The sequence below is a fragment of the Cygnus olor genome, chromosome 5, assembly GCF_009769625.2.
Source record: "Cygnus olor isolate bCygOlo1 chromosome 5, bCygOlo1.pri.v2, whole genome shotgun sequence".
Classification (NCBI taxonomy): domain Eukaryota; kingdom Metazoa; phylum Chordata; class Aves; order Anseriformes; family Anatidae; genus Cygnus; species Cygnus olor.
The window spans coordinates 8,991,134-9,111,407 of NC_049173.1; the positions used below are offsets into that span (position 1 = coordinate 8,991,134).

General features: G+C 46.2%; 2 protein-coding genes across 3 annotated transcripts; one reads left to right on the forward strand and one right to left on the reverse strand.

Annotated features, from left to right (window-relative positions):
* Window positions 1-26,636: 26,636 nt before the first annotated feature.
* On the forward strand, window positions 26,637-95,516 carry LOC121071368 (protein AHNAK2-like). The gene is given in 8 exon segments (XM_040559605.1): window positions 26,637-26,733; window positions 65,181-65,251; window positions 66,040-66,129; window positions 66,859-66,915; window positions 67,509-67,650; window positions 68,407-68,588; window positions 69,340-92,061; window positions 92,063-95,516. Coding segments are annotated over 8 exon segments (25,782 nt in total). The 5' UTR covers window positions 26,637-26,651; the 3' UTR covers window positions 94,499-95,516.
* A 2,599-nt stretch (window positions 95,517-98,115) lies between these two features.
* PLD4 (phospholipase D family member 4) lies at window positions 98,116-115,702 on the reverse strand. Of its 2 annotated transcripts, XM_040559257.1 has the most exons (11): window positions 113,235-115,702; window positions 110,485-110,574; window positions 108,446-108,651; window positions 107,575-107,758; window positions 106,663-106,783; window positions 106,083-106,210; window positions 105,707-105,907; window positions 105,183-105,322; window positions 103,405-103,570; window positions 101,235-101,331; window positions 98,116-99,825 (listed from the first exon to the last, which is right to left on the reverse strand). In XM_040559257.1, exons 1-11 carry the CDS (start codon window positions 113,235-113,237, stop codon window positions 99,623-99,625), a joined length of 1,539 nt encoding a protein of 512 aa, XP_040415191.1. In that variant the 5' UTR covers window positions 113,238-115,702; the 3' UTR covers window positions 98,116-99,622. The 2 variants fall into 2 exon arrangements, with proteins under 2 accessions (XP_040415191.1, XP_040415192.1); XM_040559258.1 differs by lacking the exon at window positions 110,485-110,574 and having other exon boundaries at window positions 113,235-113,829.
* Between the last annotated feature and the right edge of the window lie 4,572 nt (window positions 115,703-120,274).

Here is a 120,274-nt window from a genome sequence, read left to right on the forward strand (position 1 = left end):
GATAGGTTTGTCTTTTAAACATTTGCTCTTCACTGTGCCAGATCTTAAATGGTTCCCTCCCGGTAATGCAGCAATATCTATTCAGCAGACCTAGCTTTTTTTAGGTTATTGAAGATGTATAAAAGAAACGGATCTGCAATGCTTCAAAGCTGACTGCGTAGCCTCTCAGAGGACCTGTGGGGAAGCTGCTGGACTTCTAACAGTTAAATGCTGCAACCGAATTCCATTAAGTTTTTAGCAACATCATCCGAGTCTGGCTGGCTCAGTTACCGGCCTGATGAGCGCTGCGTTGGCAGCCGTGCATGGTCAAGGGCTTGGATCGTGCCTCACGTCTGCATTTCAGTTTGCGATTGCTTTCCCTGAATCTCCCAAGTTCTATAGCATCGTTCTTGGTGGTTGCGAAAGGACTGCAGTGGACGTGAACCCACCGGGACGCCAGGAAAATCTCCAGGGGTGGGGAGGAGAAGGGCTGGAGACCCCCCACCAAACAACAGCTGAGTGTTTCTGGCAAATTCTCACTCATCCTGAAGTGAGCTCAGACAGTTTCTGACAGGAGGAAAAAAGGCCTATGCAATTAGTACACTGTAGCTGGAGTCAATGCCATCTTTTCCATAGATTACTCCTGCGGCTTTAGACGAGTAGCTTACCTTTTCCTTGCTCCGTTCTCATATAAAGTGAGGATACCAATAACATTTTCCTCTGGCTTATCCCCGTTCAAAGTTAAGGAAAGTCAGGAGCATCTTAACAGGAGTCAATGGATTTGCAAGAATGTAAAAGCAGGTGAAACAACCAGTGGTTGTTTATGAGTCTACTTCGAGGTAAGGTGTCCTTGGCTGTGCTTGCAGCTCCCCATGTGATGTGTGTACAACACTTGGCACACCATGTCACGGTCTCAGCTGGGGTCATTAGACGATCTTACCCTATAATTAATAAACGACACTGTGTTCATTGTTGTCTAAATACGGCATGCAACGCTTCTAACAACAGTGTATTTTTCATCTGATAGTCTGAAAGTGTTCTCAGAGCAACACTGATTTCTCCTTTAAAAATCTGCACTTTCCTCTGGTCTAGTGGAGAGCAAACACCCCTCCCCCTTGCCTCTCGGGGTAGAGAAGGAATGGAAAAAAGCATTTACATGTCTTTGCATTCCTGCCAAAGTGATTATCAGTCTTTAACATTTACAGCACTCTGAAGTGAATCACCAGCCTACATCTCAACTCAGCATCTATTTTTTCTCCATAATCTGCTTTTAGAGGGGCTTTTAACTGCATCAGACTTTTCTCTCCCATTAAAATGCTGTCTGGATGATTGGAAAATAGAATACCCAGTCCTCATTGCTTAGTTTCCATAGTGAATGTTTGGAGCAAAGGTCCGTGGGATTATTCAATTACTGCAATAATGGCCTTTGACCTGGTAAAACAATCCAAAAGGCAGAATTCATCTATTGGATTATTTTGAACATTAATCATATTCTATTTAGAAATCGCAGTAGAACAGCTAGGGTTCAAGACAGGCTGCAAACTATTTGTGTGTACTTTATTGAAGTGGCTTAAATTTTTATGTATATAGTTACACAAGTGATGTCTTTAGAGTTTTTTTCCCCCCCTCACATTTATATACTTTGCTAAATTTGCTCTGGACTGCAAAGACTCCTCTTAGCTGCATGTTACCAGCACTAACTACATCGACCAATCTGAGTGCTCTGTGTTGCTATTAAATTGCAGATAAACAAACATCCTGGATCCTGAAACTGCAGAAGTGAGGGAGAGCAACACCACCTTTTGCTTGTGCCTGAACTGCTTGATTCATGCATTAAGCGAAGACCAAACAGCCTCCAGCAGCTGACCTGCCTTAGATCGCCCTGTGCCCACTTGTCACAACCTTCCCCACGACTCCACTTCTTTGCAAGGTGTGACTTCAGAAAAGAGTGGATCCCTCCTCAGGGAAGTCCTGTCCCAGGGCACAGCCCAGGGAGACACCATGGGTGGCTGCAGCAGGAGGAAGACAGCATTCCCCCTCCCAGTGAGAGCACTTGCCCTCTCAAAGCCCAGGTCCAGAGCTCCCCAGGAAGGAGGAAAGATACAGGGCTAGTGTGGGAGGTCTGTGGGGCTGTAGAGAGAAAGAACAAGAGTCAATCATGAGTACTTTTTAAGTTCAAATACCAGATGAAAAATGCTCACTGTTCCTGGAAGCTAGTACAGGGTCATATGCCCTCAATGAAATTTATTGATTTTTTTTTTTTTTTTTGGCACCATGCTGTGCCCATAGCACAGATGCATTAAGGACACTACCAAAAAAAAAAAATAATCTGAAAAATGGGTTCTTGATGGGTTCTTGCAGCAGTAATGTTAGCAGCCCATGGCTTCCCACCCAGATGATTTAGAAACTACAAAACACATCTGCTTGGGAACCTGATGTCTGTAATGAAGATAGGTACCTGATCAGTGCACAGGTTTAAACACCTTCACCCCACTTTGGGAAGGAGGAGGAGTGGTTAAGCTTTGGCCACAGAGACACTGGTACACAGGATCCCAAATTCTCTGTAGAGGTCCCCACAGTTGACACAAGGACCTGGCTGCCCACAGCAGGATGACACCCTTTGCAAAGACCTGTAGTTTTGCCCGATGTACTTGCTTGGTACCTCTTGCTGTTGGTATAACCACGCTGCAGCATCTCCACTACTGAAAAGTCAGCAGTCCTGCTGGGCTGATGGCGATGAAGGGGTGAGAGCATCCACAGTGAGACCTCCCCTGCGCCACCTCCGCTCCTCCAGCAGCCTCTGTGCTGGCTGCACCCGCTGTTCCTCACCACTGAGACTGCCGGGGCTCTGCATCAGCTCCAAGTGATTGTTTTGGTTGTTTCCTTTGTGCTGCCTGGTGCCAACACACCGATTTCTTGTGAAAGCCCCACTAGGAGTAGGTTTGAGGGAGGTGCATCTGCTCTCGGGCACACCTCAGCCTCAAAATTAAACTTTCGTGGGTGCAGAGGGATAGAGGTCTGCCCTGGAGCTGCCTGAAATATTAGATGAGGAGAGTCCTGCAAATCGCCTACTACAGAGCAGCTGTTACACCACAATGCTGTGTGTGGCTCTGTCCCTACAGCCCGGCCAAGTACAGTCCAAAGGGATTTTAGACGCTTGGTCTGTCCTGGCTCTATCCCAGGGCTGGATGACTTTCAGATGTCCCTTTCAGCCCTTTTTTTGATGATGCTGTGATAAAATTTGAAAGAATGAGGAAAAAGTATCACTTCTTTTCCCCTGAATGAAAATGAGTAATTTCTTAGCAGAGGCACACCCAGTAAATCATCGGTGCTCACTCCAACACCGGGATGTATGGCGCCCTGTGGCAGGTCAGGTGTAAATGGACCAACAGAGAATCTGCTTTATGCTGGGTGAAATCAGAAGTAATTCAGTTGGAGAGGATGATGTGGCTTTGCCGAGGGGAACATGAGATGTCAGAAACGGGGAGCTGCTACCTGCTGGAGGCCGCTGAGCCAAAGGGGTTCCTAAAAGCCCAGTTCTTCACCGAGAGCCCTCTGGGTCCCTGTGTCTGAGATGGGGGCTTTCTGTCCTAAGCTGCTGAGGGGCCTTTGGTCAACCTGCTCCTATCCCAGAAGCTCCAGCCTGTCTTGGTTCCTGCTCTTGTTCCCCCCCAAAAGCAGCAGAACAGGAAGGGTGCAATGATGTCCCTGGAGCAGGTCCCAGTCCATGAGACCTGTGGGATCAAATGCTTAAGACAAGGACCTCAGCAAGTCTGGCCTTTTTGGGTCTGTCATTTACACCTCTGTCTTCCTAGGAGCACTGATCCCTGCCTGAGGGCTTTTTTTATTTTATTTTTTAAACTTATTTGTTCCTGAGCATATTTGCTGCCCCAAGAGCTCACAGCACCCCAGCTGTACAGGAGTTTCTATCAGGCTCAGGGCTAACTGGATATTTCCAGTGATGGTAACCCACCAATCATGGGTAAAATCTCTTCATTTGTGGATTGGGAATTTCCAAAAAAGAACATTTCCAGAATGACTTTGCAACACCTCTACCCAACTGCCCAGCACTTTTGGCCATCCAGCTATTCAAAGCGGTATGCTGGTGGAAAGAAATCAATGACTTCAGGAGAGGAGACGTGCAGACATTATAAAAAAGCCAAGTAAGCACACACTAACACAGGCTTCTCTAAAAACAGTGAGAGCTAACACATCTTGCTGCGTAAGTGCTGCTTTTGATATAGCTGTAATTGGGAATTTTTATTCAGCGTTGACTCTTTCATCGAGTACTTGTCTGCATGAGGTTCTCCTAGGCACAGTAGAATTAGATTCATATTACCACATTTCTGCTCCTCCAGGCATATTGTCGCTTTTCCCCTCTGCAGATGAAATGCAACGCAGTAATAAACAGCATTTCTGCAGAATATACTGCCTCCAGACACAACCTGCATCCCTAATTACATCTCCCTGTGGGGAAAATAAGACAACTGAAGACATGATGATAACAGTACCCTACCTTTGCTAGGCTGTTTTGATCCTGAAAGATCTCACAGAATTCCAGAAAGTCTGATCCCGAAGCAATAAACTGAGAGAACCGGGCCCAGTTTTTACAGGATTATTTATTTATTTATTTATTTAAACAACTGTTGTACATGGACAAAGCCCAAGAGGTTCTGACTGTCATGTTTTCCATGCAACATTTGCACAAAGATGGTGAGAGGCTATGAATAACACCCATGGATTTCCATACACCCAGACAGTGTTGATTTTCCTTAAAAATTCAGTCCCTTACATGCATTTTCTGAGTTGTGGCAATCTGCTGTTGACTAGCAAATGTGCAGGTGGGGAGTGCAGCCACTATGTGGGTGTGGCTGTGACTCAGGCAAGCAGAGCCCAGCTATTACCTGACCCACCAAGAGAGAAGGACTAGCAACAATTAATTTAGGGAACGATGTGCCAAATCGTGAGGGCTGGAGCCTGTGGGGGTCTCTGGTGCTGATCCAGCCAAGCACTTGTAATAAAACCCTGTTGCTGTTCTTTTCCTCCTTGGCTCTGAGGGACTGGTGTGAGATCCAGCTAGCTATGGGGAGACCTGGGTGCCCATCTCTGCTCCTGGAAAACCATTATCCCAAGTATCTTGTAGCCTGGGGGTTAGGGATCTGCACTGCTAGAGAGATGTTTGTGTTGTGCCATGAGGAGAAGGGATTTGGGCATGTGCCTTCCCTATCTGTGAGTACATGGTTTCCTAGAGTGGCTGGAGCCCCATCGCCCTAACTTCTTGTTTTCAGGGCACACGTAGTCCTGCACAAATGCAGAAAGAAATGCATGTGACCATGGGGATCAGGTTAGGTGACAGATGAATGCCAGTGGCATTATGCTTTTGAATGTCAGGTTCTCCATTTCCTTAATTACTCTAGCTTAGAGACAGGTGATATCAAACAGGTGCCTTGCAGTCAGATAACACAAGCCTAGTGCAGGGGTTATTGCCAGGAGGGTAGCTTTGGCTGTTGTAATTCAGGGAATGTATCTTAGGCTGAACTTCCCACAGCCCTTACCATGACGCTGACCATATCTAGCACTTTTAAGAGTAAACTGTAAAATACAGTAGCAAATTTTAAGAAAAAAAAATGTTTGGGGTCTGGCTCTGTTTATGTAATAAAACAAATACAGAGAGCCTGTGTGTGAACAATATATTTCACGCCCAACAGGAGCTTCTGGCCACTGACTGACTTGTGAAAGGGTGAGCTAGCAGAGGTGAAGAGATGCTGCACACAAATCCTGCTTTTGGCAGAGCCATAAGCCCTGGGAGCTCCTTTGCTCTTACACTGTGTTGGTGGAAAAAAGTTACTTCCAGTGCCTAGTTCTCAGCCAGATTTCTTTTTTTGACTTGGTTTTAAACAGCCACCAGACCATTCCTTAGGTGGCTTCGATTGCTGCAGCTTGGCTTCCTGAGCTGCCTGGACCAGGGTAGCTCTCTTTTCCTTGGACACTGGGAAAGGAAAAACAAAAAGTAAGGCAGGATGGTTTTGCTTATCAGCTGCAAGTGGATGGTTTCACTGGCCCGCCTAGGAAAATCTTCCCAAAATCTGCTTTCCTAAGCTCTCCAATCTGCCCTCCGCTAGCTGGCTCACAGATACTTTGCTGGCTCCGTAACGAGCTGTTATAAGAGAGACTCCTGTAAATCAGATGACTCCGTGGTCATTTGATGCTTATATTTGGCGTGCTGAGTCATAAGAACAGGCTTGCATCACGACAAACAAACCCTGCAGGACGGATGGCAGACAGAACCGCCAGCAGCGGGCTGGGAAGGTGCGGGAGCTGGACAGATGCAGTCCTGCCACTGCCCAGCCATGTCCCACTGTCACCTGGGTCTTCTCCCCACCACTGCTCCCAGCACAGCTCTTCTTTCTCGGGTGGGAACAGCTGCTGCAGATAATACCTAAAACAAGCGGCTCCAAGGCTGCCACACGCCCAGGTTCAGAGCAGGGTCGGACAGGGCGTCCCCAGCACGGGCTTACACAGAGGACGCTGTATTTTTCTTTGAAACAACAACAAAAAAGCCAAATTATGTTATTTTCCAAGCAGTGTTCCTTCTGAGCAGCCTGTCCCTAACCCCTCCTGTTGGCTGTACACTTGCCTCCTTGAACTATGGCTTCACCCCTGCGACCCCTCCTTTTCTCCACCTTCCCTGTGTCCTCTGCCTCCTTGGCCACACGCTGACTCTTCCCCTGTGATAACTGCAGGGCAATCTTCTGAATCCCTAAGGACAGCAATCTTCATTGAAGGTCCAAAAGCAGCAAAGAGGCCATCGCAGCCTCTCTCAGAAGACCCCTCTGGATAATTACAGCCATGGTAAAATACTGCCCTGTGCTGTACCCACCTCTCACATCGAGCCGTGGGATGTCTTTGTGCTGTTGTCTGCTCAGAGGTCACCACGGAACCACGCAGACAGGCGGAGTGGAAAACAGCCACGTTATCGCCTTCATTCTCCACGTGGGTGGGGCAGCTTAGAAAAAGGAGCATTTCACTCATTTGTCTTAGAGTAGACTTGCATCGTAAAATAACTCGACAGCCAGCAAGCTGGAGCCAGACCGAGTCCTGTAAACCCGCTGAGAAGCAGTGATGCAATACTGCTATTCTGCTGTCCCCCCGTGAAATATTTTGCAGGTTGCCTCTGTCAGGACGCCCCCAACTTTCAGTGTTTCCTTCTGATTCCAGAATGCAAAGAAATCTCAGAGCATCTGCAGCAGGGGAAAAAATGACTTTGATGGTTTAGCAGTCAAACTGCTTACCCAGGAGAAGGGGCACACTGCTCTAGAAAACCATTTCCCTATTTTATCTGTTAAATATTTAATGTGAAATGCACAGCAGGGTTTGGCAGCCATCTGCATACCCTGACCACTAAGTCATAGTCATGTTTGCTCTATCTGATCTGAGTTTGAGTTCTTTGCTGCACAGCAGACCTGTCTTCAGCAGGAGTGATGGGAAGTCCCACCAGCCCACACTGGGCTAACTGGTTAGCAAGCAGGGATTTGAATCCCTTCACTCACCAAACCTGCGTCCTGGGTGTTTCCACTTGTAAAGAAAAGAAGATCTTAGGAGATCTGTGAAAGATGTGTCTACACATGTCTTCAGCAAGCCTCCTGGGTGGTGTAGGTGTCCCAGCTGGGTGTAGGTGTCTCCTCACAATCCCGAAAAGGATGCTGGTCCCAGAGAGGGGCACGTTCTGGGGTATAACTCAAGCTGGATGGTAATATTATATTGGCAATGTCAGCCAGTGATGATCAATGTTAAGAAACTAATGTGCTTAATGGGACACTGCAGATGGACACCAGAAGGGCAAAGAGCAGATGGTCACAGCCCCTTGCCAGATGCTGGAGAGGGCTCTGCTCAAGCACACAGTTGACAAGAGTCTGTCCAAAAGGCTCAGAAATCTCTGCAAGGCACAATCCTGTGCCTTCAGGAGCTGGATTCAATGATCCTTGTGGGTCCCCTCCAACTCAGGATATTCCATGATTCTATGGTTCTGTACTGGGCATAGAGCAGAGACACTTAGGAAGGCAAAAATCCCCGGTTACCTCCCAGGGTACAGGAGTTACCTTCCCTCTCCCTCCTCCAGCCACGTACATATTTCAGCTACATGACCACTTTAGTGTTTGGGATCACCATTTTGCTCACACACACAGTGTTTTCCCAAGGAGATCAGCACAAGAGCATCACGTCTGATTTTTTGTCTCTATTCTCTGGAAAACAGCATCGGGCCAACCAAGGAGGCAAAAAGCCATCTCTGTGAGCCTTCCTGGCTGGCTTGTGCCTGGAGGCGGTGCTGTGCAGGGCAGGGGCGATGGCTCCTGCTACCAGCAGTGCAGGATCCGGTCCCAGGCTCTTACAGCAGCGACGAGCAGCGGCTGCAGCGGGTGATGTGTCTGTGTGCTGGCAGCACGGCTGCTCCTGGAGCCTTTGCTGTGGTGGCTGAGTCACTTTCATGCTTTCCTTTCACAGAGGTAAGCACGTAGGAGATAAATAAACAACAGCAGCCCTGATGAAAGGCTCCCACCTTACTGGGGACCAGGTAAAACTCTGGTAAGCAGCAGGATCACCTTTTTTGTGCTCCCCACTCCTTATGGCCAAGAGGGGCAAAAATCCCACAGCCACAGCCAGTGCCCAGCCCGGTGGGATGGGACAACACACAGCTGCACTGGGCACTATGAGGGTTGCAACACCAAAACGATCCCACAGCACCTCTCTGCTATCTGGGTCTAATAACAGCCCCAGGCACTGTTCCTCCTCTCTTCCAGAGCTACTGTGCAATATGAAAGTGCTGGGCTTTTTTTGAGAAGAAACACCATGCGCAAGTCGATCTCCCGAGGATAAGTAATTATAATGTTGTCTGCTGGTGCCTGTGGGGAACAGCAATGCATTTCTTGGCAGCTCTCACATATTGTTCAAGGCAGATTTCCTGCATAGATCCAGGCACTGGCTGCCAGCCACAAGTGGGACGGAGACGAATGCGCCTGCTCAGGAAATGATAAAGGAACTGAGTGAATGTTTTTGTTTATGAAGCAGCGTCATCTGGAGAGCCATGAGACTCCGTCCAGAGGCAAAGAGTGGAAATCACGAGCAGCTCCTAGCCCATGCCACATATTGGGTGCTGGCAGGGAGAGCAACATGTAAAGGTCCCAGCCCTGCCTGAGGTCCCATCCCAGCCTGGCCACCAGTGGGGATTTAGTGTCAGCCCAACTCAAATATGAACTTTCACCACCACTTGGTTCATTAGGGCACTTTTTATCTGGCCTACTGGGTACTTCTTGCCACCTGATAGTCACAGGCTGAGCGTAAAGCACAAACACAGCAGAACGAAGCCATCACCCTTCCCTGCCTGGTCACTGGGGAATGACCACAGCTGCACGAAGCGTGCATTTGCCAAGCCAGTACCAGAGCACATCAGTCTGCTAACACTCCAAAGGCTCTTAATTCATTGTCACCTCCTGAGTGGCCCTCTTGGGAGCCCAACTGATGGGGGAAGGAGATGGCCAGAAGGATTGTCAGCCACTTGTTATGAAGTCATCTCCATAAAAGTAAAAGGCTTTTATCCACAAAGCCAACCTCGGGAAATCAGGGGAATGATCTTGGCATGGATGAGGCTGAGAGAAAGAAAGAGCAGATGCAACAAAAGCCAAGCGTTACACATAAATCTGCAGTAGACAGAGAAGACCTGTTAGCAAAGATGTACTGGGCAGATTTCAGCAACACACGAGACCCTGGGGTTAAAAGGCTTTTCTCATGTGGTAGATGAGTTTGCAGAGATGAGTCACGATGAGCTTTACAAAGCAAGCATCCTCCAAGCCAGCAAGCTCTGGAGCAGGGCCTCTGGCAACACACAGAATAAGAAGAGGTACCCACCAGTTAATGAATTTTCCCAGATACGCTAGAGACCAGTTTGAACATTTTTATGTAGGGCAATGCATCTCTTCTCTACTGCAGCAGTTCTCCGTGGCATAGACAATGCTCACAAAAGGCTCTTGTACAGTGAGAGAAGCCACTTTCAGGTGCCCTCTTCCAGGAAATGGAGGGAATTGCTCTTCAGCTTCTTGCCTACCTGAAGAGTCCTCCAAACACCGAGCTATTGCATGCAAAGAAAGAAGGGCATCTCCCTAGCTGTGTTTTGTGACAAAAAGGTGACTTGGACACGATCTCCAAGGGTTTCATGTACATGTTGTCCATGGTTGCATGTTGAACTTTCAACGTCTACAAAACCAAGGTGTAAGCCAGTACCTCTACAGCTCAGAGCGAAGTGTCTGTAACTTTTTGGATGTCCCTGCTACTCCCATTGCCATTTTCTGCAGGATAACTTAGATGATTGATCCTTGTTTGCTTTGCTGAATCCCACTCTATATGCCTAGCTCTTCCTAGGCACAGGACTCAGATCAGAGCTGGATAGGGAAACACATGGCGTAACCCCCTGAAATACTCAACCCTGCAGCATTTAAATCCTTTTGCATTCCTACCTTTTTACCTATCTGGGTAATGCATGTTGCCCAGGTAGCTAACAGATCATTACTTTTTGGCTGGCTAATGGAGCAGCATTGATCCAACCATTCTGGAGGAAGAGGTCTTTCTGCACTGATGTTTTCTCTTAAGCTAGGAAGAGGAGATTGGGAAATAGATCTAGAGAAAACTGGCAGGCTTTAGATTACCGTGGGCATTTTCCCAAGCTTACAATACCTCATCATAGCCCACGGAAAATAACGATGAAAAATGTCTCTGTGTGGAAGAATTTTCTGTAATTGATTTTCTGGGACTCAAACACCTGAGACAGAAGGAGAAAAATGAGCTGTGCTCATAACTGGACAAGTCAGAGTTTGATGGTAGATTCTTATAAAAATGAAAGGTTTGATATATTTGAGGTTGATAGATTTCACTCAGAAACATTCAGATATATCTTAATGAACCTTAGAACACTAACTAAAAGAGTTTTTCTGGGTTGCCTCAAAAAAAAAAAAAAAAAAAAAGGCCTGAAAATGAATATATTTTATAAAGAATAACTGTACTGCACATTTGTGTTACTATAGTTTGATGACAGTCCAGGAGAGTAAACTTGGCCTAGGTCTTTTCTGTTCTTTAAGGCAATGAAATATTTTCTGTCTAAGCCTTGATCTCTGCTTAAAGGCTTATCAGGAGGCTAAAGCTGACACCAGAAAGAGAACTCCTGCAAATGCATTGAATGCAATAATAGAAAATCTCCCGAAAACTGAGGCACAGACAGCCCATTTTTGTCAGCAGTAAAAGCCAGTCTTTACAAATAATAACCACAGACAGGGACAGCCTCTAAAAGTCTTGGTCAGACCTCTGTCAGTGTGCATCAGATGCTGAACTATATGGACTAGTCCAGTGTCTCCATGGCTTCAAACAGCTGGTCAGAGGAGCCTGGCCTTAAGGGGTGGCCAAGTCAGGACATCAAAACAGGACGCTACAGAGACTCACTGGACAGTGCAGGTTTTCCTCCTCTCTTGCCCCAGGGATGCGCTAATACAAACTCACATGCATACATCAAACATGCACACATAAGGAAAAGGGAAAGAAAAAGATCTTTAAAAATCAAGACCTGTATGTTAGATTCTTCAGTCAGTCCAGCAAAGTAGTGAGGCCCCAGCTAACTGAGACCTTAAAAAGATGTCAAGCTAGAGAGAACACAGCAGCTGGCCCACATTTTCTTAGAAAAGTTCAGGTTTTTTTTCATGCATCTGGACTGTGCAGGCTAAAGACCAGTGCTCCTGGGCTGCTTTGGCATCAAAGGGGCTGCAGCAGGGACCACGTGGTGTCTCACAAGTGCACTTTGGATACTTCATGTGCACAGCTCCAGCAGCTGAACAAATCACAGGCATATTTCAAAAGGAGGGAAGGGGGAAATTGGGCAGGTCTTTTTATTTCAGGCATTTTTTTGTTGTCGTTGATATTTTGTATCTGTTTTTTCCGTGCACAGTTACTAGATTTGCATGCCTGGAGGTACTGTAGGCACAGTTTCAGGCAACTTCTAAACTTGCTTCTAAGTTCTCTGTTCTGTTCTTGAAGTATTGCTTAAAGCAGCAAGACTACGGGATGACAGAAATGAATAACACCCATTTGGCTCCTGAGAACTTTGTTGCCTTACTTTCACATTGCATTTGTGCCAGAAAAGGTTTGTGCATCTGAGATCAGAGCAGCTCCCTAAGCACATTTTTACCCTGGAGAAGTGACTCTCTGGATGTTACCAGCAGAGAATATTGTGTAACTCAGCAGATCCCACATCACAAAAGTCAGGTGTGAGAAGTCTACTTGTCCATGCCACATAGACTAAAACACCTTAGAGTCTAGAAAGATAAACAAACAAACAAACAAACAAAAACAAAACAGAAAATGCACAGAGGCTGATATGATTAATAAGATGACAGGTAATTCAGGAGAGGTTGCAGCAAGCCATCTTGCAGCATCACAAACAGCTGAGCTGGCCAGACCATAAATCTAAGCAAAAGAGACCTAGCAATATGACTAGGTGCACTTCAGGAGGCCATTGATGAGGTGGGGGAGGCTGGGGCAGGACTTGCTGGGTTTTCTCTTGGGCATGGCAGACTGCACATCTCCCAGGACAATGCAGCTTCCTGCTAGCCCTAGTAGATCTCGGTGGAAAAATCTCATGCCAGCCACTTTCCATATTCACACATGCAATAGCAACACCTTCTGACCACCAAATAGCAATTGAGAAGCAGTGCTAAAGAGTGGAGGGATCCTCTCTTTGAAAGCAAGGAAGAAGGGAAGGAAGAGAGAGGGATTTGGGTTTTTGCAAGAGCAAGGGTATTAATTTGGCTGCTAGAGTGCAAATGCAGGTTGGAATGTCAGAACAGAGGCTGGCAGACAGTTGTGCAACCTGGGAAGTTAAAATTCAGAGTGACAGTGCCATCCGGTCCTGGGGAAACGAAGGAGCTTCTCCCACTTAAGAAACATGCCATTGGAGAGCAGCTGGAGCACTAAAGAAGACACTGCAAGTCTCACGCAGCCGGCCCTGCTGAGAAGAGATGCCAGCGGCCGATCAGCCTTCCTCCAGCTCTAAGTTTCAAAGGACTAACTGTGATCCTCATGTTTTCCCCACGTCTTCGAGGATCAGGGAGGCATTCGGCCCCATTAACCTTTCAGTGGTATGAAAGCTGCAAAGCAAGAGGACAGCTGGAGTTCCTTCCCCTGTACATACCGTCGCTGACCCATGGCAATGTCATTCAAACACATTAGCATTCAGATGTGGTGAGGGCTGACCCAGCCAAAACTTGGAGAAATTATATCAGGATACCTCCAGTAGATTTCCAGCCCAAATTCTCTTCTAGTCCTTTTATTTCTGAGGGAAGAATGGCCTCATTGTGCAGCTGCCCATGAACCAGCTGTGGGAGGAACTCAGGTGTGCTGCAGCCAGCCTGGCTGGTCCATACCCTGCTCTCACCCTGCCATTGTGCTCCTGTGTGGGCTGCCCTCCTTGAACAATGCAGAGGGAACGTGGTGTGCCAGGTAAATAAATAAATCATGCTGGAAGAGCCTTACTCATGAAATGAGCTAAGTCATGCAGCCAGAGAGGGAAGTTTCTAAGAGGAAGCCCCAATTGCCTTTGCTATCCAATAAACACATACAGAGAGAATAGAAACACAAGCTCCCTAGAAGAGCCACCTTTACAGGTGCTTCAGTATTTAGAAGAGCTGAATTGCAAGGGAAAGAGGAAATCAAGCCAAATAAATAGGAATGTATGTAGAAAAATAAATACTCAGCACAGAGCAATTCCAATCTACCAGTTATTCAGATGGTCAAGATCCAGAACAGTTGTGTTGAGCTGGCTTTAACAACGTAAAGGTTAGACCTTCTTGGCTAGGTTCAGCTGGCCAAATTCAGGCATGTGATGCTTTCTGAGACGATTAGGGAGCCTGCCTTGCCTCAGCTGGCCACTCTGGAAGCATCCAGGTTTCCCCCAGGTCCTAGCTGGCTCTGCCAGCCCCACAAAGATATCTCAGAGACTCTGAGGTGTCTGGATCAGCACTGTGCACATGTACATATGCAATGAAATGGCACAACTGGACTGAACCTGTCCTCCATGCTCCCTGTGTAGTAATGTAGAGATGTGTGCGTCTTCAAGGCCTGGCACTGAAGATGGGGGAGGAATCTCTCTTTGGAGATGCATTCTCATCACCATATAGTGAAAATGAACTTATACTGTACCTGTCCCTCTTAAAAAAAATAAAATAAAGACACTTTAGTTGTTCCCGCTTTTATTCACACAAATATACTACTCCAGTACCTCACTCTGAGGTCTTTTTAGAATTTGTGGGAAGCAGAGGGTCCAGAAGTATCACACCACTGACCTCCTTCTGGAACATGATGACATTGCCTCACTCTGTGACATTGCTCCGCTGGTGGTCTGGTCTGGCCTTGCAGCTCTGTCATGCCATAGCCAAGGCAGCCTGGTCTCGTGAAGCAAAGTCATGACAAGCAGCAAAGGGACACAGAGCAGCAGATGGAAAAAGGCCCCAGGACAGGCAGTTTTCCCATCTACAACCCATGGGGTACTTGCACCAGGGGCTGTTCTTCCCCTGGTGCAACTCTTTTGGGTACAAAATGTCACAGGAAAAGGCCTGCTACTGTCTTTTTTTATCTTGTACTCATTCACAGCCCCTGAGGGGAGTGTTAGCACATTGCAATTGCTTTTCCCTATTCTTCTGTCATCTGTGGATGTTTCCATGACACATTTGCCATCAGACCCAGCTGCCAGCCCTGAGGGCATCTCCACCTGGTTAGACATAATGAACAATGGAGGGAGGACATCTTCAGAGGCTGAGGCATTTGGGTTTTACAGAGGAAGGACATGCTCAGGAAAATGTAGCCTCAGCTGTATTTACAGGTTGAGAATACTTGTGGGGACCAGCAGGAAGGCTGGGGAGGGCTGAGGAGGATGGGCTCTACTGGGTTTACATGGCAAGGTTTTGATAGCGGGGGTTGCAGGGGTGGTCTCTGTGAGAAGAATCCAGAAGCTGCCCAATGTTAGATAAGGGCCAGTTTCAGACTGCTCAAAAGGGACCCACTGCTGGCCAGAGCCGAGCCAATAAGTGATGTTGTTTGCACCTCTGTGAGAGCAGATTTCAGAAAGGGAAGAAAAAAATAAAAAATCCTGCTGCACCACAGCAGCTGGGAGAGTGAGGAGTGAGAAAATGTGAGGGAACCATCCCTGAAGGCCCCAAGGTCAGTGCAGCAGGAGGGCAGGAGGTGCTCCAGGCATGCAGCAGCAGTTCCCCTGCGGCCTGTGGAGAGGCCCCTGGTGGAGCAGGCTGTCCCCCTGCAGCCCATGGGTCCCACACGGAGCAGATCTCCACGCTGCAGCCTGTGGAGGAGCCCCTGGTGGAGCAGGTGGATGTGGCCTGCAGGAGGCTGCGGCCCACGGAGAGCCCCTGCAGGAACAGGCCCCAACAGACAATGCTTTCCAGACTGCCCTTTATTCATTTATCTGGTTCTTCTAAGCTAAGGAAGGTGTGGATCCAAAACCTCGCAAAACAGAGAGGGAGTTGGGCCTGGACCATCAGCATTCCAGGAGAGTGCCCCATACACTGGAGTGCTATTTTAAAATCCGGCACCACCCTAAACCACAACAGGCTGAGAAACCCAGATCTGCTAGTGTGGATTACGCATGCTCCAAGGACACCTAACATCTCTGGAGATCCAGCAGAGATCCAGGGCTGAGGAGGCGCAGGAGTCCAGGAAGACTGAGCTTCTCCCACCAGACAGCTGTGGGTACATGCCAGAGTAGATCCAACCTCTTGGGCAACAAAAATGAGGTGCCTCCGGAGTGTGTGTGTGCTCAGCATTAGACAGCAGCACAAGCGGAGAGTTGGAGTGTATGGCAGCACAGTGCTAGAAAAATTTCTGAACATGTCATACTTTAAGCCCCAAAACTTCATTTCAATCTAGTTCCCAGCTATGGATCTCTTCCTGGTCCTGCCTTGCTGCTTCCTGGGCCGGATGGTGACATATCATGGCATTTCTTATATTGCAAAGTTTCTGCTTTCTATGGGAATTCAGTACTGATATTACAGGCAAAAATAAAACTAACCGAAAAAGGACCTGCTCCAAGAAGTATCTTGGCTTTGTAGGTGAAATCTCATGGCTGAAATGAGTAAATAAGGGGAATCTTCCAGCTGAGCTGCTCTACTTTCTGTGTGTGTGCATGGGTGCGCATGCCTGCATGTGCATTTTTACTGGAACTGTTCTCATCTTCACTGAATATTTTACTATGTTCAAAAGCATAATTTGTAAAGGCCTGTCAACAGTAGGAAACAACACATGTATTTTTAATTCCTGTGCTGCACTAAGAATAATTCACTTGTCAGATGCCACACCACTCTCCTGATCAGCTGGTTCTGTAAATACAGAGAAAGTTCATCCTATGCGCACAGAAAATCCCTGAGTCATTTCTCTCTATGTTCTCATTCATCTGCCCCATGCTCGATCTGTGACAAGTGGTAGGGCTTTGGACTAGCTCTGCCATCCAGGGATTTATGCCATCAGGCATAGGTAGCAGAATATAAATTCTCTAGCAAAATATGTATTAATTTATCATAGAATCATAAAATCATAGAATCATAGAATATCCTGAGTTGGAAGGGACCCATAAGGATCATTGAGTCCAACTCCTGGCACCACACAGGTCTACCCAAAATATTAGACCATGTGACTAAGTGCACAGCCCAAATGCTTCTTAAACTCCAACAGGCTTGGTGCAGTGACTACTTCCCTGGGGAGCCTGTTCCAGTGAATTACTTTATTATGTGAAAAGTGAAATATTTTATTAACTGCTACTACCACTCCTACCCACATGGTGCCTCGATAGACTGTGCTGACATGGTAAATATCCTCTTCTCAAGCCCTCTTGAGGTCCAGGTAGGTGTGAGGGACACGCAGAGGCAGAGCGTTGTTGACCCACACAAGCAAGAGTTGTGACCTTGCACTCCCTTCCTACAGCAGAGGCTGTGTCTGGCACAGGCCCTGGCCTGCACTGTGACAGCTTGTTCATCTGGGCTGGTATATTTAACACAAACTTCAGTCCTGTCTTTTGATCCCCTGCATCAGGCATCTACAGTCCAACAAACACCTTGGGTGGAATTCCTCTCACCTGACTGCAAGTACCTGCAGTGTAGGTACATCCATCTTGGCATTTGGGCCCTCTGGGCAGGTCAAGGAGTTCAGGTTTTACAGCCATGGAGTCGAGACTGTAGGCTCTGAGGTCTGTACAGACAATAAAGTCAAGAATAGTCTCTTAACACCAACATAAGGTTGGATGACTATAGTCCTTTGGCTGCAGCAGGACACAGGGTGCAGACATTTACTCTGTAGATGTCTAGAGTCATGGGAGTTGAACCCTACCCTCAGAAGTCCACATATCCCACTTCTGGTGGGAGTCAGCACGCCTGTGCTCTTTGAGGCACTGAATCCCCCCAGTCCTGGCTGGGACCAGCAAACTGGGGTCATGGGGATTATGTCCATTAAGATGACTTGAGGACTGGGTATGAGCTAACCTGAGTGCCAGAAGCACTGCAGTCACATGTGCACCGTCCTGGCCTTGAAATGCCTGTGATAGGGGCACTCCCTACCATCCAGCTCTATCAGGAAGATTTGAAGCCCCTTCCTGTCCCATCTTCCTTACCAATACCACTGTAATAGTCACTAACAGGAAACAGGGGTGCCAGTACAGGCACATTCCCTGCCTCTAGCAATACCCACTTCTTGGCTTGCACTGGTTGCTGACTTTTATCCTCAGCTCCCACCAGGATCAGGAAGGCTGGTCTCACTAATCTCAGTGGGCACTGGATCAGACCTAGTGCACATTCTTGCACAGCAGCTGTTTCTGGCCCTGGGCTGGTTGCATGTGGAATGGACAGCACAATTTCCATGTTTTATAAAAATTACTAATGAAAAGCATGGAGGGGTTTAGGGATTTCTTTGCCTGATTTGCATTTGCATAAATGACTGAGCATTTTAATAAGTGCAGCACTAAAGAGTTTCATATAACTTATATCTTGCTCTTTTCCATCCTTGTAAATTCGGGTTGGAAAATGAGATGAATCTCATTCTCAGGCTGGGTCCCAAGCCCCTTCCTTCACTGGGAGAACAGACTTAAAGCGTATGATTTTTAAGCATTAGCAGATGAATGGGATCCCTTCTGCTGGCTTTGGGGGCTTTGGATCTGGCCCTGCCTCGCAGGAGGGAAAAATCCAGGGGTCCACTCCCCTTCCTTGCCCACCTCCCTGCTTTCTCCCAGGGAAGCATGCAGAAACTCGCCCTGCCATTTCTGGCTCCTGTCCCCCCGGGGCTCTCCTGACTCTCTCCGTCCCTGGGAGGCTGCTGCACTCTCTCTGTTTGCCCTCTCAACTCGAGCTCGGGGAGCGCAGCAGCCAATCGGGCAGCCCGGGTATCCTTCATCAATCTCCCTGAGTGTCTTCGGGCTCGGCTAGGAACATCCACATCACTCCTTTTCTCTCTCTGCAATGACCTGAAGCTCCAGCTCTGCAAGCAGTGATCAGTCAGGCATAATGCAATGCAGGGCAGCCCGGAATAATCTGGTTGGCATCCGAGGATGTATATTCACGGAGAGGCTAAGGAGTGTGTCAGCATTTAGTTTCAGTTTAGCTGCACTTTTTCTGCAGCACAGAGTCACAAAGTCTCCGTCTCCTCCTCTGGATTGGGACTGATTCTGCACTGGGATCCTCTGCAAAGACAAAGTTTTCCTCTCTTGTTATTGCTGTACCACCATAATCTACCAAGATGTGTGACTGCTTTCATCTAGTTCTTCCTAACTGGCCAGGATCTCCAGCCAGTGGTGGGCTTACATTTTCTATACTTTTCTGTATTCTGCTTCTGCTTTTCTGTGCTCTGCTAGCTGCGAATCAACCGCCGAGGCAAACCCTGCAGCTTCTAGGGTGTGGCTTTCTCTGATGCTGCATGAATCAGATAAGGAAAAATAGTGTTAAGAAAAGCCTCCTCTAAACTTTCCTCGGTGCCTACATTATGCTGAAGCTAAGCTTGGGGAAGCCTTTGACTTTGTATACAAATTAAATTCAGTTGTGCCTAAATTAACTGTTTCAGATTGCATGCCTTAATTCACATGCTTGCCCTTCATTTCTCGTAGCGATTAGGAAGTGACTGGCAGGATATGGTGCATGATACAATCTACCTGGCATTTTCAATAGCTAAAAGCTGTGCTGCATAGTGTGTGTTTGCAAATTCAATGTGTCCTATGCTCTGTATTCAATCTGTTGGCTGAACAATACAGCACTCTGGAAGAAGGGCATTTTTTTTTCTTGTGTTTCCCTACTGCAGAGCAGAAGGAAATTAGAAATCTAACCCCTCTTTTAAAGGGGAAAATATATACATTTGAATGTAAAATATTGCTGTGTCAGAACAGTGATGACTGCAGTAATGAGTCAAAAGAGTAATGAAAACCAGTTCTTAGCTGGCAGAAGCATATCAATAAATTAAAACTCTGTTCTTTAGTTTATGCACAGATTATCCTGTTTTAAAATAAGCAACTAGTAGTCTTAATGTTGTCTACAAAAATGCCAAGAATCTGAAATTTCTACAGTATCTTTTTTTTTCTTTTTTCCTAAAATATACCAAATCTATGTTTATTTACATTCTGCAATAAATTTACTCACTATTTATTCTGGTAGAAGAAGTTGTTATCTACAAAAAACAGTCTGTAAACATTTTGATAGACAAAAAGTGGAGAGTATTTTTTTAAATATGCTTGATTATTTCTGCTTTTCTGTAGTAAATAATTTAGGATTATATTTTCCACAACAATGGAAAGTCATAGATTGCTTGCCAGACTCCCAGTAGACAAAGTAATATCTTACTGCTTGAATTGCCTTGTTGACATGAAGGAGCCAGCTCAAGGAATAAGTCATTTCTCTCCACCCATCGAAAAGATACAACACAACCCTCTGGTGCTTACCTGGTGTTTAGATTAGGTAATGGAATTGGTGCAAGATCATAGCAAATATTTTAGGGCTACACCCAGACAGTAATTTCATTTGATTTTCTCAAAATATACTCAATGTAAGTTTTGGGGGAAAGATTTTCTTTCAGCACCATTTTCCTATTGATTCTCTGCCTGCACAGGTTTATTTATTTAGAAAATAAACTAGTTTAATGGGTTTTACTATATTCCACATCAGAGATGTGTTGTTGGGACTTCTAGGTGCTACCTGATAGAAACAAATAAAAGCTTAACACTAGCAGAGTGCTCCACATCGCCACCCTCCAGGCTTTCCCCAGCAATTAGCAAAAAGCCTTGGGTATTTGTTGCTCAGGAAACAGCATGCTCCCATGCCACAAACATGGGTTGGGATCTCTCTGGTACCAGTTTTCCAGCAGTGTGAAAGGATGCTGTGGTGGGTCATGGGCAAGGGGAGCATCCCGGTGGCCATTGAGGGCCACGCTGGGAAGGGAGGCGGCAGGGAAAGCCGGTTGCATGCGAAACTTGACAGGCGTCTGTTTTCCAAACAGTTATTGCTGATATTTCTTGCCAGTGGGTTATCATCCTCAGAGGTCAGGGTGTGGCAGGGAAAAGCAGGTCTGTTTTTCTCAGACAGGTAGGCTGGCTGGCTGCCTGGAGCATGTGATGTGAGTTTGGGAAAGCCTGCCAAGTCCAGGAGAAAGACAGAAGGGGTTTTAGCCTGGCGATGAGGCAGGCTCATCTGAACAAGGGTGGGGAAAAACCACACAGTGAATCCCACATCAAGAAGCGCATACTAAATCCCTTGTTTCCTCCGCAGCGTGGAAGGGAAGCTTGTTAAAAATAGGCTTGTTTCGTAAGCTGCTGTCTCTTCTGGCTACGTTCATCTGCCCTTGCATTAGCTGACTGTCATGATAATACAGGTGGGAAACAGATAAACAAAAATTTGCTAGTTTTCCTTATTAGCCAGGCAAGCACAAGCTTGCACTCAGACCTGACATCTGGAGGATGCTGGGAGCATTCTGCAGTTGTTGATGAACGCCGAGACAATGTTTTCCATGGATAATTTTTGAGTCAGAACAACAAATAAGTAGGAGAAGAAAATGTCTGCATCAGCAAACTGTGATAATTGGCCAAATCCTAAAATATAAAGGTTTTAGCACAAATGTTTTCTATGCTTGCTCTTTTTCTTATTTGGGGCCCGGCCTAAATTCCCGGAAAGTAATGGCAGTCTTTAAAAGACTCAGCTCAGTGTCTCACTTGAGAAGGTTTGTATGACCTCCTGATGGCCTCCTTATGGCCACAGGACTGGAGCATAGGGTCAAAACAAGATACATACTTTTGGAGTTTGCTGAATGGGCATTTGGACCACAACATTGCTGTTTCTCAGGTGCCAGATTCATCTTTGCACTGTGTGAGAACAGCACACATGTGCTCTCATGATATAGGTCAGAGCTGTGAAAATCCATGGGCAGGACTCCATTGCAAGCTGAGACATTCAAAAAACATTAACAGCTCAAATAAATCCCTTCTTCTCTGCTATTTTATCTGTGATGGTAAAGACACTTTGAGGGCTGGGTGTCCACTCTGTCTTAAGAGCTGCTGAATGCGGCACACAAATTTAAAGGACCCAAGACAAAATGCCAGCGGAGCTGCAATTTTTCTTAGAAATTTTCTCAAGATGTTTGTCTACGAGCTGCAACGGCGTCTACTCCAGCCCCATTAAAAGAGAGAGATAAACAAAACCTGCAGGAGCCAGGCTCCCAGCATGGGCAAGGAGCAACCTCCCTGGCTCTCGGGAGAGGCTCTGACCTGACATCCCACCCTATTTTATTTTCCCCATTTTTTCACTTATTTCAGCCAGTGTAACGTTAGAATGACTCAGGCCGTTTCAGTTTCAGGGCATACGTCAATGTGTCTAAACTCACTGTCTGTCTAAAAAAGCTTCCCAAATATAAGCTCCTTCTATCCATGGTGACACCAAAATAACTGCGGTACCAGCAGGGACTGAAAGAGGATCTGATTCACTTGGCTCTGGCGGAGAGCGCCCTGCCAGCACGGTGAATCAGGCGCAGTAAATTGCATCCCTCTGGCTTCTCTCTGTTCTCCCTCCCTAGAGCCATCTCACGAGTTTTTATTTCTGGTTATTAATTTCTCACTTCTATGTCCAATGGGTGCACACCAGCTCTTTTGGTGACATAGAAGCGTCGAGTGGAAAAGAAACATCAGCATGACAGAGTCCCACAGGGAACAAGGCTCTCTTTGTCCATCCACAGGGCAATAAACCGTGCTGCTGTTCTCCATCTAACAGCGAGGAATGGGGATGGTATGTACCCGATAGAGGCACAGCACGTTGTGTTTGCCACCGCTTCTGATTCACGAGAGGAACGGACATGCCCTGGGAGCAAACCAAAACCGTCTGAAAAACATGACTTTTCTTGACTGCTGCATTTCAAAACTACAAGGAAGAGACAGAGAATTGGCAGAGGTCTCTTCTGCAGGACCCTTGTTATTGTGTGAGAGGTGGAGGAATGTGAAGCAAAGGCCAGAGAGAGCCCCCTGCCAGCTCTTGCTGCTCGCTCTGGTGAGGGCTATCGATGCTGGGGATAAATGACACACTCGGTTCGATGTGGGGACTTGCTGCCAAGACAAACAGCCAGCAAACAGCCGGGATGCACTTGTCCATACAAAGGTGCGGCGGCACAAGAAGCCTGGATACCGTGTCCCATTATCCCCATCAATACCCCATCCCTACCACAGTCACCTCTGGTAGCCTGAATCCCTGGGATGCTCGGGGCTGTGATATTTAGTGGTGTGGTATCCCCATGGGTTTTTGGCTGGCAGTGAGGTTGCCAGAGGGCTATTTTCACCCTGCTCCCACTTGGAGCGCACCTTTGGGGATAAGGTGGTGGTCAGGAGGGGCAGGGGAGGGGATAACTGCCAGTGTTGCTGCCACAGAAAAGGCACCTGGAGCTGTTCCTCCTTACAAGGGAGCTTCATCCACCCTGTCCAACCCACGCTGGAGCCCATTCATCCTGGAAAACGAACGACACCAATCTATCAAATACCAAAGGAATAGCCATCTCTCAAGGTTACATCCCTGTCTCTACGTCAGCACAGGCAATTACATAACTTTACTTGGTTACAAGATACAGATGAATTTTAAAATGCCTTCAAGATCCTCATTTTTCTAGGCTTAACCCTATGGGCTTACTAAATAGTAGTATCTATGGACCCAAACTTACTGGCATAACATCTTCGTTGTATGTTGAAGTATCTTTGAGGCCATAAAGGTTGCACAAGTCTAGCCTTTCATTCCTGTTTCTCCATTAGTTTCTTCCTCTACAAACTCTGCTAGTCCATGTGCCGGCACAGAGCCTCGTCGTGTGGACAGCAGCCAGGTCTGAGGTTAGAGTAATTAGTCCTGGCTGTGCTTGCAGGGTTTTCTTTAGTACAATTGCACCATCAGATTTCTATCTGTGTGAGTTCCTCTGCCAGAACAGGCTGGAAAAAAAATATGTGTCCAGTTGGTAAAATTATTGTGGGTGAAATATTAGTAAATTTATGCTGGCAAAGTCATTGTAAATTATAGCATGTACTCAATGCTGCACATAGAATACGTAAAAGAAAAGACACAAAACTGCTTCACCTCCCTTTCACCACCATAGAGTTTTCCATCTCACCTCAACATGGAATTTTTCCTATGAAATGCACAGGTGGGATGGACCAGTGTATTAGCTCACTGTGAGAGCACACCTAGGCACCAAAAAGAAATAAAGGGAACAGCCTTATATGCTTCATCATTTTCTTAGGGTGCAGAAGGCAGATGCACTGAATAACCTGGGAATTTTTTCCAAACTCATTCTGTATTCCTTTTTTTTAAAGTTCGTGACACGCAGCACGAAGCAGCATGCTTTAACATACTGCAGGAGATGTGCTATGAATGTGCATGAATACAGAACAGACCAGGTTCCCTACGCTTTTGTTTTCAAGGTCTGTTCACACTGGAGCAGCGCTCTCATTGGACTGATGATCAACGTCAGTAACTCCCACTGAGACTCAGCAATAGTATGAAAGGGGTGAAACCACACCAGACTCCTCGGGTATTGCAAATCTTGCTGTCACTGCCTGGAAGAGGAAATGTGAGAGCCCTCAGTGAAGCCAGTGCCACTACATGGGGTGGTTTGCCCCAGAAATTCTCATTTGAGAGTATAGTTTCCATTCTGTAAAGGTCTCTACTGCCACATTAACATAATAACAAGAAAGGATTCTTCTACTGACCCCAAATTCGATACAGCTTATCAAATTTTATTCTGTATTACACAGAGAAAACTTAGCATTTTTATGGTACCCATTTTCCCAGGGGATCAGTGTTCTGGCAGCACAGAGACAAGATATGGGTGCTGTTCTGTTGACTCCTATTGCTGACTGTGAGTTAATATAATCGATGGGGGACTTCACCACAAAGCAAGGCTGGACCCTTGATATGTGCCTTTGAGAACATTGCTTCCTTCTCAGTGCCTCACCCTGAAAATGAATACCCTCCTCTTTATTGAGCTCCTATATTTAATTAATGGCTGTAAAGTATCTGGAGATAGTAGAAGTAGGGACATTGTGCAAGTCTGATGATTCATATCATCATTCCCAGGCTATGGTCTCTCTTTGATATTAGGAACAACAGCAACAAAGATGCTGACGGTGGTGGCATTGGTTTTGGCTCCAGCTGTTGGAATGTATAGTCACCTCCTATCTTACAATCCCAATTACACCTGCAGATTTACCCTAGATTCACGCTAGCCTAACTGGAAGAGGTAGTTGGGCCACAAAAAGCCTTAGTAAGTGGGGGATAAAGCAAAGATTAGGAAAACAAAAAGGACTAGAACAGAAGGTATGGAAAAAGATGAAAAAAGGTGAGTCTCAGCAGCCAAGTGTGAAGGAGCTGGAACCCAAACTGTTTTAAAATGCAGAGCAATTGGGGATCTGGACCAACAGTCAGAGTTTTTGAGCCTTCAGCAGCTGCTGTCTGTATTACAGAGAAAGGCCAGGAATCTTAATGAGAAGAGAGAAGCAGTGTTGGGCTCCAGTCCCTACACAGATGAGGAGGAGCAGGAGAAAATATGAGACTTGGAGTGCTGCACAGGTCCCGCATCACCACAAAGGCAGCAGTAGCATTAAAGGGAGGAGGACAAAAACATCCTAGAAAAGCTTTTCCATGAAAAATCATGAAATTATATGTCAAACAACCTATAAAACATCTCAGGAAGAGGCTAAATAACAAGATTTTCTTGTCACCCTCCCTTCCTCTTTGTGTCCGCTCTTACTCCAGAGTGACCTTACTGAAACAGCACAAGAGCAGCTGAACTCCACCTAACTCAGGCTAAGGATAACTTATCTCCCTTCTACACTGTTCCCATGTCTTTGTTCGACCTGTGCCGTGCTTGTCTCATACACTCTAATCCCTGCTCTGTCCCACAGCGGGAGTGAGTAGAGGAAGGAGAAATGCCAACCTGCTCCTCGATGAGCAGAACGTGCCCACTATGAGGGCGAACACGATGCCTTTTCCTGCTCACTGGACTTGGCAAGCAGAGGAAAAGCTGTCACTTGCGTGTCACTGCCCTGATTTCCAAAGGGGAAGAAGTTGTAAAGGAGAATCTGATCCTCGCCATCACCAGCCCTGCAATGTAACTGAACTTTAGCAGAATATTTGCTGGGTTATGTAATAGAGATGGATTACAACAGCCTGCCACATGGTTGAAAACTGCAGTTTTAACCCCCGGACAGACTGCACTGTGATAGGTAAAGATAAGCAAGTCATGGGGATGCGAGAATAGTCCAGCTCACTCAGACCTCTAAAACACATCTTGGAGGTCCATCTGATGGAATTGCTCCAAATATCTGAGGCCACTTTTCTTTCTGACCTACCTGCCTGTGAACGACCTTTCTGTCTTTCTCCTCACCTCTCCTCCCCAGTCGTCCCAGAGGGCTTCCTCCCGTTCCCCAGCTGCCTTTTTCTCAGGCTTCCCACCCTTCCTGGCTGCTGAGGACCCCTTGGAGGCATTCCCTTGTCTGCAGTGTCATCCTCCCTTTGTGCCCTTGCCACCACTCCTGCAACTGCAGGTATTGTTAAGATGTTTCCTCAATTCAGAGAACAAAAACATGGTAGTGTGGCCTGCAGGGCACTGCAAGACCGAGGCACCAGCCCTACTCTAGTCATTAACCCCAAACCACCACGTCTTCCCTACCGCTTTTTTCAGGTTTATCACCGTCGGGATGAACCCGTCACACTCAGCGGGGACAGGCAGAGTGGCACCTTCCCTGTCCAGCACAGCCATACTGAAGTCTCTCTACATCTGGCTGGCTGTTGTTTAGGCACTGCTTAAAAACGGGAGAAGCTGATCATTGTAGCTAATTAAGTGAGGCAGGGAGACACAAGGAATGTTTTGAACAGAAGAGAAAACAAACAAAGCCCTGGCGAAGGCTCAAAGGCGAGGCAGGCTGGCTGCCGTTTTCCGCCCGGCACACGGAGAAGCTCACGAAGGCTTGCAGGAACGCGGGCAAAGGGAGTTTGCTTTGGGAAGCCCTGGCCACGAGCGGCTCACATGATGCGAGGCGGGGTTTGGGGCCAAAATCGCCCCACCCCGGGGACCGGGGCCCATGAATGACCCGAAGCACCTCATTCATCACAGCGGGGACGGCTGTCGGCGGTGAGACAGGGACGGAGAGCTGCCCGCAGCACCCAGGTAGGCGCTGGCTTTTCTCCTCGCCATTGTGCAGGGCTCCGGTGCCCTCTGAGGATGCAGCTCCTTGCTCCTCCGAGCACACATTGCATCCAGCGCTTCCACCTGTGCCTTACATCTCTTCGCTTTCGTTTCCCCCAGCCTCTGGGGCTGGACGCGTGCTAAGATGATAAGCTGGTTTTATTTTCCTTCTCCTGCCACTGCTGTTATGACAAATGGCGGAAAGTCAGATCCCCCCCATCCCAACAGAGCAACCTACGTGCTGCTGTGGCATGTATGTTTGCTTTCTTTACAAATGTCTGCAAAATAGAGTGGCAAGGAGCTTCTTGAAATGGTTATGAATCATTGGACTTAACTGGCACCCACCCAGGCCCCCAGATGGGAGAAGAGGAGCTTTTTCTAAGCCCTTCCCACATTCTTGTGCAAATAGAAGGGATGAATGATCACCAGCCCCAGTGCCAGACAGTTTTCTGGGCCAAATTCACACACGAGTCGAAGGAAGCCAAGGGGAAGTGAAACTGGTGTAGCTCTCCCTTCCTTCCGCTCATCGCAATGACTATATTTCACATGCTCAAATCCTTCTGGGATTGCTTAGACTGACTCTGTGTAATTATTTTCATCCTTGGATTAAGCATGCCAAATATGTAAGCTGGATCTCAGCTTGCTGAGATCTTATTTTACACCATATTTTGTCCCTCTGGCATATACATTACACAGCAGCAGATTGGATTTAAGTAGTTTTTTCAGAATAAAAGTCTGTCCTTGCTTGAGGGTGTCAATTCTCTAGTAGTTTGTGCCGCTCATCATGTATGGGTACTTCCAAGGACCATGGAAAAGTCCTAATCCAGGCATCTGCCCACGCTGGCTCTCAGCAAACAGCCTGACACCCTCCAGGCTTGGAGCACGCACAGCTCACGCAGCCTGCAGGTTACAGGAAAGGTGTGACTTAGTGCATAAGTTGTAACTGCAACCTCATTCCTGCCAGCTGCACTCCGTCCTTCATTGCTTGTGATCGCTGATGAGATGTGCAGAGCTTTAAACTTCACGGGTGAGCCTAAACCTGGGGGACATCCTTATTCTCAAATTAAATAGAAAGAATGCTGATTTAAACTAAAGATAAAAGGATACAAAGGCTGTGGGATCCCCAGAAAGGAGCAAAGGGTTCGAAATCATCTTTCATCTGCCTTGTCAGATGTGTAGGTATAGGAGAAGAGGTGGACTTGCAGTGAATTGTGCTGTGGACAGTCCTGTGGTCCGTCCTGCGTGGAGTCACACACTATTTAGGCATTATGAAATGCATGACATGTTCCATCTGCCACAGGGTCAGGGTCAACAGGTGCAGTCAAAATTAGCAATATTTTTGATGTGCACCACCTTGCTTTCTACTGGCAGAGAGCCACCTAAAAGCGGAAAGCTCCCATGGCTGAAAATTATTTGCTGAGCAGCTTTGATGAGCAGCCATAGATTTCCATGCTTTCCAGGGAAATAACAGTAGTTTTGATAGCTCCAGCTGTGGCTCCTCTGTACTTTGGTCTGTCTTAATTTGTGCTATGAGCACTCATGGTCTAAAATGGAATTGCGTTGTTTGACCATCATGAGATTTTACAGTCCAATTTCTACACTTACTATTAATACGTGTTCAAAATCTTCATTCAGACTCTTCTCTATAAAGTTGTGTGCTAGACAATTTGTGGAAATGCAAGTGTTGTGGACAGAAAATGCATGAGGAGCTAATCTTAGCCACACACCTGAGAGGACTGTTTCCCACCAGACCCAGCTCTCCTCGACTTCTTCCCTCTTTGCTCCACACAATAAATTCCAGCTTCTTCTGCACTCCAAGGGCTCAGGAGGTTTCCACCTTGCTCCTCACTCAGTCCAGGTGAAGATGTGCTCTTCTCAGCCAATCCTTATGTAGGTCCCACCTGCATCTACTCCTCATCTCTCCAGCAGCTGTTGCAGTGATGTCTGCCATGGCTTTTGTCCACTGTCTCCTCTCTCCAGCTCAGCAATCTGCAGGATTGTTCCCAAGCAGGGGCTGACTTGCTGCCAACCCGTTCTGCCCCAGGAGATGGGCGTTCTCTGCAGGGACATGTTCTGGCCAGAATCAGAGAATTTTTAAGTGGGAAAAAAAAAAAAGAAAAAAAGAAAGAAAGAAAAAAAAAGAAACAGGCCCATTGCGCTAAGGTAGATAGGTAAGAGAATCTTACAGTGGCCGGGAAGGAAAGGCTGCATCAGGCTGCTGTGTATCACGGTGCTGTTATCAGGAGCACATACTCCAGCATTGTCACCATCACTACTCTCCTGCTCTGCCTGTTGCCTGGTCAGTTTGGTTTTCATAAAATGTCTGTTTCTTAAAATTCATGGGTTGTTTGGCTATTAAGGCTCTAGGTAACTTCTGGCAGGGTGACTTTTCCCTTTTTGCATATCACTGGGTGATGACAGTGGGCCTATGCTGCTGATTCCCAAACCTGTTCTGCTTTGTAGACACCCCAAGGGCTGTTCTGCAGCACTGCTCTGTTATAACTTGTTCTGTCGCTAGAAGTCAAAGGCTCCCCTGGATTAAAAAAATGTAAACTAAGAAAATGAGAAATTAACGCTGTACCTGAATCTAATCTCTTTTCTAAGCTGTCTTGTAAGATCTCCCAAAGGCTTCTCTTCCATGCAGTTGCCCAAGACCATTTCAGCCATGGTCTTGCTCTTCCATCTCACAGCCCTTGATCCCCCTCCCTTCAAGTTTACAGACATGTTGGGTGGGTGCAATGAAGTGCAAGTAAATCTTCAAAGCTGTCATTGGCACCTCCTTCCTCCAAATCAGCATAGAGTTAGATCTGCAGCTCTGCTGAGATTTAGGCATTTGTGAGACTGTAAATAAAACATTGTTCAAACTTGTCTTCAAAATCCATGGTTGCCTGGATTCGCTGATTTTGCACTAGGCTCCTGCTCCTTTTTAACAATGAATTGACTGCTCTGTCTCATATCTTCCTGGATAGCGTGACTCACATTAGGAACCTCCTTATGGGTTTCTAATAACCTGATTACCGAGTGTACACATGCAGCATCTTTTTGATGGTCTCTGAGCTTGCAAGATGTGGCTAGATTTTCACAGAGACCACACGTGATATGATAATAAAGCTGGCTAATTGGGCATTCGGGATGTTTCACTCCTTCGATCCTTGCCAGTTCTGAATTTTCAGGTAGTTGACTTCCCATTGCCTCCAAAGGGTTCTGGGGAGAAGATCCGTCTGCCATCAGGGAGGGCTGAAGGGCACGAGGGAACAGAGCAGGAGGACCAAGTCTCACGGAGGCTCTGTGTGCTGTTTTTACTCGTGCATTTTTCAGGACTGAGAGGGAGACAAATGTTGCTGTGAATGAGCTAAATTATTAGCCCCTGGTGCAGGACTTACTTCAACAGCACCACCGACCTACACCCAGTGAGGCCCATTTTCCACACAGCATGAATCACTCGCTCATTTTTTTGTGCTCGCTAGTTTCGCATTTTAATTTTCCATTCCTCTGGCTTTCCTCATGCGGATGAATAATGGACCATTTATAATACATTAACAATATCAGAGCATACGATTATGGCTTCAGTCAGCGTAATCCCTTCAGACGGCTCGCAGAGCAGGAACACACTTCTTTTGTCGGGGCAGATAAAACACCATGTCGTGTGAAGCCACATCCTATTTCCACCCAGCCAGCAGAAGGGGATGCCAGCCTGGCAGCTTGTCTCCTCTGCCACTCGAAATAGCTCTCAGGAGCTGAGTCATGAAGCAGAGCCCAGAATAACGGGTGGTTTCGTGAACCGAGGGACAATCATCAGCTGTGCTAACAATTACAGATGGAAATGGGCTTCAGGCAGCAGGCGCTGAGCCCTTCTATTGCTGTAAGTAAATGCCTGGGTAAACTTTCGTTGAATCCAAATAAATAAGGCAGCATCACTGGGCTCTGTCGGTGCTGCGTTAGGGGCTGAGGCTGCTCCTGCTGCACCCGTTGTGGTGACCCAGTTGTGCTTTGTGCACAGGCAGCCCCGGGGACTGAGCCCCCGCTGCTTTGCCTGAGGGACCTGTGCTGGATGCAGGCACATTCAGCATCCTTATCTTGTGTGGATGCTGCTTGAAGGCTGACGTGCCTCTCTCCATGCATCCAAAGACCTTCATTAAGGAATGACAGATCAGACTTAAGCACAGGACCGATGCTAATTACAGTTCGGCCCTTCTATTTCCTTATCGCACACCTTCCTCTGTTGTCTATTTGCTGAATATTTGGAAAACAATAGTTTCCTGAAACCAGGATTTGGAGTTTGGAAATCTATAGGGTGAGAACCTCTCCATGTACAGGATGCTATCAGCAGAGGATGAATCGTGTTGATTTAGCATGAAGTGGAAACAGAGCTGCTGGTTCCCCGAGTCACCCCCACCGCTCACAAACCCAGCCAGGGAGCATGCGGGGCTGCTCCGTGCAGGATGCTGCAGCTGCCAGCAGGGCCACAGGCGCCTGTTTTAGTTCCTTGAGCAAGAACATAGCAGTGGCTGAAAAATACATTTAAAAAAAATCCCCCAATAATTTCTGTCTCACCTTTTTATGCATAGGAGTACTCATTTTAAGTAAAAAAACTTTTAAGAAGACATTTTCATGTTTTAAAGAAAGGTGTTTAAACAAAGCGACCATGTAATTAAGCTGACTCAACACAATGTAGAAGACAGCAAAGCAACATCCCCTCTCCCTTCTTTTTTGCTGTTCTATTTTTTCACTGGCCAACCTAGGTATCTCTTGGCATTCTTTTAATTAATACAATAATTTTAGATAAATAACAAATTGAAGAAAAAATATATAGAAAAAGATAAGCTATCAGTACTTTTTGATTTGGTTTTCCATATATTTTAATGAACATTTTGGAAAAATCATTAAAAATCAATTATCCTCCTATTCCCCAAATAATTAGAAATATATATATATTTTAATTTAAAAAATAAAACAATTTTCTTCACAAGTAAAGAAATACCAGAAAAATGAGCACTCGTGTGAGATGGCAGTTGGTGGAAGGGCCCGGCTCACTGCTGGCCACTCCTGGTTTGCAAGCTCCCGGAGAAAGTGCTCTTCGCTTCCTGTCTCTGGGCCATCTCAGGCTTTGCAGCCTTTCTTCTTAGTCTATGTTCACTCTGTTTGCATCAGAAAATGAGAGCACTTCTGCTGCCTAAGCTCTGCAATATATATATAAATTCTTCTAAAACACTGCGAGTTATTTGCTCTCATTTTGGCAATTCGTAGCTAGGGACAAATGCAGCCAGAACCAACAGCCCTGCGTGCTGTGCAGGGCTGAACTGTAACTTTGTTTGCCATTAGCATCGTTATCAAATTAGGGGGAATTAATTATTGCACATAAGGTTTGTTTGTTTAAGCAAGTGCTTGGCAGCTGAACTCAAAGGCACCAGTGCAGTGGTGGGGAAAGGTTTTCACAGCATATCAGCAGTACCAGGGCTGCTTTATGTAGCGTACAGCCCCAGGGAGGAGGATGCCTTTCAGAGGGGAACCCTTCAACAGCTTCAGCGACACTGAATGTGGAGTAAAAAGGCCTGGAGCTACAAAGCACCAGGATGCTAAGAGGAATTGAATGCCTTTAATGCCCAAAGAGTTGACCGCAAACTTGCGGGAGCTAAGAAACACAGGGGGTGAAGCCATCAGGGAACCAGCAGCCTTGTCCTTGTGCCCTCCTGGCTTCCACATCCCACAGGTTTCCCTTCTGGGGCACCTGCAAGCCAGTTCAGCTGAAAAAAGATGAAGTAGTGGTGTCAGATAAGTTTGCAAGTTACCTGATTTTATTTACCCTTCCGCCTTTTCCCCCTATGAGGGAATTCTGTCTCCACCAGGGATGTTACTGGAATTATTTTGTTTAGCAGCAGAAATTCCGTGGGCCTGCCCAAGACCCGCGTACGATGGGATGTAGGGCTTTGAGGTGAATTTTCTGCTTTTTGGAAAATCATCTTCATCTCCGTAAGAAAGCAGGAGACCTTGTAGCCTCACAATGAATTAGCCAAATGAATTTCCATCTCCCGCGGATGTTGTTTACGCAGCGTAAGCCAGCGCAGCGCAGTGAGTGGTTTATTTAAAACAAGGCCCTCTAACGCTTGGATCTGCCCCATCACTCGACTTAACAAGCAGACACTTGATACCGGCTAAGCGGCTCACTTCATCGAGAAGTAAATCCCGCCACGCTGCCAACCTCCAACCTCGAACAGTGTCCCCATTGTCACCGCTGACTCCCTCCTCTGTCGCAGCCGACGACGCGCACCGCAGCATGGCACCGCGGCAGCGCTGACCCTCGTTTTCCACAGAGGTTGGTGCCAGCCACTGGCACACTGCAGCCCCCTGTGTCCATTAAACCCTCATTCAACACCGGCAGCGGCAAGGCGAAATGGCCTGGAGGTGGACAGATTGTGTTATTAAGAAGGGAGCTGGCGCTGGGCAGTTTGAGGCAGTTTCTCCTGGTTTTGCCATTCACCTGGGCATCCTCAGGGCCAGCTCATGTCCACAGATCGGGGCATGAAGTTGGGCACAAGTGATCCAAGAAGAGACAGGATCTGTGCAAGCACCTGGGTTAAAACAATCTCAGAAAGAATTAACGGGAAGAAACGTGCCACCCCACACACAGCCCTTCCCAAGCAAGATGAAAGGGGCACCACAGGACCCTTAGTGGACATTTTCACCCCTCCAGCACCTAGGGCATGCTTCATGGGGAGCCCACAGCCGGGGGGGATTGTTCCAGTCCAGCTCCCAGTTACTGCTTTATCTGCTCCACTTCAGCAAATGTACTCATCCGTGGTTGCTCGCTAAATGCCATGGAAACCCCAGGGCACACAATGAGATCATTTGGCAGTCCTGTTTTATTTTAAGATTTTTTTTTTATTTAAGCACTTTTTTAAGGCTTAGGAAAAAAAAAGAAAAACAAAAAGAAAAAAAAAACACAAGGGAGAATTCGCTCAGAATCATTTCCACAGCTGCAAACAGCCTTTGTCATAAGTCCTGACCATACAACCCCCAACAAAAAGTGAGTTTATACCCTTCAATAGAGTGCCTGGTAAAAATGAAAGGAGCCAAAAACAGCATAGTGAAGCAACCAAAATGTGTTTTGTTACAACAGCTGAAATTTTTGCTTTTCCAATAGCATGTGAACTATCGCATGAAATGTTTACACTTTATTTTTATCAGTGTCTGCTTCTTACTCCAGATCTAGAAACATCAGTGCAACCTCCTTTTAACTTCCAATCTGATAGAAAAAGGTGTCTTGATTGAATAAAACAAATGTCCCACAAAGATTTTTTAGTACCTTTCTCTTCAGAAATACCTGACTCAGTACATTGTCACTTGAAAATACAGAACTTGTTAATGTTGTATTTACAGTTTGGCAGGTTTTAGTCCCTCTCCCCTTATTTCTGAGCTGAAGAAAAATGACCAATTTAAGCTGGTGATAAAAGAAAAGGGCTTAAGGCAGTCTAATGACATTGCAGAAAAAGAAATAATTCATTTTAAATCATTCCTTTTTCAGATTCTTGAGCATTGCCACCTGGTGCAATCAGGTTATTTGTAGGTAATAACACCTCTCTCTCCAGCTAGTAAAGATGCTTTTGTTCGCATGTTGTCAGCTGTTTGTCACTAATTTTCACTTTTCAGGGACACTCCTGGTTCTGCCTTCTGTCCGATATTGCAAGTTTCAAAATAGTAAAATAATAAAGACCCAGGGTCAGCCAGTTCTGAACCCTGGTTGAGAGGGGAATTAAACGCAATGGAGAGGAGGGAATGAGATGGCTGGGGGGAACACAGAGTAAATATTAACCTTTAATTAAAACCCTCCACAGCATGCAGTCTGGAGACAGATCTCCACTGGTAGAGAGGAACGCGGTCTGTTGGGTGACCCACCAGCCCAGGCTGGGCGAGGAGCTCTGCAGGGGACGGCTCTGCTCCGTTCCATATGAGCAAACACGCAGCTGATGGGGGCAGGAAGGCAGCAAATCCACAAGGACCATGGTTTTCGTCAATTCCTGCACAGGCCTTGCTAATTATAGCAGTTTTTCCCCCAGGTCCATGGCTGCATTGGCCCTTGGTGTGCTTGGCTCCTTTTTTCTGGTTCGTTCTGTCCAGGCTATTTTGGCTGCACAAGGTCAATGTCAGCACTGTCAGGGCCGATGGAAATGCATTTGGAGGACAAAGGGAGATGGAGCATATGCCTCAGGACAAAGTAAAAGAAGTCCAAAGTGAATTGGTTTCCTTTTTTTTCTCCTCCTGTTCATGAAAGGATTGGTCTTGGAAATGTCTCATTTTGTTTCATTTCTAAATAATGCTTTCTTTGTTGGTGGTGAGGTTTTTTATTTATGCTGGTTGCAGATCAGCATTTTTATTTAGCTTTTTTATTTTTTTTCTAATAAGCAAGAATATTAACCACTAAAGTGAAAAAATGTGTATTTAGGAATCCCAGAAGAGTACATTTGACTTTCTGAAAATGCACAATTCTTCTTCTTCTTCTTTTTTTTTTTTTTTCTTTTTTTGGCCTTTAGCCCAAATTTGGCTTTTCCTTCTCCCTCACTAGATACTGTGGAGTTCACATTTGTTTATCTTCACAAAGGAGAAACCTATCACTACACGAAATGGTAAAGTTTCCAGCTTGCTGTCAGTGCAACATGCGGGTAGTGCTGGTAGAGCCCACCAAGAGCAGGTAGACACTGAAGCCTCTTTTAAGCAAATTCTGGGATGAAAAGGACGTAAAGAACACAAGACCAACCTGTTTGGAGGACAGATTCCAGTTAGGTTACAAAATATGTGAATGACACCCATTCACTTTTTTGGGGGGCGGAATTCATTTGAATTGACCAGCTTCAGAATGAGGCCTTTGAGTCCAACTCTAAGGCTTCTTAAAAGAGGCAGTGATGAAACCTCATTTCCATACCTGGCTCTCTTTCAGTTTTTGAGGTTATATGCCCACCTGCAGCTAGATGAGTTTTATGCAAAGAAGTGTTGAAGCAAATCAATCAAATTAATAGCTTATGTATCGCAGAAGAGAAGAAATTCAGAGGAAGTCTGTGTGGCTAGCTAACATTCCTTTTTAGTTCAAACTACAAGACTATAAAATATATAAATTTCTTTGTCTTAACAAAATGTAGAGTTATGGGAGACAAAGCATAGGAGATGTCTGCAAATTGGTGACAGATGCGATATTTATCTTCCTCTGGGATTGATCTGAGAGTTGGTGGCCAGATCCCTCCACAGCTGGCTATTCATTCCTCTTATGGCTGGTCTGACATTCGCTTCCATCTGCTCCTCTACACCTTCTGTTTATGCTGAGCTTGGTTTTCCTTTCTTTTTTCTTTCTTTGGTGCTTCTTCCTTCTGGCAGCCCATTTCTCTTTAAGCCTGAAGTCCACAATTTTTTAGCTTATTTCTGAGTTGGGCTGACAAGATCGCTTCCAGTAGCTGATCTCTGTCACCCAGTCTTATCTGCATGTGGAAATTTGTGACTTTTCCCCCAAATCTCTAAATATTTACAATTGTTAAAAAGGAAAAATAATAGAAATGGTCAGCCTTACATCCTCCACAATAAAGTACATGAATTTGTGTTTCAGAGCATGCTTTACTAAAGTCTCATCAAACATTTCATCTCCCTCTCTTTGGACCAAAGAAAACAGAATAAAATTCCTGTTGTTTTTCCTCTTTTTTTTTTTTCTCAATTACTAGTAAAGCAGCACACCCTTATGCACAGGCCTAATACCAGTCTATTCACAGGTCAGGATGTCAATAACAATAATAACAGCAAGCTTGTGTCATTCCATTGTGTACTCTTAGCCTTACCTCTGAACCGAGGAAAGAAAACAAAGTTTTAATACAGGGAGCTGGGAAAGGGTGGGAGAGGTGAAACAGAGAAATGCAAGATATAATCCTACTGTCTGGCAAGGCAATAGAGCTGAGAGGAACTTTCAATATTGCCTCACCAAACTCAGAGAGTTTCTTAATATTTAGATATCTGTCAAGAAGAGGAAACAAGAAGGGTTACCTGGAGTATACCCACTGAATTAGTCAGCTCTGTTGTCCTGGAATCATTTGGAGAATTGCAAATAACCATCTAGGTGTAGTATTTTTAATAGCTTAGTAGATGATGATTTTTAATAGCTTAGATGATATGGTTTAGTGGAGGTCTTGTTAGTGTTAGGAGGTTGGTCTTGTTAGAGGTTGGACTAGATGATCTTGGAAGTCTCTTCCAACCTAGACGATTCTGTGATTCTGTGATTCTGTGATTTGATAAACATTGTGCTATCCCACTGATTTTTTTAAAGATAAATCAAGTGAGTATCGTGCATTCATGTCAGGCAAATAGTGTTAAAGTACTTTGATAGTCACAGAACTCTACCAAATGGATCTTCAATTGATTGGCAAGAGGGAAGATTTTAGGCTTCGAGTTATGTGGGTATACATCTCCCCTATATCAGCTGCACTCAGCAGTTATAGCAGCGTGGCACTGCTCAGATGTCAGGGCTTATGCATTCAGTTCTGAGCTAAAACTGGAAAAAAGCCAGGGACAATGAATGTAGATTTCCCAATACCTTAAAAAAGAACATAATAACTTCTTCCACATTTACGGAAAAAATAGTTGGCTTCCCTCAATTTAGCCATGGGTTTGTCTCATGCGGGCTTTAAAAATTCTGGAAAGATCGAAGCAACACCCATCAATATATTCAGCAAAGTGTTTAAATAAGGCATAGGTTGAGAACAGAGCACACTGCTGCCATTACACAGGGTCTGCGCCTGGCTGGAGTGCTGCTGGTCACAGTGCCGGTTCTCGAGGTGGCAGCCAGATTTCTGCATCCAAACGGGCTGTCTCTGCATGGAACCGTGGTGTCAGGCTGGGCTCCTTGTTTTGCACATCTGTTTCTAAAAATACTTATTGTTTGTCAGGATGATGTTGAAAGATAGTTCAGAAAGGCTGAACCTCGGTGTAGTCCCAAGAACTGAGAATAGAAATGGGGATGGCTGCAGAGCAAGCCAAAATAATGATCTAAGCATTGGAGACACCTTGATCCATTCCCCACCTGACACAGTTTTGCTGCCTTTCCTGCTGCCGGCTGCAGCTCAGGAGGCCTCCAGTCCTCTGTCATGAGTGTGGGTGCCACCCTCACAAGAAGAAACTGTTTGTGTAGTGGGTAGTGAACTGGGCAGTGCCTCACATAATATTTGTATTAATTATACATGATTATATATACTATATACAATTGCATATTGTAAATTATACTTTATATATGATATAATTGTGTAATTGATATGCACATTATAGGAGGCACTATTCACAGGCAGACAAATTGTGTATATTAATTAGGTATAATTATATGTAGTATTTATTAATTATACTATATATGTGACTTATAAAATTAATATATAATTAGATAGAATAGTCTCCATTACTTACACAAAATTCATTCCAGAGTTGGCTTTAATACAAATACTGTTGTTCTGTTAAGACCCACTTTTGCAAAGCGCCTGCGTTAAGCACACACCCAGGATGGAAGCAGAACCATACCCTCAGATTTCACTGCCAAATTTCCACATGCCCGCTGTAGAAACAGGGTGCTCCCATTCTGAAATTGGGTCCTAATACAGGGAATCCACAGAATTTGAGAGCCTGGAACATACCCAGAGCCCATAGCAGAGAAATCCCCAGCACATCTGCCGTGTCATGGTGGGATGCTGTTGTGTGGACACAGGGGTCCCTTTGGCTGGCCTGGATTTTACCTGCTCATGTTCTGCTCTGGTGCATTGGCAAAGCAGCTGGAGCAATTGCGGGGCACTCCCAGGGCTGCTTGTGTGCCGTTTGTGTTTTGCACCCTCGCTCACCTCTCACCTGTCTGACAGCATGCAAACAAGCAGGCAAATGCTTTTGCAAAACAAGGAAGCCCGGACTGAGGTCTCTTGCTGTGATTTTTTTTGAAACGTCAGGGAAGAGGGATCAGAGGACCGGAGGCATTCCTCAGGGAGGGAAGAATTGGCTGTATTATGAATTTCTTTCCTTAGCGGGGGGTGGAGAAATAGCGACAGGTGAGAGGAGGGGCCGTGAGTTTTAGCCAAACCATTTCTGCAGGCACTAAGCAGCTTTCTCCTTGTGTTGGTATCAGGACATGCTGCAAAGGCAGTGCTAAGCTGCCAGCCACCATAGCGCTTAACGTGGTGCAAGGTCTGTCAGCGCAGAGTTCAGGCTTTTTTGGAAAGAATCAAGCTGTTGGCAAAAAGTGACACCAAAAAAAATGAACTTAAAGAGGCCACCAGAGCAGCCTCGAAACCCACTTGAACCATGCTGTTGTGACAGACTGCATCCTGTCTGCGTGCATGCTTGCCTGAGAATTTACTAATACATATAATGTTAATTGCCTGCTTATGTCCTGAAGCAGGGCTGGGAATGAATTTCAGGAAAAGAGATGTTTGTTTTGCACGGGCGCCCACATCCCATATACTTTCGGTCATGAGGAAATTGCCCCGTACCTCCACCCTGCATGTGCTCGTGCCTGCGGCTGTAGGCACCGAGCAGTGAGAAGCCACGGAGCCTGCAGAAACCCTTGCACCCCCATTCATCTGCCTCCCCCAGCATGGAAAACCCGATCAGGAACAAGCCCAGGGTCTACGCGCTGCTCCTGCCTCAGCTGAAGCTGTACAGCTGTTGCCTGAGTACAGAAAGGGATTGGATTTCATGGGCTGTGTAATCTGCGACAGCGCTCTTTGGCTTGGGGATAGCAACAAGCCTCACCCAGGCTTAGCCATCCCCTTTCTGCCCGTAGAGGAACGCCCCGGTCGACATAGAAGGAAAATTGTTTGCTGAATTTCTGCACAGCCCTCCTTCCAATTGCTGGAGAGAGAGGGGGGAGTGGGAAAGAGAGAGAGAGTTTAAGGCAGGCTCTGCACTGGTGTTCTGGGCTATTTCAACTTCAGGGCAACTTTAGAGAACTTCAGTTATTTTTGGTAAGTCTTTTTATTTATTTATTTTTTTTTTCCAAATCTCTCTCTTTCTTTCTTTTTTATCTTTGATGCAGCCTGCACAAGTTTGCAGTAGATGGGCTTTAAAAATTGCAATGGGATGTGGGTGTGTGCACTTGGTGTCCTTTGATGTAGAAGCTGGGCATTCTGCTAATAAAGTTGTAATGCTTCCTGCTGCTGTACCTAATAAGCAAAACCTGCAGATGCAGCGGGTTAAGCATTACCACTGGGGAGAAGCACGGTGAGAACTTCAGCCAAGGTGCATCCCACCTGGTGTGCAGTTTTGCCTCTTTCTTGCGTACAGTCAGGGATGAACGAATGTGTGCAGTCTGCCCAAAGTTTCTGCTCAACTTTTTTAATGCAGGGGTTTCAAACTTGGGCACGACGCCTCCCGAAGCTTTCAGAGGCATGTTGATTCTCAGTCCTATACACACCCCTCCATTCAGTAATCTCTATTCCAGATCACGCACGTTGTTTTTCTGACTTCCTCCCTCTGTATACTTAACCCATCGTATGATCTCAAACATAGGTAAACTCTTTGTAGTACAAAGAGCCATAGTTCCAATTTCTGCAACGAATTGCAAGGTGCAAACTGTTGAAGCAAAGTTGGTTTCTGATGCATGTGAGTTTTCTATGTGCTTTCCGCATAGTTATATTCAGATTTTTATAGTATCCGTGCTTCTTCAAGAGGATATAATATTGTGTGGATATCATATCTCGATAAATACCATTTGCAATATATATATTTATATCATCATAATATACTCACTTGATATTAGGATCTCTGTATGTTAGTGGTATCTGAGACTAAGATCAACCTTGAAGAATTAAATGAGAGAGATCCATAAACCTGTCAGTAGAAGTGGGATCCTGTATGTCTTCACTGCAAGGCTGCTGAGGTTAATCGACAAAACGCTGGGAAATAGGCTGGCTAAAATCTTTCTCTCCACCTGTCTAGGTTCTCTGCCCTATCTTAATAAGTTTCTGAAAACAGTAATTCAGATGATCTGAGGTAGGATTTGTATCTGTAGCCACCTGTAGAAAGACCAAAAAAAAAAAGTGTGTATTCTTAAATCTTTGAGAGAAAAGAGGAAAAGTGTTATTCACATGACAAAATACCAAAGGTCTATCCCTCTACAACAAAATAACCATTCTTACTTACAAGTTACGAAACAAGAAACACAGAAAGTTGAAAGGTGGCTCTTAAAGAGATACAGGACTTTGCTTATGATCACCTGTTGCATGCACAAGGGAAAACTTCTAAGCATTGCCTTGCTACGTGTTTTACTACAGTAAAGCAAAACTGAAAGGAATTTTGTGGATCCAAGCAAATTACAGGAAAATAAGCTTATGACAATTTATTTCCAAAATCTATCCTAACGTAGGTCAAAAGTCCAGCATGAAAATGTTTCAGATGCTTAGCAGGACAGGAAAACACATCTCAGAGTGCATTGGGTTTTATTACTTATGGTTAAAATGATGTGTGACTGGAGCTTTTAATTACAGTAAGCCTATAACAATGGAGTTAACAATAACTCTTCAACCATAAACTGAAAACTATAAATCTGTGTGAGGCCCTCAGCAGTGCTGACATGTTCCGTGATGGCTGGAGCTTTTCTGTGGAAGCATGTAGATTTGTTAGCTAAAATTGCATTTTACTATCTTTGGTGTGGCACTCTCATAAAGTAAACTCTACTATTAGATTACGAGGCTTGTGTAAATCTCCAACTCTGACTCTAGTCAAAGCTTGTAAGTAATTCATTGGGGATGGCTGCCTTCCAACCTCCTATGCAGTGAGTGTTAAAGTCTTCTCAGGCAGACAGGGCAGTGGTAACTTCTAGCACTGATTTGCCAGGGATTTGGAGATGGCGCGTGTTTTATGCTTTTAATTGTCTTGGACACTCAGTCTGCATTCACAGCTATGAGGTCAACGTGCCTCTGTTCGCTTTTGGCTGTACTTGAAGCTCATCGCTGAAACAAAATCCAACTGTCTGTAATACATGGTCAGGGGAGTAGCTGTGATCTGAGTTAACCTCCTGCTGACTTCAGTGGGTTCAGTGCCCAGAGCTCAGTGCGAGGAGGCCGGGCTGGAGGCACCCTTCTCTAGGAGCAATGCTGGGAACTTCACTGGGGCTTTCCTTATCGTTCCCGGTGTCGTAGCAGGGGTAGGACCTATGGCATTGGGACCATGCTGAGGTATCGTGTCTGTTGTAACACCACAGTTCCTTGGTGTGAAATTCTATAGTTGCACCAAGGGTTGGTTTTAATTTTCCTTCAGCTTTCTACTAGGAAGCCAGTTCATCCTATGGAAGTGTAAAACAACAAGGGATATACGTAAGGTTTTTTCTATGATCAGGAGACCTAAATAATCAGAATATAAGCTAGTTTATTACAAAGGTGTGACATCTACTGGCTTATATTCTGGATAAATATTTGGGGAAATAGATTTAATCTGTTTTCTACATCTAGCTATTGTTACATTCCAAAATGTTCCCAGCATCAGGGAGTAGAAAAATCAGGTTTCCACGTCTGGAAGAACACCTTGCCACATGTCCGAGCTCCGTGCTGCATGTTCCGTCAATCCAGACCAGCCAGATACAAAAGGCCTCCCCACCAGCCCCTCTGTACCGCCACACTAAGACTAAGCAGGGGCAGGCAGGCTTTTACTTGCGGGCACTTTACCACGTCCCTGAGTCCTTGTACACTAAAAAACTTTTCCTGACAACATCACCTTACAGCTGCTGCCTTTCCTGCTTCCCTTAGCTGCAACTAGCAATCAACCAGCAGGCGATGCCCTCCAACGCCAAGCGGTGGAGCAGTGCCCCAAGCTCATTTCTGAGCTAAGATCAGACCCTGCCAGGAAGAGGCTGCCATCTCCACGCAGTTGACAGAGATCAGGACAACATTCTTGTTTCAAGAAGGAATCTTCAGATGACCTGCAGCTAGGGAAACTTGCTAAATCCATGTGTTCACTAATGCGCTTGGGATTTTAAGGTTGAGGCAGGAATTCATTATTTCATAGTGGGGAACAAAGCTTCATGCTAGGAGAGGACCTTTCACATGCTAAATACTTCTTGCTAACATTTTTATATTCTGAAAGGAGGCTGTAGGTAGCTAAATATCTGGAAGCAACTGCTGCCTTACTGCAGAGCATATAGTTTGCTGTCAGATAAGGGAAGGCCACAGGTTCACCATCTAAATTTGGCCAAACACACAGTCCAAAGAATCTGGAACGAGTTAAAATACTTAAAGGTTCTTGTGGCACAGAAGTAATAAGCCAAGGTGGCCATGGGAGGACCCATCTGCTCCCACGGCACGGGGACAGCAACTCTGCAGGGAGCCAGTCCCAGGTTGTGGGAACAGCCCAAATCCCAGCGAAATTCCATGGAGCAGGAATGCAAGCGCCTGAAGAAGAGCAGGCACCAAGCCTGTCCACTTCATCTGCCCAATAAAGATAGCAGAGCCTTCAGAGGGCAAAGTTATCTGTTTTTCAAAAACACAAACAAGGAGATAAGGTTTATATGATTTCCAAGCCCACTGATAATTTTTGAGACTCCAAAGTCATAGTAACTGTTCTTCACTGCTGGGCAAATGTTATTTCTGCTCTGTAGTTAAGAGAACAAACACCACTTGATTTTGATAGCAGTGGACTGTGTCTGCTATTTGCAGAGTCAGGGGAGCAGCTGTTATCCTCGCAGCCATCTGATTTTAAATACCTTTCTACCTGCCCAGTGACCTCTCAGCTCCCCCTCCTTGACAAGTGCTATGTTTGCAGCTCAGCCTCCCAGCACCAAAAAGCAAAGGTGCAAACTGCATGCCTTTCTTCCCGTTTCTGCAGCAAGTCCTAGCTAACTAGCCTTATAAACTACTATTGGTGCAAAATCTTCCACTGTGCAGTGAGTCCTGGATGCTCACACATTTTACCAGCCCAATCATCCCTGTTTTTCCTAAGTATCCTCATACTTCAGCCCTAGAAAGCTAATGCCATCCAGCTTTCCACACGTCACCTCTCCCCTTGCTTGCTGTGTGGTTTGCCCCAGCAATCAGACTTTTGATTCTCAGTCAGTCATAACTCTACTTGTCCCTCAAAATAAGTACATGCAAGAACTTTTCTTTTCCCTGACTCACGTCATTCTCATTTTAGTCCAAAGATCCACCTTTAGCAGAATTATTTGTGGGAGTGAATTCAACAATTGAAATTTTAGCTTGAAGGAGAAGCTCAAAGGACATGCTTGCAAGAGTGAAAACTAGGATTAGGTGGAAAATGGGGTAGTAACTCCTCTACATAGCAAGAATTACTTTAACTGTTGTTGGCATTATATTCTGAAGGGAAAAAGGGTCTAAGTGGTATTAGTCATTTTTATTTTGAAAAATAGTTAGAAAACAGCATTTGATGAACCTCAAAGAGGTTAACAGCTCACCCTCAGGTCAAAAAAGTGTCGAAAAGTTTGGTTTTTTGACTGTTTGTTTGAAATGTCCGTGTGCTTGTCAGAAGGCGTATGAGTTGGAGAGCTGTGAAAGTATCACGAGAAAGCTAGTGGTTTTGATCACTGATATTTCCTGGTGTGAGCTGAGCTTTCCCTATTCCTGCTTCTAAAATCAGCTGAAAGGAGAAAACGTACAAGAATGCAAAAATGTCATTAAACGTTCCTCAAATATTTTCATATACGCCGGAGTGGATCTGATTTATGTTTTAGTGAAAGGTTGTATTGATTTTTACATGAACTGTGTTCTCGCACTCCGTAAGGTTGACTTTTTCACATAATGGGCTTGATTATGAGAAAAAATTACTTGCGCAACACACAGCTCGGACAACTCAGTGGCTAATTAAAGTAACCAGTTAGTCAGAGCCCGTTTAGGAGGCAAACTGGGCATTTCCCCATGAGAATGACTACATGTAGGTTTTATACTCGTGGTGATGGATGACTACAAAGGTAAATAATGCATGCAGTTGTGAGGATAACTTACTCATCATGCTTCCTGTGAACAGACTGCCGGAGTGGTTGTGAAGGGCAATATTTTCATAGGCTTTGCTATTGCTCCCTGCTTTTGAACAAGTGTTGGACTAGAAAATTATTGACTAAGTGGTGTAAAACAGACTTTTGAAAGTATTTACAAGGGGACATTTCAGTTACTTCAGTGATTTACAGAGCTGGATGGAAGCAGAACCCCCACAGACCTGTTATGAAAGGAGCACATTTATTAATGGTACCGTGATCTAAATCTATATTTGGATTGTATGTCCTCAGTGGATTTAACAACTGCTTCAGTTAGCCTAGCAGGAATCTGTGAATGAAACGGGTTGGGTAGAGATAGCAGGAGAAATCATATTTTTCTTTTTAAAAATATCCTTCCTCAGAGATTAAAGAGAAGCCTTTGTATAACTGTACTGCATTATGCCAGGAAAGTTCATCACAGAGATTAAGGCATTAATTGCATAATCATAATGTATACACAGTATGCTTCGCCAACAAAGATATAAGCCTTACTCTTTCCAAATAAACCTTAGAGTCCAGAGAATAAACACAGCACTTGCAAATTACCCCAAGAATTAATGTAATCTCCTAAATATACCAGCTTGTTTCTTAGAAAGAAAACAGGGTGCTCGGTCCATGTGATAACAGATCATCCCCAAGTCTCATGGTGAGGAGATCACAAGCAAACTTTCCACAGCACGCTTGCCCTGGATCTCTCCCTTGTGCTTCCCCCTCAAAAAAAATCCAACCTTTTTTTTTTTTCCTACTCTGTTTCTGGACCTTTTTCAGATTATTCAGAAAATTCATATAGCACCAACAAAGGAAGCTTGTGACAGGCACACCTTAAGGTCCTTTGCAGGCAGACATCTACAGAGCCAGTCTGCCTGGTGGAGGCAACAATGAGAGAAGATAGCCCAGCAAAAAGACACAGCCCACCACCAGTGCCCCAGCACGACCAGCTAAGGGTGCCTGCAAACCTTTCATGCTGTAGGGATGGAGGCAATGACAACTCCGGAGCAGGGACAGAGAAGCAAAAGGCAGGGAAAGAAACCCAGCAATTTTGGAGAAGAGGTATAAAAAGCCACGAAAATGAGCATTTTGTCCTTCCCATGAATCCTTCTCTTTTAAATGCCTGATAAGTGATGGAGAGGGAAGGAAAGCCATCATCCTCTAATCCAAAACAGGAGCTGGCTGTCACCCCAGCACAAGCAGAGCGTGCTAACTCCTCTGCTAGGTCTGTTCCTGTGAGGGGACAGAGATGGACTGTGATAAGGTTTGGGCTCTCGGACACAGCTGAAAATACGTGCTTGGCCAGCCAGGGCCTGCACGCTCCGGCGAAGGGAGCTGGGAATTGCCAAGCTGGAGCAGTTCCTTAACCTGGCTGCAGGAGCTTTGAGGAGGGAGAAGGACTGACACTTCTCTGCAGAGGCCTTGCAAGGAAACACCTCTGGGATGAAGGCAGAGCCAAATCTGACAAACTTGCTATTGTTTCACAAAAATGCCACAAATCCAGCCTCATTTGTCAAGATTTATTCCTCTCTTTTGTTGTTGCTGCAGCCTGACAGCAGGTTAAGGTCCACGCCACGTTAAGTTACGCATAGCCACCCACCAGGACGTGCCCCTTGCAAGCTTTGTGTCAAGCTGGTCAGGCGAAACAGGGGTGGCAGGAATGAGGAAATAGTGGAAGAACAGTCTTACAGAGAAAGAAGGCAGGCTCTTTTGGGCTGTGTTTTGGTCTGTCTCATTGTCTAGAAGATCACAGAAATTCTGCCGTAATAAATCCCTGCTGGTTGGAGCAAAGCTGTGGACGCAGTTATCCAGCGAGTGGGTGCATGCAAAGTGCTCGAGGCAGCAGCACACTACGTCTGAGCGTGAGCACGGTGATCTTGGTACGTGTGGGCAATCCTGCCGCTGTCCTGCAGAGGGGCAGAGACCTGTGCTTGCAGACCCGAATGCAAAATCCTGCTGTGAAAACGTGGATTTGCTTTCTAGTCAGGAAAAAAAGAGGGAGTTCTGCATAGAGAAGTTTAGCATTTTAGGCAACCTGCAGCTGCTAACGTTTTTCTTCCCACTGTCATACCCCTCGGTGTTTGGAAGAGAGGTGGACACAACTTATAACGCCCCATTTCTGTGCAGCTCCTCCACCGGTGGAGTTACGGCAACAGCAGCATAACACCTACAGCTTCCAGCAGAAGTTTTACGATGACAGGCAGGAAAATGGAGTGGCTTTTGCCTTAGGGGTGAAAAAAACAAGTAAGAGTGAGTTCACCTGCTCAGAGACCTGGACTCATGTAGGGCTGACAGCAGTAAGGATGTTCTGCTGACAGGACGTGACTTATTCCCATGGAAAAGAGATTCCATTGCTTTTGGAAAATACATGGAAGCAGCCCTCCACAGACACCATAGATAGTTCAATGAGCAAATATTATATATTTGGAAACTGTTAAAAAAAAAAATGACAGAAAATTAATACAAATTAACCGCCAGTCTTTAGGCAGAGCTCAGTGGGTTCAGTGCAAGAATCATCCTGTCAGACCCTCCTACCTTTCAATGCAGTACAGAGGTACAGAGCCTTGTTTTAAATCTATACTTAGAAAAATCATGATGCAGCTTTTTTTTTTTATTTTTTATTTTTTTTAGTGGTAGAACAGTCTATCCACTGGCTGAGTTGCAACAATAGCATTTTTGCAATTAGTGGTTCTTTACAAAACCATGAAATATATATATATATATACGATGCATATCTGTATCAAAGTAATATGTGCTTAGATGAGTTTTGCACTGATAGGCTAGTTGGCAGAGAAATCACTTTTAGTTGTCCATTAGGACTGGATTCAATAGAAATGTTGGCTAACTTCACCGCAAGCCTTGGAAACCATCAGAGTATTCAAGACTTAGGCAGTCAGCTGCCTGCTTTAATTTCTATTGACAAAGGAAGAGGAGGGATGAGTAAATGTAAAACATTTCCTTTCAGCATTGAGCTGAGAGAGGCAGCGTGGTGCAGGGAGGAGGTGGAATCCAGGACATCTGGGTTGTGTTTACTGCTGGCCCTGCTGCCAGCTTGCTTTCTGACTTTTTTCAAGTTGCTTTTTTTGCTTTGCTACCTCACTTTCTGCGAGGCAGGGAGAGCTCGCCCGCTTTCACACAGTGCTCTGTGCAGGTGCAGGGACTTTCTTGGTGACCATGACCTGAGCTGGCACATCCACACACATATCAGGCAATGCTGTCTGCGTGACTGGTATTCCAAAATGTGCAGGAGGGGTAGCTATGCTCTTGGAGACCCCAAAGTGCTCACAGTGCTGCACCTGCATAAATACATACCCTAGAAACCAGTGCCTTTGTTACTACAGATGGGAAAGTCATTCAGGGAATGAGGTTTGCAGCCTCCTTCACGTACACTTACGATCCCTTATCTTATTTACTACACTGGTCCCAGGGAAGGGCACTTGCTTTTGGGATAAGGCACAGGAATTGGGGTAGCTGTTTTGAAACGGTCTCCATATGATGCTTCCAGTAGTGAAAACTGTTTCCAGGTTCCCAAGGTCATGGAAAGCCTGACAATTTTTTTTCCCTTCTATAAGGTGCATTTTCAGCTAAACGTTAAGAACTAAAAAAGCATGTGAAAGCAAAAAAGAGAGTCATATGTCCTGCTCCATATCACCAGCAGTTGCTGGTAGTCCAGAAGTGATACTTAGGCTATAGTTGAAATATTATTTGACTTGGTTTTTGCTTTGTGCAATACTGATGTCTCATGCTACTTGCTGACTACATAGATTGAACTCATGGCTAAACTACAGAATGCTTGCATTTTTTTTCTGCAAGTATTTACTCTTACAAAGATGGAGTCTTGATTACTGTGTGCAACGCTGTGTACTCAGCTGGACAGCACGAGATGGGATCCAAGCTGATCTCGGGCTGTATTAGCCTGAATTACACGATGAACATGATGCAGCATGCCTTTTATCAGTTTCATTGAGGCCCGTGGATGTTGTGCTTGAGTATGCGCAGAACGAAATCTGAGTAATTCAAGACTTGATCCTGTGGTACTAAATGACCAGCAAGTATCATCTGAGTCCTACAGATTTTTGTAGGCTTCCATTTATGATACTATCCTGTTTACCCTACTGACTGGTCCAGACGGCTTTCATGAACACCCTCTTGGAAATAGCTGGAACTCCAGAGCTTGGTCAGGCCACCCTCCCCATAAAGCTATATGTGATCTTACAACTCTCCACTGAGTGTTGGGAGAGATGACGGAAGGACTTGCCATGAATTGTGATAATCATGTCTTTACTCACAGCAAAATCTGTGAATAAATATGCAATATGCAGTCTAGAGCTAGTGTAACTCAAATCAATAGAAAACACTGATCGTTTCTGTCTCTGTTCACTATACAGCAATACTCCCCTTTATTTATTTATTTATTTTTACCCATTAAAGAGGGAGGTTATTACGAATAATACAGAACACTAACACAAACTTTGCCTGCCATAGCGTAGCTTTGTTGTAAACTATCCTAGATTAGGAATCACTTTAACTATTGATTTTCCTTCCTCTGCAGGGTGGATAGGAGTTATTCTTCCCACGGTAACATTCTTGGCAACCTGAACCAGACAAGTCAGCTGGGGTGCAAGACCCCTGGGTTCAGCCTGTGGTTTGGTGGGCGGTGCAGTCCCATTGCCTCTGTCGGTGCTTCCCACTCCCCCTCTGTCCGCCCTCCTCTCCCTTCGGCTCTCCCCATTCGTTTGCCAAAAAGCGTGTTGGGATGGCATTGCTCTTCACTGTGTGTTTGTACAGCGTAATGAGGTGTCAGTCTTGGGACAGGTTCTTGGAAACTCCTGAAGCATAAATCGTAATAGAAATTAATTACGTGAATACCAGTGTCTTAGCTGTCAAGGCAGAGCGTAAAAATGATTTTGAGTAAGGTGATCTGAATGTTTTGCAGTGTGATCCAAAGCTTCCCCAGACTTCAGAGGCTTAGATCCATCCCTTAACACCCAGCCAGGTCTTTCTGCAATGTACTCTAGTGCTGCACAGACAACTCTGCAATGTGAAATAAAAGCTGCGTTTGAATCGCTGTGGGTTAAAGCCGGTTATTCCCACAGTTCCCATTTCCTAATGTTTTCCACTCTTGATGTTCTTCACTTTAAATGTTCAGAGTAACTTGTGCCAAAAAAGGTGTTTCCTATCATGTTCTCCTCACATTGTGTTGTGAGTTTTTTTTTGATTCCATATTTTCAATCCCAAGAGAGCTAAGGTTAGTCATAAACATGCTTTTGGCTATCAGATTCATGTGTGGTTTGCTATAGCAACAAACAAAAGCATTAGTCAGAAACTGGCATGAAGCTATAAACACATATTTTTTTGTGATATTACCCAGAGTTAGCTTAATTTATGTGGTACACTGCTGCCACACAACTGCATCCCAGTTAAACCATTATTGCTGAATATAAGCTTTATAGAAAATACAAATATATATATATATATATTACAGCGAATTAAGCAAATCTGTTAATTGATGTTGACATTTGAAGATCGCAGGCCCAGTTCTGGTATTGCACTGGGGTAAATCCAGCTGCACTCCTTCAGAACGTGCATTTAGATCAGAGGACAAAATCTGAACCTAAATCTATTGAATACGAGGAAAATTATCATCAAGCAAATAAACAGCCGCTTTGCCATTTCTGCTCTCACCTCCATAATTTTACTGCAGCAAAACGATTAGAGGTAAGCATTATCAGATTGCGGGAGATGGTTTCAGCTCACTGCCAACACACTTGGAAATCATTATCTGCAGCATGGCAGGGAGAGCCAGGCTCAGCTGAAGATAATCTCCCTCCAGATGTGCCGATGCAGCATGGGGAAGGTGCAGTTTGTGCAGAGCCAGCGTCTATCCAGCCGGTGTGGGGATGGGGAGGAGCTGGGGAGTTGGCTGGGTTTGTACAGCAGTCCCTGAAATCCTGCAGCCAGACAGCTACTAGTCCCCGAGCCAGCTTGTTTAAAGGTTGCCCCGAAGGGTCTGTAGGAGTGGTGATTATTGCCTAGGCAAAGCAGGCACATTCTTGTTAAGGCTTTATTCCAACCATTTGTCTTCTCTTTGCCGCACCTTTTCAGGAACATGAGCCCTCCTCTTTTCTGACAGCTGTATTTAATGCAAAACACATGCATGAAAAATGTGTTTTCCAGTATCCCTGGGCTGGCACTGCTCAGCAAGGAGAGCTGAAACTTCCTTAGAAACTGTTCAGATACTTTTTCAGACCCCTCTCCTCAGGCATGTGGCTGTAGAAGCGATTGTGACCCTCCCTGCTGCAGATGTCTGCAGAGTAACTAACTCATGAATAATATCCGCTTGTGTCCAAGCGATAAGAGTAACAAGCCCCCCAGAGTCCTCTTGTACCTACACACAATGCTAATACCAGTCCAGAAGTTTTTAACTGGGCCAGTGATTCCAGCTGCAGAGGGTAAGCCTGCAGCAATGTGTACTTTGCATGTGCACATACACAGGCCCTCTGAGAATGGCCCTTCAAAGTCCAGGGATCAAGAACAAGATCTAGCACAAAGTGTTGCCCAAGCTCTGTTCCAAAAAGGAAAGAGCTCTTTTCCCTAACTGAACCCATCAGCAGCAGAACACCTCCCAGAAAACACAAAATTTTAGCCCTGGCCCTGTTCACTGTGCTTGGCTTAGCATTGCTTGTCCTGGGTTCTGAGCACTTGAGATGCATGCCCTGGTGTCTTTCCAAAACCTTTTGAGATGATCTTACCATAGTAGATTTACCTGGTGTAGAAGTGTAAAAGGAATTTATTTATTTATTTTCAGTTAGCAGCTCCTGAAGTAGGACTGACTCTGGGCAATACATGGATTGTCTTTGCCCTTCTCCCATCCATGCACAGTTGCATCATGCCATGCATTGAAAGATGCCAAACACTTCGTTTCTTTCAAAACAGGAGTGCTCTGGCTGCTTGTCTTCTTCAAAGATCAGCCCAAACACTTTGCTATTTCCTTTTCTCCCTTAGTCAAAAAGGGACAGACTAACATCAAAAGAGTGTTTAAAGGGTGATTAAGTGGTGTTCAGAGTACTTCTAATGAAACAAAAACAAAAACAAAAACAAAAAACACAACATAAATTCTGCACTCAGAGTAGCAGTTGCAGAGTGCTGTCATATCCAACTCCAACAGCACAATATAAAGAAAATATTTCATTCATTGCTAAAATGTTATTAACATCCCTGTTTACAGAGGACTTTGGTACTGCAGTCTTTAAAAATGCTGGAGTAAGATAGTGATGAAATTTTTGTTTGTTTACAGTAAAGTGAAAATTATTCCACTTTGTGGTTTCAAGGCAGGAATCATTCTCCTTTTCTGGCATCACTGACTGTAAGCTGTATATGGTGATGGCGAGAGGATGACAAATGCAACTTTCTGGGGGAGAGCAGCATCCTCTCTGTCATACGTGATCAACTGCAGCTCACAGAAGGCAGAGTCCTCACGGGGGCTATTGGATGAGGCAGACTGCAAGAGAGTATAAGTAGTAAAACACCTGAATTTAAAATATGATTTGAAAGGTTGTGCAGAAAAACCTAGTGAGGGACTGAGGGTCATCTTCAGATGCCTCCCATTCTAACATCCTGTACCCAAACTCTCCACAACTTTGCAAATCGGAGTGGTCATTGGCATTCTGCAACGTGAGGACAAGCCACTGGATTGTCCTCTTGTTGCACAGATGTAAAAGACTCCAAAGAATCCAAGTGAGAGAAGAATCAACTCCACCTACTTGCAGTAGATCTCAAAGGCTGTAACCAAAGCTATAGGGTCTTCCTTTTCCTTATACCAGCTTTGTATTGGTGCAAGGCTGCTGGTTCAATTACATTCAAAATGTAATTTAATCTCCTTTATAATGTTAGTCTGAATCTAGAAAAGCTATTCATCAAAAAAAATAATAACAATTAACATGTGCCTTCAAAAAGAACACATCCTGTTTTAACTCAAAATATATTTAACCTATGCGTAAGTAGACCATTATGATAAAGAAACAATTACTCATTTCCATAAGATATCATTATTTTCTTATTACAGAAGGTCTCTGAATGTTTGCAACTGTTATGAATCAGCCGTAGGAGTGATAATCAAACTCAAGAAATAGTTTTCTTAGTGCTTTCAAACAGCTCCACCCTTCTCAGTTAATTCACCAAATACTACATGGATGAACCAAAGTACAGTTACTCTCTCACTATTTGAGTCTTAATCAAAAAGAAATCCAGAACTGTAGCAGTGAGTCTTTAAAAAATGTTTTCTCCCTGTCATTTTAACTAACCTCTGTGAAACATGAAACTGAAATCTACTTCCTTAACTAAATTGTGTTTTCCTCTAATCTATTAGGCAAGCATACTAATTTGTTATTTTTGGGCATCTCACTGGCTGGCTCGATGGTGCTGAGGGGAAAAGTGAGCACTGAATCATTTAAAAATCATGCACAAAGATTCACTTTTTTTTTTTTCAACAATATAATGCAAAGAAAGCTTGTCATTTTCAGCTTCACCTTCTATAACTCGACACACTTACAATTCTGATGTTTTTCACCCTCATATATTTGATTATTTCTAATTTCAAAGAGTACAGATTAAGTTCACAAATTTAAGTTGTAAATGAGGACAGTTATCAAACTGAAGCTTAGAACATACTGGGACAAGATGGGATTCTGGTATACCTCTGCTAGGGAAAGTCTTTCAAAAAAGAGGTGAATACCAAAGAACCAAAACAAGGGGATAACATTTTTACAAAGAATTTGGTAGGTCACCTGTTTAATTCTGTTGAAATCTGACCTCTTTGGGCTGAAAACCCAGTCTGTAGTTGATTTTTTTTCAGACTTGAACTACATTGATGTGAACAGAACTATACTAATTAATTTATTAAATTGAATCAATGGATTAATTTATCTGTAAATGAGCTTTTGTGCCTTTGTAAACCCACAGTTTGCATCCAGAAATTCTCCTTAATTTTTGAAGGGACTCTCTTGCACTACATAAAAACAAGAGAAATTGAGCAGTGCCAAATACTATTTTGCTACCATCACTGTTTATTGACAGAAAAGATTTTTATCTTAACAAAATGAAGGAACTGCTAACTTTATCTTTGATGTAAAGTATTTTCCCATAAGAATTTTCTGTCACCTTTTTCCCATATCTCTGGTATTACATATACATTAAGGAATTTTAAAGCTTAAAAGATATTTTTTCTGTGGTGATTTACAACCAAACAAGTTGCCCAGGGAACTTTCTCTCAAACTGAAAACCTGTTTCCAAGGGCAGTTATTTATATTAAAGCCCCCATAAAAGGTTGTGGAAAAGCTACGAGGTTTTTTCTTCATTCCTGTTTTGAGAGGGGCTATACCCAGCATACCAGAGAGACATGCACAGTAACATCACTCCATTAATATTGCTACATCTGGGCACTTAATTTTGCACTGAATTTTATCAGTGGAGTAAAGAGAAATAAAAGTCTTCCTAGACCATAAGAATCTTTAGCCTGAACTATGTATTAATATAAATGTATATATATATATTTTCTGCACATTGATTATGGTGAGGATTTTTTTTAAACTGTTTTGAAGAGCGGCTTGGGCTGAAAAAATCTGTTTCTGATTTGGAGTGGTAAGTGGCATTTATATAAAGTCCGTATCAGTTGCTTTGGACTTTTCACATAGTATTAGTAGATTTTCTCAGACTTATTCTTAAGGGAACGTGCACTCTACCAAAAGCACCAAAAATTAACATCCTCCTTTAATGTAGCAGCAAAGAAGACAGTCAGCTTACATTGCTACCCATTGAAACCTCTCCGGGTCAGCACTGGGCTGCCTTAAGAGACAGCTTGGGGTTACAGCCACTCCTTCTCAAGAAATACTTACTCTGAAGCCAGAGAAATTCAGTCTCCAGGGCTGTCAATCAAGATAGAATGATGATTTTTGATAAATATTTGTTTGATCATTTCTAAGCCTGGCCAGGGCTGTGCTTTTGCAATGGAGCAGGCAATCTGCTCTGGGAGAAGCCTGGATTCTTGGGGGGATGAATCAGCGAGGAGAAGGAATGTGGGAAAGTTAATTTGTGTGAGCTTTATGGGCCTTATCTGCAATAGGCACCCACCTGCCTCCGCTTCTAGGCAGCTCATGATAAGAGCTGAATTCACAGCTATCTGTCTAGCAGGGAGGACAGTAAGAAGAGAGCCGCCTGCGAGAAGAAGGCAGCTTTGCATTCACTTTCACAGAGTAAGTTTGTTATATAGGTGGAGGAGTTTATTTCAGAGGGAAAAAAGCTGCAACATACCTAATCAGTATATTGGATAACCAAATACCTGCAGAGTAGTTCCTACAAGGGTTTCTGAAGTGGGTAAGCCAGTGAGAGCATTTCATTTGCAACATGTCCCTGAAATCCCTCCTGAAATCCAGACAGTGACACCCTGGCAGATTTTAGCTGGGTAGCCGTATGAGTATTTACAGCACTGGTAATGACTCAGTTGCAAGTCAAAGCAGTATATCCCAAGAGATAAAATTGTTGAGAGTCCCAGGAGATAAAACTGTTGAGGATCTCAGTGGATTAAACCAGTCTTTATTGCTTTATTTGGCTATGAATCTCTAAACCACACTTGCCCCTTTCACAAGGGTCATAAGCAATTTTTGTTCAGCCCAGGAGCTGGGACATATATAATGACTGCTAAGAAATGATGCCCCTCCCTTATTGACACTGTGAGAATAAAGGCACTGTAGTCCTGGAGAAAGGTCCTAACTGATAATTATCAGACAGGCCTCTAATGTCATATTAGCATCACAATAATTACACACCAGAACACCATGAGAATTCCTGCAGGAAGTAAAACACACATTGAAAACCCCTTCTGTCACGTAAAACCTGAGAGAGAGGAAAATTCCTGCCTACAACAAGCAAACACACAGACACAGACCAGGACATTATACCTACCCTCCAGGCAATCATTAGACTAAAACTACAGAGATAATGCAAAACTTTTACTTCTGAGACAGAATGTTTGGTCAGGGAGAAACAGCACTGACCCTCTGGTTATCTGGGTGGTGCCATGAGCATTTTCCATCTGCCTTTTTAACCCTGCCATTTGTAGCCGTATTTTAGCCAGCACAACAAAGGATGAATCAGGAGGGACAAATTCAGATGTAAGCCACTGCTGCCTGCTTTTGCCATCTTTTTTGAACATCATTCTAGTGATGTTGTCACAATAAACTTTGGTAGAGAGCTTATTTTCAAATACTGTGTTACTCCTATAGAACATTGCTCTTTTTCAGTACTAGGTGAAATATCGGACTATTAAAATATTTTACTAAATATTTTATTCTAGTACCAGAAGATTTGTGTGGATCTGGCTAGATTACATTTCCTATATAGATCTCAAGAACTACTGTAAATGTGTTGCAGTAATTTTCAGCCAAGTACTTGAAAAATGGTGATAGTTGGATGAAACTCATTAACTCAGGATCTGGAAAACTTCAATTTGGCAATTCAAAAAAAAAAAAAAAAGAAAAAAAGAAAAAAGGCTTGGAAGTAAAAATCCCCTGTGATTTTATTGCTTAAATATGACTTAAGCCAAGAAAGTCTGTGTGGAGCCCCACCAGGGTGCTTTTATTCTGATGGTCTGAAATGCCGTATGGATTCTATTAAGTTTACCTTTACCATCAGAGGAAAGATGCACGACTGTAAAAATAAAGAGCTCCTTTCTGATCGGTATCATGAAAGGCTTTACTCTTGTTGCAAAGTGTGAGCAGGCATGCTTTCAATAGTTTTAAATCTGTGGACAGAGCTTATCAATAAACACACACTCACGGGAAAGCCATTCGCTCCCCTTTTCATCTGGGGGCTGCTAGTTTCTCTTTTTATGGTAGTGTTTATATCTGTTCTTAGATGCCAGTGCTCTTCCACATCTTCCCTGATATTAGTCAACCTGTAGAAAATGCTGTGTAAAATCCTACAGAGCCCAGTCTGGGGTGTAAGAAACCTTAACTCCCTAAATGTTTCTCTACTTGGACGTATGTCGCAGAGCAGAGACGCCTGCTCCCTTTGATAAAAGCAGGAGCTAAGTTCACAAACAGCTCTCTGGACAGGAGAGGAGATGGATGATTGTAACTTACGTATATTTTCTGGTTTCAGAAGGTTTTGAGATGAAATGATTTGAAGGCTTTTAATGAAGTACTCTAACTGCCGACAAGGGCAGCTTAACATACCAAGGCATTGAATCAAAACATCTTGTTCATGCCTTGAATGGAAGGAAACTATTCACACATTGGTTATTTGGGAGTAGCCGCTCCTCCGGCTCCGCTGTGCTACGGGGCCCGGCTTTCGCCTCGAAGGCCGCGTTACATTCATCACGACACAAGTATGCAGCCAAGTGACAGAGTGCAGCCAGGGGGCATTACCAAACCAGATACAAAACAAAGGCGGGAGTAGAGCTCAGACACAGGCCTAACTGGTTCTGATAGCATCCTGCAGACAGCAAGGCCTGTTAAACCCCTCTAGCTGCATGCAGCCTCTGTATTGCCATTCCACAGGCTAGGCCCTTTGTCTTCACCCCACAGAAGAAGTTAGGGAGACAAGAATTTCAGGGCTTGGTGGGGAGGGTCTCACTCCCAGCCCAGGGCAGAGGGGAAACACAAAAGCAGGGGGGCGATATTCCTCACTTTAACACTTTTTCTGAGGCAGAACGGCTGCTTTTTCCACTGTGGCAATAGTTCATTTTGGAGCTGACAAGCTAGTTTGTCTAGGTGGAGCGAGCGGGTGCCCCCGCTGTCTCGCTGGCAGGGGTCCAAGTGAAGTAACATTACATTCCTGCGACCCAGGGCTGGGAGAGGCAGTCTCCTCCGTGACACTGCGCCCGCATCTCCCCACTGCCACGGATCCTGCCCGGATAGAGTGACAGCCGCGGCATTCCCGCTGCGGTCCTGCCGTGCCCCGGGGCCCTGCCCAGCAGTTGCTGTAACTCTCGCCCCGGGGGATCTCGCAGGACAATGGAATGAAACCAGTCCTCTGAAATGCACTAGGAAATTTCTGTAGAAAATGGACCTCTCAGTTTTCAGCTGATGCTTTTCCCGAGCATTGTTGGGGCTGCTTACTGGTAATGCCTTGTGGCAGCTTCCTTCAGGAGCATGGCGCATGCATAAAGGAGCTTTCAGATTCTGATCTTCACCAAGTGATGCTTGCAGGGTTGTTTCCCTCACAGACAGCATTGCTTGCTTGGAAGAACGTGACTCTTCCTCCAAATTGCCCAGGAGGATTTGGATGGTGGGGTTGGTTGCTCTGAACTGACCTAGCCAAGCCCCTCACACTGAGCAGCCCCTGCCTGTGGTGAGAGAACACAAACATCAGCTTTTGAGCTCAGAGATCTTTAACACAGCAAATTTTGGAAAATGATGAAAATATTTTTTTAAAGTGCCAAAAAATCGTGTTCATATGCAGAAAATGGCAGCTGAGATGGAAAAGATGGTCTTTTTGTGATCATTATAATTTTCATTATAATTTTGTCTGTGATGGCTTTAAAAAAAAAAAAAAAAAACTGATTTAGGCTATTTTTCAGCCATGAGAGCTTTAAGGAAACTAAACAAAGAATGCAATAGCTTATATGCTTGATGACACTGCCTCGTTGAAATGACATCTTAATCAGGTGGTTGATCTACATTTGTTCATCAGTCTTCAGTTTCCTGGGATATCCTCGGAAACCCAAAGAACTCAGTGCAAGACGTATGCATTAATTTAATAAACCATCAGAATAATTGAGGCTGTGGATGGGGATGGAAGTAAAATAGAACCAGATGTGGAAAGCACTGAGAAGGCCAAAGAAAAAAGTAAAATGTTTGAATTGCTGCCTTTTTGCCTATTACCTCAAAGTGAAAATTTTCTCTTAGTAAACTAAAGTCAGGTGAACTTACCTATCAGAAAAATTGCTCTTGAGAGGCCAAGTTAAATGCCAAGCATGTGCATAGTGTTCCTGTTATCAAGTGCTTTCCTGAGCTGGGACCTACAATTCTGAATATTCTAAATATTCTAAATATTCCCTATTTCAAATATGAGAAGTGAATCAGAAGGGGTTATGGGGCTTCAGCACTGCTCAGGAGGCTGTGAGAGCTCTGAGGGAAGAGAAGGAATCCAAGAAATTGTGATACCTACAAGAGAGTAAGAACAAGCAATAGGAAATAAAACAAATAAATAAATAAATAAATAAGGAAGGAAGGGCACACTACCCATTTGTAGAAAGGGATTCAATTTAAAAAACAGGAACAATTCTGGAGCGGTGCATTAGCAATGACCAGCAGCGTATGCATGAGAGGCAAAAAGCCTGGGACGGGGGGGCTGAGGGCACAGGGACAGACAGGTCTGCAGGTGTGAGCACCCAGTGGCTAGGGGTACTGCCCTGGCAGAGGGGTCTTGATGCCAGCTGAAGGTCTGAATGATGGCAGTGATGCATAACATTATTTATAACAAGATGTGATATTAAGCACGAGGGAGCCCCATGAAACTGCTGACCTACATGTATAAATTATTTGCTGGGTCAAACAGAGTGCCAACAATGATAATGATAGTAAATTATTATTGTTGTTGTTTGTCACATAATTATTCACTCCTCCTTGTTGATAACGCAAATAAAGTTCTGTGCCCAGGGTGTGCTTTGCGTTGTCAGAAAAGACCTGATCTAAAGATGTCTCAGCCTTGTGCGTGTCTAAGCATGAGTCCTCTAACTCACTATGGACTCAAAGCTATTAATTTCCACATGACCAGATCAACAGCGGACAAACAGAACTCTTTGTTTCTTATTGCAGCTAAGAAATGGTAATTAACAAAATCCTAGTAAAGAAAAGGCACAATTTTGTGGCTCTCATATGTTAACAAACAATAATAAATGAGTGAGCAAAGCATAAAAGTTTTCTCCTAAAGATTTATGTTTACCACGGCTCAGGTTTCTGTCTGTTTAAGAGAAATCCAGTGTTGAATTGAAGTTGGATAATTCATGCCAGTTGGTACATGGCAAGAGGAAACCTCTTCTGGTGACGATACTACCTGAGAATAAGCAGCATTCAATCTTTGTCAAAAATATGTGCATTGCAACAATTGCTACTCCTCTTGGTTTTAACCAATCTATATTAAAATCCCAGGGAAAACAAGACAACAGCCTTATAGTTCTCTTCCACAGAAATAAATAAATAAAACAAAACAAAGCCACTTTTGGTAGAAAATCTAATGCTTAAGGATTTGATGCAAAGAAAAACTTCATATTTAAAAAGTATGAGCAGACTTCTTAAATTCACTACATTCATATGCAAACATATCTGTACTATGAAATCTTAAGAGGCAGAAAGCCCAAATCTAAGAACTGCAGAGAAAGGAATATAATCTGTAAGCAAGGAAGCTGGAATGATCAGCAAAATACTATAGTGTTGTGGTTTTTTTTAACAACATATCTGGTATTGTCATTTGCTGTTTTATTTGATTTTAAAGCACTCAGATTATGGTAAATTTATACACCAGTGGCACAGTTAAAGCTAGGTTTCTGTTCAGTTTATACAATACATTAATACCCAGTTGACTTGAATTAGATTATACTGTCATATTTAAATTGATTATAATGTCTCAATTTTTTTTTTGAAACTGTTACCCACAGAATGTGCACACCGAAGAAAGCATTGGTTTTATATTTTTGCAGTTTTACCCAAAACAGCCCAGCTGGGTTGCTAGATTAAAGATAAAATAATAATAATTTTAAAATGTAATTTTGAAAGCAAACACAATTTCCAGTCATATGATATGAAAATGTTCCATTCTATATAACTCCTACTGCATACTTTCAAAAAATTCCCTTGTTCTGAAGTCAGTTCACTGGCTATTAGAAGTAGTCACTGATGTAAATTCCATCTTGTTTATGAAAACATTTTGAACAAAGCACTGGTTGTCCAGGATTTATATATAAAAAAGTTAAAACCTATAAAATGTTGGCATCGTTACTATTTGGGGCATGAGAATGACATGCATATAAACTATAGTTTATTGGCACAGTCTTTTACAAACAAAAAGAAGGCTTTGCTGAAAATGGAATTCATCAATGTACTGTAATTCCCCTCTTTTATAGATATTGCTTTTAAGGAAAAAAATCTAAAGCAAATCTTAGACCCACTCTACAGTGGGAATGAGGGGTACAAGAAGTCTTTTATGACATAGGTTGACTATGGTAGAGAGGAGAACTAATAAACAAGCACACGGAGTCTGGGGAAATCAGGATGGTTACAAAGGCCCTAATTGTGAAGCTTTGGGAAGGGAGGTCATTCGTGTAGCTGATGTCTCTCCGTGTAATCTCAGCTGCATCTCTATTAACCCTGTAGATTGTTGCTCCTTTTTGCAGGAAAGCATCCTGCTATTACCATTTAGGAGAGGTAGGAGTTTACTAAGGGCTTTCACAGGAGGACTCTTTCCCTTCCTACACATCATGAGGTGGGTAAAAGAGGCTTTTTAGACTGACAAATTCGCTCCTAAACAGCATATGACATTTCTGGTGATCTTCTGAGGTATCATCCAGGCCAGGTATACCTTTCTACATCCACACCGAACAAGACTTGGCAGTGTAATTTGTTGTTTTAAAACGGCATCCTGATGGGAAGTAAGTGTTCAGGTCTCATTGCAGGAAGTGATGTAATTCTCTTGGGTTTTAGGGATAGCGCAGTCTTAGCAACAGGAAGATTTTTAAGGTACTGGTCACCTAATCATTCTTTGTATCCTTTGTTTAAAGTAACTGGTTTTGAGAGTTTTATCTCTGTTAGAACCCGTAGGATATGCCTTACTGGATGGCAAGATAAATCAACTGTGCAAACTATACAGGGCCATTCAAGCTAGTGCTGACCATTAGGCTAGGTGCTGGGTCCTGCACTTGGGGCACAACAACCCCATGAAATGCTACGGGCTGGGGGAGGAGTGGTTGGAAATGTGTCTGGCGGAAATGGACCTGCGGGTATTGGTTGACAGCTGTCTGAACGTGAGCCAGCAGTGTGCTCAGGTGGCCAATAAGGCCAACAGCATCCTGGCTTGTATCAGAAACAGCATGGCCAGCAGCACTAGGGAAGTGATTGTCCCTCTGTATTCGGCTCTGGTGAGGCCATACCTCGAGTACTGTGTTCAGTTTGGGTCCCCCTCACTACAAGGACATCGAGGTGCTGATATATGTCCAGAGAAGGGCTATGAAGCTGGTGAAGGGTCTAGCAAACAAGTCTTATGAGGACCAGCTGAGGGAGCTGCAGTTGTTTAGCCTGGAAAAAAGGCATCTCAGGGGAGACCTACAAAGGAGATCTACAAAGGAGACCTATGCACTCTACTATGACCTTAAAAGAGGCAATAGCGAGGTGGGGATCGGGCTCTTCTCCCAAGCACCAAGTGATAAGACGAGGGGAAATGGCCTCAAGTTGCTCCAGGGGAGGTTTAGGTCAGCTACTAGGAGAAATTTCTTTACTGAAAGGGTTGTGAAGTATTGGAACAGGCTGCCGAGGGAAGTAGTTGAGTCAACATCCCTGGAGGACTTCAAAAACGTATAGATGTAGTGCTTAGTGACATAGTTTAATGGTGGACTTGGCAGAGCTAGGTTAATGTTTGGACTGGATGATCTTAGAGGTCTGTTCCAACCTAAATGATTCTATAAGCCCCTAGCATGGAGAACCTCATACTTGCATTGCTCCAGTTCTAGACAACTAAAATGTCACTAAGGTTACACCAGAGTAAAACAAGAGAAACAGCAGTGAACCAGTCCAAGAATCCTCCCAGATAATTCTTTCCTTTTAGTTTTCCAGTAGCAAATCATTGGCAGCCACCAGGGATCAATGCTGTAACTAGCCTAAAGTGCTGCACTAAAGTGCAAACACTCTAGCAATCCAAGTACTATTCTTTTAAGTCATTCTACTGGACTTCAAAGCTCCTGGGTGGGATTTTCCCAAGTGAAAAATACGGCAATGCCACAAGCCTAAGTCCTTACAATTTCTTGGAATTTTAGTAATAGCCATAAAATTTGCTGTTGGCACCTGAATATTTAGAAGCACTAAGCAAATTAAACAATCAAACCTCAGTCCTGCAGCTCTTCTCCCCATATGATACTCATTAAAATAAATGTGGTGAAGAGTTTCATGAATGAATTCCAGAAATTTCAAGCAGAAATGCCTAAAACCAGGTTTATATAAATACACGTATAAATGCTCATTTTCCAATTTTATCGAGTTTCTGAAAATTGCATATGCTAGAGCTTTTGGGAGAAAAAAAAATCAAAACAATATATTTAGGTCTTTAATCTGAATTAGGACCTGCATTAAGACCATTTTCTGGAATTGTCCTTCGTAGGGGTCATGACTAGGCCTCTGGAATTGTCCTTCGTACAGGTCATGACTAGGCCTGTGAATGCTAAAGGAGGCAAGGTCTGGCAGTCCCATTATGTTCTAAGTTGATCCTAGTTCTCTGGAGCTAAATACCATAGGAGAGATGATTAAGATGATGTACACATGGCTAAGGTGTCCTCTGTTCAGTCAAGTTTGGAAATTTGGCCCCCAGACTGACATGGGACATTCCCACTGGAAGCACATTATCACCATTCACCTTATTGAAGTGGTCCATCACTGATCGCATGGTACAGATCTTTTATGACCCTGCCTATAGTAAATAATTTCATATGCAGAAAAAAAAAAAGTCAAGAAAAAAAAGAAATGTAGGAGATCAGTAAACTATGTAAAAAGGCTATCAAAATCACAGCCATTTTAACAAGAGCTTGGCAACTTGTAGAGTGATTGCATGCATACAGAAGACATGCCAGCTTGTCTGCACACACAGCATGCAATATCCCCAGTCAAAAATGTCATTTTCCAGCCAAGAATTCTTCATTTAAAGTAGACAATGAACAAATCACATAATTTTGCTTGTGGCTGTCTTCTCTAGTGTTCAAGCATATTTTTAAGCCAGGGGATATGTTTAGGAGAGCCAAAACTATGCAGAATTGGTCCTGAGAGAGAGAGAGAGACAGCCTGATGCCTTGAAAACAATGTGTCATGGAGACAGGAAAGAGGTATAATCATCAGGACAAGACTTATGTATGTATTAGAATATCCTGTGCATCAGGGAATGTGTAACTCGGCCACACTGTCATCTACTGGCTAAACCCAGATCACTAAAAAAGATAATATATTCATGCTGTTTTCATTCTTTGTTGCTCAACTTCAGACATTTCAAAAGAATCATATTTTCAAACAGCCCTTCTCCTTCATTCCTTCTCCTCTCTGCCCTGGATTCTTTTAAAAACCATAAAAGCAGAGTCTTTATGACTATCAAAACTTCATGATGCTTACTCCCATAAGACTTCTATCACAGTCAACGAAGAGTTTCTAGGTGGGGAATTTCAATCACTTTAATTTATTGCCAATTAGCAAACTTTTAAACTTTTAATCGCCGATTCTGATATTAAAAAGAAAAAAAGAAAAACAAAACAAAACAAAAAACAAAACACACACACCAAACAAACAAACAAAAAAAACCCACCATCAACAAACAAACACGCACTTGGGAGAAACACCTCAGCTCCCCTCCAGACGAATTCTGGTCTCCAGTCCCCTCAGCTCAGGGAGGCCAGGGGCTGTGTGGTGGCAGGGGTCAGCAGATTGGGGCTGTTTTTCTTTTTCAGCTCCTTGTTTCACACTCAGCTGCTCCATTGTGGGTTCCTCCACCTGTCAGAGTCAAACCTACTCTCCATGCCTGCTCAGACAGCTTTTTACTTCAGCTCCTACTCAAGCTAAAACTTTGCTTCAGTGTTTCTCCTGCTCCACTTTCTCTCCTCTCTCTTCCTGCTCTGGTGTGTTTTTCTTCTTCCTCCTCCTCTAACACTGTTCCCTCTTTCTGTGTTTACTGCTGTTTCTTAAACCCATTTCCACAGAGGTGCCAGAAACTCCCCTGGTTGGGTCAGCATTGCAGGCAGTGGATATGTCCTGTGCCTTACCAAGCCATCTGGAACCAGCTGGAACCGGCTGGAACCAGCTGGCACTGACTGGAACCAGCTGGAACCAGCTGCATCTGTCATAGGACGGTCGCACTCTTCTCTCACAGAGACCACCCTGCAGCCCCACCACTGCCAAAACCCTGCCAGGCCTACCTTAAGCCCCCTTGGTAATCAATAAAAAAAAAAGTCAGGCCATCTTCTAGTTCTACTTTTTCTTCTTTTATTTTTTTTATTTTATTTTACAAAAGCCTTTATGTTTCTGGATATGAATACGTCTGGTATTTTTGGAAAGATCATGCTAATGAGATCTGAGATAAGGAATTTGAACGAAAGCAGGCCTTCCTACCGCTGGCTAAGCGCTTTTTGCAGGAGCGCTGCTCAGGGTTGCTTTGGCTTGGAAGCTCACTGCTCTGTGCTTTGCGAGGCTCACACAGACACCCATAACCTGCGTGCTGCTTTCAGGTTCTGGACGACAGCTGAGACCGGCAGAGCCTCCGGGAGATGCTGACGCTGATGCAGAAGATGAAGATTCTGTGAGTTGTTGGTTTGTTGTTGTTTTAAATTACCTTGTGAAATTGGGATCTTAATTTTTTTATTTTTTATTTTTATTATTATTTTTTTTATAGCGGGGTCTTGGTGGTGATTCTTTTCTGCATCAGAAATATTGTAGCTTGTAGTATTTCTGCTTGGGATTAGTCTGCCAGCTCAAAAGCCAGAATGATGCTTCAATATAGTGTGATCTGCTGTTTACCATGATTCACCAGCATGAGTTTAATACCAAGACCTAGCAAAATAGGACATGACTGTTCGCTACAATTACATTTCTTTAAAGCTTTTGCTGGTTTAGGTTTCCCACAGTCTGACGATTGTCAGCAGAGCTCGTTTGATGACTCTCCCATAGTTTGCTTGTATATAGATTGCAGTAAAGTTTGAAGTTGCAAGATGCAAAGTTTAACCATGCAAATAAAGCAGGGGATGGCAGTGTTATAGCCTTTTTCAATTGTCACTAACTGATCTGTTAGTATTTTCAGTCTGTTCAGCCCATAGATGCATACAGTTTGTAAAGAAAACCACAGTCACTGTACCAGCACTTTTGTCACTCTGGAGTCTGTCCCTTGTGTTCTTGAATAACATCCTTAAATGAGCATTATGTTTGTTGTTGACCAAAGGAAAGAGTTATTCATTATTCTGCATTCACCGTTGCTAATAAAAGATATGTACACAGAAAGAGACTGTGCCTAAGTTGAAAATCTCTCCTAAAAAAATGGGTCACTGTTTAACCATGGTTGTGCCTTCTCCACCACTCATTTCTTTTCCTCAGGTTAATGAAGTGGCAGTAGAAGACATCCGTCCAAGGCCACAGGGTTCCTCTCCAGTTTATGAATATTCCATAGAAGAAGAATATTTAAAGGCAAGACACTGAAGTTTCATGGGGACATGGCTTTATCAGATTGATTGAAAGGACTTCAGCCCCTACAACAAGCCAAGACCCATATGCCATATACAATGATGTGTTGTCTCCCTCCCTGCCATGTTCATTAAGGGTCATGTTCATTGATTTTTTTTGTTGTTGTTGTTTTATTTGATTTGTCGTTGGTCGTGTTTTTGTTTCTTGGCAAAAAAATGCTTTTGACTTCATTTTTAAGGGACCTGGGGCACAAGGTGTCAAGAAATGATAACACTTTTCCGAGTTAAAATATTTAACTTACTTTAATACATATTTCAAAAGTACCTGTATCTATTCATTATTCAAAAGTAAAAAATTAATTAGCACACTCGTGTTAAGTAGTCAATGTTTTGAAATTCATGCTGAAATCAAATAAATGAAAAACGTGTGCTGTTCACAAAGATGAAAGCATGAGAAATATGCTACTTGAGAAAAGCTCTCCATGTCTTGATGCAACTGCTCTCTGGCATTCATTCCTTCAAATTTTGGTACAAGTCAGGGAGACCCTGCATCTAATTTACTACTGGGGATTATGTAGTTAAATCATTAACACTGTACATTTTACTTGTATATCCCAGTTTTGACTATGTTGCCAGTAAAGTCAGCCTCAGTTCTTGGTCTAACTCAAGCATTTTGTTGAACTTTAGAACAGAACTAATTATTAACACTAAACAATTGAAATTTATTTTTCAGCTTCAAGAAGAAAACAAAAAATATTCTACAGACAAATCAAAACAGAGTCATCCACAGGTCAGTCTAAAAACACTCAATAGTTTTAGGTGTATGGTTTGCAAAACAGTAAAGTCTGTTACGCAGATGTGGATGGGTAGACAGAAAGGACAAATGGGAAAAGAATCACTTCAGACTTGGTTTGGCCAGGAACTTCACAAATTGTTCATTGGTGCATGAGCAGGTATGAACACTTACTTGCCATATTTGGGGTCCTTCTGTTATTCTTTTCAACATTCTTTAGTCTTCTCTGGTTTCAGTGTAGTACAGTACTGACTCTTATTCTGACTCCTCTGGCCCATTGACTCTAATTCAGGTGCCTAACATCTTCACAGAAAATGCAGACTTTCAGCCCTAAAAAAATCCGTATGTTTCACAATTTCAAATTATAATCTATTTTCCCTGTGGCCCTGATGCAGCAAGGACCTAACACATGTGCTTAATTTAATTTAGAACAGACTCGACCCACACTGAACAAGTACATTCTCTGCTTTAGATAATCTTTCTTAAGCTACTGAAAATACACCTCAGAATTCTCACTTTTCTTATTGTACAATCTTAAATACTTTAATACAAATGAGTAATCATAAATTCAAACCTTTTTCTACATCTAGGAGACAATGGAAGTGACCTTGAGAACAGAAGTGGAAGCTGGTGTTAGTGGTTTTAGCGTGACAGGTGGAGGAGATGAAGGAATATTTATTAAAAAAGTACTTAAGGAGTCTCCTGCTTCAAAAGTATTTAGTCTGAGAGAAGGTACAGTCTGATTTTCTAATTTTTTTTTAGTTTTATAATAATCAGGCATATATCTCTTTGTGTATAGATACCTGCCTGATCTCTCATCTGTTTAGATAATAGAAATAGAAGATGCCAAGCCAACTAATATTATAACCTTTCCATATTAATAATTTCCAAGATAAGTTTCTTAAATATTAACAATATGTGAATTGTTTTGTATACCATTAAAAAAATCAAGTTTTCACTGGAATGGTGAAAAGGATATATAGAAAGTAGTATATACACAATGAAAATGGAAAGAAAAAACAACTCATTATTACATTCACAAAGAACCTGCCTTTAATTCTTCTACAAAATACTCTGCCACAAAACTCCAGTAAATAGTGATTTAATCAAGAACAGAAGTCCAAAGTCTAAATAGTGAAAAATATAAGAAAAAAATGTTACTGTCAGGGTGGTCAGACCCTGAAACAGGTTGTCCAGAGAAGTTATGGAGTCACCACCCTTGGAAATATTCAAAACCTGACTGCGCACAGACTGAAGCAAGCTGCTGTCATTAACCCTGCCCTAAGCAGAATGGTTGGACTAGATGATCTCCAGTGGTCCCTTCCAACCTTAACTATTCTGTAATTCTAGTCTGTGAACATAATTTTATATTGTAAATCAATGATAGGTGTTAATTATTTTTCTCTTGTATGAACATTAATTCAGCAGATTCTGAAAAATCACAAGAAAATACAAACTAATTGAAATGATGTCTGATTCTTCTTGCAGGTGATCAGCTTCTAAGTGCTACAATATTTTTTGATAACATCAAATATGAAGATGCACTTAAAATTCTTCAATATTCTGAGCCATACAGAGTCCAATTCAGCCTCAAAAGAAAAATTGCTGGGAAAGAAGAGCTGGAACATATTCACTCTACAGCCCAGTACAAAAAGGAAAGATTAAGTCAGGTACTAGTTACTTGATTAGTTTACAAAGCTTGTATAACACTGTAGCAACATGCTATGTGGAAATATAGATTAGAAAATACAGTGACTTTTCTTCTTAAAACATCTTCTTACTAATATGAATATTCATTAGAATAAAAAAATCCCACACAATATTTGCATCCTTATAAACATTCTGGGCAAGACTATAGATTTTTGGATAAAAGCACAATCTTGATTTAGGGTAGAAAAACATTCTTCTCTAGTGAGTCAGAGCTGTTTCTGTTAAGTTCACTGATTGAATGAGCTCAGGTACACTCTAATATTTATATCCAATATTTTTCAAAGTGTAAGATACCAGTAAATATTTTTTTCAAAAGCTCAGCAATGAAATATTATCGTAAAAATATGTTTAATCCCTGATATCTCCATAGACAGGATCTGCTCACAGGTCTTCACCACATTCAAAATTATTTTTGCGTATTTTCTCTTCATATATACATATATTTATACAGCAATACAGAGATGTTTTGCAAAGATGGTAGACTTTCACAAGTCCACATATTACTGTCATATAATCTATTTATTTTATTTAATTTCTGCCTGAATTACATCCTCCATTTTCAGGATTTTTTAATTTAAGAAGTAGATAATGTGAATACAAAGCTCAATTCTCTACATATTTTATAGTATATATTTTATTGTATATATTTTATTTTGTCTTGCATCTATATTTAGTTTACTCTTAATCTACTAACTATATTTGTTCTTTCAGGAAAAAGAACTCAGTGAAAGCATTCCTGAAGAAACGCTGCGTATTTCAGGAAAAACTATTTCAGAAGAAGACAGGGAAATATTAATTGTAAACCAAAGGGTAGGAAGAAGCAAGAGACCTAAAAAAGATAGATTGTCATGGCCAAAATTCCAGTCAATTAAAAATAAAAAGATATTGGGACACAGAAGATCTCATAGTACATCTGATGCATATGAGCCTGCTATACAGGATATTTCCCCTACAAGCACAGACACAGAGTCTCAATTTCAACAAGATGTTCATATTAAAGAAAAAAAAGGAAGCCAAAAGAAACTGAAGTTCCCTAGTATTGGATTCAAAATGCACAGATCCAAAGCAGAATCTCAAGACAAGCAAAAAAAAGAAATAAAAGCTACACTGCTATCTGAAAGACAAAAGATACATAAAGAAGATATCAGCATGGAAAGTCCTGAAATACTGACTGTTGAATATACCACATCTCCTGCTTATGAAATGAAAACAGAAGAGTTACATGAAACTTTAACAAAAGACTTAAAAGATATGAAAAATGGTATTCCCACTCATGAAAAAAAATGCCCTGAAGTTGAAATAAGCATTAAAACAGAAAAGGAAAAGAAATCAGCATTGAAGTTTACTGTACCTGAAGGACCAGCTATAACAACACAGGTACTGAAGCCCAGTTCAGAAGCAGCAGATCTGAAAGAAAGCCCAACTAAACAACTACCACAAGCCTCATCAAAATCACGGAAAAAGAAACAGAAAGGAACAGCTGGTAAAACAGAAGGAGAAAGTGGAATTAACATAGACATAATGGATCATGCAGCAAAAGGATCCATACAGGTAAGAGGTCTAGAAATAGGCACTGCTAAAGCAGAATTACACACACCTGACATACTGGAAACAGAAGAAAAGCAAATGGAAGATGACACACAAATACTAAAAATTCAGAAAACAAAATCTGAGATTTCAATGCCCAGAAGAAAAGAGCCAGAGACTGAGAACACTTTAACCAAACCAGAAAGTGATGTTCCATGTTCTGTACCAGAAACAACAGCTGATGAAATTACAGAGGTAGGCAGGAAGTTAGAAGTGAAAACTCACATACCTGATGCAGAATCAGAAGAATCTACTTTGAAAATGCAAATACCATCATTCAAGATTGCCAAAATACCTAAAGCTGACATTAAAATATCAAGAGAAGACAGCACAATTGAATCAGATGATATTGTTAAAAAGGCACAGACAGAGGATGATATGCCCACGAGTGATAAAGACTTGAAGATGGACATTGGCATGAAGACAGGTGAAAAGGATACAGAAGGAAAAGAAAGCAAATTCAGACTACCAAAGTTTAAACTGCCTACATTTACCTGGGCAACTGCAAAGGATGAGACAGGGGAAACTTACAATCAGTTAAGGGACAAAGAAGCAAAGGTGCCATCCCTAAAAGAAGGTGCAAAAATGGAAATGAGCATATCAGGAGAAGATATGAATGTTCCAAGTGCTGAAATGGAAATAGGAATATCCAAAGAAAAAATAAGTGAAAAAAATATCGAACAGACAGGAGATGAATTATCAACATTAAAAAAGCAACATACAAAAAAGTCATCGCCAGACATGCATTTGGAAAAAATAACTGGACAAATACTGCCTACAAAACCAGATACTGAAGTAAAAATGGTTGAACCCAGTACACAATCCAAGAAAACAGAAGAATCTATCTCTCAAATAGGAAAAACAAAAGATGAAAGAGAAATAAAAATGAAAGAAAAAAAGATAAAATTAACAAAAAAAGGATTATTTAAACAAGACACCGAGATTCCGAAAGAACATATAGAAATAACAAAATACAAAACTGATGTAAAACATTCAGAAAAGGAAATTTCAGAAGCAAAAAAAGGAAAAACCACTGTTACAATGACAGCACAGGAAGTTATGGAGAAAAAAGCCTCCCTCAAAGCTGACATCAAAGCTCCCAAGGTGGACATCAGCCTGCCCTCCGTCGACGTCACCCTTCCGAAGGCCAGCATCGAGCTGCAGGCACCCGAGGCGGCGCTCGCCCTCGAAGGGGAAGCAAAAGCCCCAGAGAAGGAGGCCACGAAGGCCAAGGACGGAAAGTTCAAAATGCCCAAGTTCGGCATGCCTTCCTTTGGCTGGTCCAGCAGCAGAGAGGCCAAGGGCACCGTGGCCGCCGATGTGGACGTGAGCCTCAAGGAGCCCCAAGTGACGGCGCCCTCGGGAACCGCCGACGTTGAGGTGACCCTGCCCGGGGCCGAGATCCAAGCTCCCGGCGTTGAGGTGACCATTGAGACAGCCGCTGGCGGAGACGGGGAGAAAGGCTGGTTCAAAATGCCCGACGTCAAGATGCCCAGTATCAAGGCTCCCAAAGTCGAGGCGGACGTCAGCCTGCCCAAAGTCGAGGCCAGCCTGCCAGAGGCAGAGGTCAAGGCTGGCGCCGTCGACATCAGCATCTCGGCGCCCGACATCAAGCTGCCCTCCGTCGAAGGCTCCCTTGACCTCCAGGCACCCGAGGTAGACGTGAAAGTGCCCTCCGCCGAAGGCTCGCTCGACGGAGCCGAGCTGGAAGCCACGGGCCTCAAAGGGAAGTTTAACATGCCCAAGTTCGACAAGCCCAAATTCGGAGTGTCGGCGCCCAAGGCGGAAGGGCCCGAAGGCGAGGTCAGCCTGCCCACCGCTGAGGTCGACCTGCCCTCTGGCACCGTGACGGTGGCAGGGGAAGGCCCTGCACTGGGCCTCAAAGCTGACGTTGCCGGTGCCAAGACCGAAGGGGCTGGCTGGAAGCTGGAAAAGCCCTCCCTCAAAATGCCCAAAGCTGACATCAAAGCTCCCAAGGTGGACATCAGCCTGCCCTCCGTCGACGTCACCCTTCCGAAGGCCAGCGTCGAGCTGCAGGCGCCCGAGGCGGCGCTCGCCCTCGAAGGGGAAGCAAAAGCCCCAGAGAAGGAGGCCACGAAGGCCAAGGACGGCAAGTTCAAAATGCCCAAGTTCGGCATGCCTTCCTTTGGCTGGTCCAGCAGCAGAGAGGCCAAGGGCACCGTGGCCGCCGATGTGGACGTGAGCCTCAAGGAGCCCCAAGTGACGGCGCCCTCGGGAACCACCGACGTTGAGGTGACCCTGCCCGGGGCCGAGATCCAAGCTCCCGGCGTTGAGGTGACCATTGAGACAGCCGCTGGCGGAGACGGGGAGAAAGGACGGTTCAAAATGCCCGACGTCAAGATGCCCAGCGTCAAGCTGCCCAAAGTCAAAGCGCCCCACGTGCAGGTCAGCCTGCCAAAGGGCGAGATCTCCGTGCCCAAAGCCCAGGCCGAAATCCCGGAGGGCGAGCTCACCCTGCACGGCCCCGACGCCGAAGGCAGCCTGGACGTGGCTGCCGGCAAAGTGGAGGGCAGCGGCATGAAAATACACATGCCAAAAGTCAAGGTGCCCAGCGTGGCCTTCTCCAAGCCGACCGTCAAGGCTCCCAAAGTCGAGGCGGACGTCAGCCTGCCCAAAGTCGAGGCCAGCCTGCCAGAGGCAGAGGTCAAGGCTGGCGCCGTCGACATCAGCATCTCGGCGCCCGACATCAAGCTGCCCTCCGTCGAAGGCTCCCTTGACCTCCAGGCACCCGAGGTAGACGTGAAAGTGCCCTCCGCCGAAGGCTCGCTCGACGGAGCCGAGCTGGAAGCCACGGGCCTCAAAGGGAAGTTTAAGATGCCCAAGTTCGACAAGCCCAAATTCGGAGTGTCGGCGCCCAAGGCGGAAGGGCCCGAAGGCGAGGTCAGCCTGCCCACCGCTGAGGTCGACCTGCCCTCTGGCACCGTGACGGTGGCAGGGGAAGGCCCTGCACTGGGCCTCAAAGCTGACGTTGCCGGTGCCAAGACCGAAGGGGCTGGCTGGAAGCTGGAAAAGCCCTCCCTCAAAATGCCCAAAGCTGACATCAAAGCTCCCAAGGTGGACATCAGCCTGCCCTCCGTCGACGTCACCCTTCCGAAGGCCAGCGTCGAGCTGCAGGCGCCCGAGGCGGCGCTCGCCCTCGAAGGGGAAGCAAAAGCCCCAGAGAAGGAGGCCACGAAGGCCAAGGACGGCAAGTTCAAAATGCCCAAGTTCGGCATGCCTTCCTTTGGCTGGTCCAGCAGCAGAGAGGCCAAGGGCACCGTGGCCGCCGATGTGGACGTGAGCCTCAAGGAGCCCCAAGTGACGGCGCCCTCGGGAACCGCCGACGTTGAGGTGACCCTGCCCGGGGCCGAGATCCAAGCTCCCGGCGTTGAGGTGACCATTGAGACAGCCGCTGGCGGAGACGGGGAGAAAGGACGGTTCAAAATGCCCGACGTCAAGATGCCCAGCGTCAAGCTGCCCAAAGTCAAAGCGCCCCACGTGCAGGTCAGCCTGCCAAAGGGCGAGATCTCCGTGCCCAAAGCCCAGGCCGAAATCCCGGAGGGCGAGCTCACCCTGCACGGCCCCGACGCCGAAGGCAGCCTGGACGTGGCTGCCGGCAAAGTGGAGGGCAGCGGCATGAAAATACACATGCCAAAAGTCAAGGTGCCCAGCGTGGCCTTCTCCAAGCCGACCGTCAAGGCTCCCAAAGTCGAGGCGGACGTCAGCCTGCCCAAAGTCGAGGCCAGCCTGCCAGAGGCAGAGGTCAAGGCTGGCGCCGTCGACATCAGCATCTCGGCGCCCGACATCAAGCTGCCCTCCGTCGAAGGCTCCCTTGACCTCCAGGCACCCGAGGTAGACGTGAAAGTGCCCTCCGCCGAAGGCTCGCTCGACGGAGCCGAGCTGGAAGCCACGGGCCTCAAAGGGAAGTTTAAGATGCCCAAGTTCGACAAGCCCAAATTCGGAGTGTCGGCGCCCAAGGCGGAAGGGCCCGAAGGCGAGGTCAGCCTGCCCACCGCTGAGGTCGACCTGCCCTCTGGCACCGTGACGGTGGCAGGGGAAGGCCCTGCACTGGGCCTCAAAGCTGACGTTGCCGGTGCCAAGACCGAAGGGGCTGGCTGGAAGCTGGAAAAGCCCTCCCTCAAAATGCCCAAAGCTGACATCAAAGCTCCCAAGGTGGACATCAGCCTGCCCTCCGTCGACGTCACCCTTCCGAAGGCCAGCGTCGAGCTGCAGGCGCCCGAGGCGGCGCTCGCCCTCGAAGGGGAAGCAAAAGCCCCAGAGAAGGAGGCCACGAAGGCCAAGGACGGCAAGTTCAAAATGCCCAAGTTCGGCATGCCTTCCTTTGGCTGGTCCAGCAGCAGAGAGGCCAAGGGCACCGTGGCCGCCGATGTGGACGTGAGCCTCAAGGAGCCCCAAGTGACGGCGCCCTCGGGAACCGCCGACGTTGAGGTGACCCTGCCCGGGGCCGAGATCCAAGCTCCCGGCGTTGAGGTGACCATTGAGACAGCCGCTGGCGGAGACGGGGAGAAAGGACGGTTCAAAATGCCCGACGTCAAGATGCCCAGCGTCAAGCTGCCCAAAGTCAAAGCGCCCCACGTGCAGGTCAGCCTGCCAAAGGGCGAGATCTCCGTGCCCAAAGCCCAGGCCGAAATCCCGGAGGGCGAGCTCACCCTGCACGGCCCCGACGCCGAAGGCAGCCTGGACGTGGCTGCCGGCAAAGTGGAGGGCAGCGGCATGAAAATACACATGCCAAAAGTCAAGGTGCCCAGCGTGGCCTTCTCCAAGCCGACCGTCAAGGCTCCCAAAGTCGAGGCGGACGTCAGCCTGCCCAAAGTCGAGGCCAGCCTGCCAGAGGCAGAGGTCAAGGCTGGCGCCGTCGACATCAGCATCTCGGCGCCCGACATCAAGCTGCCCTCCGTCGAAGGCTCCCTTGACCTCCAGGCACCCGAGGTAGACGTGAAAGTGCCCTCCGCCGAAGGCTCGCTCGACGGAGCCGAGCTGGAAGCCACGGGCCTCAAAGGGAAGTTTAAGATGCCCAAGTTCGACAAGCCCAAATTCGGAGTGTCGGCGCCCAAGGCGGAAGGGCCCGAAGGCGAGGTCAGCCTGCCCACCGCTGAGGTCGACCTGCCCTCTGGCACCGTGACGGTGGCAGGGGAAGGCCCTGCACTGGGCCTCAAAGCTGACGTTGCCGGTGCCAAGACCGAAGGGGCTGGCTGGAAGCTGGAAAAGCCCTCCCTCAAAATGCCCAAAGCTGACATCAAAGCTCCCAAGGTGGACATCAGCCTGCCCTCCGTCGACGTCACCCTTCCGAAGGCCAGCGTCGAGCTGCAGGCGCCCGAGGCGGCGCTCGCCCTCGAAGGGGAAGCAAAAGCCCCAGAGAAGGAGGCCACGAAGGCCAAGGACGGCAAGTTCAAAATGCCCAAGTTCGGCATGCCTTCCTTTGGCTGGTCCAGCAGCAGAGAGGCCAAGGGCACCGTGGCCGCCGATGTGGACGTGAGCCTCAAGGAGCCCCAAGTGACGGCGCCCTCGGGAACCGCCGACGTTGAGGTGACCCTGCCCGGGGCCGAGATCCAAGCTCCCGGCGTTGAGGTGACCATTGAGACAGCCGCTGGCGGAGACGGGGAGAAAGGACGGTTCAAAATGCCCGACGTCAAGATGCCCAGCGTCAAGCTGCCCAAAGTCAAAGCGCCCCACGTGCAGGTCAGCCTGCCAAAGGGCGAGATCTCCGTGCCCAAAGCCCAGGCCGAAATCCCGGAGGGCGAGCTCACCCTGCACGGCCCCGACGCCGAAGGCAGCCTGGACGTGGCTGCCGGCAAAGTGGAGGGCAGCGGCATGAAAATACACATGCCAAAAGTCAAGGTGCCCAGCGTGGCCTTCTCCAAGCCGACCGTCAAGGCTCCCAAAGTCGAGGCGGACGTCAGCCTGCCCAAAGTCGAGGCCAGCCTGCCAGAGGCAGAGGTCAAGGCTGGCGCCGTCGACATCAGCATCTCGGCGCCCGACATCAAGCTGCCCTCCGTCGAAGGCTCCCTTGACCTCCAGGCACCCGAGGTAGACGTGAAAGTGCCCTCCGCCGAAGGCTCGCTCGACGGAGCCGAGCTGGAAGCCACGGGCCTCAAAGGGAAGTTTAAGATGCCCAAGTTCGACAAGCCCAAATTCGGAGTGTCGGCGCCCAAGGCGGAAGGGCCCGAAGGCGAGGTCAGCCTGCCCACCGCTGAGGTCGACCTGCCCTCTGGCACCGTGACGGTGGCAGGGGAAGGCCCTGCACTGGGCCTCAAAGCTGACGTTGCCGGTGCCAAGACCGAAGGGGCTGGCTGGAAGCTGGAAAAGCCCTCCCTCAAAATGCCCAAAGCTGACATCAAAGCTCCCAAGGTGGACATCAGCCTGCCCTCCGTCGACGTCACCCTTCCGAAGGCCAGCGTCGAGCTGCAGGCGCCCGAGGCGGCGCTCGCCCTCGAAGGGGAAGCAAAAGCCCCAGAGAAGGAGGCCACGAAGGCCAAGGACGGCAAGTTCAAAATGCCCAAGTTCGGCATGCCTTCCTTTGGCTGGTCCAGCAGCAGAGAGGCCAAGGGCACCGTGGCCGCCGATGTGGACGTGAGCCTCAAGGAGCCCCAAGTGACGGCGCCCTCGGGAACCGCCGACGTTGAGGTGACCCTGCCCGGGGCCGAGATCCAAGCTCCCGGCGTTGAGGTGACCATTGAGACAGCCGCTGGCGGAGACGGGGAGAAAGGACGGTTCAAAATGCCCGACGTCAAGATGCCCAGCGTCAAGCTGCCCAAAGTCAAAGCGCCCCACGTGCAGGTCAGCCTGCCAAAGGGCGAGATCTCCGTGCCCAAAGCCCAGGCCGAAATCCCGGAGGGCGAGCTCACCCTGCACGGCCCCGACGCCGAAGGCAGCCTGGACGTGGCTGCCGGCAAAGTGGAGGGCAGCGGCATGAAAATACACATGCCAAAAGTCAAGGTGCCCAGCGTGGCCTTCTCCAAGCCGACCGTCAAGGCTCCCAAAGTCGAGGCGGACGTCAGCCTGCCCAAAGTCGAGGCCAGCCTGCCAGAGGCAGAGGTCAAGGCTGGCGCCGTCGACATCAGCATCTCGGCGCCCGACATCAAGCTGCCCTCCGTCGAAGGCTCCCTTGACCTCCAGGCACCCGAGGTAGACGTGAAAGTGCCCTCCGCCGAAGGCTCGCTCGACGGAGCCGAGCTGGAAGCCACGGGCCTCAAAGGGAAGTTTAAGATGCCCAAGTTCGACAAGCCCAAATTCGGAGTGTCGGCGCCCAAGGCGGAAGGGCCCGAAGGCGAGGTCAGCCTGCCCACCGCTGAGGTCGACCTGCCCTCTGGCACCGTGACGGTGGCAGGGGAAGGCCCTGCACTGGGCCTCAAAGCTGACGTTGCCGGTGCCAAGACCGAAGGGGCTGGCTGGAAGCTGGAAAAGCCCTCCCTCAAAATGCCCAAAGCTGACATCAAAGCTCCCAAGGTGGACATCAGCCTGCCCTCCGTCGACGTCACCCTTCCGAAGGCCAGCGTCGAGCTGCAGGCGCCCGAGGCGGCGCTCGCCCTCGAAGGGGAAGCAAAAGCCCCAGAGAAGGAGGCCACGAAGGCCAAGGACGGCAAGTTCAAAATGCCCAAGTTCGGCATGCCTTCCTTTGGCTGGTCCAGCAGCAGAGAGGCCAAGGGCACCGTGGCCGCCGATGTGGACGTGAGCCTCAAGGAGCCCCAAGTGACGGCGCCCTCGGGAACCGCCGACGTTGAGGTGACCCTGCCCGGGGCCGAGATCCAAGCTCCCGGCGTTGAGGTGACCATTGAGACAGCCGCTGGCGGAGACGGGGAGAAAGGACGGTTCAAAATGCCCGACGTCAAGATGCCCAGCGTCAAGCTGCCCAAAGTCAAAGCGCCCCACGTGCAGGTCAGCCTGCCAAAGGGCGAGATCTCCGTGCCCAAAGCCCAGGCCGAAATCCCGGAGGGCGAGCTCACCCTGCACGGCCCCGATGCCGAAGGCAGCCTGGACGTGGCTGCCGGCAAAGTGGAGGGCAGCGGCATGAAAATACACATGCCAAAAGTCAAGGTGCCCAGCGTGGCCTTCTCCAAGCCGACCGTCAAGGCTCCCAAAGTCGAGGCGGACGTCAGCCTGCCCAAAGTCGAGGCCAGCCTGCCAGAGGCAGAGGTCAAGGCTGGCGCCGTCGACATCAGCATCTCGGCGCCCGACATCAAGCTGCCCTCCGTCGAAGGCTCCCTTGACCTCCAGGCACCCGAGGTAGACGTGAAAGTGCCCTCCGCCGAAGGCTCGCTCGACGGAGCCGAGCTGGAAGCCACGGGCCTCAAAGGGAAGTTTAAGATGCCCAAGTTCGACAAGCCCAAATTCGGAGTGTCGGCGCCCAAGGCGGAAGGGCCCGAAGGCGAGGTCAGCCTGCCCACCGCTGAGGTCGACCTGCCCTCTGGCACCGTGACGGTGGCAGGGGAAGGCCCTGCACTGGGCCTCAAAGCTGACGTTGCCGGTGCCAAGACCGAAGGGGCTGGCTGGAAGCTGGAAAAGCCCTCCCTCAAAATGCCCAAAGCTGACATCAAAGCTCCCAAGGTGGACATCAGCCTGCCCTCCGTCGACGTCACCCTTCCGAAGGCCAGCGTCGAGCTGCAGGCGCCCGAGGCGGCGCTCGCCCTCGAAGGGGAAGCAAAAGCCCCAGAGAAGGAGGCCACGAAGGCCAAGGACGGCAAGTTCAAAATGCCCAAGTTCGGCATGCCTTCCTTTGGCTGGTCCAGCAGCAGAGAGGCCAAGGGCACCGTGGCCGCCGATGTGGACGTGAGCCTCAAGGAGCCCCAAGTGACGGCGCCCTCGGGAACCGCCGACGTTGAGGTGACCCTGCCCGGGGCCGAGATCCAAGCTCCCGGCGTTGAGGTGACCATTGAGACAGCCGCTGGTGGAGACGGGGAGAAAGGACGGTTCAAAATGCCCGACGTCAAGATGCCCAGCGTCAAGCTGCCCAAAGTCAAAGCGCCCCACGTGCAGGTCAGCCTGCCAAAGGGCGAGATCTCCGTGCCCAAAGCCCAGGCCGAAATCCCGGAGGGCGAGCTCACCCTGCACGGCCCCGACGCCGAAGGCAGCCTGGACGTGGCTGCCGGCAAAGTGGAGGGCAGCGGCATGAAAATACACATGCCAAAAGTCAAGGTGCCCAGCGTGGCCTTCTCCAAGCCGACCGTCAAGGCTCCCAAAGTCGAGGCGGACGTCAGCCTGCCCAAAGTCGAGGCCAGCCTGCCAGAGGCAGAGGTCAAGGCTGGCGCCGTCGACATCAGCATCTCGGCGCCCGACATCAAGCTGCCCTCCGTCGAAGGCTCCCTTGACCTCCAGGCACCCGAGGTAGACGTGAAAGTGCCCTCCGCCGAAGGCTCGCTCGACGGAGCCGAGCTGGAAGCCACGGGCCTCAAAGGGAAGTTTAAGATGCCCAAGTTCGACAAGCCCAAATTCGGAGTGCCGGCGCCCAAGGCGGAAGGGCCCGAAGGCGAGGTCAGCCTGCCCACCGCTGAGGTCGACCTGCCCTCTGGCACCGTGACGGTGGCAGGGGAAGGCCCTGCACTGGGCCTCAAAGCTGACGTTGCCGGTGCCAAGACCGAAGGGGCTGGCTGGAAGCTGGAAAAGCCCTCCCTCAAAATGCCCAAAGCTGACATCAAAGCTCCCAAGGTGGACATCAGCCTGCCCTCCGTCGACGTCACCCTTCCGAAGGCCAGCGTCGAGCTGCAGGCGCCCGAGGCGGCGCTCGCCCTCGAAGGGGAAGCAAAAGCCCCAGAGAAGGAGGCCACGAAGGCCAAGGACGGCAAGTTCAAAATGCCCAAGTTCGGCATGCCTTCCTTTGGCTGGTCCAGCAGCAGAGAGGCCAAGGGCACCGTGGCCGCCGATGTGGACGTGAGCCTCAAGGAGCCCCAAGTGACGGCGCCCTCGGGAACCGCCGACGTTGAGGTGACCCTGCCCGGGGCCGAGATCCAAGCTCCCGGCGTTGAGGTGACCATTGAGACAGCCGCTGGCGGAGACGGGGAGAAAGGACGGTTCAAAATGCCCGACGTCAAGATGCCCAGCGTCAAGCTGCCCAAAGTCAAAGCGCCCCACGTGCAGGTCAGCCTGCCAAAGGGCGAGATCTCCGTGCCCAAAGCCCAGGCCGAAATCCCGGAGGGCGAGCTCACCCTGCACAGCCCCGATGCCGAAGGCAGCCTGGACGTGGCTGCCGGCAAAGTGGAGGGCAGCGGCATGAAAATACACATGCCAAAAGTCAAGGTGCCCAGCGTGGCCTTCTCCAAGCCGACCGTCAAGGCTCCCAAAGTCGAGGCGGACGTCAGCCTGCCCAAAGTCGAGGCCAGCCTGCCAGAGGCAGAGGTCAAGGCTGGCGCCGTCGACATCAGCATCTCGGCGCCCGACATCAAGCTGCCCTCCGTCGAAGGCTCCCTTGACCTCCAGGCACCCGAGGTAGACGTGAAAGTGCCCTCCGCCGAAGGCTCGCTCGACGGAGCCGAGCTGGAAGCCACGGGCCTCAAAGGGAAGTTTAAGATGCCCAAGTTCGACAAGCCCAAATTCGGAGTGTCGGCGCCCAAGGCGGAAGGGCCCGAAGGCGAGGTCAGCCTGCCCACCGCTGAGGTCGACCTGCCCTCTGGCACCGTGACGGTGGCAGGGGAAGGCCCTGCACTGGGCCTCAAAGCTGACGTTGCTGGTGCCAAGACCGAAGGGGCTGGCTGGAAGCTGGAAAAGCCCTCCCTCAAAATGCCCAAAGCTGACATCAAAGCTCCCAAGGTGGACATCAGCCTGCCCTCCGTCGACGTCACCCTTCCGAAGGCCAGCGTCGAGCTGCAGGCGCCCGAGGCGGCGCTCGCCCTCGAAGGGGAAGCAAAAGCCCCAGAGAAGGAGGCCACGAAGGCCAAGGACGGCAAGTTCAAAATGCCCAAGTTCGGCATGCCTTCCTTTGGCTGGTCCAGCAGCAGAGAGGCCAAGGGCACCGTGGCCGCCGATGTGGACGTGAGCCTCAAGGAGCCCCAAGTGACGGCGCCCTCGGGAACCGCCGACGTTGAGGTGACCCTGCCCGGGGCCGAGATCCAAGCTCCCGGCGTTGAGGTGACCATTGAGACAGCCGCTGGCGGAGACGGGGAGAAAGGACGGTTCAAAATGCCCGACGTCAAGATGCCCAGCGTCAAGCTGCCCAAAGTCAAAGCGCCCCACGTGCAGGTCAGCCTGCCAAAGGGCGAGATCTCCGTGCCCAAAGCCCAGGCCGAAATCCCGGAGGGCGAGCTCACCCTGCACGGCCCCGACGCCGAAGGCAGCCTGGACGTGGCTGCCGGCAAAGTGGAGGGCAGCGGCATGAAAATACACATGCCAAAAGTCAAGGTGCCCAGCGTGGCCTTCTCCAAGCCGACCGTCAAGGCTCCCAAAGTCGAGGCGGACGTCAGCCTGCCCAAAGTCGAGGCCAGCCTGCCAGAGGCAGAGGTCAAGGCTGGCGCCGTCGACATCAGCATCTCGGCGCCCGACATCAAGCTGCCCTCCGTCGAAGGCTCCCTTGACCTCCAGGCACCCGAGGTAGACGTGAAAGTGCCCTCCGCCGAAGGCTCGCTCGACGGAGCCGAGCTGGAAGCCACGGGCCTCAAAGGGAAGTTTAAGATGCCCAAGTTCGACAAGCCCAAATTCGGAGTGTCGGCGCCCAAGGCGGAAGGGCCCGAAGGCGAGGTCAGCCTGCCCACCGCTGAGGTCGACCTGCCCTCTGGCACCGTGACGGTGGCAGGGGAAGGCCCTGCACTGGGCCTCAAAGCTGACGTTGCCGGTGCCAAGACCGAAGGGGCTGGCTGGAAGCTGGAAAAGCCCTCCCTCAAAATGCCCAAAGCTGACATCAAAGCTCCCAAGGTGGACATCAGCCTGCCCTCCGTCGACGTCACCCTTCCGAAGGCCAGCGTCGAGCTGCAGGCGCCCGAGGCGGCGCTCGCCCTCGAAGGGGAAGCAAAAGCCCCAGAGAAGGAGGCCACGAAGGCCAAGGACGGCAAGTTCAAAATGCCCAAGTTCGGCATGCCTTCCTTTGGCTGGTCCAGCAGCAGAGAGGCCAAGGGCACCGTGGCCGCCGATGTGGACGTGAGCCTCAAGGAGCCCCAAGTGACGGCGCCCTCGGGAACCGCCGACGTTGAGGTGACCCTGCCCGGGGCCGAGATCCAAGCTCCCGGCGTTGAGGTGACCATTGAGACAGCCGCTGGTGGAGACGGGGAGAAAGGACGGTTCAAAATGCCCGACGTCAAGATGCCCAGCGTCAAGCTGCCCAAAGTCAAAGCGCCCCACGTGCAGGTCAGCCTGCCAAAGGGCGAGATCTCCGTGCCCAAAGCCCAGGCCGAAATCCCGGAGGGCGAGCTCACCCTGCACGGCCCCGACGCCGAAGGCAGCCTGGACGTGGCTGCCGGCAAAGTGGAGGGCAGCGGCATGAAAATACACATGCCAAAAGTCAAGGTGCCCAGCGTGGCCTTCTCCAAGCCGACCGTCAAGGCTCCCAAAGTCGAGGCGGACGTCAGCCTGCCCAAAGTCGAGGCCAGCCTGCCAGAGGCAGAGGTCAAGGCTGGCGCCGTCGACATCAGCATCTCGGCGCCCGACATCAAGCTGCCCTCCGTCGAAGGCTCCCTTGACCTCCAGGCACCCGAGGTAGACGTGAAAGTGCCCTCCGCCGAAGGCTCGCTCGACGGAGCCGAGCTGGAAGCCACGGGCCTCAAAGGGAAGTTTAAGATGCCCAAGTTCGACAAGCCCAAATTCGGAGTGCCGGCGCCCAAGGCGGAAGGGCCCGAAGGCGAGGTCAGCCTGCCCACCGCTGAGGTCGACCTGCCCTCTGGCACCGTGACGGTGGCAGGGGAAGGCCCTGCACTGGGCCTCAAAGCTGACGTTGCCGGTGCCAAGACCGAAGGGGCTGGCTGGAAGCTGGAAAAGCCCTCCCTCAAAATGCCCAAAGCTGACATCAAAGCTCCCAAGGTGGACATCAGCCTGCCCTCCGTCGACGTCACCCTTCCGAAGGCCAGCGTCGAGCTGCAGGCGCCCGAGGCGGCGCTCGCCCTCGAAGGGGAAGCAAAAGCCCCAGAGAAGGAGGCCACGAAGGCCAAGGACGGCAAGTTCAAAATGCCCAAGTTCGGCATGCCTTCCTTTGGCTGGTCCAGCAGCAGAGAGGCCAAGGGCACCGTGGCCGCCGATGTGGACGTGAGCCTCAAGGAGCCCCAAGTGACGGCGCCCTCGGGAACCGCCGACGTTGAGGTGACCCTGCCCGGGGCCGAGATCCAAGCTCCCGGCGTTGAGGTGACCATTGAGACAGCCGCTGGCGGAGACGGGGAGAAAGGACGGTTCAAAATGCCCGACGTCAAGATGCCCAGCGTCAAGCTGCCCAAAGTCAAAGCGCCCCACGTGCAGGTCAGCCTGCCAAAGGGCGAGATCTCCGTGCCCAAAGCCCAGGCCGAAATCCCGGAGGGCGAGCTCACCCTGCACGGCCCCGACGCCGAAGGCAGCCTGGACGTGGCTGCCGGCAAAGTGGAGGGCAGCGGCATGAAAATACACATGCCAAAAGTCAAGGTGCCCAGCGTGGCCTTCTCCAAGCCGACCGTCAAGGCTCCCAAAGTCGAGGCGGACGTCAGCCTGCCCAAAGTCGAGGCCAGCCTGCCAGAGGCAGAGGTCAAGGCTGGCGCCGTCGACATCAGCATCTCGGCGCCCGACATCAAGCTGCCCTCCGTCGAAGGCTCCCTTGACCTCCAGGCACCCGAGGTAGACGTGAAAGTGCCCTCCGCCGAAGGCTCGCTCGACGGAGCCGAGCTGGAAGCCACGGGCCTCAAAGGGAAGTTTAAGATGCCCAAGTTCGACAAGCCCAAATTCGGAGTGTCGGCGCCCAAGGCGGAAGGGCCCGAAGGCGAGGTCAGCCTGCCCACCGCTGAGGTCGACCTGCCCTCTGGCACCGTGACGGTGGCAGGGGAAGGCCCTGCACTGGGCCTCAAAGCTGACGTTGCCGGTGCCAAGACCGAAGGGGCTGGCTGGAAGCTGGAAAAGCCCTCCCTCAAAATGCCCAAAGCTGACATCAAAGCTCCCAAGGTGGACATCAGCCTGCCCTCCGTCGACGTCACCCTTCCGAAGGCCAGCGTCGAGCTGCAGGCGCCCGAGGCGGCGCTCGCCCTCGAAGGGGAAGCAAAAGCCCCAGAGAAGGAGGCCACGAAGGCCAAGGACGGCAAGTTCAAAATGCCCAAGTTCGGCATGCCTTCCTTTGGCTGGTCCAGCAGCAGAGAGGCCAAGGGCACCGTGGCCGCCGATGTGGACGTGAGCCTCAAGGAGCCCCAAGTGACGGCACCCTCGGGAACCGCCGACGTTGAGGTGACCCTGCCCGGGGCCGAGATCCAAGCTCCCGGCGTTGAGGTGACCATTGAGACAGCCGCTGGCGGAGACGGGGAGAAAGGACGGTTCAAAATGCCCGACGTCAAGATGCCCAGCGTCAAGCTGCCCAAAGTCAAAGCGCCCCACGTGCAGGTCAGCCTGCCAAAGGGTGAGATCTCCGTGCCCAAAGCCCAGGCCGAAATCCCGGAGGGCGAGCTCACCCTGCACGGCCCCGACGCCGAAGGCAGCCTGGACGTGGCTGCCGGCAAAGTGGAGGGCAGCGGCATGAAAATACACATGCCAAAAGTCAAGGTGCCCAGCGTGGCCTTCTCCAAGCCGACCGTCAAGGCTCCCAAAGTCGAGGCGGACGTCAGCCTGCCCAAAGTCGAGGCCAGCCTGCCAGAGGCAGAGGTCAAGGCTGGCGCCGTCGACATCAGCATCTCGGCGCCCGACATCAAGCTGCTCTCCGTGGAAGGCTCCCTTGACCTCCAGGCACCCGAGGTAGACGTGAAAGTGCCCTCCGCCGAAGGCTCGCTCGACGGAGCCGAGCTGGAAGCCACGGGCCTCAAAGGGAAGTTTAAGATGCCCAAGTTCGACAAGCCCAAATTCGGAGGGTCGGCGCTCAAGGCGGAAAGGCCCGAAGGCGAGGTCAGCCTGCCCACCGCTGAGGTCGACCTGCCCTCTGGCACCGTGACGGTGGCAGGGGAAGGCCCTGCACTGGGCCTCAAAGCTGACGTTGCCGGTGCCAAGACCGAAGGGGCTGGCTGGAAGCTGGAAAAGCCCTCCCTCAAAATGCCCAAAGCTGACATCAAAGCTCCCAAGGTGGACATCAGCCTGCCCTCCGTCGACGTCACCCTTCCGAAGGCCAGCGTCGAGCTGCAGGCGCCCGAGGCGGCGCTCGCCCTCGAAGGGGAAGCAAAAGCCCCAGAGAAGGAGGCCACGAAGGCCAAGGACGGCAAGTTCAAAATGCCCAAGTTCGGCATGCCTTCCTTTGGCTGGTCCAGCAGCAGAGAGGCCAAGGGCACCGTGGCCGCCGATGTGGACGTGAGCCTCAAGGAGCCCCAAGTGACGGCGCCCTCGGGAACCGCCGACGTTGAGGTGACCCTGCCCGGGGCCGAGATCCAAGCTCCCGGCGTTGAGGTGACCATTGAGACAGCCGCTGGTGGAGACGGGGAGAAAGGACGGTTCAAAATGCCCGACGTCAAGATGCCCAGCGTCAAGCTGCCCAAAGTCAAAGCGCCCCACGTGCAGGTCAGCCTGCCAAAGGGCGAGATCTCCGTGCCCAAAGCCCAGGCCGAAATCCCGGAGGGCGAGCTCACCCTGCACGGCCCCGACGCCGAAGGCAGCCTGGACGTGGCTGCCGGCAAAGTGGAGGGCAGCGGCATGAAAATACACATGCCAAAAGTCAAGGTGCCCAGCGTGGCCTTCTCCAAGCCGACCGTCAAGGCTCCCAAAGTCGAGGCGGACGTCAGCCTGCCCAAAGTCGAGGCCAGCCTGCCAGAGGCAGAGGTCAAGGCTGGCGCCGTCGACATCAGCATCTCGGCGCCCGACATCAAGCTGCCCTCCGTCGAAGGCTCCCTTGACCTCCAGGCACCCGAGGTAGACGTGAAAGTGCCCTCCGCCGAAGGCTCGCTCGACGGAGCCGAGCTGGAAGCCACGGGCCTCAAAGGGAAGTTTAAGATGCCCAAGTTCGACAAGCCCAAATTCGGAGTGTCGGCGCCCAAGGCGGAAGGGCCCGAAGGCGAGGTCAGCCTGCCCACCGCTGAGGTCGACCTGCCCTCTGGCACCGTGACGGTGGCAGGGGAAGGCCCTGCACTGGGCCTCAAAGCTGACGTTGCCGGTGCCAAGACCGAAGGGGCTGGCTGGAAGCTGGAAAAGCCCTCCCTCAAAATGCCCAAAGCTGACATCAAAGCTCCCAAGGTGGACATCAGCCTGCCCTCCGTCGACGTCACCCTTCCGAAGGCCAGCGTCGAGCTGCAGGCGCCCGAGGCGGCGCTCGCCCTCGAAGGGGAAGCAAAAGCCCCAGAGAAGGAGGCCACGAAGGCCAAGGACGGCAAGTTCAAAATGCCCAAGTTCGGCATGCCTTCCTTTGGCTGGTCCAGCAGCAGAGAGGCCAAGGGCACCGTGGCCGCCGATGTGGACGTGAGCCTCAAGGAGCCCCAAGTGACGGCGCCCTCGGGAACCGCCGACGTTGAGGTGACCCTGCCCGGGGCCGAGATCCAAGCTCCCGGCGTTGAGGTGACCATTGAGACAGCCGCTGGCGGAGACGGGGAGAAAGGACGGTTCAAAATGCCCGACGTCAAGATGCCCAGCGTCAAGCTGCCCAAAGTCAAAGCGCCCCACGTGCAGGTCAGCCTGCCAAAGGGCGAGATCTCCGTGCCCAAAGCCCAGGCCGAAATCCCGGAGGGCGAGCTCACCCTGCACGGCCCCGACGCCGAAGGCAGCCTGGACGTGGCTGCCGGCAAAGTGGAGGGCAGCGGCATGAAAATACACATGCCAAAAGTCAAGGTGCCCAGCGTGGCCTTCTCCAAGCCGACCGTCAAGGCTCCCAAAGTCGAGGCGGACGTCAGCCTGCCCAAAGTCGAGGCCAGCCTGCCACAGGCAGAGGTCAAGGCTGGCGCCGTCGACATCAGCATCTCGGCGCCCGACATCAAGCTGCCCTCCGTCGAAGGCTCCCTTGACCTCCAGGCACCCGAGGTAGACGTGAAAGTGCCCTCCGCCGAAGGCTCGCTCGACGGAGCCGAGCTGGAAGCCACGGGCCTCAAAGGGAAGTTTAAGATGCCCAAGTTCGACAAGCCCAAATTCGGAGTGTCGGCGCCCAAGGCGGAAGGGCCCGAAGGCGAGGTCAGCCTGCCCACCGCTGAGGTCGACCTGCCCTCTGGCACCGTGACGGTGGCAGGGGAAGGCCCTGCACTGGGCCTCAAAGCTGACGTTGCCGGTGCCAAGACCGAAGGGGCTGGCTGGAAGCTGGAAAAGCCCTCCCTCAAAATGCCCAAAGCTGACATCAAAGCTCCCAAGGTGGACATCAGCCTGCCCTCCGTCGACGTCACCCTTCCGAAGGCCAGCGTCGAGCTGCAGGCGCCCGAGGCGGCGCTCGCCCTCGAAGGGGAAGCAAAAGCCCCAGAGAAGGAGGCCACGAAGGCCAAGGACGGCAAGTTCAAAATGCCCAAGTTCGGCATGCCTTCCTTTGGCTGGTCCAGCAGCAGAGAGGCCAAGGGCACCGTGGCCGCCGATGTGGACGTGAGCCTCAAGGAGCCCCAAGTGACGGCACCCTCGGGAACCGCCGACGTTGAGGTGACCCTGCCCGGGGCCGAGATCCAAGCTCCCGGCGTTGAGGTGACCATTGAGACAGCCGCTGGCGGAGACGGGGAGAAAGGACGGTTCAAAATGCCCGACGTCAAGATGCCCAGCGTCAAGCTGCCCAAAGTCAAAGCGCCCCACGTGCAGGTCAGCCTGCCAAAGGGTGAGATCTCCGTGCCCAAAGCCCAGGCCGAAATCCCGGAGGGCGAGCTCACCCTGCACGGCCCCGACGCCGAAGGCAGCCTGGACGTGGCTGCCGGCAAAGTGGAGGGCAGCGGCATGAAAATACACATGCCAAAAGTCAAGGTGCCCAGCGTGGCCTTCTCCAAGCCGACCGTCAAGGCTCCCAAAGTCGAGGCGGACGTCAGCCTGCCCAAAGTCGAGGCCAGCCTGCCAGAGGCAGAGGTCAAGGCTGGCGCCGTCGACATCAGCATCTCGGCGCCCGACATCAAGCTGCTCTCCGTGGAAGGCTCCCTTGACCTCCAGGCACCCGAGGTAGACGTGAAAGTGCCCTCCGCCGAAGGCTCGCTCGACGGAGCCGAGCTGGAAGCCACGGGCCTCAAAGGGAAGTTTAAGATGCCCAAGTTCGACAAGCCCAAATTCGGAGTGTCGGCGCCCAAGGCGGAAAGGCCCGAAGGCGAGGTCAGCCTGCCCACCGCTGAGGTCGACCTGCCCTCTGGCACCGTGACGGTGGCAGGGGAAGGCCCTGCACTGGGCCTCAAAGCTGACGTTGCCGGTGCCAAGACCGAAGGGGCTGGCTGGAAGCTGGAAAAGCCCTCCCTCAAAATGCCCAAAGCTGACATCAAAGCTCCCAAGGTGGACATCAGCCTGCCCTCCGTCGACGTCACCCTTCCGAAGGCCAGCGTCGAGCTGCAGGCGCCCGAGGCGGCGCTCGCCCTCGAAGGGGAAGCAAAAGCCCCAGAGAAGGAGGCCACGAAGGCCAAGGACGGCAAGTTCAAAATGCCCAAGTTCGGCATGCCTTCCTTTGGCTGGTCCAGCAGCAGAGAGGCCAAGGGCACCGTGGCCGCCGATGTGGACGTGAGCCTCAAGGAGCCCCAAGTGACGGCGCCCTCGGGAACCGCCGACGTTGAGGTGACCCTGCCCGGGGCCGAGATCCAAGCATCTGGTATTGATGTTGGTCTTGGTACATCCTCCGTGAAGGAGGAGGCTGTTGCTAAAACTAAGACTTCTTTATTTAGAATTCCTAAGGTTTCACTTCCTAAAAGTTCTAAGCAGCATCTACAGAGTAAGTCTGTTATGGAAGTTTCTGAATCAGAATCTAGTTGTTATTCTGTAACAGAGGCATCTCCTGCTGTGATTTCTGGCAGTCTTGATTCTAATGTATTTCCTGATATTAAGGCAGATAATGCTCCTAAAAGTAGTAAGTTTAGAATTCCTAGCTTGGGTTTCTCAAAGGTTGATATTAGTTCTTCTAAATTTGAGCAGGATTCACCCTTATCAAAGGGGGATGTAACTCTTACTAAATATCAAATGAATATTGAAGAATCTGAATCAAAAATATCATCTCTTGCTGATATGAATGTTTCAGTAACAGATTTTGAAATTTTGAATGAAGATGGTTCTTGGGAGGAAGGTATTATCAAGCCAGAAATGAAAACAGCAACTGCTGAAATATGTCTTGGACACACAGAATATACAGTTAAAATACCTAAATTCCGAAAACCAAAATTTGGAATTTCTTGGTCTAAGGGAAAGCCATCAGAAAGTGACATTGTTTCCAAAGTGGAATCTGAAATTGGAAAGGAAAAGATAACATCTGATATGTTTGATATTGATATTGAATATCCATCTCAGATTCCTGATGCAGAATTAGGTGTCAAGTTACAAAAGCCTTCACCCGAATGTGTTACGGATGCAGCAAAGTTGGATGTCAGTCTCCTATCAACAGAAGATACCTTGCCAGAATTAGAAATGGAAATCCATGGCCCAAAGTGCAAGACAGAACAGGAATTAATTTCAGGAGAGAAGGACACTGAGGAGAAAGAAAGCAAATTTAAAATGTCAAAATTCAAACTACCTTCATTTAGTTGGTCCCCAAAGAAAGAAGCTATTGCTCCTTCTGAAGCTGAGGGACATCTGGAAGAATCCAATGTGTCTATTTCATCCGGAGACACAGAATCTAAGTTAACACTAATTATCCCTGAGAATCAACACCTTCATATGGAATTGGATACAGCAACAGAAAAAGATGGTGAAAAGGGAAAAAACAAGAAGTCCCAATTTATCATGCCAAAGATCTCACTCCCTAAAGTGAAGGGTCAAAAAGTCCAGGTCTCTCTGCCCATACTAGAAACTGATGTTTGTGATCCCAAACAAGAAAAAGATGGAGATGTTTCAGTACAGGAATCTGAGAAAGAGAGTAGTGGAGAAAGGGCAGAAATGGGTGTAAAAATGCCAAAAGTTCCAACTTTGGAATTTTCCAAATCAGAAGTCAAAGCTCCCAAAATAGAAGTGGATATTAGCATGTCTACAGGTGAGGTCATACTTCCTGTATGTGAACAAGATGGCTTAACATTGAAATCAGCTGTTGATGATACCAGCCTCTCTACCTCAGATACTAAGATGATAGCTAAAGGCTCCTTTGAGGTGAAGAGTTCTGAGACAAGTGCTGAAAGTGAAATTGATGTGGGGGGTGTAGAAATAAAAGCCGAAGGTTCTGAAGGGAAAACAAAATTGTCTAAATTCCAAATGCCAAAGTTTGGCATGACACATTCTAAACGGAAAGGGTCAGAAAAGGAGGTCAGCCAATCCAAATCAGAAGCCATAGTTCCCCAACTAAAAGCAACGATAGAAATATCTGATGTTGCCATGGAAGCACCGGATTTGGAGGTGGAATGTGGTGCAGGAACAGAAACATCCAGCCCTAAATTCAAAACAACCAAAACTGACAATAAGGCACCAGAAGTTGATGTTCACCTCCCATCTGGTGACATTTCTATCCCAAAGACAGACAGTGATATTCAGGATTCAGATACAGCACTAAAAATTAAAGAGGAAATAAAGCATGCAGATGGGGATGGAGAAGAGAAAGAAGGACATTTCAAAATGCCAAAATTCAAACTTCCATCCTTCAATTGGTCCCCAAAGAAGGAAACAACTGTTAAGCCGGATTCTGGAGCAATTTTGGAAGATAATAAACTTGCTGCAAAGTCAGGCAGAATAGACACAGAAGTGGGAGGAACTGCAACTGATGATCAAGGTCCTAAGACAGCCCTTGATCTGGAAATATCTGCAGGAAAAGATGAACAGAAAAGTCCAATTAAAAAGCCTCAGTTTGTCATGCCTAAAATTTCACTTTCCAAGATTAAGGTTCCCAAATCGCAGACACACTCACCAAAAGTTGAAGCTGGTGCTACTATTCCTAAAACACAAAAAGATGGAGATGATTCAATACAGATACCTGATATAGAAAGAAGTCATTCCAAAAGGACAGAAGAAGGGGCACAAATCAGCATAAAACCAGCTGCAGTTAAGATCCCTACGTTGGAGTTTTCCGAAACAGAAATTGGAGCCTCCCAGACTGACAAGGGAGTCATCTCAGCAAAGACTGATGCTGCTGTGCCTGCCTCAGAGGGGAGTTTTCAACAGGTTGTCCTAAAACCAAGTTCTGATGAGGATTTCATTCAAAAAACAGGTATTAAGTACTCCAAAGGAGAAACTGCAATTGAACTGAGGAGCCCTGAAACAGCAACTGAAGGATCATTAGTTATGGATGAAAGAAAGATGAAAGTGGAAGATCCTGATGGGAAGATTAAAATGCCCAAATTCCAGAAGCCAAAGTTTGGTATCTCCCTAACAAAAGGGAAAGGCCCAGAGTCAGAGATCAGCTCTCCAAAAATAGAAGCTGAGCTACCCCAGCTAAAAATGACAACAGAAATTGCTGACATTGCTGTGGGAGTGCCAGCATCAGAATTTACATCTGATACACCAGATCTTGGATTAGGGATTTATGCTTGTAAAGCAAAAACACCTCAAGTTCTGACAGCTGGCATTGAAGCTCCAAAGGTAGACATAAGCCCCAAGTCAGTGTCTAAACCAATGACAGAGGAAGATACTGAGAGCCCTGAGGAGAAAGAAGTCAAATTAAAAGAACATGAAATTAAAGCTGAAGAAGCTCAGACTGAAGAACAACAGGGATGGTTTAAAATGCCAAAATTCAGAATACCTGCATTTGGCCGGACATCCTTAAAGGAAAAAAAAAGGTGATGCTGATGTTGAAAGAAGTCTGGAAAAAACTCAGGCAGGCATTCCCTCTGCCAAAGTACATACTGAAACAACTATTCCTGAAGATACCTTCTCATTACCACATGCGGTTGCTGAAATTACTATTGGAAAAGAAGGGATTCAAAAATCAGGAGAATCTGTGAAGGGTTCTGGTGTTAGCTTGCCAAAGATGGAAGGAGATATTTCATTATCTGCAGAAAGAACAGATAGTAGAGTGAATATTCCAAAAACTGAAACATATGCAGACATAGTTAAGCGTGGTGCTGAAGGACAAAAAATGCACACTTCAGAATTCATAGTGTCTTCAACAGAATTATCTAAACCAGAAATAAGTGCTTCAAAAATTGACAGAGACAGCAGTTCACCAACTAAGCTCCCTATATGTACTCTGTCTCTTCAAGAGCATAAAGTCAAATCACAGGATACAGAGATCCCAAAGGTTGAAAGTACCACTGAACTAGAGGCTTCAAGTGCAGAATTTAAAACATCATCAGCTGAAATTGCTCTGGACGGAACACAGGACAGAGCAGACGTTAGTCTTTCAAAGGGAGAGATAGACATTCAAAATCAAGGGGCAGTGATTAATACAGGAAAGATAAAGACAGGTGAGATGAAAATTATAGGAAAAGACAGTGAGTTAAAATGGCCCATGTGTGAATGGTCTACAGCAAATGTTGTCGCTAAGCTGGAAGATATAAAGGTAGAAGTTCCAGGTGTGAAAATGGATGTTAAAATTGCCAGAGTAGATCCTGAAATGAAATTTCAAGTGAAAAAAAGTGTTGAAAAGGACATGTCTGCAAATGTGGAAGAGCAAGTAGAAGACAGAGCAGAAACAAGTAAAATTAAAGCATACAAGTTTAAGATTCCAAAGTTTGGAATGTTGCACTCAGAAGTAAAGGGTTTAGAAGATGATATCAATTTGCCAACGTCAGAAGCTATTTCAGTGTCTGAAACTGAAATAGGCACAGCAGAAATGCAGTTTCAAAAATTGGAAGGATCCATTGGCCTGACAAGTCCAACTGAAGATTATATGGACTCATCCGCTAGAATAACAGAGGAAACAATGGACAAATCACAAGATGGTCCGGAAGTAAATATAAAAATTCCCAAGCTAAAAATACCGAGATTCACTTTCAAAGCTCTCCCAACTGAAGCTGATGTTTCAGTGTCAAAAGTAGTACTGGATCAAAAAAGAACTATTTCTGACATTGAAGTGGTGCATCTGCAAACAAGTTCTGCTGTCCCTGAAGAAACACCAGAGATTCTAGAGGGCAATATTCAAAAAGCAAAAAGCAAAATTCTAACTCTGACCGAACCTGACATTAAAACAGCACAGATGACTGCTACCATAGATTCCTCCCTTCCAAATGTGGGGCAAGACATTCATTGGTCATACGTAGAAGGCCAAGAAGTGAGTGAGATAGTAGAACCTGAACATGTTGCTATTGAAAGGTGTGAAATTTACACTACTGAGATAGTGAAAGAATCAGAGATTCTTTCATCTGAAGTTAAAACTGCTACTTTGGGATTTTCATTGCTCAAGGTGAAGTTGCCTGAATCACATAGTGACTTAGAAGTGCTAGTCCAGCAGCCATCTTCAGTGGAGGATGCATCAATGAAATGTTCTGGTGAAAGCTTTGGAGCAGATGTACAGAGGCCTGGCAGTCTTGAGATTAAACCATGTGATAAACCTCACAGTGAGACTGAAGAATCTAGTAGAGTGGTAGGTTTGCCAAAGTTAAAAACATTTACCGTTGAAGTAAAGCCCTCTGGTAAACCTGAGGAGAGTCATCCTGATAAGTCACCAGAGGAAATAACTGCAGCTCCTCTCTCTAAAGATGAGGATGTAGCTGAAGCACTAGAAGATGAGGAAAAATACATAACTAACGAAAAAGAAAAGACTGATAGTAAAAGATCTCCTGGAAGATTCAAATTTTGGCTTCCAAGTATTGGCTTTTCATCTTCTGGTGATGAAACAAGCTCAGATTCAAAAACAGAAGTAAAAAAAATAGAAGAAATGAAACCAGAAGATATGAAACCAGGTGACACATCAGTTAGTGATTCTTCTAAGCAAACAGAAAAAACTGGATGGTTTAGATTTCCCAAGCTTGGTTTCTCGTCTCCTTCCAAAAAAGCTAAGACTGTTGACAAAGAAGAGATAGGTCATAAAGAGAGAAGAATCTCAGATGAAGATAGCCCATCAGATAAACCTGAAGTATTTTTTGATGCACAAGAAACCTTATCACCTAAAGAAGCAACAGAGGGTGAAAAAGTTGAAATTGATGGGACCTCATCTAATGTTCCAGTTTCTCGAACTATCGTTACATCTTCAGCAAGGACTGAACTAATCTTGTTGGAGGAAGAAAAAGATAGTCAATCTAATATTTCTGGAGATACAACCAAATGAAGATTGTCTTCTCTCAACACCCTCAGTGAAAATAAAATAATCTACACAGAAATCAAAAAAAAGAGAGAGAAAAAGAGAAAAAATGTTTTCCTGATTTTCCAGTAGTCAAAAATTGAACAAAACTCAAAGTTGATATTTATGAAAACTGTTGACTGAACAGGATTTACCACATCTAAATTTTCATACACATGAATGTGCTGTACTGTGCAGTAATAAAAATACTATTTTATCCAAATCTGCCCCAAAGGCAACAACTACTACAGATACAGGGAAGTTCATAGTTTTAATAAAGTCTGAGGAGATACCTGAACCATGAAAGTAAACTATTGAAAAGACTCAATGACAACATAAGAACTTGTTAAATATGCTTCTCAAAACAATGCCAGTTATGATTAGATTATAGATTATTTGCAAACAGAGTATAAACTAGTACTATGAGAATTATACTTACCTGTTTAGATTTTGGACATTTCTGACCTATTTTTGCTTTCTTACTAAACTATCTTTCTTTATTTCAGCTAAGGTAATGCATATATTCCACAGTCATTTAAAAATGCAAAATGAAAACAAAATACTAGTGTAGAGAGACTAAGTCTTTACCCCTTCCTCTCTTCTCATTTTTTGGTTACTGTGGTGGGTCATATTTAGCCATAAAAGGTCAAAAATAAATCAATAAATTCAAGACCAAAAAAATTAATTCACATTTTTAAGGTACCAAAATAAAACATGGTGGTAAAGAATAATTATAAAAATTTGGATAAATAAATTTTTATGTGTATATTTACTGGATAGATAAATGCACAGAATGATCTGCCACATTTTGGTGGAATTGCTTCAAAGATTTTCTGGGAAAGGAGATGTATATAATTATTTACCTCTTTGTTTATATTAATGCTTCTCTCAAGTGCACAGCCAAAACCAGAGTGCATATGTGACAGCCTTCATATGTATCATTAAAACACTGTCTGTATTCTTAATTCACAATAAACTCACCATATGAAAAATAAAACAAGTAACATGAATTACTGATAGTGCCACTAGCATTTTCTGGTTCTGAAAACTGCAGCTGAAAACCCCAGCTTAAATTTGCAAAAGGTTTGATTGTATCCCACTCTATGCTGAAGTGACTGCTTAATGGCAGTACAGTTTCTAAATATGATGGCAATGGTTACAAACTAATCTGAGACTTTTCACCATTACAATCCAGAGTTTTACAGATTTGCATGTGCAGTCATGCATCTTTATTTTTTTTCATCCTGTTTTTTCTCATCCTTTTTTCATCCTGTCCTGTCTATCTCTATATTCTACTTCATACAGGGAATGCAGACATAGCAAAACAATTAGAAATTGAGTTATAATAGAAGTGTACTTGTTTGTGTAATCATTTGTGGCTCGAGGTATTCTCCATTTCTGCATCTTCATGGTAGTCTTCAATATTCTAGAGACCTTCTGGAAGTCTGTGTTCCTCATATTACCTCTGAAGTGACTGTTGACATAAGTACTAGGCCTGTTTCATTTATGTGGATCATGCAGCATTTCCCCAAAGTTTCCCTAAGTTTATGTGTCATTGTTGAAAAGACTCAAAGTTACCTCATCAGACAACATATACCAGGACTGAATGAAGAACACTGTGATCACGCCAGAAAAATTGAGACCAGAAAAAATGTAATATATGCAATAAAGGACATCCCATTGTAACAGCAGTTCTTGTCTGCCTGAAAGGCAGCCTTCACATAAAATGTTTCTCAGGCTGTGTCCCTTAACTTAGGCGCGCAGAAAGAAATCCACCTGGACAGCACCATGTGTAGGAGTCTGCCATGATGGTGAAAGAATGAGGTCAATTAAAATTGAGCTCTGAGACAGCAAAGACCACAGAGCAATACTCTCTATTATGTTATTAAAAGTTGAATGAAGTAGATGAGGAAAGAACAGTAGAGAAAAGAAGCAGCAACAAAACCTTTCTCCAATAGGCTACTGTCAGCTTTGGTGAAAGTGAAGGTTAGGAGAAAAACAACCTTGTTAACAAGGTATTACCCAAGGCTCTGACTGCAGGAATAGGTAAAGACAGAGCTCGAAAGAGTGCAAGGAGCACAGACATAAATCTGCAAAACACTGACACTTTGTCAACAGGCTCCTGTGTTTCTGACCCCACCTGCCTGTGTTTTGACCTTCAGGTTGTTTTTTTAACTGTGGTAGGTTTCTTGGGATACTGCTGCTTATTTTTTAATGATAGAAAATTGGGCTGTTCAGCTAAACATCTATGTGCAGTCTCCAGCCACACAAACCTACAACTACAATTTGACATGGAAAGGGAGCTATAAATACATGAAGAAGAAGGACACGTGTGTTGTGTGTCGTCTCATCCCCCTCCCCCCCCTCTCCCCCCATCCTTTATTGTTTAGACATAAATACATGACTATTGGCTAGCTTTTTTGTGGTTATATTTCCTACAAACAGCATCACAGAATGGTTTGGGTTGGAAGGGACCTTAAAGATCCCCAGTTCCAACTCCCTGCCATGGGCAGGGACACCTCCCACCAGACCAGGCTGCCCACAGCCCCATCCAGCCTGGCCTTGAACTCTTCCAGGGATGGGGCATCCACAGCTTCTCTGGGCAGGTCTGTACCAGGGCCTCACCGCCCTCTAAGTGAAGAATTTCCTCCTAACATCTAGTCTAAATTTCCCCACTTTTAGTTTAAAACCCCTCCCCCTTCTCCTATCACTATCTGCCCATGTAAAAATTCATTCTGCATCTTTTTTATGTCTCCTATTTGAAGTATGACCTCTGATATCCCAAAGGCAAGACAGCCAAAGTTAATCCTGAATGAGATAATACAGAGGCCCAGGAGCAGTGCCCCTGATGGAAGAGCCAGGGGTTGTGGAAAAATTTGTAACTATCAAAAAATTAGGATAAAAAACAGAAAATACAAAAGCTTTTGGATCAAGCTGACATCTAATGGATGAGCCCAGGTGACTTCGTTGTCTTGTCCAAACACATAAAACTATGGAGCCAGCTAGGTTCTGCCTTGCTATCATCTGCATGGCTGTCAGCAGTGCTATAGCCACAAGGCCTTGCACTGAGCCAAGCGTACTCAGAAAGAATACTTGCTGGGACAGCAGTGCGGAAGTTCTGCATGAAATGCACTCAGGTAAAGCAAGGTGAGTTAGCTAAAGATGTACTGCATCACAGGTAGGTGAGAGGAGCTGGGCCTAGCAGACTACCATGCTCAAGACCGAAGCCAGTAATTTTGTCTAGGCCCACCCAAGTAGACAAGTATTAAGAAATATCTGAACTGTCTGTGGCCAGGGCTTAGGTGACCTCCAAACTAGGAAAATCCATAAAAGGCTAACACATGCTAATTAAAAGTAATAATGAATTACACTTGGGAAAATCCTTACCTTGAAGAAATCACAATCTAAATGAAAGAGACTTGCAATAGGTGGGTGAATAAGGACTATTATTAACCCTTTTTCACAAATGGAAAAGGAAAATACTGAGAGATACAAGGCCTGGATATAATTTACACCATATTCTACCTTTGTAATAGAGAACAAATAATGTGTAGCTACCAAGAGGCCCAAAAAGTCTTACAAGAAACCAGGAAACTAAACTCAAGTTCCTTTGAAATACAGTTCATTGTCTTAATTGCAAAGCCCTCCTTTGTATGTGGAGAAAAAAACAAACAAACAAACAAAACAAACAAAAAAAACACAGATGATGACAGTAAAGAAAATAAAATAGCACTCTTGAAGGCATCAATTTTTGCTTTATAAGTTGAACCTTATCCCAGAGGATTCTTGTGTTACCAAGATACAAGCCTCATAACCTGCCCAGAAACTTTGCCCCACTAAACAACTTACCCAATACTGTCCAATTGGAGCTCAGAAGGGGAAGAAAAAGTTTTCTTCGTTTTCCTGCTAAACTTGCCTTGGAAAAAAAGTGAAAACGTAGCTTCGAGTGCCATCTAGAGGAGAGCACTGCTCTACAGAAAGTAGTTTCGTTGATGAAACGTGTAACTTCTCAAAAAGATTTTCAAATTCTCCCACCATTCACATGTGCTGCTTGCATTGGGAAAAATCTGTCCAGATGTTTTTCCTGCACACAATTATTAATACAGTGTGTGGCCAGATGTATTTCTTGGTATAGGATGAGAAAGCTGTGAAGCATAGTTAATGAAAACCAGAACTGGGAAATTCTACTGTGCAAGAAATTTTAATTAGTGAATGGAAATCTCAAAATTTTAAGCAGATTCTAGAAAAGAAATGGGAGAGGAGAGCATTGCAAGCAACTATATCTCCTCAGTATGTTAACATGTATGTGGATATACAGTGTGATCAGTAGATATAACTACATGTCTTAAAAAATATGCCTTATTAACGACAAACAGTGGCTTGCAGTGATGGATAAAACAGTTCAAGGAATCTCAGTCCTAGTTCAGCTCCACCTCTCATCACAACTTGGCCCCCATCTTGCTTGCTACAGGAGGCCAATGCACAGATATCCAAGCATACCAGACACACAGTTCAGGGCAGCTGAGCTGGAAGCTGATCCCAAGATTTAAATCCTGGGTATTTAACTCCAGTGATTAGCCTCAACATTTAAATACAGGTGCTTCCTTGTACCTCTAATGCCAAAATGCTTTTAAATATCTTCCCTTGCTGCTGTAGGTGATTACTTGCAGTACCCAAACCTTATAGTGACCAGAGCTTTATTTTTAAAATGCTTAAACACATGTAAGAAAACACTGTTAGTGGAATATTAGGGTTGAATACATAGCTTCCTAAGACAGCACAGCAATAACGACCTGCTTCTCCGATGTATTCAGATCTGGTTATGCCTTCCATGTTTGCTTTAGTATCAGACAGCTTGTCTTATCATACTGTATGCATTTCATTAACTCTGAGATGGGGTAATCATACACAGCAAAGAAAATGTCACACGCTGACTAATGAGTAGGCAGGTAGACTCAACTATGAGAAGTTCTAACATCATCAGACAGCATGGATACCACAAAGAAGAAATTTCTCTGACAAAGACATAATACAGAATGCTCCTTGTTTTGCACAGGGAACAAGATTAATATATATTTTTCTTTCTATTTTAAATGCATATTTCAGTTCACTTCAGATTCTGTCTCTCCAGTTACAGTCTTTCTGTCCTTGCACATCTTCTAGATTCACTGAATATTTGGAATTCCAGTCACGCTCAAAAAGGGTTTTTAATTGTTTCTGGATAGGCCTTCTTTGCAGGTTGGTTGAATTCTGCTTGATAATTAGTCCCACGCCAGCTGTGTTAGTGAAGTAATCTTCTGACCAATTGGAAGTCCCTGTGCAGTGGAAAAGGAGCTAATTAGAAAACATTCATTTTCCAATGTTTTGTTTGATCTCCAGACTTGTTAAGTATCCATTGCCTTGCTTTGCTGATTTGCTGTACAATTGCAAATCTCATTAGGGCTAACTGAGCAACAAAAATCAGGTCACCTCTTTCTTATTCCAGACCTCAAGTTTTGGAAAGACAGTGTTAACTGCTACTCTGAAGCTTCATGGCAATCTGATTTCTTAGTGTGTGGCAGAGATGTGTACATCTGCTTGAATAAATACGGGAATGGAGTGCAGCATTTGGGTATTAAGAGGGGCTAAACCTGGTGTTTGATATGGGTTTCTGCATAAAGAAGAGGAGGAGAGGAGAGGAGAATCATCAATGTACTTAATTCTCTCTTTATCTGTGGGGCAGTCTGCTACCAGTAAAATAACAATCAGGAGCAAAGGAGCAACAAATGAGCTTCAGAGTGGATCTTTACTTGTTAAAGGAAAATAAGAGGAGAAACTGGATCCTTGATCAATAAATCCTCAGGAGCTGTTCTGAGCTCAAAATGCAAAGCCTGCTTTCAAACCAGGCAAAGCTGGGAATCTGGCTGTAAATGTGGCCTAGGGCTCTCCCCAAAGCCACCAGCATTCAGAAAAACAAACATTACAAAAAAATGCATATTTTAGCACTTAGCATTTTTTTTTGGTGCTTGCCTTAGCCAGAAAAATCTACTATCAATTACAGAAGATGCTTAGTCATGAAAACAACTTATCTGCATACCTATCTTCAAAAGACAAGATGGTAAAAAACGTGTTCTATTAAAAGCCATTGGAGCTGCAAGTCATCAGCCCTTTGGAAGGTCAGGATATTTGCTGGTTTGCATTGCTTGGAGGATGAAGTGACTGGAATGACAGGCCCCTTTTACATTCCTTTTTAGAGGGATCCTCGTAAAAGAGCAAGAAAAATAAACACGATCCTGACTTTCAGGAATTGAGCAGCAATTGACACTAGAGTTTTCTTATTTCCATTCCTAGAATTCTGTTCAACAAACTGTGTGGAATTAAATCCTCCCAGCAATTTCTTTTTATTAAAGCATGATAATGTTCTGTACTAGAGCATTAGCTATCACTGCATCCATCGTTCTGAGCACACAGTCTGTGAAATTCCCACTGTGCTTGTCACAAACTGTGCACTCTGACTTGTCACACTCCATTCTTAATGGTTCACAATCATATGAGATAATCTCCTACTGAACTTGACCTACATTATTTTCTCCCCTTTGCATCTCTGCTTCTATGTATTTTGATATGTTTATCTACTTTACACGGCAAAATTAGTTTTTTTTTTGATATTGCTGCCTATCCTATCTCAGTTTCAGCCCTATAGATCTGAAGATACTAAAAATGTTTGTAATAATGGAATACGTACCAATATAGGCTGCTTTATCTGTGACCATATATTTGTTGTGATTCACTCTCCCATAAGGAATATTTGTGTGGTTAAAAACTGGAACAATGAAGAGTTTCTGGACGGGAGAAATTAAAACATAGATAGAAATACCAGGTGAGGATCAGACTGAATAATTTGACAATGCAGATTTTCTATATTTTCAAACAATATAATACTACAGAAAGAATAGATCAGAATATTCCACACACTGCTATTAAGTGTACCATAAAAGAGATTTTACTCTTATCCAAGAAAACTAACAAATAGTACTTCTACTATACATAAAATTGGATAAGCAATTGAAATCAGATAAGGATGTTTGCTTCACAATGTTCTATTAGTGACACAGCTATTATCATTACAGGGCAGACAATTAAATGCAGTTTTAGGCAGCTGTTTAATAGATCTGCATTTACCACTGATTGCTGCTCTTATTTTGTGCTAAAATGGGCTGATCACAGACACAAGGAGTACTGCAGACAACAATAATGCCTAACTTTTTGTGTCAAATCTTACTAAATCTACATTTCTGATCCTTTTTTTTCCTTTTCCCCAGTAAAAACCATTCCACCTTACATCTGTTACTGCCTTTTGTCCTTGTAACTGCATCATGTTGGGAGCTTCCACACCATCCACTACTCACTCTGTGTTTTCCATTCTATTGTCTGTGGCCTGTGTGTAATATTCATTGCTGAAAAAATGGATCATTTATATAGGCAAATAGAAAAGCTCTCAATTGTAAAAAATAAAAATAAAAAAATTATAGTGGGTCAGTTTAACTCCATTTAACATGGAGTTAAATGCAGCTGGCAACTAGTCACGAGTGGTGTTCCCCAGGAGTTGGTGTTGGGGCCAATCCTCCTTAATATCTTAATTGATGACTTGGATGAGGGAATTGAGTGTACCCTCAGTAAGTTTGCAGATGACACCAAGATGGGGGGTAGTGTCGATCTGCTGGAGGGTAGAAAGGCCCTGCAGAGGGACCCGGACAGGTTGGGTCAATGGGCAGAAGCCAATGGGATGAGGCTCAACATGGCTAAGTGCCACTTTGGCCACAACAACCCCATGCAGCGCTACAGGCTTGGGGCAGAGTGGCTGGAAAGCTGTGCAGAGGAAAAAGATCTGGGGGTGCTGGTTGATGCTCGCCTGAACACAAGCTGGCAGTGTGCCCAGGTGGCCAAGAAGGCCAATGGCATCCTGGTTGTATCAGGAATAGTGTAACCAGCAGGACCGTGGAGGTGATCGTCCCCCTGTGCTCTGCTCTGGTGAGGCCGCACCTCGAGTACTGTGTTCAGCTTTGGGCCCCTCACTGCAAGAAGGACATCGAGGCCCTAGGGCATGTCCAGAGAAGGGCTGCGAAGCTGGTGAAGGACCTGGAGCACAAGTCCTATGAGGAGCAGTTGAGGGAACTGGGGTTGTTTAGTCTGGAGAAGAGGCGGCTCAGGGGAGACCTCATTGCTCTCTACAACTGCCTGAAAGGAAGGTGTGGGGAGCTGGGGGTCAGCCTCTTCTCACAGGTAACTAGTGATAGGACCAGAGGGAATGGCTTCAAGTTGCAACAGAGGTGGTTCAGGTTGGAAATTAGGAGACATTTCTTCTTAGGAAGAGTGGTTAGGCATTGGAACAGGTTGCCCAGGGAGGTGGTGGAGTCACCGTCCCTGAGGGTGTTCAAGGAAAGGTTGGATGTGGTGCTTAGGGAAACGGTTTAGTGGGTGATATTGGTAGTAGGGTGATGGTTGGACTAGATGATCTTGGCGGTCTTTTCAAACCTTAATGATTCTGTGATTCTGATAATTCTAGATAGACCCATCTGAGATACTGCATACAGAAAAGGGTCATAAGAAGAACACTAAGTCGTAATTTGAACTGTTACTGTCATGGTGCTCGGCAAAAATGATTGCATTGCCAATGTCACAAGTGCTGCAGCTAGGCGCATCCCTTGATATCACCAGTGGTTTGCATTAACCTTCCTCAAAGGTTGTCTTTTGGACCTTATTTTCTGAAGGACCTGAAACTCAGCACACCAGTGGAAACAATCTGCTTCTCTAAAACCTTATATTTGCACATGCAACTGACAGCTTAGACACAAAAATCAGTCTGGAGCCCATATCCTCAAGCTGCCTTTTCAAAATCAGGTTTCTTATCATACCACGTTGACACTAATGTGGGTATGTGGGTTGTCGAGAGCACTCAGGGACCTCAGGTAGTGGAGCATGGCTGGGTCAGAGTGGGTCCAGCAGCTGACCAGAAGCCGGATTTGTACTCTGTAGTTGAAAGCCACACGTCTCAGAGCATTGTCAATGGTTGGCCAGTATCTAGAGAAAAGGAAGTGGGTGGAGAGAAGAGAATTTTTGAAACGACTCTCTAGAAAGCTCTGAAAATATACTGAGAACACAAGTGATGCTGTGCACAAATGGGATCTCTAATGACTACTAGGACCAGCACTCATGCCTTCACTGAAGGTATGCATAAGATGTCTGCCTTCTACTCAGCCAGGTCTCTTTACAACGTGTTTAGAGAGATCCAGTCTCTCAAATTTAGTTGGAATTGATATATTAAAAAAAATAAATAAACTTATTAAAGTGCATGTATACGCTTACATAGAATGTGTGTACATCGTGCTCATTTCCTTAGGAATCTAAACATGACAATAGGAACTCCAATGTAAAGCAAGATCATACAGCACACATAAAAAGGACAGGGCAGAGCCCAGAGGAAAGCCTAAGAGACGTTTTGCAGAATGTGGCCATTTCAGGGACTTGAAGGCTATTTCTAGGGTCCACAATGGTCCTGTGCCATCAGCCAGCATGGTCTCTCTGCTGCCCCATCCCTTCTTGCTCTCTTCAGTACACTGTGTGCCCCTAAGATAATCATAGCTGTGCTCTCTCCAACACAGAGCCTGTCAGTTTTCTTGACATTTGTGTTGGCAGTAGCTTAGGGAAGAGTATTTAACATCCTGCACCTAACTACACAACACAAAGAGCTGGGCAATGTGCAGCCCAGGACTAGTAACTCCAAACTCTCATGTGGCTTTCGTTCTATAGACATAACAACTGCTGCACAGAGGAAGGCAAGTGTCGCTTATACAGACAGGATGGCTGATGCAGAGAGGTCCAGCACTCACTCACAGTCCCGTGAGGAATGATGAATTCATTTCCCTAACTTATTCCTTTTGATCCAGTGTACAAAGGCCTGAATTCTCAAATCCTCCCTCGCACATCTTCCTATCATGACCAGAGCAGCTGTGTGCTTTCAGACTTAGGCTGACTGTCTGCAACTTACTTGTAGATCCTGAAAAGCTTGGAAAAATATGCTATTTAGGAATGCTGTTTTTGAACAGTTTCCATGTTTTCAATGTATCGGTTTCTAGTTGATTAACACTGGGGCGTTAAAACAACTGCTTTGTTCCCCGTGTCTCAGCTGCTGGAAGAACCTAACCTGAACTAATCAGCCCCAATTCATCACCCTACAGCTGATTGCTGTGGAGATAGCCTGAGGCCTAGTGCTGCTTCCCCTTGCCTTTAAAACTCCTGCTTGCATCAGATCAGGCCCTAGATGTCACAAATGGAGGATTAAGGCTTCAGATGAAGAATGAGGAGAATTAGCACTTCCATTCCTAAGGGGGGGAAGAGACTTTCTGTGAACGTATTCTTAGTAAAGAGCAGGAGATGAGAAACCCAGAGGTTCAACTGTACTACGCAGAAACTGAAAATCCTCTGAGCTGTTTGATTTAGTCAGTAGTTGCACAGTCAATGAGGCAGTCATGATTGTGGAGCAAAGCCTCAGTTCTTGGTACTCAAGAAAGCTGAATGTTTTCATTTCTGGTTGGAGCAGGGGAGGAAATATTACATTTTCCCTTTAAATAGCCCAAGTTGATACAGAAGCAACCTAGACAGTCAACTGATTTGGTCAGGATTAAAATCATACCTTTTTGGGTGAACAAAACGGCTGGTAGGGAAATATTCCATAACAGAAATATAGACAAATTTGTCTGCCGCACTGATAACACTGATGATAGCAAAGAGGTCATGAGTGCGGCCTTCTGGACAAAATGCAGGAGGAGAAGCCTGTCAGAAGAAAGCATGCAGGTCAGTGATTTCATCCTTCTTTTATCAGACTGAGATTCATTCACATTCAAGTGTAATCAGTTTTAATCGCAGTAGAACAAAGCATATGAGGTGGAGCACTATCATTTCTCAAGCCTCCCATGTCCCAGTGGGTCAGATACTTCTTGATATATAAGCCCACAGGAGACCTGCGCCCAGTCCTTGCCATACAACCTGATAGCCCAAGTCATGGTGACCCTTATTCCTTGAGTAGTTCCAGAGAAACCCATTGAATTAATTATTATCTAGCTAGAGTGGAAGTAGGTAACAAGCACTGAAGAAACTTTTCTGGTCAAAGCTTAAACATAGTTTATAGTCTATCTTTTTATTTTAAAACTTACTTACAGAAAAGTAGGCTTTTGTCAAAGTTCCATTAAATTCTACTTCCAGAGGCCGATTGTGGTTTATGTGGGTAGAATAGTTACGAGGCCAAGGGAATGGGATGGTAGCATTAGCATGTCCAAGATCCCAGTAAGTACTAAATGTTTTCCATAGGTCTTTGGCTAAGCAGCTGCAGTTGTATATCACAGCACCAAACTCTTTCACCTGCAAAGAGAGCACACTATGTCACAGCCCCAGAAAGAGACACCTCTGACATCAGGGGGTTCTTTGCTCTTTGTCCCTTTCAGTCGATATTTTTACATCGTTGGGATTTTTCTCTGTTATGTGCTTGGACATGAATTTTACCCAAGGTGTTTGAATACACAACAGCAGGGCTTACCTGAGATAAAGATCTCCAGTCCATATTTGCACTACCAATATATATGTGTTTCATGTCTACAATCCAGAATTTGCTATGCAGCACTCCTCCTGTCAAATGTTCAAAATCAATTTTTTTTACATGGGCCCCTAAAGACAGGGAGAGGAGAAATAAGTTTAGATACACCGTGGAGGTGGTATAGTGGACTGTTCCCCTGACAGCCAGAGCATGGCTGGATGTCTAATGCTTGCGGCCAATAATGGCTACCAAACTCACAAGCACTGGTTCCTGGGAATACAATAATTTGCAAAAATATACAAAATTTGCAAAAATATACAAAATTTGCAAAAATATACAATAATATACAATAATTTGCAAAAATATACAAAACATGAACTTGAAGAAACTTGAGGAACTTGAGGGCATGACAAAATACACAGAAATTGTGAAGTAGTGAATATTCAGTGCTTATCCTATGAACAGTATGACTTCGAGCTCAGGACCATGTAAGCACCATGCCAGAATAGGCCTCAGAGGCCAATTTATCTTGCCTTTAAGCAATACCAAAGTTCAGAGAACAACACTGAGGTGAGATAATTACCTTTTTTTTCTAAAAGCTCAAGGTCAGTTGAATTCGTAGCCAAAGTTGGCATACTTGTTGCAATGTACACAGAGACATTCTCCGCAAGTAATCTTTCAAACCTCTTCAGAATATCTTCACCCTACGTGATATATTTTTTGTTATTTATCATGTTTTATTATATGATTAACAGAGACTTAGACTGGGCTGTCCCTTTAACCGAGGCAGGGCTCAGCCTCACATCTGCCACTTTTACTTCCTCTCATGCTGAAGACTGAGTCAACTCACGCCAGCACCTGGGAGGAAGGGACAGGGAGCCCCTGAGGAGGATGAGGAAGGTGCCTCAGGAGGGAGGCAGTGGCTATGCCCAAAGTAAAAAACAGTTCAGTGTCAGCTCTTTGGCCCAGATCTCAAACAGCACCATTCCTGATATATGGCTAAACTCTCTACCTGCCTGAAGCAGGGTGGCCTTGTCCATTTTTGCCTTTATCAGAGCAGTCCCCAGCCTGAACTGTCCCCCAGGTTTGCTTGGGAGATTGCCAGCTGCCATAGGCCAAAACTGCACCAAGGAGCAATTAAACATGACGGACATTCTCAAGGTGAGCCTGTGTCCCAGCCTGTGTTATCTGCTCTTAGCAGTGGAGCCAGGGAGACCCCACAGGTCACACAGGGTGACAGGTCACACCTTGAGACTGACCTCAAGGCTGCTCTTAAAACACGGCATGGAAGTATTCAGAGACATGGACAGAGCCCACGTGGAGTCTAGCTTGACTGGAGGAGGAAAACTGCTCTGCTGCTTCAGACCAGCATAAAAAACTTTTCTGGGTTTACAGGAGTCAAGCAATGCTGCTGAGAGACAGGCCATACAGTCAATATCTCCTATGGACGTGAGATGTACAACCACAGATGTGCTTGTCATTGATTGTCTCCTACCTGCTCTGAAGAGGAATCATTGACGTTGATATCTTTCCCAGTAAGAGACCAATAATAAGAAGCCACGTGAATATTTTCCTGGGCTATATCGAGGAGACTTATCCAGGCTTGGTACAAGGGTTTGGCTGCAGTGGTATTTACCTCAAAAGGTAAGTCATAAGGAACGTTTTCCACAAGTTCAAATCTGCAACAGCAATTGTATATTGTGAAGCAAGCAACTGCGACCCAGCAGGAAACCAAGCACCTGTAACACCACACAGTTGATCGTTCTGAATGTCAGTGCAAAAAGCAAACAAGCTGAGTTGGAAAAACGAGCTGGGAGTACTCTCTATCCTCAGCTTTTATAGCCAAGAATATATGTAAAGTTTCTTCCCATATCCAGTAGAATGGCTTCTCCATAACCATTCTGAGCTTTGATTTTTACCATCCTAAAGATGAGGACAAAACTACCCCCTGGGGCTGGGTGGCACTTTGGTACCCTCTCTGAGCTTTCCAGAGACCAAAACCCACTGCCCCCTGTGGCATCTGAAAGAGGTGAGTTCAAGGTAGGGATGCTTTGTCTGCTGCTCACCCTGCTGCCTCCCATTCTGCTGCCAAGGGCGTGCTTGGAGCTGCTGGAGCATCCAGAGTTGTGCTGAACCTTCCAGCACAGGACAGTAGTGGAGCTGTGATATTGCCCCTATCACCCCTCCTACTAGGGAACTACCAATGATCCTGTGCCCAAACAACACCCCTACTCTTCCCCAATTAGTGGTACTTTATCAGCTGTTATACAATGAGAAGGCAGCAAAATCCATGTTGAGGTTGTCAGCATTGTAGCTATTTCTCCACCTGGTGATTAGTTCCCCATGAGCCATCAGGCCTGGCTCACCTGCAGGAATCGTTAGATCTGTTGGTGCCCTCCTCAGTTATTGTGGCTCTCTGGAAGTCTCCATGAAGTTCTTCTTCCTCTTCCACCTCTTGGTAAATGCTGACAACAGTTTGTCCCTTAGGATCAACTATGCTGGATGTTCTCATGAAGTAAACAGCCATCAGGGCAACAAAACCAAGTATCAAAATTGCCCCTGAGATTTGAAACTAGAACGGAATCCAACAGGTTAAGATTAAAGCACTCGCCAAGTCACTGATATATCAGCTAATGGATAACTACCTGTTGCAGGTAAATCAAAGCCATTCAACATTAGTTCTGCTTTCTGCTACTGGCAGCCAGTATTCTTAGATACATCACTTAAAGTGAGGACCATGATCCAAATAGGGGTTGGCTTATGTGAGGACCACGATTTTAGTGGTTTTTTTTTTTCAAGGAAAAAAATTGTTTTTTCCCCAAAAACTTCTGATTAGTTTGACATTGATTATTATTATTATTTTAGCACTGGAGAAATAAACGTTCAACAAAATTTCCACCAAAAACAAAGAAAGCAAGCCCACAACACAAAATTAGCTGTGGTATCAAGCCTAGCAGTACCATAAGGAGAAACAGAAAGACATTTTGTGACATGTTAATGTGGTGAATTGGCTTAATTTCCCTTTTTCTGTACTTCTTCTTCTTTTTTTTTCTTTTTTTTTTCTTTTTTTTTCTTTTTTTTTCTTTTTCTTTTTTTTTTTTTTTCCTGAAGGTGGATTGGAAAAGAAAAAAAAAAAGAAAAAAAATCCACAGCCTGGCTACCTCATATACCCAGCTCTGTAGTCCAGCCACTCACATGCTGAAACATACAGCACCAGGCTATATATATTGTACTCTTAAGGAGGGGAAGATGGACACCAGAGCAAATCGATGTTCCCCCAGCAGTGAGAAAGTCTGGCTGGCTCCCTCTGGCGGTTTTGGGAGCTGGGAGCACCCACCACCCCATGGCAAGCAAGCAATGTGCAATTCAGAGCTGAGCTTTTGGACCTCCAGGCAGGAGAAGCGAGTCTGGCAGCAGTCGAGTGGCTGTAGCTATAAATGTGAACTCCCAAAATGGTACATATGAAAACTGAGTGGAAGCCAGTTTCTTCTGAAAGCATCTATTTCGGTTTCTATGTGGATAAAGTCTCTTACTTTTCATTTTCTATGCTTTTCTCAAGATCTACAGTGCTGCTATCAATTCAGAGAGATTTGACCTAGAATGAGAAGAATGCTTTTAAACTGACTATCTACATAAAATTTTGCCCACTGGCTTGTTCTCACTCTCATTAATGACAAAGAAAATCCTACCAATTTTTAACAATTCTGAATTTCATCCTGGGAACATGCCTGCAAGGCTTAAACATAACACAGGTTTTAGAAGGCATTTCTCAGGTAAAAAGTCTATTTCCAAGTCACATTGTGGCTGTCACCATGCTGTGATGCTGTGATGCCAGGTGCTCCAAGCATGCTGAATAAATCAAGTGATTCCAGAAGCTTGTTATGGTGAGACTAAGCGTGAATGACAGTCAGCCCAGTGTCAGACAACACACACAAAACCTCACAAAGTAAGGTGAAAGTGGTGAGTTCTTAGAAAGAATTTCACCATGTTATATGGACCAAACTCCTCTTGCATTATATGGAATATAGTATGTCCATAGAAGCTGACTTTAATCAGTGCTGATTTACATCAGCAGAAGAAATACAAATTCCATTTACTTATTTGCCTCTGGGCTACTGAAAGAAGTGAGGCTATTTGCATGAGCAAGATTCACTGTCCTGAGTGAAGGCTGCAGGATTAGGCTCCACGTTACGGCTCCACGTTACTCTCTCTCGGCAAGGTTTTATCAGCCTACTGGTTAAATCAATGAGGGTTTTGTCATCCACTTGCTTACAAATAGGAATAAAACCTACACAGGTTTCTAAAGGAGGCAATAAAATCATTCCTCTTAATCTGTTACATCTTTTCAGAAATGTCAGTGTAATCTCAGCTCTTGCAAGCAAATGCAGTGTATCCCAATAATTACCATTTTGACGTCTTTTTGATTGTTCATGCGTAATTTTGTGTTGAAAGACTTGTTAACCATCAGGGATGTTCCTAATGCTTTTTTCACAATCTGAAAAAAACAGAAATGTATGCAAGAGGGAAAATAAAGCTTTGTGGCAACATTAGTAGAAAGCCAGTAACAGAGTAAAAAAGCAAGTCAGTGCCGCTGCTTTATATAGTGCTCTGAGATTTAAGTACGGATCTGTGCAACATTCTCTCTGTATTATGGATCTTGAGTGACATTAACAGATTCCAGCATGTGAGAGAGAGAGACAGTCCCCTGCAGTTTTTCCCTGGTGCTGTCTACACACAAAAATCACTGCAGTAATTAATGTGTAAGCAACTGCATCACCACCTCCTCAAGTTATCCTCCAGCCCCCACTTTTGTCCTGTTGCAGGCTAGCACATTTGCCATCAAGCAATAACTAAGTGCAGAAACCACGGGTGAGAGAGTACAGCACCAATGTCATCACGTGCATGACTCTGTTAGGCCCTTGCTCTCTCCCTATGCATTTGAGCCGTTTTCAGTGCTGGTGTCTCTTCCAGAAAGGACTCTGTTTATAGGACTTGGACCAGATTAGGCCAAAATCTAGATGCCTCTCCTCCCTTATTGCAATCATGATGCTATGATCTAAGTTAACTTCTTTTCCTCTTCAGACAGGTTTCTCTGTCTTATCACCAGCAGAGGCAACCACAAGAGCAAATACCAAAGTACATCCAAACTCAAAGCAGATGGTGGGGCAGGGATAAGCTGGCCACTTGCCTATTCTGCCTTCTCGAATGCCCAAACCAAACACTTCACACATGCCTAATGAGTTATGAATCATCCCTGCATGGTATCACTGCACTGACACCAGAGGTGAACTTGCCCTTAGGAATCAGCTGTCATGTTTCATTCTCAGAAGCAAGAAGCACATCCTGGGGTACGGTGGATTTCAAAAAGTGATACCAGATGATATCACCACCTGTCCAGTCCCCAAACTACTTTTTCCTATCCCTGAGCCACTGGGCATTTGTAGCCTGATGGATGGACATGCTGTTATGATATCAGATACTCAGTTGCTCTGCGGGTGGTCATACTCAAGCTAGTTTTAGGTAGAAAGGATCCTGCCAGGCTTGTCCCATCCATATTGCCATATGTTCACAGCTATTGTTACCTGAACTGCAGGAGTTGATGCTTTCTGTCCTCCCACACCAGTACGGCAGCATGTCCACGCATGGCCATGCTGCATCCAGCTCCTGCACCCTGCTGCACAGATGCTGTGGCAACATGGTGCTAGCAGGACTTGGATGCAGCATGGCCATAGCCCCCAAAAGCTTCTTGTGGGACCCAACTCACAAGTGGGAGTGAACAAACTAGATGGAGGATGTCATGGGAGACAAGGGAGGTGAGTATGAAATGCTGATTTGGAGAATGCAGTGAGGGTCACATGCTGAATGGCAGGTCCTCGTGATCTTGAGATCCCAGTTCGTGTTTTCAGCCCAGTACAAAGGCATGGTGGCTTACCCTAAAGAGCTTACAGTCCAAGCAGGGAGGGGGATATAACACACCAAGCAGAGAAAGCTGTGTGACACCAACACAAGTCTGGGCTGAATGCTGAGCCAGGAAACTCAGTAGGAAGGAAATGAAGAGAGATTGAGGCAGAAGAGGCTAAGGAGTCTGGGAGGAAACTGAGGCAAAATGATTTTAAAGGAGGACGAGAAAGGTAACAGAAAAACAACAGCAGCAGCCCTTCAGCCTCAGCCAGGGAAAGCCCACTGAGGTTGCAGGCCCCGCTGCACATCTCCCTGCTTCGGCAGCAGCTGTCCCGACCTGCTGGGCTGTCTGGTAACAAACAGGCCCCTCCGGACGCCCAGGTGGTTCTCATCACAGACCCTGAGCACGGGACATGCCATCTTGTCCGTCTGACCCCCAGAGCTAAAGTGCTCCCCACGACAGCATGGGTCAGGCAGCATCTTGGTAGGAAACTGCAGCTGTAGGTGCGCTGACAGTCGTGTGATGGCTTCAGAAGGATGGAGCTTGTGAGAAACAATTTGTTTCACTTCTCTTTTTCAGCTACAGAAACAAAATGGCTTCAAAAAGCAACATTTCTCTTAAAATAAGAGTGACCATAACTCGTATGTGCCATGATAGCCATCTGCCATTTGGTTCAAATGAAGTCCTTCTTGATATTTGTGACTAATACTGCGATTCCCAGCTGCTACAGAGAGGTCATGAGAAGTGTATTAAAATATATAGGGACAGAGTGGGAGGAAGGGCACCACTTTGAGGTTCATTTCAGCAAGAAAGAAAACATCACAGGCAAGCAGATTTCTTAATAATAATAGTGTAGCTGGTCAGTAATTAGCTATGGTTTCCTCTAAGCTTTCAGTGCTTTACCAGTTGCCAATTTCAATGACTAATGTTCATCCAAGAGTAATAAATGCAAGCACTTAGCATTGCTTCGCAGACTGGATCACAAGCTAATACCCCAATCTGCACAGTACATGCAGGAGACTGTTGTTTATTGCATCGGGTTGCCTTCTCCCTGCACCCCAAAATAATACTTGTTACTTCTTTTCTCCCTCAGGATCAAACTGTTTCAGATCTTGGATTTCATATACATGTATGAGACTTTTCAGTCTAGAAAATCTTCCCCACAAGATGTTTGAAGGGTCTTAAATGAACAAAGTGCATTCACCTCTCTGTTACTACCCCCAGCACCCTCAAGAGCTCATCAATGTACTTACCATCCTGGGAGACCTCCTGTGTGGATGTGCTTCTGTAGTCTGATGTTACTCCCAACTACACATAGAGGAGATGGTGCACACGCTTTTCACCAGTAGATTTATTGCAGGTTCTGTTTTCTTCCTCCTCCTGCTGATTACTTCCTCTTAAGCACTGAGTTCCACAATGAATACTACCGAGACAAGTTGCCATCTAGCTGTTGCTACTCAATTCTTAGCTTCCAGATCCTGATCTGCACCTATTTGGCATAACTTCCCACAATTCAAACTCTGTTGAATGACTAAATTCTCATGGTGTTCACTGATGTAAGTTTAGAGCCTAGCTCAGCACAAGAAGACACTGTGTGAAAGAACTACTCAGCTTTTGGTGCTTTTTGTGCCTCGGACATGGCAGAAATCTCACTGCTTCATTGTCAGCCCATCAGAAACTTCATTTCAAACTGAGGAGCAAACCCTCCAGAACTACCTCTCTACCCAGCTCCTCGTGCTTATCAAACTCTCCTGCTCAATTGTCCTTGGATATATGTAAAAGACCAAGCTAGCTCCTTTGAAATATTACATCTTAGAGCTTTCATCTTAAATAAAACATATTTGGAATTTGCTGAGAAATTGTTGAAGGTGAAGGTTACGTGCAATGTTGAGTTTGAGGCAGCTTCTAAGAAATCATATCTTCTGCAAAATTCCAAAGGTTTTACAAAGTCAATACAACTCAGTGTAGCTACTTTGCTGTCATTCTCCAGGCAGTCCCTCGATCCTGTTGAACTGAAGAATGCAATTCCCTGCTTTGGCATCTGAGGGAGGTCACTCTACAGTGAATGTAGATGGAAAAACTAGGAGGAGCCAGAGGATAGGTCAGGTATAGCAGAAAGAGGCCTTTCACTGGGAAGATAATGGTATTGCGAATCCTCTGCTTTCCCTGGGACCAACCCATCAGTAACTCAAAGGAGGCCAAACGTGATAAAAAAGAAAGTCATGGAGCTGATATGCAGCCTGTCTGACCAGACAGCTCTCTCCTGAATCTACTGCTCTACACAGGTTACCCATCACCAGGAGCATCTTAAATCTCCATTAAAACAGGGCTGGGTCCAGGTGAAGGCTACTGCCACCCCTTTAGTCTCAAGTTACCAGAAAGCTGAAAACAACACCCTGCGTGACCTTGTCTGCACTCAGGGAAAAGAGGCAACTCCAGTGAACAACCATGCTAAAGGTCCAAATCGCTCTGGAAGTGCCCCTGTTCCTCCACAGACTTCAGAGACTGAGCATCCAAATTACACATCACAGCAGCCAAGTGTGTGATGGGTTCAAGTCGGTGTGTGCGATGCACGTGTGAGCAAGCTTAGCAACAAGCTGCCTCGCTCTGTTTGTACGCGGGACTGAAATGCTGGCATAAGCAACGCTGACATAAATAACCAAAGCTCCCACTGATTTCATGGGCTTCAGGATTTTACCTCACAAGAAGCGGCATATTTGTATGAGGTTCAGGACTTATCTCTGGTCACTTCCAGCTTTAACACTAAGGTAATGCTACGTCATGTGTGTTTATGACTATTCCCTTGATGTATTAAAGAAAAGTCTTTAAAAGCAGGAGCTAACAACAACCTTCTGGCTCCATGTGACTAAGGAGTCACTGCTCCAGTATCACCAGTTTAGTTCAGACTAGGAGAGGCTGGGCTGCATCACAGGACCAGCAACGCTCCAGCAGCACAAGCTCAACCTCTGCACACACGCGGCTCTCCTCTGCAGACCACCCCGTGCCTACTCTCCTTTAAGCTTCGGGCTTGGAAGCCCACAGCGCAGTCTCAAGCTGGGGTTCTCTGAAACAACTTCTGCTGTGCTAGAGGTTGTGAGCAGTCAGCTCGAGGTGGTTCAAAGACACTGGTTTCCAGAGACCGCTGGGGAACGGCAGTTCCCAAAGGATGCTTCCAGAAAATGGAATAGTTTTTCTCCTCCCCCTTGGCAGCTCTCTAACCACTTACAGCCTGATTTATCTCCTCGTCCTCCTCCTTTCCAGCCTGCAAAGGGCTGGTTTCCATCTGCTTATCTGATCCCACACAGCAGCCCAGCATCGATCACGCATTTCTGCTCTTACCGGCAGTGTTGTAGTGGTGATCGTCTAAGGATGGAAGTGGGTTTGTGGGGAGAAGGAAAATGGTTTGTTTGACCCACTCACACAATGGGGAGGGGAAGACTGGCAAGTTTCAGGGCAAACAAAAATCTACTTTATTCCTCCACTTCTCCGTTTCTCAGACAAGGCTCCTTCTGCCAGATGCTGACTTGCTGCCTTCCCCCACACAGAGTAAGTAAATCTCTCACCTTACAGTTGGATGCCACACTCTGGTTAGCACACTCTCTTTACAGCCATGGTTAGTCTCCAGTTTGTTAGAAATGTGTATTAAAAGATAGAGTGAAAGATCTTTAAATGTCTATGTGGGAGGTTTGCTAAGAAGAAACTGTCGGTTTAACATGTTCTCGTCTCTGAGAGCTAATAATAGACATGAGCGTCACTATCACTGCAGAGATTACTACAGAATTGCACTTTCGTTTTCACGAGGACCAAGCCGCTGGGCTCCGGATGCCAACAGTCAGCAGAAGGATGGGAAACACAAACAGCCAGGGGCCTTATGCTCGAGAAGGAAAATGCTCGATTTATACTTTGTGCCAAAAGACTGTGACACTCAAATTAGCTGAAAGAAAATGTCATTTCAGGTCAAGAATGGGGAACTGATTCAGCTGACAAGCCTAGAGAAAATTTCTGTCTAAATCAAAGTTTGGCTTTCTGTTTGAAAATGTTTTTAAAGATTTACTCCATTTCAACTGTTTAAAAAGTTCAGTAAATACATTGAAGTACGAACCTTAGACTTGGAACATTTCATCTCTAACATATTTGGAATATGTATTTTTTTCAGTCTAAAACTCAGTGCTAGTTAGCTGTGTTTTGATTGGAAGAAATGTTTCTTTCAAATAAAAAGAAACCAGTGATTTGCATAGCTCTATATTTGCTCTTTCAGGGAGGGCTTTTCTGTCTCAGTTTGGTCACTTCTCTTTCATGGCACATGCTCTCCAGTTGCACCTAGGACATATGACCTACAAGGATTAGGAACAACTTCAGTACTTTCTGTCTTTATCTAGCTTCTTATTACAAAAATTACATTCTTATTTGTTTTACAAAGCACCCGCTGACCTAGGAAACCACTGGCCTGATGCGACCACTGCTCTCACCTCCTGCAGATACAGAACATTTTTCTTGCTTACAGAGGTTGCTTTCCCTGCGGTGCAGGTGTGTTACAGGCTGTGTTACAGCCCACACCCTTTGTGCCTGCCTGGCTATCAGCAGGCAAAAGAGACCCATTCATTCCCTGTGAGAAGCCACATGCGACAGCCAGTCCCTGTCTGTGATTACTGCTATGCTCAAGCCTCACATCTCTCAGTGTTTCACCACAACCTCAGGATCTTTCATTGCTTACCAAGTGTTCCCAGGTGCCACATGGATGTAACTTTTTTTTTTTCCTTTTCTTTTACTCCTGGAAGTTGGTTGTTGACACATGTAATAGAGTTACTGCTGGACAAGCCTTTTCTGGCACTAATTCTTTTGTAAGTACAGTTGTTTCAGTAATTTTAGTTAAGACGAAGAAAAAAAAATCACGGAGAGAATCCTAGTGCACATTATTTTCTGATTTTTATTTCTTTTTTGTCTTCCCTTGCTCATCCCTCATCATTCAGAGACCTAAGCAGGGGATGCACTAACACACTACACCTAGGTAACTGCATCCAGCACGCTCCTGTCTCCGCAGGGTAGCACCCAAATCGCTGCAGCCCTCCCGAGGAAAACACCACAGCCCCCAGCCAACCTGCCCACTGCTGCCCCAAGCCAACTCCCCCCTAACCAGAAGGGGCTGAGGCCAGCAGCCTTGCCCTTTTGGTCCACAAAAGCCCCTGTTGAAACAGCATGGTCCTCCCACACTACGGTGGGAGGCTCGAGGGTCTGGGGGTAGACCTCCGCATGAAGCCATCACATCAGAACCTGTCTCTGGTCGCTTCAGAAACTTTGGCTCTAATAAAGGATCCTGCAAACCCTGCTCCTAGGAAGACTTTGGTATTCCTTTCTTTGCACATGTGGAAAAATGAAGCTCTGTATTTCCCAGCAGAGATGAGGATGTTAAAGAGCCTAGCGGGATTTCAGCTGAACACAGAGCAGGAAGGTGCACAGAGATCGGTACTTTTGCCTTCTATCACTTATTTTTAAATTGTGCCAGATAGCAGCTTTCATCATGATGCAAATAGGTTTGGCCACAGTTCCACTACCTCTGATTTCTGTTCAGCCAGTGTTAAAAAATTAATGAAGTGGATGCGCTACTGATTTCCAAAGGGCACTTTGCATGGCATCCACCCTCAGATAGCACTCAGTCCTGTTGGGGAAGCCTGCGGAGAGGTAATACTGTGTGCGACTCAGCCCTGTGCTTCAGAGAACAGGGAAAGCCTTCTCTGCCAACACAGGGGACAGAATTAAATAGAAAAGCTTGAGAAAGCTTCTTATAAGGCAGATTTTCATTTTTATTTAAATAACCCCCCTTCCCTAAAACTCTTAACTCTAAAGTACAAAGGTGTCATAAGTGTTCAAGAATCTAATGCAAAAGTCTTCAGGGAATGGGAAGTCACTCAGCGATCCTGGTTGGGTACTAATTTTTTTAAAAAATCCTTTCTCTGTGCTTTAGTTCTTGTTGGAAACCACGCAATGTTCTTATCTGCTATTGTACTGTTATGCTAGTGTTGTACTTCCTAGAGAAGCTGTGCTAATGCAGCGGATGTGGAGCCAAAGTCCAGCTTAGCACCAAGCAGGACAGGTGAAGCTGCAGACACCTGAAGGCTGTGCAGAAGGAAAGAAGGAATTAATACTGTTTCTAAAGTGCCAAGAAAGATGCAAAAGTCAGACAAAACTCCAGGAAGAAGGGGAGATGGTGATGTAGTGAAAGGAAAAAAAATCAAAACGTTTTCACATAAATGTAAAGATTCAACATATATAAAACGAGGGCAAAAGAGTGAGTACAAGCACTGATTTCTGTGATCACCTACTGCGGCATGATCCTATCCAGGCTGGATTTAACCTTTCAAAACACCACTGTTAATCACGGCAATGAAATAAAACATTAACAAAATGAAATAACACATTGCTATACCATACTCAGAAGTAAGACCACCCTCAGGTGATGGGGACTTGCAGACTTCAATCCCATAACTCTGGGGGCAGGGCAGAGGGGGCTCCTGTACTACTACAGAGGGACCTGCCCCAGCCCCAAGTGTCACCAGAAGGGATCCAGTTGCACTGTTAAGTCTTCAGTTGCTGGCAATTCTTTCATTACACTGTACTTATTAACACCAATGTAAACAGGTAGCTGGAAAATTTAGGCCACTGAGCGCTTACTCTCCCAAATTAACACACAAAATTCCAGAATCATATTGTCACATGATATAAGAATGATTTATTAGAGCAACTTTATGATAAAATTATATAAAATAACAATTTATTTTATTTTTTAAAGACGTCCACAATATCACCTTGGAACAAAATGTACAGATACTGCCTATAATCCAAACAAAAATAAATTACCATTAAAAAAAAGCAGAAAAAAAATCAAGGTAGGAGAAACAAATCAAAATTATACACAGCATTTCCAGAGGGTGTGGAAAAGAGAAAGTCATTAATCAGTTCAAGTTATACAAATGTGTTTCAGCTTTACTCTCAAACAGCTCAGCTTGCATTTGTGTTGCATGCAAATGGAATGATCCAGTGAACAGTTCAGAACAGCAGAATCAGCAGCATAACAACAGCAGATAGTGAAATAGGCACAATTCAGCATGGGGCACATCAAAAGTGAACAGGTAGTTCTGTCTGGTCTTTGCAAGAGTTATACACATTTACCAAACTCCAAAAATAGCTACTGTGATCTGCAAAACAAGAAAAAAACTAGTAGAATCTTGCGCTTAACTACCTTACAGTTTTTCTTCCTTTTTTTTTTTTCTTTTTTAAATTCTCTTTTTTTCAGTAGGCTGCATGTAAACATTCCACTAGTTTTACCTTTACTAAAATATTACTCAAAGATGATGCAGACGTTCTTTTCTCCTGGAGCACGACCACGACATGACCTCACTGTAGGTACAATTGTGTCCTCGCCCACAAAGCTCATACACATTCTCCCAGGAATTTACATTCACCCCAGCACAACAGAGTAACAGATTTTTACATGTGAAAGCGCTGAACTGAGAACATGGTTTTCAAGTATAGTGGAAGAACTGAGGGCTGGGATTTTGAAAGGTGCTCAAGGCATCAGGCACCCAGATCGCGTGGAAACCCACAAGGGCCTGAGCGCTCGCCTCCCTAAGACTTTGAAAATCCCACCCTTTGTTACATTTCTTTAGTCAAATACAAAACACGTGAAAGCAAAATGGTATGAGAACGACCCACAGGTCAGCGTCACCCCTACCAAGCTCAACGCGAGGCCCATCCACAGCTCACCGAAGCCAGAAGGCATCTTGCACACCAGTCCTGGGCCAACAAGACACCGCTACGCACCTGGTACGCTCACCCCGCAGTCACAGAGGCATGGATGCACACAGTACCGTGTGTAAGACTGAAAATTAATAGAGGAGATACACTCAAGTGGCTAGCTCTTTCGCGTATCTGGAGCAGACAAGGGCAAATGGGGTGTATGAATTTCAGAAACAGTGAATACAAGAAATAATTATGTTGCATTTCATCGCTGACTAACAAGACTGTTTTAAATGTGAAGATCCAAGCATGAACGCTGCGTCAGGACACAGAAGCGTTTTGTATTTTGGCTGAGTCACAAATAAACCAAGCTGTGCATCTCCCCGCCCAGCCCTTCAAACACACATCCAAATTATAAGCAGACACGGACTGCTGCATCCTTATTAGTCACTTGAAGAGGTACCGTATTTTGTGGGTGGACTTAATTGATGTAAGGTGTCTGCGGGCGCTCTCTCAAATTCAGAACAAAGCAATCAAGGAAGAAAATCCATTCCTGGTG

What these genes read in the sequence shown, in the direction of transcription:
- PLD4 (XM_040559257.1), bottom strand. An exon ending in ACTGGAGATCTTTATCTCAG is followed by an intron (nt 105,908 to 106,082) that starts GTAAGCCCTGCT and finishes CTCTCTTTGCAG; the next exon opens with GTGAAAGAGTTTGGTGCTGT. An exon ending in CGTTTTGTTCACCCAAAAAG is followed by an intron (nt 103,571 to 105,182) that starts GTATGATTTTAA and finishes CCTTTTCTCTAG; the next exon opens with ATACTGGCCAACCATTGACA.